The sequence below is a fragment of the Pelodiscus sinensis genome, chromosome Z (genome assembly GCF_052426305.1).
Source record: "Pelodiscus sinensis isolate ZL-2025 chromosome Z, ASM5242630v1, whole genome shotgun sequence".
Classification (NCBI taxonomy): Eukaryota; Metazoa; Chordata; order Testudines; family Trionychidae; genus Pelodiscus; species Pelodiscus sinensis.
This window is the reverse complement of record NC_143085.1, coordinates 8733583-8875042: the sequence shown is the minus strand read 5'-3', so window position 1 is coordinate 8875042 and position 141460 is coordinate 8733583. Positions and strand designations below refer to the sequence as shown.

Below are 141460 nucleotides of genomic sequence, written 5' to 3'. Positions count from 1 at the left end.
GTATTAGAATATTATCAGATACCACAGAACAGGAATCAGCACCCTTTTCAAACCAAAGAGCCAAACTACATCAAAATTCAGAACACGTCATCAGCAAAGAGCTGGATAAGAATGCCCGTTTGCAAGACTGGAAATATACAACTTAATATGATTGATAACTGACATGATGATTAATAACAGCATAAATTAAACATTGTATCCACTAACTTCATTTAATGGGACTTCTGTTGCTGCATCTTTTCACACATTTCTTTGAAGTTTACACCATCACTGGTTAAAATCAGGTTCACGCACGCATTCCAGCTACATGAGTAATGATGTGTTTTTAAAAATGTGAGTTATTTTTCATTTTAATTTAAAAAGTGGTATGCATTTTGGGAATAACAAAAGAGCCATAGTTGGTTCCATACTAAGGCATATTTGGTTTGAGACCCATAGGTTGCAGACCCTGCCTGTAGAAAATGCCACATGAATAAAAGCAGCATAGGTGCCTACCCAGAATCCTTATACCCAGAAGAGATACAGACCAATAGGGTGATGTGATGCAATAGTTTTCAAAGTCTTTATTGGCATAAATAATTCATATAGTATTACCTCACCAAACACTGCACAAAAAACACAGGAACAAATGGCTAACCAGTTCTGCAGTTCACAGAGATTCACACTCAGTCAGACAGCTGAAATTATAAATACTTCCTTAAAGTGTAGAAAACTTTATAAATGTTCCTGTACAAATTTACAGAGAGATCCAGCGCGCCTTTTTAAGTAAGCTTTTTTTTGTTTGCACCAGAATCAAATTGTTCTCTTCTAGTGACAAGAATTTTCCAACAACAACAAAATATATATTATTTATATATTTATATTTATAAAAAGAAAACCAAAGAAAGAGGAAAACAAAAAAAATAAAACTCTTATCTCAGCTCATTCTGCAACAGTCATAACTAACACACAAAAAACAAAGCAGGCCATCAAGTTCTGTTTGAAACTGTACAGGATTTAGAGTTTGTTATATATGTATGTATATATCTCTATACATACATATATAGATATGTATATATATTTATATATACTATATGTACAGAAAAATGTACCAGTGTACTGTACAGAGAAAGGAAATAAGAAGGCTTTTGCAACTAACAAAATTTCCCAAAAGTCACGATTTGCCAAATCAAAACAAAATAAAGGAATAAAATCAAATATGCCAAATGCTTGTCACAGGTGTGGACTTACGCAGCAGCCACAACAAGCAGAATGAGGCATACAGAGCACGGCTGAAGATCAGGCAATAGACACAGGGCTTTTGAGTTCTGTAGTGCTAACCAGAGAGCATGTACGCTCATTTTCCATCACAGCCAAAATGCACTAATCCAAGTGCTTCCTTCAGCAGTTAGCTCTCTGCTTTGAAACAGATCATCATGTTGATGTAACTGCGCAGATTAAGAAGCTATGTGTCCCAGAAAGCAGATAATTCAGCATCTAAAAATGTTTTTTAAAAAGATTGCCAGTAGAACTTCTCAACATGTAAGGCGCCAGTGGGTAGCATACCCATCCTAGCCCAAAGAGCAGTACAAGTCTTTGTACCACATCAGTCCCACATAAACCTTCAAGAGACATAGTCTTTGTACTGGCTCTGCATGGACTGAATTTCCCTTTACATGAATCCAAGATTCATACACCATGCACATCACAGCGGGCACATTTTGTTTCCCAGTGGACATCATTTCCTACAGGAAGTAGCAGGTCCTTTTTGTCCTTAACTGGAGCTTTAACAAAGACACAGGCAGATCCTGTTGTACTCAAGGAGTCAATAAGAGTCTTGTGAATGAGTCAGGTGTGTGGGCCTGAGCCTGCTCAGGGTAATCACAGGCCTGCCTTGGAAAGTTAAGGATATACTGAGTAGGGAAAGGCTCATTCCCTGAGCAGCTAGCAACACTTCTAGGGGTGTGTCTACACTGCAGGGCTTAACTCAAAGTAAGCTATGCAAACTGAGCTACGTCAATGGCATAGCTTATTTAGAAATAGCTTATTTCAAAATTGGGAGCATCTACTCAGCACTTATTTCGAAACAGAGCACTCCTCCTCCGACTTCCCTTATTCCTCGTACAAGGAGGGTTACAGGAGTCGGAGTAAGAAGTCCGCCAGCTTGATAGTATTTCAACATTAGTTCAAAATAACTGCCTGTCGTGTAAACGCGGACTAAGTTATTTCGAAATAACCCTTAGTGTGCATGTGTTTGAGAAGGAGGGAAGGAGTGGGAGGGAGACTGGACAGCTTTAAGACTATCCCGGTGGGTGCTGCTAGTCCTCCTGACCCCAGCAACTTATGTAGGAAGCTGTTGCAGCAAGGTGGTTCAAAGACACACTGATATTTTGGTGGGATTCATGGAACTGGGTGTGTATACTCTGGGATGCCTATTTTATATGCACAGGCATGCTGGATCACACTAGAAAGAGTCCTATATACACATAATAATAGCCAGCTTTTCTATAGAGTTTTTCATCTGTCGAGCTCCAAAGGAGGTCAGCATCATCATTCCCAGAACACAGAGGGGGAAACTGAGGCACTGAACAGCAAAATAGTCATCCACCAAGCCAGAGCCTTGACTAGAATCGAGGGTTCTTCATGACTCCTAAGCAGGCATGCTATCCACTAGGTGACACTGCCTCCAAGTAGAAGTCATGTGAGTTACGCCAGCAGAGAACTGGAAACAGGAATATTTATAGGAGAAAAAGTGCTGATAATAGGCATTACTATGGCTGTTCTGGTCAATTCTTCAGGGGGAACGTGCATGCCAAAACTGACAGCAAGGTACATTTCTATCCTTGCAGCAATGCCATGGAAAATTGGCTACAAGGTGCTTATGGACAAAGCCCTCCCCGGAGCACATGCATATCCTCTATGGAAATATAAAGCTGGCATCAAAGACCAGTGAGTAAGTTGCTCTGCTAGTTTCCAGGGCTTCTCGCAAACCAATGCCAACTGGCACAGTCACTGAGCAATACCACGGCCCATTTCTAGCTCCCACTGGAGAAAAGGGGAGTGCAAATTAGGTGACTATTTTCTCTTAGTGTCAGCATCTGCTGATTCCCTTGCAGTAAATGGGCAAAACTTTGTCACTTAAGCATTTACAGGCGACCAAACCTGTCCCCTAGCCAAGAGCTGGGGGGCAGAAAACATAGAGCAGAAGGGCCTGTGCCAGCCATGCTCTGGTGGGCATAAAACTCATTCTGAGAGTCTGCAGTCATTTGCAGAGTTGTCCTGTTTATGAGACGACTCTTCGGGGGTCTATTGTGCTCCGGTTGCACACACAGCTCCCATTAGCGCTAATGGGCGTGCAGGGCCTGCGGCGAGAGCAGAGCTAGGAGGCACAGAGGCTTTCTGAGAAGTTTTCCGAGAGCTACTGCTGAACGAACAAGAGCAACGAGACAAAGGCTCAAAGGAAGAGAGGGACAAAGTTAAAGGGAACTATTAAAATAACTAAACCAGGAGCTCGACTACATGTGAGCGAAGAGAGGACCTGGTAACAGGGTGTAGAACTGATGGAAGTGATGAGGAAGGAAGAGACGTGTTCAGTATGGTGCTGGAGGTGGAGGTACAAAATTGGGATGAAATTAAGACAAAGGAGTTGAAATGTTCCCCATCAGGAAGAACTTCCTGCCAGTAGAACCCCATTTCACCACAGAAGAGTTCCCCAAGGGAAGGGGTCAAAGCTCCGTGATTCAGAAATTTTCACCCGAGACTGGACCAAATCATTAGAAAATATGTCTTAGGGAACTGGCAAGGACACAGACTGGATGAGCTGAAAGGTCTTTTCAACCCTAGCTGCTGTGGTGCTCTCATTGCCTGTGGAAAACATGGCAGTGACACCAAACCATTATCGCCCCCACAGTAGCTATTGCAGGCTTCCCCCAGATGTGTTGTGGTGACCTTACATGATACCCAGGTCGCTGTTGTAAACAGTGATTAAAAAATAACCAGTGTTGGGTGTGAGCAGGAGAGCTGTCTTTCCAGTTCATCTGGTATCTTTTTTCTGACACATAAAATGTGAACCATTTACAAGTGCAAAACTCACCTTTTCTCCAAAGTCTCTTCTCAAAGAAAGTTTCCTCTTGAGAAGTGATAAGCTCCCATTCAGAGCTGTAACCAGGGCACCTAATTTCCAAAGTATACATCCTGAAAATGGAGCTCTGACATAAAAAATAAACGAAACAACCACTATTTAAAATACCGTAGTGGGTGGGGGGTAGGGGCGGAGTGTAAAAAAATAGCCAAGGTATAAGAGAAAATTCTATACCAAAATGATATAATATATATATATTTTCAACTCAGAGCAATAATGTGGCTGTAGATATTTTGGGGGAACTGGAATACTGTCCCAAAATTTGGAAGTCTTGGAAATTTATTTTAACTTTGTGCTGTGTTCAAGAGAACCACAGAACTGGAGAGAACCTTGAGAGGTCATTGAGGCCAGTACCCTGTCCGCATGGCAGGACCAAGCACCAGCTAGACCATCTTTGACAGATGTCTGTCTAACCTGCTCTTAAATTTCTCCAGTGCTGGAACTTCCACAACTCCCTAGGAAGTTTTTCCTAATGCCCATCCTAAACACCCTTGAAACCCATTGCTTATCCTATCATCAGAATCTAAGGAGAATATTTTTTTTCCTTCCTACCTGTAACATCCTTTAAGATACTGAAAGCTGTTATCATATTCCCTTTCATCTTTTCTTTTCCAGATGAAACAAGCACAAATCTTTCAGTCTTCCTTTACAAGTCATGTTCTCTAGACCTTTAATCATTTTTGTTGCTCTTCTCCACACCTTCTCCAATTTGTCTATGTTTTTCCTGAAATATGATATCCAGAACTGAACACAATGCTCCAGTTGAGGCCTAATTAGCACAAAGTAGAGCAGAGTAGAACAGAAGACTTATTCTTGTCTTGCTTATAACACTCTTGTGAATACATTCTAGAATGATGTTTGCTTTTTTTTGTAACTGTATCACACTGTTCACTCATATTTAGATTGTCATCCACTGTGACCCATAGATTCATTTCCACAGTACTTCTTCCTAGGTAATCAATTTCCATTTGTAGGTGAGCAATTTACTGTTCCTTCCTATCCTTCCTAAATGGAGTACTTTGCATTTATCCTTACTGGATTTCATCCTATTCACCTCAGATGATATCTCCATTTTCTCCAGATCATTTTGAATTATAATCCTATCCTCCAAAGCATTTGTAACCTTCCCAACTTTGCATCATCCACAAACTTCATAAGTGTACTCTCAATCCTATTATCTACATCATAGATGAAAATATTGAACAAAACTGGTCCCAAAACAGATCCTTGAGGAACTCCGCTTGTTATGACCATCCCAGCATAATAAAATGAGGTTGTTGTGACCTTCAGCATAAAATGAGGTTGCCTGCAGTTCCCGATTAGTCATAGGCAAGATATTGATTTATTATGGATGGTATTGTTAGAAAAACAGAATGGTTTCTCCCTACACACTGGTGACATTTTAGTACCCAGTAAAGTTGCAAGGATAGTTACTTCAACGCACATTCCTCTGTTTTTCTAACAAAACAAGCATTGCTTTTTTGGTGTGTCAGAGCATTGTGTTGCTTGTTCATAACACCTTACTACTGACACTTTTATATTCTGCCTTTGCAAACATCTTCTGGGGCCAGCCAAGTCTGTATCATGCAATGCCCCTAAGTGACTGCACCTGGCAAACCAATTTACAACAGTCCATGCAATCTCATATTCTACATTTCCCCTTCTATGTCCCATGTTTCAGTTTACATGTAGGTAAGATTTCAGATTAGCTCTTGCTCTATTTGATGACACTGGCCTGTCTCTGAATGTGCTGTCAAAAGGTGGGACCCAAACTCAAGAGCTTCCAGATCCAGACCTGAATTTCCTGGCTAAAGATCTGTTAAAGGGTTGCTAGCATAACAGATCATTCAGACCAATTTATCTAAAATGGCTTGAAATAAACCCCACACATCAACACTTCTGAATTTGTGGCTGCCAACTCCAGATCTGAACCTTCCCAAATCTCAGCCTCCTTTGATATGGCTCCCTGCAAAGGTGACCCGAAGTTGTAAACTGGATCTGGGTTTTATTTCAGGCTCATCTCCACTCTACAATCACAAGACTCTTCTGTAAATAACGCATGTCTCCACTGTAGCTCTCGCAGCTAAACTGAGAAACCGGATGAACTTCCTTGCTCCTTCGGATCTCCTATTAGATGGCATTGTGGAGATTTTCTCCTATATTCTCTTTGCGCTGACGGGCTGGATATTTTTAAACCGGAAAAAAAAAAAAAAAAAGATACACAAAGCTGGGATTAAAAAAGAAAAAAAAAGAAAAAAAATAAGATTTGTTTTTTTAATAATTAAGACTTTCAGAAATAAGAAAGCATGATGCAAATAATACGTTTGCATAAACAATTGTTGACGGTCTGAATGGAGGAAAGGAGCTGCTCTTCTGAGCTAATTTACGATAAATACAGGGCAGCTATTTTTTCATCTACACTATTGTGCAACAGCCGTCGCTGCTTCTGGCCTGGGTGAGACGTTATCACAAGGGAAGAAAGCAGGAAAGATATGGAGGAAACAATTGGAGATATTTTTGTTGTGGAGTGCAAGGGGCATTTATTCAGATCTGACAAGTCCAGATGCTTGGGCAGCAGAGACCAGAGGACACATGATAAGAAGAGTCCAGTTGCTCCTGAAGACCCAAAAAAGAGACTGTCCCTGTGCTTAGGTCATAGTGTCACTGGGGAATCTTCTCAGTAGCCCTCTGATTGGGGTGGGGGTGGGAGTGTCAATGACTTTCCATTCAGCAAAGGAGTATCCACAGTGCACCCAGCTGCTTTCAGAATGTACAAATAATAGCTTTAGAGAGTTGTTCAGTCTTCTGAGCAGACCCATTGTGAGAGCAGAAACAGGCAGCATTTTCTGGGTGGATAGTTCATTCCTCTCAGTTAATACACCTTGAATCTAGTGTCACACCTCTAGCCAACTTATTTAATCTGTGCAAACACACTGTCCCTCAGAAGGGGAAGTCTGGACTTTTGTTGTTGTTGTTGTAGCCTTTCTCTGTTTCGAAACAGAATTGGGTGATAGGAGTTGGGTGCTTTCAGTACATCACACTCTATCCATGTCTCCCAAAGTAGGGATGGAAGAGGCAAGGGTAGATACCAGATTCCAGAGTTTCCCAGCAGTAGAGAGCAGAGATGAGCGAGGCTCCGTCGATGGAGCCATGTAGATTTATTTGTTCGGCAAAGGGAAATGAAGCTGCGATTTAAATAATCGCGGCTTCATTTAAATTTAAATGGCTGCCCCGCTCTGCCGATCAGCTGTTTATCGGCAGATCGGGGCAGTCTGGACGCTCCCCTGCTGACATGAAAGCCCTTTATCGACCTCCCCAGTAAACCTCATCCTATGAGGCATAACGGGGAGGTTGATAAAGGGCTTTCAGGTCGGCTCGGGAGCGTCCAGACTAGCACGCTGAGCCGACAAACAGCTGATCAGCTGTTTGTCGGCTCAGCGCGGCAGCCATTTAAATTGAAATGAAGCGGCGATTATTTAAATCGCGGCTTCATTTCCCTTTGCCGATCAGCCTAATCTACATGGCTCCATCGATGGAGCCATATAGTTTAGACACACCCTTAGTGCCCCCATGACTGCCAGTGAATATTTGCTGGAATTGTCAGTGAATGACCTTAGGCAGCCAGGTCAGAAGGCATCACTCTCCCAAGCCTCTAATTTAAATGTGTACCTGGAAGATGACAGACTTGTTACTTCTGATGTGCCCTTTCAGTGTGTCTGTCTTGGTGGATGTCCCACAACCTGGGGAGGAAGTTGTCGTTCTTTTCCTCTTCTCTCTCAGACCCAAGAGCACTGGTTGCCCGGGCTGTAATCGAGTCCATGGAGCACCGCGATTTGTCGCCTGCAGGTGGCATGCTGCCAACATGGCCATCAGTTGGGTAATTTTGGGCACTTTGGATTACTGCTGCAGTAAGTGCCTACTCATTAGAGTAGGGACTCGGGACTCGGTGCAGAACTCTGGTTTCTGTTTCTCCCTCTTCCACTCACAAGCTTCAACAAGGCATCTCAGAGACAGAGTCCTCTTTGGGAGCATGGTGGTGAGGAAGGAAACTCTTAGCAGCCAGCCAGATGCTTCTTTCTGGAGAACTGAGCTTGGCTGCAAAAGGAGAGGGAATGATCCTGACTGCACATTTAAGGAGGAAATAGAGAGGTGGGGGCGGAACTAAGGCTATGTTTACACTGAGCTGGTTTTGCGCAAGAAATATGCAAACGAGGCTAAGCATGGAATATTGCTGAGCCTCATTTGCATAATTAATGAACGGCCGCTTTTTGCGATGCTCCTTCTTGCACAAACCCCCCCTCTTGCACAACAGCCGTTCTTCTGCATTTTTTTCATCAGCAAGACCCCATTAAGTCATGAGTTTTCAGAGAGACGCTACATATTTAATTGTGCTCCATCAATCATTTACCTGAATGGCTAAGTTACAGCAAGCACAGAGCAAACAGAACTTCTCTACTGAGTTTCCGATCGTTTCCTCTCCTCCTCTTTCCATCCTCCTGCATGTGAAATCTAGCACTGCTGGAGAGACCCTAATGAGTGATATGTGCAAACCAGATATTATCCTAACACTATTTCACAAGGTGCTTTCCAAAGTTCAAATTGGAGTCTGAGCACAGGGGCATGTATCTACTTTAACTAGAGGAGAAGAGACTAAGAGGGAATATGATAGTGGTCTATAAAATCATGACTGGTGTAGAAAAAGTGAATAAGGAAAAGTTATTTACTTGTTCCCATAATGTAAGAACTAGGGGTTACCAAATGAAATTAATAGGCAGCAGGTTTTAAACAAACAAAAAGTAGTTTTTCGTCACTCAGCGCACAGTCAACCTGTGGAACTCCTTGCCAGAGGATATTGTGAAGGCTAGGACTTTAACAGGATTCAAGAAAGAACTAGATAAATTCATGGAAGTTAGGTCCATCAATGACTATTAACCAGAGATTGGTAGGAATGGTGTCCCCAGCCTCTGTCAGAGACTGGGAATGCATGATGGGAAAGGGATTGCTTGAAGATTCTCTGTTCTGTTCATTCCCTCAGGGGCACCTGGCATTGGCCACTGTTGGCAGACAGGACACAGGGGTAGATGTGCCTTTGGTCTGACCCAGTGTGAAAGTTCTTATGTTCTTATGTAGATGCTAATCTAGAGTTGTCTCTCATATGGAACTTTACTTTGGGTAAAGCATATTCTACTTTGGTCTCCTGTCTGAAATACTCTTGAGGATAGGATGGGAAGAGAGTAACAAATTGGGCTTCTTGCAGAAGAGATTGTCAAGGTACATGGCCATTCATGAGTTCCTCATATTCCATCCTAGAATATGCTGCAAGACACTTGACACGTCTCACTAGCTATCATTCGATTGCAGTGTGCTGCCTCAGAGTGTCTTCTGGGTAGACACTGGAGCTAATTTATGAACAACCTAGCACTTCCTCTAACCAGTTACCCTCTAAACTGATCATTTGCTCAGGTCTCAGCCAGGCAAAGGAGATGAGGTATCTGCCGCGTGATGGTGAAATTTTTGTAGGCAAGTGGCTAAAAGGAGTTGGGCCTTTTTTCAGGAAGTCACTCAAATGCAGAAGACCTCAGGACAATTGCTGCATATCTGCATCTCTCCACAAGCAGGACATTGTACACACTGGGCTGAACTGAACTCTAGCATGAGCGTGCACAGCAAGGAAAGCTGTATTCCCTAGTGTCAAGGCACAGTTTGGTCCATTGTCTCTCCACCATTCTATCTCCCGAGCCTGTTCCATTTGTTAATCACAGGGCTCTGAAGTCCCATCAAATTTTGAATTAAAACCATGTAATAAGAACAAAGTAGTCTGTGCAGGCAGACTCTGATTTCTGAAGTGGATTCCAGAAGAGTTTTCCCAATGATCTAAGAGGTAGTTGAACAGCATAATAGGGAGCATCAATAATCTGAGACAGAGGAAAGGAATGGATGCTTCCCATCCATTAAATCCTGTACTGCCAGCACATCCTCCCGACCAGCAGAACACACTGGCTGTCATTACAATATAATCAATCCTTTCCCTCTGCACGCGTCATGGGGCAGCTAATGACACAGCCTGAAATTCAGCTTGGCTCCCTCATTCAAGCTACAGCAATAACATGAGTGATACCAGATCTTTCCTCTGCTACCCTAGCTGCTCACATTCGCAGGGCACTCCTCTGGCCAGATGCCTGCCTATGGAGGAGTGTGCTAGGACACGTGAACCTGAGTCTTCATTGTTACCTCCCGTTCCACATGCAGAGAAAAAAAATGGAGCAATGTCAGGCACCACTGTTCATCTGTTGTCAACTACTGTACCTGCCTCAAACATGGTTGGCAATAGACTAATGGCACCAGCACTCTCTCAGGGTGATCCAGACACGGAGCAAAGTCGCCCCGCAGTAATCTGCTGCAAAAGGACTAGCTGCATTCACAGGCCGGGGTGCTGTGTTTGGGGACTGGGTAACACACATGTAAAGGTCCTTGTTAACTTGCCCAGTCAGCAGTGGCTGAAAGTTATTGCAAGCTATAGTAATTACCACCTAAAGTTGCTTTGGCTGCTTCTGGGAAAGGTGGTGTCAGACCACGTTCCTAGGGAGCTTGGACCACCCGCAGTTGGCACTCAGAAGAAGGAATCCATGGGCACAGAGCTCAAGCTTCTATGCCCATTGGAAAGGCTGAGGCACCATGAACTGTTGTAGCCCAGGAGTCCTAACCAGAGTCCTTCGGGCAATAGAGTGTAAATAAATGCTCTTCTTTCAAACACGGCAGTCCAGCCAACATGTGAAAGAAGAGCAAGTCTGTCACTGCACCACTCCATTCCACCAGAAGGGGGCAGGACAGATCACACAACACAAAATTAGATGGGGATGCGGACTGCTCATGAGCTTGCAAAGCAAGGTGAGAAATGTTCTGCCTCCTGCCATGAAGGCAGCCTCAGAGAAGCTGAGATTTCATAAGCTACTGAGTAAGGGTAGTTACTTACTCTTCACCACAAAGCACAGGTGAGCATCACCCTACTTCTTTCCTTTTGAATCGGAAAAGCACACATGCCACTGTGTCTATTACCATGTGTCTTTTGTCTATTACCATCAGTTTGAGTCATGACTCGACAAACAAAACGCTAATAAAAAAATCAATCAAGTCAAGACACCAACATGCAATTTCTCCCCCTCTGTGCTCAGATATGTAAACTCAAACACCACGACATTAGCCACTGAATGGAGGGGGAAGGCTGAATGATGGGAAGAAAAATTAAACTGTTAGGATGTTGTTTTGTACATATTACAAATGGGAGCGTGTTCCCGTCTCCTCCCTCCGACCTGCACAAGCAGCTCCACGCACCCATCCTACACGCACAGACAACCCATGAATCACAAATTCAGGTACTGAATGGGAGGGAACGGGGACAGGTCCAACTCATCACCTCTCTTTGCAACAGAGGGACTGCCTTTTCCACCTGGATACAGAGAAGGCATTGGTAATAACTCCTTAGAGAGACTCCAAGGATTAGTGCAATGGCATTTATGGCACACGATGCACATACACACAAACCTGCAACAATGGGGGGATAAGGGAGAACAGCACAAGGTGGGACAAGGAAAGTGGGAGAGAGAGAAGGGTGAAGATAGCAAGGCTGAAAGAAAACAGCTCTCTTGGGCTTTGTCTACACTGAGAGTTTTTGCGGCAGAAAATATGCTAATGAGGGACTCATTAGCATAAGTTGTGATATCATTAGCATATTTTCTGCCGTTTCTTTTTGCACAAGGGGTTTTTGTGCAAGAAGCAGTGTAACCGCTTCCATTTTGCACAAAATCCCCGTTTTATGCAAAAAACCTCCGGGAGAGGCATAAGGATCTTGTGCAAATTGGGGGGCTGTACAAAACGGAAACGGTTACACTGCTTCTTTTTGCGCAAAAAACCCTTGCGCAAAAAGAAATGGTAGAAAATATGCTAATGATATTCCATCATTAGCATATTTTCTGCCGCAAAAACTCGCAGTGTAGACAAAGCCTTGTTGAATGGGGTGTAATGAAGAAACTGCAACATGCTAGGAGAAGAGAAATGGGACAGATACAAGGAAAGGAAGCTACTGGGCCCAGCAATGATCACATGGATACATCTGGAGAGAGAGCATGAGAAGAGAGACGGCGCAGCACGGAGCAACAGAATGCACTTATTCTTTCTGCGGCTTTTAGGGTGGACAGTCTGTGTAGCTGCCTAGCATGGTGTGCAACTCCAAATTCTGCCCTCACTCACTCCATTTGTAGTGCAGAGGTATAGCAAAGGCAGATTTGACCCTTTGGCCATTCACGTTGGACACCTAATCAGCACAGGGCAGAACATGACTACACATGGGAGAGTGGGTAGGATGCATTCTGTTCTAATTGAAATCAATGGTGAAATGCTTTAGTAATAACACTTGTCATAAGCAGATCTCAAAGCACTTTGCAAAGGAGTTCAGAATCATCATCCCCACTTTATAGATGAGGAAACTGAGGCACACAGGGAGAACTGATTTGCCTAAGGTCACCAAACAGGACTTGTAGAGACAGGCAGAAAACCCAAATCTATACACGGGATCACACCGCCACCCACTTATTTGTCTACACTGGGAGCACAGTTAGTCCAGTGCTGAGTGATTTTGAAACTCCAGCCCATAAAGCATTAGAAACAAGCCTTAATAAAATGCTTTGCATTCAAACCACACTGAACTTAGAGGAATTTGGGATCCAGATTCAATCCCTAAAAACAGTGTCCATCTCTAATTTTTAGACACACACACATGAAAGTTTAACAGAATAAGCCAGCATTGTTGTACGTTCTCACAATCAAAGCAATTTTTTCCTCAAAATGTGATGCTTCTGAGTAATTTTTAAATTTCATTTATTAGGCTAAAACAATTGCAAAGTAAGCAAAAGTGGCTTAAAGTAATTCATGGAAATAAAAGAGGACTGGTTAGTTTTCAGAGCCTTGTAATGCCTCCAAATTAAAGCTAATTTATACTACAATTAAATGATTCAGGATGGTTCCTGTCAAGTAATTAGCTTTAATAAAGGCCTGAAAAATGCCATTTTGTTATTTTCTGTTCCTTGATATCATGGCCCCATCCAAACCAACTGCGATGGAGAAATACTGGTAACTGGTAGTCATGAAAACAGCAGCACTAAGAGGCTGTCCAGGAAGCAGCTCTTCAGAGAGTGCAGAGTAAGAGGGATGTGAGCTCTTTCTGACAGGAGAGGAACACACAGAAAAACAGATAATGATCCAAGCCGGGCCTCTCGCTCCCTAGCAGGTACAGAGAGTGTCCAGGTTATGGCCGAAGAGAACATTGCAACTGTGATCTTTGTGTTTGTGAAAAGTTCAGGAGTGACAGCTGGGGGAGGGAAGTTTTTCATCTACAGAACAAGTACAGCGTGAGCACCTCAACAAGCAGCTTCAACCCTGACTTAGAGGGATTTGAGTTGAGGGTTGAGAGGGTTGTTCAAACCCGAGGCCTAGCTGACACTTGTGTCTTTCACAACCTTTTCCTGAGATCTCCAGTTCATTGTATATAAGCCATTAAACAGCAATCAGCTAGGGGGTGATTTTTGGTCACGATTAGCTGATTCTGAAAGGCAACAGGAAGCCTAGAGATGAAAACTTCTGTTGCTTTACCAAACTATCCAGTCCTATCAAAGAACACACAACAGGAATAGCCATACTGCATCAGGCCTCTGATCCATCTAGTCCATTGTTTTTCAACCAGTAGTATCCCTTAGGGGTACTCAAGAGAAGTCTGGGGGATATGTCAGAATAACTGAAATTTGGAGAAAACTGAATTTTTGTTAAGTTTTCAGCGTTTTATTATTTTTGTACTTTTTACACCCAAAAATTTCATCGCCCGCCTGGCTACGATTAAGTTGTTTAAACAAATGTGTTGCAATGGTAGAAAAAAACCTGTGTTTGTGTCTGAAAACTGTAGGTCCTGGGAGATACTTATAATTTTTTTAAGGGGTACTTTAAAAAAAAAAGGGATGAGAAACACTGATCTAGTCCAGTATTGTCAGACAGTGGACAGAACCAGATTTTTCAGAAGAAGATGCAAGAAGCTATGGTGGACAACTATGGAATGATTTGTCCCTGCTAACCAAAGGAAGTTAGAAGTCAGTTGATGCACTGACGTGAGAATTTCATAGGCTTGCTCTAATACATTTTCAAACTATTCTGTGTGTGTGTGTGTCTAAAATATAGACACAGATGTCCTCTTCATGCCAAGGCTCTGTTTCCAGACCTCCAGCCGGGCACACATTTTTCCAGTGCACAACTTGATGCCTGATGGCAAAGACCTCTTTTGTGGGTGGGTGGGTGGTTCAGGCATGGACTTGAACTCCAGTTCACACTGGTGCATCTGCTCAGAAGATCTGCCTGAAAATTTAACCCTCCTGCATGTGTAACATGGGTACCAGGGCGAGGGTGCAAATGAGGAAGCTACAGCAATGGGGAGCAAAGAGATAGATTTGCTGGTTAGATACAAGACAGTGCAAAACATTAACATTACTATGAATCTGGATCTGTGCCATGCTGTGAGGGAGAGAGGGGCAGGTTGACAGTAAGTGGGTATGGCCGGGAGGTAGAGAAGCCTCTTGTGAAAGGTGACAGGTGTTTATCAAGGTTCTGTACAGCAGTGCTGGAACAGGGCTCTCCTAACTCTCTTTAGCAGGCACATTTTCCTGCAGGAGTCAGCTGAGAGCAGTGAAAGTCCCTCATCCCCACTGAGCAGGCACAGTCTCAGGTGATAAACTGATGGAGCAGCAATATTCCTCTTAAAAAAACAAGAAGAAAACAATCCCCCAAATGACCCACATTCACACTGAACAGCTGATAGGGGTCTCAGAAGCCACAGTGCTAAATTGAAGCTGTTTGCTTCCCAATCAGTATCAACCAGAGGGAAAATATCAAAATTATACACACACACCCGTGCGTGCGTGCGTGCACACACACTCTCTCTCTCTCTCTCTCTCTCTCTCTTTCTCTCTCTCTCACAGCCCCCTCACACATGGCCTTTGCTGGAGTAGAGGAGACTCCATGACAAGTCTATAAAGCGCTTGGTGACTCTTCTTTCCAACCTGCTCTCTCTCCAGACATTTCCCCCTAGTATCCATTCCAGATCGCCGTCAGGAATTCTGCATTCCTCCTTTCCTGGCGTTTATTCTGGAGAGTGGGTAGGCATCTGAGGATGGAGAGAAAATCAGCAGAAAGAGTCCTTATTCCTTCCATGCTCCCAGTCCATAGTCCCCTCTAGTCTTCCTTAGAGAGAGGAAGGGGAGAAGAAGAACTGAAGGGATGAGAAAGGCACCGTCCCTTAACTCCATCTGTCACAGCCTGGAGAAGAGAAACAAGACAGACAGCAGTCAACACCTGAAAAATAAGAGCTGGATTTTGTGTTGAGAACAGTTCACTCCAACATGCTACCCACCATGGAAGAGACCTCTTCAGACATTAACCTACTCATGCCAAGAGTCTGGAGATGAGTGCTGACCTGGGGTTGCCTCACTGGATGGAAGTAACGTGCGGCAGGTAAAGTTCCCAGAGTCCTTTAGGGTGCATCTAGAGAGCAGCATTATTTTGGGATGCTTCTGGTATCCCAAAATAACATTTTCCTCATCTTGACAGTGCGCCCGTTATTTCAAAATAGCTTTTGGAATAACAGGTGTGCTATTCCGATGTCCCTGTAAACTTCATTCCACAAGGATTAAGGGATGTTTCAGAATAGCCCTCTAATTCAAAATACACTTGAAATAAGCTACACAATTTGCATAGCTCAAATTGCATCGCTTATTTTGAGCTATGAGTGTAGTGTAGATGCCCCTTTAGTTCTTATACAAAGGAGAATTACCATGGAGGTGACAAGATGGATTAAATAACCACACTTCTCCATGGCACCCTCAAATCAGTTAGATTCATATTATTGTTTGGGGTGAGTAGCCCTCAATTTTACTGCTCAGACTGAGGTGGAGAAAATTGTATGTATGTCTCTGTCTCTGTCTTCTGTCTCAGCGTGAGGAGATGGAATAGATTGCCTCTTGAGGACCCTTCTGACCCTACATAAATATGATTTTGTTGCTCCGTACACACACAATGTGTGTTTTCATAAATGAGACAATGATTAAATAGCAAAGTTTTGTACACCCTTCTCATTCCCATATTCAGGTACCTGACCTATCATCTCTAATGCACCCTTCGCTTCAGGATGTAAGCAACAAGCATTCAGGCAGTCCTATTTCTGAATTTCACATCATACCGTTAGCTACCAAGCCTCTCTTGACTGAGATTCCCCAGGTCCAGTCCCATGTGCAATCATCGTGCCCGCCTCATAACAGCTACTGAAGAGCTCTGTTGTCTCTGGACCTCAGGTACCGCTACCCGGGAATTGGTGATACGCAGGAAAACAAAGCAGGCCCTTCTGCTGCAGATTTCGTAGGACTGACAATGGCAGCAGAGAGAGAATCTTCATCACCTCTAGCACCAAGAAGTCTGGGCCAGGCCTTCAAAGGTATGTGGGTGTAACCCAGACAGCTGCTGGGTGCAGTTCATTGTCCCACATAGTGGCACTTGGATCACTCACAGAGAGAATAAGAGTCTGCTTTACAGCCTTAGCTGAGAGCCCGCTGGCTTTATAGCTCATGCAGTAGAGGCTCATGCAGTCAGTTCCAGAGGTCCGAGGTTTGGCTCTGCCTGCCAGTGTTACATATGCACCATGAATCAGTGAGAGACCCCTTTGAGGATCTGGGCCCACACGTCGCCGGGCTTCATGGGAACATTCCCATTCACTCAGTCTGTGACGGTCATCTCAGAGAGATGACTACACAGCAGCCAGATAAGAGTTAGGGAAGAATTGTCAGATTATCTACAAGGGGGCATGTCCAGAGGACATACAGTGCTATGTATCAAACTGCCAGCATGCGTTGTCATAAACCAAGGACAGCGAGTCAGGGGTGTGCTTATTAATAAACAACCTTGTGTTGGATCCATGCTGGTTGTAAATTAGCAGCCACTTTCCCCCAACTTCCCCATGTAAATACATCCATGTGCAAAGTAGGGCGGGGAACAGAAGCAGCTTGTAATGTTCACTAGAGATGTTAAAAACTGTTTGGGTGTTTTGTAAATGTGTAACCACGGAACTTTTCAGTGGTTAAGCGTTTATGTGCGGGCAAGGAAGGCTCCGCGGGAGCTGGTGTGTGTGGGAAGCTGGCTTTTAAGCGGCCTCCTTGTGCATACCAGCTCCACAGGAGTTGATACAGAAGCAGCAGTGCGGGGGGAGGTCTTGTATGTAACCGTTTAAATGTGTGTACTAACATGTCCCTAATGTTCACCTCGGCAGCGCACACACAGCAGCTACGTCTAGATTGCGAAAAGGCTTTATTTTCTGCAAGATCCGCGTCTAGACTGGCGCTTTTTTCCGGCAAAGCTCTGAGCCGAAAAAAAGCGGCAGCCATTTTTATGCTAATGAAGCGGGGGAGATTTAAATCCCCGCTTCATTAGCAATTGCGATACGTCTAATTTGCATCCCTTTTATGAAAAAGGGATGCAGTCTAGACGTAGCCAGCTAGTGTAGCAATGTGGGGACCAGCAGTGCTCCCTCATGCCTATTTGGGCCTTCCTTAATTCCACCTCCCAGAGAGATGAGTAACCAGTTGCTGAGGGAGGTTGCATGTGAGCAGTAAGCAAATCATTACAATGCAGCTCTCATTACCCTGTGACACTGCTGTGGAGGAAGTGGCAGTACAGAAGAGACAAGCAGCAGCCAACCTCTCCTTAATGAGGAAGCCAGAGAGATACCTCTGACAGAAAACAACTGCAGCTCTGAAACACCTCTCCCTCTCCCTCCTCATCTTTGTGCAGCTACCAAAACAGAGGGCAGAATTACAGTAATTTGGGTAAGCTGCCAACAGGAAGAAGCTTACGAGCCATCATAGCAAAGGTGAAAACAGTGCAATAACCCTAAAGGGCAGCTGTTTAAATGACCAAATGCAACAAAGGAATCATGTAACCTACCAACTTTGGGTTCATCAACCTCTGGCCTTCCCTGTAAGATCTCTGGAGCTATCATCTATTCCCGTCACAAACTGTCAATTAACATCACTCTTGTCAAATCACCTATATTCATGGCAGGCTTGGACCATCCAATGTAGGCTTCTACAGGGTGATATTTTATTATCTTTGGGATTGCTGACATGCCTTGCCTCCAAACATTGCTAAATTCAGGGCAGGAGGAAATGCTCTAGCTGAGAACATTAAATAGGAAGGTTCTATGGGACAGCCCCCAATGCCTTGTTCTCCAATGTGAGCTGAAGACATTCTGCAATTGAAAGAGCTCTGAAAGGTGCACAAGGAATAACTGAAGGCCTCCGCAACTCATTTGGGGTGACAGAGTAGAGCTAGAAGGCTAGGCTGGGAGATTAGGGTGCCAGGTGAAGCATCTCAGAGAAAGACATTTGCACAAATAAGATGCACAGATAAAATGAATCCAAATCCAAGACGGCCAGGGTCACTTTTAGCAGGTAGATTAATATTAACTCTCCCCAACCCACTCTACCTGCAGTGTCCTGTCCTGCCATTCAGTTTTACAATTTCTATGGCAGGAAATATACTCAGATAAAGAGACATCTCTCCCCTCCAGTTTCCTGTGTTTACGGACCTGTGCATGCTGCTGACCTGTGTTATGAAGTAATTTATTTCCCTGTGTATGTGCTAGGTATTGAAAAGGAAAAATAAAGAATGAGAGAATTCCCCCCTGAGGAATGTAGAAGGAGGAGAAAATGGAACAATTTGTGCCACTGTCTTCATTCTCTCTGCCATTGTTAGAGGGCCCGATACTGAGTCCCGTATCTGGGATCTACTCAGCCAAAGGATTCATAGAAGGTACGGGGAGATGTGACTAGACTCTAAGCTGGAATCATGGGAGGATGGGAGCTTTCTCCTGGTCCTGCAGACTCTCCCACTTTTGATCCCAAAAGGCTGACCGATCCTGTATTCTCCCATGAGAAAGCCCTGCCAATAGTCAATGTGCTACCCACAGCTCACCACCTCTCTTCATTCATCAGTCTTAGAAATGTCAAAATCCTTGACATTAATGTACCGAAACCGTGGCAAGTTTCTTTCTGATGCCATGGTGCAGTGCCAGGGAGTCATGGCTTTTGTGAAAGGCAAGGCAAGGCCTCTACACCATGGTAAGCATGTTTACCATGGTATTGGAAGCCCAACTACTGTTTATCGTGTCTCGCCAACATGTGGATGGGCATTATTTTGCTATACAGTAATTCCTCATTTAACACTATAGATATGTTTCAGAAAATGATCATGTTAGGTGAAAACATGTTATGCGGGGTCAATTTTCCCATTGAAAATAATGGAAAAGGTGGGGGTTGCATTTCAAGCGGTGGTGTCTGTTGGGACTGGGAAATAAGGTTGGGGGAGAAAGGGGACTGGGTTACAGCAGGGAGAGGAGGTGTTTGGCTCTGGGGAAAGGAAGGGGACGGGAGGGGAGGGGAGGAGGGTTGGGTTGGGAATATGCCTCTGTGACGAGTCTGCTGGGGCCCACACTGCGTCCAGAGGGGGGGTTGCCGGGGAATGGCACGGCAAGCGGCGAACCCTCTGCCAGTTTGCAGGGAGGAGGGGGAAGCCCCGCATAGCTGCCAGCAGCAAGCCAGCTGGGGAAACTCAGCCGCCGGCCTGCAAGCGGAGATGGAGGAGAGGGGGAAAGGCATCTGGCGAGGGGGAATCAGCGGGGAACGGCGCAGCGAGCAGCAAACCCTCCGCCACTTTGCATGGAGGCGGGGGAAGCCCCGCGCAGCTGCCGGCAACGGGCCAGCTGGGGAAATCGTGTTATTCCGGATACAGTCGTGTAATTCAAAAAACGTTCCCTAAAAAAAAAATCGTGCTATCGCGAAAACGTGTTAAGCAGGCATGTGCTAAATGAGGAATTACTGTAATGCACATTATAGGAACTGCAGTTTGCATTGACTGCTGACTCAAAGCGGTTTTCACTGGATATGGGCCTCATCACGACCACACAGACTGTCCCCGGTCTTCCGTATGCCCCATTCACTAGTGCGTCCCTGGCCACTGAGCTTTTCTTTCCCACTGGTGGCTAGTGGCTCCAGTCACCCATTCCCCAAGGGCAGCCCATTCCCTCTTCCTCTCTATCTAGCAGCAGTCCCCATGGAGGCAACTAAACTAACTTCCCTTGCTTGTCCCCAAAAGCTTACCTGTGCTCCAGGATTCTCACTAATAGTAGCTGCTGATCCCAAGGAGAGCCAGCCCCATAACAAAAATACCCAGTTTTATAAAGTGTTTTTCAGCAGTAGCTCCCCAAGCACTTTACCAAAGGAGGTCAAGATCCTTACAGACGGCCCCATATGACCAAGCCTCACCAGCACCCACTCCATGTTTGTGGTCCATGGACCACAGACCAGGAACTGCTGGGCTGGGCAGCACGGGAGCACCCAGTCAGTTACTGCCATTGGAAATATCCAGACAAGGTGGAAGTGACACTTCTCTCCCCTCCTCCAGGCACCCCAATACCAATGGGCGCCATGGCCGGCCATCTTGGGTAAGGTGCAGTTCTACAGAAGAGCTAGCGCGTCAGGCATAGGGAGGGGAGAATCCATGGAAATCCAGGGGGAAGGGCAGGAGCCTTACTCTGCTGACTTCCAAAAGTGCCCAGGGTGGGAAAGGCGACGGTTCCGCTTTGGCAGTTTCTCCAGCATCTCCATGAGCTTGGTGAAAGTGGGTCGCTCCTCCTGCTCATATGCCCAGCAGAAGAGAAGGATGTCCTGCAGTTGGCAACAGACAGACAGTTAAGAACACATAAGAACGGCCTTACTGGGTCAGACTAAAGGTCCATCTAGCTGTCGCCCCAGAGAGAGGGAACACAACAGGTAATCATCACATGATCCCTCCCTGTTATCCATTTCTAGAGAAACAGAGGGTAAGGACACCATTCCTACCCATCCTGGCTCATAGCCATTGATGGACCTAACCTCCATGAATCTATCTAGTTCTTTTATGAACTCTGTTAAAGTTCTAGCCTTCACAACATCCTCTGGCAAGGAGTTCCACAGATTGACTGTGTGCTGAGTGAAGAAAAACTCCCTTTTGTTTGTTTTAAACCTAATTTCTTTTGATGACTCCTTATTCATATGTTGTGGGAATAAGTAAATAACTTTTTCTTTTTCATTTTTTCCACACCAGTCATGATTGTATATACCTCTATCATATCCCCCCTTAGTCTCCTCTTTTCTAAGATGAAAAGTCCCAGTCTTTTTAATCTCTCTTCAGATGGGACCCGTTCCAAACCCCTAATCATTTCTGTTGCCCTTTTCTGAACCTTTTCCAATGTCAATATATCTCTTTTCAGAGGAGGCGACCACATCTGTTTGCAATATTCAAGATGTGGGTGTACCATGGTTTTATACAAAGGCAATAAGATATTCTCTGTCTTAATCTCTATGCCTTCACTGTGACTGTACATATCCAGACAGAATTGGGCTGATCCCAGAACTACATGCTTTGGGGAACCATGCAATTGCCTCCCACCTCTATCCTGGGCTGGAACAAATTCCTCACCACCCACAAGTTCCCAAACTTTGAGGACGATTGTGACATGAATTCTGTAGCTTGGGTCTCATATTCTTGCACCAAAGAATGGGGGTGGGGGAGAAGAGTGGAGTTCATTCAAGGGCCCATATGCCAACTCCCAGTGCCTACAGAAGCCTGGGTAAATGCAGGAAGGCTGGAGCAGCTGTGTTCCCTGTCCAGAGGTGCTTCCCTTTATTTCCCACATCTCTTTAACACCTTCCTCCCTCCAGCCAATAGGAATCGGATCTGGCCCACCAAGAATAGGCCAAGTGAGTCTAAAGGTAACTGGTATGGAGTTACATGAAGTGCTCCTTCCTCTGCAGGGACTGCTTGAGCCTCCCCTACTCTGGCAGTCTCTCTGGGCTGAGACAGCAGGAAGAGCAATTAGATTCCCCAGCACAGCACACCACTCCACAGCAGCGAATGTGATGTCTGAAGACACTAGGGAGGATCCTGGCCATGTCAGAATGGGAGCCCCTTCCCCACCCACATCCACAGCTCTGTGCGGTGCGGCATCAAATTGGGTTAATGCAATTGCAGGATAGTTGCATGAGGAGGGTTCGGTGGGGGGCCAAACTCACCCCTATTGGTAGGAGGAAGGTGGGAAATGTTCTTAGAGGGGGGTCACATGACACCTTTTACTTCTGGTCATGTGTCCATCTTGACCCCGAGCGTGTTACCTCCAGAGGCGTGGCGAATGGGGGTCAGGAGTGTGGTTAACAGAGCTGGGGTGTGTGGCTAATGTGTTCCTAATTTTGGTTCAGAAAATATGGTCACCATATGCATCACGTACCGATATCTCCTTGCCCATGCCGATCTGGCTGAGGTTGGGCTTCATCCCTCTTCCCACTTGCCATATTATTGCCTCTGCCGGCTGCGTCTTGAAAGGCCACTCCCGCGCATGCAGCTCATACCAGATAGTGCTGTTAGGAGACAGTAGCACTGGGTGTTAGATGGACCTAGAGAACAAGGGTGCAGCAGGGGGTATCTCTGAACATTACAACAGGGCCATTCCCTTCCCCTTGCACATCAGCTCTGCTGGCATAGACTCTGCCAGGGGCATTCCTTACTCAAGTATCAAGGGGACATCTCAAAGAAGGCAAGTTCTCACACCATCACTGCCACCTCCTATGCAGATAGCATCTTGTACCCAGGAAGACCAAAGCAGTCCACCAAGGTGGGGTAGTAACTGCATTTCACAGATGGGGAAACTGAGGCACAGAAGCTAGTGACTTAACCAAAGTCTCTGGCAAACTCTGAATGAAAACCCAGCTCTCCTGGCTGCCAGCTCCGTGTCCTGGTACACTGCCTCCCCTTTGCTAGGTATTTTCATCACAGTCTCATCTTGACTTGTATGAATTTTACTCTCATTCAGGGTAAAAAGCACCTGTGTTATTACTCCACTCCCCTTCTAGCACATATTGAGGCAGGACTTCAGCTGGTGTAAAAACTGGTGTCGTTTTTACACCAGCTAAGAATCTGGCCCACTGAGAATAGAACGGGCTAGTGAGCTTGGTACTTCAAGTGAGAGGCTCCTGCAGGGCTGCAACAGGGGTTGAACCTGACCCCTGAGGAGCAGCTTAATAGATAATGCAGGGGGTAAATATGCCTTGCAGTTACTAGGGCGCCTTTTTTACATTCATGCCACCTGCTCCAGCTAGATCGGGAAGCAAGATCTGCAGAAACTGGAGGGGCACATATTTGCTTTTGCTTTTCCATTCCTCCTTCTCCCCCTCCCATAGGAATTTAATGCTGGATCAAGGGGCCCCTGAGGCAGAAATCTGTTGTGCAGACTGTCTGTAAGGCAGGGGCTGTCTGGACACTGATGTAAACTCCTCCACGCCACCCTCTCTAGGATCATCAATCTGACCTGGTGGGACCAGACACCTCCCAGGGTGGAGAGGTTGGTCAAAACTTCACACCCATTTGCCATGCCAACCAATGAGCGCAGGCCCCATGAACTCCACAGTGAGCTGCACCTGGCCTCTGCATGGCTTTGGTACAGCCCCCTGAATACGCTACAGCACCTTCATTTTCAGTCCACAGCTGGGCCAGTGTCTAAATTCAATGTGGCTGCATTTGCGATGCACTGTCCCAGCATGAAAGGTTTTCAGTGTGACGCAGACACGTGTTGGACGGAATTGAATTGTGTTGTCAGGGGAAGCTGGGAAGTAGGGGGCCGGCTGGGAAACATGCTGGCAGCATCTGCTGGGGTGACCATCAGTTTACAATGTTAACATGTAAAACTACCCAGGAAGGCTCGTGATACTCCACATATTTATGTTAGTCTCTAGGGCAGGGGTGAGGAGCCTCATTTGGGTGGGGGGTGCTGACCCACAGAAAAAGAGAAAGATACTTCCTATCTGCCCCTCGCACACCAGAACCTCGTGGGGCACAGGCTAGTAGATTTTGTGTGTTCCAGCCCTGTGGACTTCCCAGGACTGGAGAGGTGAGGGGGGAAGCCCTGAGCCTCTGGGGGCGGATTCAGGCAAGATGGGGCCCACATCCGGCCCTGGCCTTCGGTTCTGCACCCCGGCTCTAAGGTGTCACAGGACTACTCATTGCTTTTAAAACTGCAGTCTAGCATGGCTACTCTCTGAGACTTTTAAAATAGCACCTAAAGATTTCAGGGTCAACAAAGCCACTGAGATGGGGTTTCCTGTGTCAGCAGGACCACACCTCATTGGCTGACCTAGGGCTCGTGTTTTATGAGCCTTTTTGCACAACCATGAGGGATGCAAACCCATTTTATGAAATGAGTGTTTGAGGGCTCAGACCCTCACATCTGGCACAGCTGAGCTAAGGACAAAGGTGTTTGAAGCTGTTAGTGTGCCTTCCCTATCTCCACAGCTTCCATCCATGGCCGGCGGCATATTCTCCCCTCGTGCCCCACCCCCACAATGGAGGAGGGAGCAGAGTTTTGAGCCACATCCCTCAGCTTTGCAAGAAACGTCAATCTTCTGCTTCAAAAGCGCTCCGAGGCGGACAGCCCTGTCCATGGGCATTGTTCTGCTTCACATTCATAATATTCATCAAGACAGGGCTTGAGGGGGAGAAAAAATTATTGTCTGTGACAGCAGCAATCGCTGTACCATGCAAAATACGTTCCAGGAGAAGAAGGAAATACAATCTCTTGTGCTTCATCTCTCGGGTATTAATTGAACAAACAGAAATCCATCATCAAGTCAAAGGGGAAATGCACCTTGACAGGGTAATGAGAGACGTCCTGAAAAGCATCAGCCAGCATGAAAGGAAGATCTAAGTCTGCCTGGACATTAACTGCCCGCCTTCCCTCCCACCCCCCATGACCCGACTGAGTTTTCCTCTTCTGGATCTGAGAACTGGGGAGGGGGGGCAGAGTTACAAAACTGCGAAGTATCCAGAAGGCAGACAGTTAAGCTGGCCTCCTTGTTCCTGCTCCACCAGCCCAGCTGCCTCTTGCTCCCCGATGGAATTAGTGGGAGAGAGGAGGGCAAGAAACACCAGTTTCTCTCCTCTTAGCCAGCCAGCTGCATTTCTCACTGCTGTGCTATCACCAGAGACAGCCTCCAACACCACTTCCAAAAAGAGTCGCATTCAGCAGCTAGCTCTCCCTTCACCCACTTGTCTTCTTCCTGCCCCCTTGGCAACCAAGCTTATTATCTGGTGTCCAGAGAATGGGACTTGATGAAAAAGTTAATTTTTCACTCTTTTAAGGAGACTCTTGGGATTAATTGGAAGGGTTCTTTGGGGAATTCTTGTCAGTACAGTGTTAGCGCTGCTGGCCTTCGGGCCCTGAATGGGTTTATTTTGAAATAATGTGCTTGAGAAAAGAATGTTTCACCGGGGCCAGTGGAGCTGTCTGGTTAGGAGGAGTCTCTTGTTTCTGCAATTACTGAACTTTTGCTTCCATCTCTGTTTTTCTTTTGTTATGATTAAATTGATTGAGAACCAAAGCCCAGGAAACCGACAATAGATGCCAAGAGCTCTCTCCACATTCACAGTTCTCAAGGCACTACAGCCTAAGGGGGACTTGAGGATGAAGTAGGTCTAGCTACAGATTCTAGAGCGCCAGTCACCAACGTCAGTACCACGCCTAAATTCCCTGCTGGTGTAAACCAGAGAAGCTCAGAGCCTTTGGCCCCAGGTACATTCACCATGGTTCAGTCTTTTCCTAGCCTACTGGACTTGTTGTACTAGTGGAATAAACGGCTTCCTCTTTGAAGAACGTCTCCTCTATCAGCAAAATGGAGACGAGACAGGTAGCAAATCTGCCGATGTATTTGCTAAGATTCAGATTCTGAATCCAAGTGCCACTCTCATTAATGACAGTCACTTGAGCAGAAGGGAGGAAGGATCAGGCCCCGAGTCTGGAACTCTGAATAGTTTGTAGCTTATAGGATCAATGGGTTGTGAATAGTATCGATACAACGCATTCTAAAGCTGCCTTGGTTAAGAAGCCTGCATATTTACAAAAAGGGGGAGCATTTTATAAACTACTTCTTGCTCCAGAACTATTCCAGTTGTGGGAATTCAGGGGGTGGGTCCAACTGGCAGTATCCAACAATTCAGAGACAGAATTGTCCACTGGATTGGATATGCCATAATTAGAGGAAGACGTGCTCTCTACCAATGGTATTTCTCAGTTGTCTGTCACTGTGGTATGTTAAGTGTAATGGTACCTAAGATAGGGATGTTAATGGCTACTCGGTTAACTGGTTACCTGATTAGTGATTGCTTATCAGTTAACGGTCCCGGTTAACTGCAACAATCCCTAACCCGTACGCTCTGTATTTAAAACTCAGGTCAGCAGACTGGCTCAGTCCTGGCCCGCTGGTCCAAGTTTTACATGAAGAACATTCAGGTGAGCTGCCTGCCACTCCACGCTACTGCTTCTGATACAGAAGCAGCAGCATGGGATGGTAGGCGGTTCAGGAGCCTGTGTGGGAGGAAGCACCGAGTAACTATGTAACCACTAAGAATTTTAGCAGTTACGTGATTATTAAAATAACTGATTTCTAGCATCCCTAATCTAAGAGTGCTTTAGTCTTTAAAGCATCCATTAATTTTAGATGCCTGTTTTCAGGTGCTCATGCTAGTTCCTGGTTTGTAGAGGCACTGAGTATTCACAGCCCCTACCAAAGTCAACAGGGGCTATTGGTGTTCCGTTCTGCTGAGAAATTAGCCCTGGTCATATCAAACTGGCACCTGACATGTTACCTCTTCCCAACTTAGTGTGCCTCCATATTCCCAATGTTGCTCCTAATGGAAAGGGAACCTGAAACACTGCAGTGAGGTCTGGAATATTTCTAAGGCGTTCTCCTCCCTGGACTGTTTTTTGTTCTCCTCCCTGGATCTGCTTGTATTATCTGTGACGACGAGAAATACAAAGCTTTGTATATTCGTCTGTTTCCTTCCTGAGGCTCAGCCCATGCCAGTTTAGATAGGGGGATAAGAGTGTCTTGAAAGGCTGAGTCTAACAGCATTATTTCACAGGCAGCTGTACTCCTTTCAGCTAAGCTGAGAGTCGTTACTGATGGTCAAGAAGTCAATGCAAAGCAATTTTTAGATCCAAAGATTACAGCTGTCCATCTCCTGAACACAATGTGTACGAGACTTCCAAAGAGAATTTTCAGAAAGACCTTTCTGAAAACTCATTTTCCAGAGTTTATTTTTCACCTTTCAGATGACATATTGCAGTTGCCTCCCTTATTTTGATGGCTGCAACCCGCTTTAATTAATTTGTTTTTCCAAGTATGATTTTCCCTTTCACAGATCCGAGCAGGGTTATTTCCTTAACTATCGGACCAGATGAATAGCATTAATTACTGCAGTAGAGCTGAGGCTATCTCTTAGCTTTCTGATACTTAACGTTGCTAAATTGACTGATTCCAGTTCTTAATTTTCCTCATCCATAATGCAGAACTTCTGTGAAGCAAGGTCCTAATCATATGGACGTTTTCCTCCATAAACGCCAGAATCTTTTCCTAGGGACTAGAGCCTAGATCCCACTGCAGACACATTGGGTCACAAATCACCTCCATAACATCAGCTAAAAAAGCAGGACCATCCCTGATTAGAGGACCAAACAAAAGCCATTAAGGTAGTAAAGCACTGCCTACACTACTCTACTCCCTAATGCTTAGCAGAAAGGGGCCATGTAGGCTTTCCCGGTACCCTGGCAATTCTCAGCGTTGTATCAGACTGATCTCTGCTGATCAGCAGTAAGAAGAACAAGAACCCCTGGCAAATTGGAGTGGGGGGGAAGGAATAGCCACAGTAGTGTCAGTGGTCCTAGCTCCACTGAAATCAACGACACTAGCTGAGAATGTTCCCACTGATATTTACCAAAAGGATAACTAGTGCTGATATGCAGGATGCTATGGAAAGAGACCAAAAGGGGGCAGGGAGGCAGTGCAGCATTGTTAAGCCTTATGAATATTTCCCTTTGCTGCCATTTGTTGTCCCTAGGAGAGGGCATGAGTTGGTCCCAAATTGCATCAAGAAAAAAAAATCCTTAGATGGTGAAAAATTGGCAATCTCCATTGAAATCAATTTACAACAGCTGCATGTCTGTCCCAACTCTGAGAAGATATTACAAACCAGGAAGAACAAAACCATGGAGAACTTTAAAAAGAAATCAAAGGCTTCTTTAAATGAGCACAGAGCTCTCAGATAGTAACTTTAAGCCTTAAGCAAATGACTTTTGCTTAGTTTGATAAGATCCCTTAATTACTTCTTCTTTTTAGTGCGGAAGTTACACCAAAAATATACTGAGTTTAATTACTGCATTTTTCGGATGGAAATCTCTCATCAGATAACAGCTTCGCAAAAACTAATCACTGAATGTTGCAGTCTTTACGGTGTCCATCAATATGGCACAAAGGAAAATTAATCTACCAGATAAAGCCTATAGTCCTATATCTGCCTCAAGGAAGATTTTAATCAGGGAAATGGTTGGGCCATTTTCACAAAAGATATTTTCTATTAGATAAATAGTGTGAATGATTAATTGGTGCACCAGATGCTCTAATTGGAGGGGGGAAATAGCCATTTATTCTATTGTCCATTGTTTAGCATCCCCTCCTGATACTGTTCACAGTTTTAGAGCAAAATTCTAATAATGTTTAAATAGTTCTAGATCATCTAGCGTGGAAGTCTGTGTCCTGAAGAATTCAGAGTCTAGAATTCTGTAAGGTCCTCCTGCTTGGCGACATGACATGAATTCAGCCAGGCACTCTAAAAATATTTCATCTGTGTTAACGTTATGAAGTATTAATTAGGGAGAGATAGGTCTAGTTGGCCCCAAACAACAAAGTGGAAGTTCTGAAGCCTGAGAGCTCTGGGTTTCAAATAGGAACTGGCCCAAAGCCGAAGTACGGCATTTGGACTTACCATTTTGATTTAGTCTGCAAGAGACAAGAATCAGCTCTGAAATTTGGATCTGAGAACACGGGATTAGGTTTGAGGTCCATCCCTAATCTGCTTTGGTCAGTGAGACTGGCTCCATGCCAGCACTCTGTGGTAACCTAGAGAGGGCTGGAGAAATCTCATCTCTCACACAACACAGGGAATGATGCTTTACGGAGGGGAAAGGCCACAACCTGGGTCGCAGACTTGGCAAACAAAATCGAGCTGGGTTGCTCTTTTAACCACCCTCTCACTAAATTTGCGGCTCCCAGATTATGATACCCTTTCCCACCCACCCCCCACCACCCTTTACTTCAGACTACTGGAAGGATCAGCAGGGAGAAGAGGGAAGGAATTCTTTGTATTGACCAAGACCCCAGGGTATGGGGCAGAAATCACCTGAGCCTTCTTCAATATGGAGCTGATGGGCACTGGAGCCATTCAGTTAGTGGATTGGTCCAGCCACTACCCAAGCCCCTAACACATGCACTGAACTGCCATGGGCTTGTCCCTATGGAACAAAGAATGCTGCAGGCTTGTTGCATTCCACTGTCTTTCTATAGGCAAGAAGGTTGCCCTCTGCCCAGAAAGGAATCCACACACACATGCCCCTAAGAATGTTCTCTTTGGACTGCTCCACAAAACCAGCATCTGCCTGGGAGATCAAGAGAGTTACTTAACTCCCGTGTCACTAACATGGATTCACTTCCCTCCCGCCGATCCTCCCCTCTTTGCAGAAGTGCCAGAATGCACCATCACCGTGCTAGCCTACAGGCTCACCTCCCCAACTACAAACCCCTCCCCACAGAGCCATATACCAGATGGAGGGGAAGGGGGTCTTACCCAAGTGCAAAAACGTCTGAGGGCTTGGAGAAGGGCAGCTTGTCCTCTTCTGTGTCAGGCGAGAGCTGGCGTATGATTTCCGGGGCCAGGTGGCACAGCCAGCCATTCTGTACCCGCAATTTATTCTCCCTCCTGAGGAGACAAGAAGGCAATAGTAAGAGCACCATCGAGCTGCCATGTCAAACACATCTCCTGCTAGAGTCACCGACCATGAGCGAAGCACTGCAATAGCAGCTGGCTAAGGTAGCACATTCTCACTGCATCTGTTCAGTCGAGAGCCAGATTGGGTTCACCCTGCTGGGTCAATAAAGTGGTTATTCAAGGGTAGGATGTGTGTTCTAACTCCTCTAAATAAATCACTAGTTGAAAAAAAAATAGTCACTTCGCTTTTGTTTCTCGTCCATGTTTGGCCATCTCACAAAACAACTGTACAACGGGCCCCGGGAAGACTGCTCACAGAAAACTAGAACTCACACATGGTGGGAGCAAAATGCAGGACAATGTAGCACTTTAAAGACTAACAAGATGGTTTATTAGATGATGAGCTTTCGTGGGCCAGATCCACTTCCTCAGATCAAATAGTGGAAGAAAGTAGTCACAACCATATATACCAAAGGATACAATTAAAAAAAATGAACAAATATGAAAAGGACAAATCACATTGCAGAACAGGAGGAGGATGCAGGGCGGGGGGGGGGGGGAGGGGGAGGGGAAGGAAGGTAAGTGTCTGTGAATTGATGATATTAGAGGTAGGGAGAGTGGGATGTTTGTGAGTTAATGGTATTAGAGGTGATAATTGGGGAAACTGTCTTGGTAATGAGTGAGATAGTTCAAATGTTTGTTAAGTCCTTTTTGTAAAGTGTCGAATTTTAACATGAACATGAATGACAGTTCAGAGGATTCCCTTTCAAGAAATTGAGAGGTGCCTCAACTGGGATTGATATTGGTTAGGAGTGCTGTGTAAAGAAACCATGCATATTCTCCCAGTGATGTTAGCTCTTTACATTAGCAACCCTCTCAGAAATCTACACCCACAAAAGAGAAATATAGCAATAAGCTGTATTTGGAATTAGTGCCACTGGAGCCAATGCAGGTGGGATTAAGTCCTAAGGCAGAACTAAGCAGCTAGCAATAAACAGACAACAAGCTAAATTCTGATCTGTTATGGTGGTGCTATTCTGTAAACACTCCACTGACTTCAGCACTGGCTGCAAATTTACACTGCTACAACTGAGAAGAATTTGCTCAGCAAATGTCAGACTGCGTGAAAGAAAAGACATCATGGAATTTCAGGTCATCATTACGGCAATGTCTCATCTATACATAATATGTACCTATTACAGGCGGGGATGGGCAAGGTTCTGAGGCCTGCTATATGCAGCTCTGGCTAGATTATCGAGAAATCTTATACAGAACATAAGCCAGACACACACAAAAGAGCAGTCCTAGGAAGTAGCTCCCCCAAAATGCTTTGTACAGAACAAAATAAGAAATGCAACTGAACCACAGAAAAGACCTTGGCATGCATCTGCTACAAAGCAACAAGACACTCTGTTACAAAAGGGAAATTACTAGAAAGTCTAAATAGAGCAGAAAGGTCCAGATGGAAGAATGAACTAGTGAATCAAGGGGAAAAGTCACATTATAGCTGCAAGCTGGGAAGAGTTTTTGAGGAGAGTTCTTCCAGTGCTGTTAGCAACTCAGGACTATTCATTATTGAGTAGGGGAGCTAGACATACAATGGCTGTTCATTTAAAGGGAGTTGCATGGCTAGCTCTGAGTTGGCTTTGAAAATCACACTTGATTTTTGTTACCGATACAATAATTTTGTGCACATACATGTGTGTGCGAGGGTCCATGGATATGCACACAGACATCTAGTACAGCAGCATGGCTACATTTAGGCCACTTTGCCCCCTTCTTCTCATAAACATTATTCATTAATATGTTTCTTTTAACTATAGAATGTAGGGCACAGCTCTTCAGCATCTTTCTACTGGCCATATGGCTGGAGATTTGCCCACTCAGCATCTTGGAGATATAAACACTGTTAATAATAATAAGGTTCTGGGCTTGGCCAGTGTTTCTTGTTAGCAGCTATCTGAGCACAAACAGGGAGAATGAGACACCAGGGCGAAAGACCAGCCTTGTAACTTTATATCATGGTCAACGGCAGCGCTGCTGAATCTGACCTATGACACTGGTGCAATACAAATCAGTAAAGGTTATAACAGTAAAGTAACATGTCCAAGGTTACCCAGAGGAGCAGGGCTAGGAAGAGAACACAGATCTCTTTAATGACAGGCTGATGTCTCTCCCACTAAACAACAGCAGTTCATGCAAGACCTAATTCATGGCCACTGTGATCCACTGGGTCTTTGAAGTCTCCTTCCCAGGAATAACCTTTGTGTCGCTGGCTAGCCTCTAAGGACACTTTGTAATTTGCACTGGCACCAGGAGCAAACCTTGCCTGGCACTTCCACATTAACATTCATCACTCACATCCCAGCAAGGGTACAGCCTAGGAGCCCTAGCTCAACCTTTTCTTCCCTAGAGCCCTGTACATGAGAAACAGATGCCACATTACACTGAGCAATAATCCCAGGGACGCCATCACTGACAGCAATTAAACAACTGTTAGTTAATGAAGTGAACTCAGGGCAGCATTAGCAAACAGCAGGACCTGCACAAAGTTCCGATTGGCTGCTTTGTACCTATGTCCCAGGGAAGTCAGGTGTGTGGCCCGGCAGCTCAGCAATAGCACCTTCTGTTGCCTGGGTTGTGTAAAGTGACATGGGTGGAGAGAGTGCGGGGGAAGGGGGTGTCACTTTGCTGGCCGGTGTTGGGAGCATCAGGTGTGACTTTGAATAGGTGAGATTCAGAGCCTCGGGATAAAGGCACAATCCATGTTACTGCTACAACAATCCCTTCTAATTGTAAAAGGGGATCTGCAGGCAGCTTCCGCGCTATCTTCTAGCAGTGAGGATGCTGTAAAGTTGCAGAAAATAAAATGCAGAAATAGTAAAGCTGGACCAGCATTTTCACACTAAAGAACAATTTTTCTGGTTTCTTTCTAGCAGGATGCTAAAGGGAAAAAAGGCTCTTCAGCCATAATCAGCTCCTTTCTATGGTTCACCTCCACTTGCCTTATGCACCCAGTCCAATCTAAAGGGTCATATGACCCACAGAATTAACAACGGTAACCAATCATAGAATACTAGGACTGGAAGGGACCTCGAGAGGTCATCAAGTCCAGTCCCCTGCCCTCATGGCAGGACCAAGCACTGTCTAGACCATCCCTGATAGACATTTATCTAACCTACTCTTAAATATCTCCAGAGATGGGGATTCCACAACCTCCCTGGGCAATTTATTCCAGTGTCTGACTACCCTGACAGTTAGGAAGTGTTTCCTAATGTCCAACCTAAACCTCCCTTGCTGCAGTTTAAGCCCATTGCTTCTTGTTCTATCCTCAGAGGCCAAGATGAACATGTTTTCTCCCTCCTCCTTATGACACCCTTTTAGATACCTGAAAACAGCTATCATGTCCCCCCTCAGTCTTCTCTTTTCTAAACTAAACAAACCCAATTCCTTCAGCCTTCCTTCATAGGTCATGTTCTCTAGACCTTTCATCTTTCTTGTTGCTCTTCTCAGGACCCTCCAATTTCTCCATATATTTCTTGAAATGTGGAAGATTCCTGCTCCATACACTTATCTCCTCCTTCCAAGACAATAATTTCTCTTGCTTTCTAGTACAAGCCGCACTCCATAAGATGTTGTTACCTGGACTGCTGTTCCCTGTAGGACCTTGGGTCAGGGAATCTGCCTGGCTAGGTGTTTTATAAAGGGACACCCCACATAATCCACTCGAGGTGCCTTCTGCTTCGCCCATAGATCAGCCCTCCACAATTCTGCTTTACGCTCAGCCAGCCTGGACACCTCCTAACTCTTACATCTTTGCCCACTCCCACTCCTGGGCAATCTGCATGCACTAGATTTCCAATCCCGTGTCCCAAGGCAAGACACAGATCACAGACACGCTCTCCTGGAAGGCCTTAGCTGTATGCTAGTCAGCTCCGAAGGCAGCTGAACGTCATGACAGAAGAGTTCTCAGGTCTGGAGTGTGCTGCCTCACAGCACAGAATGTTTGGTACAGCCAAGGCAAATGGGAAAGCTCGTGACAGGAGGGCAGTTTTCTGCTGGAAGTGCAGCTGCCCGCTGAGATTGTTGGCCTGTTGATTTTAAGGAAATGTCCTCCTTTCCCCACCCCTATTCCATCCCTAGGGGTATGTCTACACTACAAAGTTAATTCGAACTAACAGACGTTAGTTCGAATTAACTTTCATAGGTGCTACACTAGCACTCCGCTAGTTCGAACTTAATTCGAACTAGCGGAGCGCTTAGTTCGAACTAGGTAAACCTCATTGTACGAGAACTAAGCCTAGTTCAAACTTACTAGTTCGAATTAAGGGGTGTGTAGCCCCTTATTTCGAACTAGTGGGAGGCTAGCCCTCCCCAGCTTTTCCTGGTAGCCACTCTGGCCAACACCAGGGAAACTCTATTGCCCCCCTCCCGGCCCCGGACCCCTTAAAGGGGCACGAGCTGGCTACGATGCCCGTGCCAGGTGCAAGCCTGCCAGCACCCAGCCAGCAGACCCTGCACCTGGCACGACTCGAGCCAGCCACCCGATGCCCCCCAGCCCACCCCCTCTTCCCGGGACCAGGCTGGCGGCTCCCGGGAGCTTGCCCAGGACCGCAAGAGGCGGGCACCCGCCTGGTCTAGTGCGGACATCGTGGACCTCGTCTACGACCTCCACACTAGGCACAGGACAGTGGCCGTCTAGAGCAGGAGAGCTGCCAGCCTGGCCACCCAGGAGCAGGTTGGCATGAAAATCAAGGTGGTCCACTGAGACCCCCGACCCAGAGCTTACAATGGCCGTACTGGGTAGACCAAAGGTCCATCTAGCCCAGTAGCCTGTCTGCCGACAGCGGCCAACCCTAGGGACCCTGGAGGGGATGGACCGAAGACAGTGACCAAGCCATTTGTCTCATGCCATCCCTCTCCAGCCTTCCACAAACTTTGGACAGGGACACCACTCCTACCCCCTGGCTAATACCACTCCATGGACCCAACCTCCATCACTTGATCTAACTTCTCTTTAAACTCTGTTCTAGTTCTAGCCTTCACAGCCTCCTGCAGCAAGGAGTTCCACAGGTTGACTCTTTGCTTTGTGAAGAACAACTTTCTGTTACTAGTTTGAAGCCTGCTACCCATTCCTTTCCTTTGGTGTCCTCTAGTCCTTCTTTATGGGAACTCATGAAGAACTTTTCTGTATGCACCCTCTCCACCCCACTCATGCTTTTATAGACCTCTATCCTATTCCCCCTCCGTCTCCTCTTTTCTAAACTGAAAAGTCCCAGTCTCTTTAGCCTCTCTTCATATGGGACCTCTTCCAAATCTCTGATCATTTTAGTTGCCCTCCCCTCTCCCAGCCTCTCTCTTCCCCTCTCCCACCTCCTTTTCCCAGTCTCCCTGAGTTTTTTCAATAACGAGAGATTCTATTTTTGACCACACGTTTTCTTTATTTTGTACATCAGGAAGGGGGGCTAGGGAGGGGTAAGTGGAAGGAGGTGAGAGAGGAATGGGTCACGAGCCCCCGATGGGGAGGACTGGGCTGGCTCTGCGGGCTTCTGGGGGTGGAACCTCTCCTGCAGCCCCCTGATTGCCCCCTCTCCCCAGATCGCAGCCTGCGGCAAGTGCAGCCGGGCTGATGGCTGAGTGCTGTGATGTGCCCAGTGTGGGCACTCAGGGCACTCCAAGCCAGGACTGCTTTGCAAGCAGGGCACTCCTGAGAACTGTATGTCTGGGGTGGGGGTCGGGTCCCTTTAAGCACAGCCCTCGGCTAGCCTGAGACAGCATCTCCACGCGCTAAGTCCTCCTCTGATGCCCTGCCGGCACTGCTTCCAGCCATCCTTAAGCCCGGTTCAGGGTCCACTCAATGTGGACATGCTAGTTCGAATTTGCAAAATGCTAATTCGAACTAGTTTTTTAGTCTAGATCCGTTAGTTCGAATTAGCTTAGTTCGAATTAACGAATTCGAACTAAGTTAGTTCGAATTAGCGCTGTAGTGTAGACATACCCTAGGTTACCAGTCAGCAGGGGAATAGATGCAGATTCTTCAGCCGTGATGGGCAACCCAGCCTAGTGCGTAGGCCACATGAGTGGCTCTCCTGCATCTCAGTGGGCCACAGGACAGGTAATGAGGAAAACAATCAAGACGTAGTTCAATTAAAAACACAACCCTCCCAACACAGTGTGTGAAGGGGTGTAACTAAGGGCTCACAACAGCACAAGGAGCTCACAAAGCTCATTAAGTCTCTGCCACCATTCCAGACACCTGACAGCTCCTTTTCTTCTCTGCTGCGAGGCAGTGTGCCTTGGCAATTAATAGCACCAGCAATGCTCAGAGGCCTCCATGCTCCAGGAAGCAGAGGTGAGGGCACTGTGGGACAGAAGGGAAGCTTTCATCTCCCATCAGTGGGTCCCAAGATTCTTTGCTGGCCCAAGACTGTGGCTCTTAATTACAAGTTGTTGCTAAGCCCAGTGATCAATTAAAAGGCAGAAAGATACACACACACACACAACTGAAGTCCATGCTCATAGCCCTTCTCTAATGATGGACTAAGTGGAGAAAGAGAAGCCCAAATAAAATGGTGCACGCGCACACAGGGCTCTGAAATGCAATCTTGCACATACAGCATTGTGTCTTCCTGATCAAGCTCTGCGTCATAGACTGTGTCTAGACTACATCCCTTTTTCGGTAAAGGGATGCAAATTAGGTACGTCGATATTGCAAATGAAGCCAGGATTTAAATATCCCGTGCTTTATTTGCATAATCGTGGCTGCCACTTTTTTTTTTTTGAAATGGGGCTTTTTAAAGAAAAAACGGCAGTTTAGATGCAGTTCTTTCGAAAATAAAACCCTTTTTCGAAAGATCCTGTACTCCTCAAAAAATGAGGTTTACAGGATCTTTCAAAAAAGGGTTTTATTTTCGGAAGATTCCCATCTAAACTGCTGGGGCTTTTTTTTCCGAAAAAGCCCCATTTCGAAAAAAAGCGGCAGCTGCCATTACGCAAATGAAGTGTGGGATATTGTAGCACAAACCCAGGGCTGGATCACCCAATAGGCAGACTAAGCATGTGCTTAGGGCACTAGCAAAGCAGGGGCACCAAAAAAATAAATAAAAGAGAATTTACGGTATAGTATTGTTTTTATTTTTAATTACATATGGGGGGCACCATAATCTTTTCAGTGCTTAGGGCCTCTAAAGATCTTAATCCGGCCCTGCACAAACCAACCAATCAGCGGAGTCTGCCTGAAAGCACCAATGGGCTCAAGCCATCCAGTTCAATAATATTGTCGAGTGCCAAGGTTTCACTTTGGCCCATTATTAGTATGGGATTCAGCAGGGAAGTTCAGGTGTATGTCCATCTCTAAACTTCCTTGATCTCCAGGTGCATTTGAGTCTGGGGCTTCAGAGTTTACAAGCCTTCCAATGAACTGGGCTGGGCTCAGTTGTACTGAGAGCCAAAAATTAGCAAACATGATGCAGTGTTGGGCTTTGTGACATATATTTTCCTAGCTCTCTAAATTACCTGACCACCTAAACTCACATGAACAAGCATTACTGACTTAAAGCCTTGCAAAATCTAGTGATTTAAAAACAAGATTTATTTATTTGACATTAAAAGTGAGAGCAGAAGATCTCCCTAAAGCTTCCAAAATTCACTCCCCTCATTTCTATCACAGAACAGTTCTGCTGAGGGCAACCACATATTTAAAGAAAAATAAAACAAATACAAAATCTCTTTTGATCTAAGTCTTTAAATAAGTGTCTCCAGAGCAGACGTTAATGACCACATTAAGACTATTCATCAGATAAGCATATGCCCTTTTGCACATGTCTAGACTGCAAATGCATTATACCTCATGCTCCTGCCAACTCAGGATGAGACTTCCCTAGAAAAAAGGTGCATTCTTTGCTCAAGGTTGCTAACAAGTAGTAACTAACAAGGTAAAATCTTTGTGAAGACCAAGAAATTTGTTATTTTCAAATATATTAGCACATCTAGGTAAACCCTAGTTTCCCCTATAGTCTTACTTTGCCCTGCTAATACATAGGAAAATTACAAATTGTCTTGATTTCACTAGGATTTTACCTTGCATCAGTTAGCACGAGGTAAGAAAGAACACACCATTTTTCCCCTAGTAAAGACAAAACTTCTGTGATTTTCAAATGTGCTTTGTGCATGGCCAGTGGCAGCGCATTAGGTGTTGTTACTGATGTTTTCTTATCCCACAATCATCAGACCAGGCCGTGAAGTTTGAGAATGAATCCAGGCTCCTTTGTAAGGGACTGTTCCAAGATGTCCAATCCAAAAAGCTTCATTTTCCATACAACAGAGCATTCAAATGCCTGGACATGCAGTAGAGCCAACTTCTGCCACATCTTGCAAAATGGATACACTTCGGTACTATCTCTGATGATTTTCATTCCTGCAATGTGACCCATCTGCAAGCTCATAACAGATGTTTTGGAATCAGAGGAACTTTCATCTTTTGACCATTAATTTCAGCTAATATTTCCCTTGATAGAGTAACAGTATCTTCAATCACTGTCTCTCCAACCTGAGTTTCCATTCTACCAATTTTGGCCAGTCATCAGCTACCTCACTCCCATATCCACCAACATGTGATGGAGTTTACTGAAAAATCTATGTACTGTGTTATGTCAGTGTAGAGTGCATCAGGTATTCAGCATATTCAACTTGCTGGAACACTTGGGTGCCCAGCCTGCAAGGGTCTCTGTATGAGCACCTCTTCCTGGGTGGGATCCATTGTAAGATAATGAACTTAATTTGGTTCTTTATGACTCATAAAAGGGAAATTATACAGCAAACGATGGTGTCTGGCTGGTCGTACCACACTCTGCCCCAGGGAAGGAGTAGCGAAGGTGGATCCTCCAGGCCTGCCTAGAGAGTCTGTGCAATCAGAGCCCTGCAGACCCAGATAAAATAAGCTGGAGGGTCTGAGCTAGCCAGTTCCTAGCTGGGGCCAGAGGAGCAAGGCTGAGGGCTCCTTGCTGGCCGCAGGCACTCAGTCGAGAGTCAGAAGGATTCTGGTGGCACTGGCATTCAGCAAGGAAGAAGAGGATCTGAGAACCTGCAAGCGGCATGAAGAGAAGGGGCTACATAGACTAAGGGGAACAACAACAGTGAACGGAGGGGAGCAGAATGCGGCTGCTGTTCATAGGGTCCCTGAGGCGGTACCAGGAGTAGTGGGTGGGCCCAGGCTCTCCCACCAGCTGCTAGCAAAGTGGCTAAAGAGCTGACAAAGGGGACAAGCTCCCTTTACAAGCCTGAGCAAAGGGCTGCACTGAAATGAGCCGAGGAGGGGCTGAAGAGAGGTGGGGATGAGTCCAATTGGAGCCTGAATCTGAAAGACTTCTGTTTTGTCTCATTTTGGACACAAATACCCCAGAACACATCATTTGACTATGGGGTTTGGCTGAAGGACTGAGACACTGAAGATCTACCAAGCAAGGCTGACAACCTACAAAGGGCACTAGAAGCAGGGGAGAAAATTGCAGCACCACAGCCAGCCAAGAGGAGGCACTTGGGGGGCCGAGTGCCCCATCGCACTGCAACTTTAGAGGTGCAAGCCTGCTTGATGTTGAAACTACCCTAGTGCGCTGTTTCCAACACGCTGGGAGTGGAATGTTAGAAGCCATCCTGGAACTGGCGGGCAGAGCATACCAACCTGCCAATATAATCCCTGACAAAATTATGAGTTTTTAAAAAAGTTGCAAGTAGCATCTGGCCTCTTCTGCCTTTGCAGCTCAGGCATCTGCACTGAGTCCACAGCAAAGCTCCAAGGCCACCCAGAAAGCAGGGCTTTGTGCCATTGTTATTAAAGTTGATGGATACTGCAAAGAGTGGGAAAATTCACTCAGGAAGGCAGAAAAGTCTGCTGCCCCCATGCATTATGCATCTGTCAGAGTCTGTGATGTACAACAAAGTCAGGTCATCGCATCCCTTTCCAGTTTAGAAAACTGCAGGGTCTGGTGAAAGTAGATCCATGTAATTGTATTTTTCTCATGCCTTTGCGAATAGAGAATTAATTCAGAACTGGAGATGAGTCACTACTCACTAGTTGCTTCCCCCCTCCACTTTGCTGCTTCTGTATCAGAGGCAGCAAGTGGTGGGGAGCAAAAGCCAATGCTGGGGGGAGCCAGCTTAAAAGCTGGCTCCCCCCAGAACCATTTCTGCAGGTGGGGAAAGTAGGGGAGGCAGAGGGGAAGCAGGGAAACAGCACAAGCTCTTGCTACATTTAAAAGACAAAGGCACAGCAGTCAGATTCGGTGTGAGTGGGGACTGCTCCAATTCCCCACTGCACCTCTGCCTTTTAAACGTGGTAAGAGCTGTGGGTGGCAGTTACTACTCGTTATCCTGGCAGTGCAGCCAGGATAACGAGTGGCCCACATCCTCCCATCGACTAATTGAATAATTGATGGAATTTCCATTGACTACTCGATCAGCTGATTAATCGAAATTCAGCATCCCTAATTCAGAACCAAACTATAGGCTGCATTTTAGTGGTGCAGGCAAGGAGAGAACTGGCCCCTGAATTCTACCAAAAGCCCCGTGGGGCAGGAGTGCTGCTGTCTTAAGCATTTATGGAGCACAAAGCTCACTGTCTTGCTGCTTTTCTTATTTACATTCATATTGTGGCAGTGTATGGGGACAGGCCAAGTGGGGGCCCAGCTGTGCCAGGCATGGTACAAACATACAGAAAGCAATTGTCCCTCCCCACAGATTTTTGGTATTTCTGGTCCTGTTTGTTTGTCCACCTGCTGTGCACTTGTAATAACCTAGGCTGTAAACTCTTTGGGGCAGAGACCGTCTTTTAAACAGGTGCTTGCTCAGTTCAATGCTCCTCCGCCCGCCCGCCCCCATCCAATGCCTCCCAGGAACCCTTAGGAACAACCACAATGCAAACAACTGGGAGGTGGGGAACACAGAAGTCATGGCAGGCTCTTTTTATGCAGTCATGGAACACCAACTAGAAGGAGCCCCCACAACACAGCGTGTCAGTGTTCCCCGCTCCTTTCAGCTCTGTCACAACACCACCCTCGGCAGACGAAACCTGCAATTTACGCCGCAGAAGAAAAACAACAACAAATAAATGGGAAGATGCGCGCGGATAGGTGCATTAGCAGAGCCTGCTAACAACAAACACATCGCGGCATTCAAACAGCAACCAGAGCCAGGTGCCAGAGGCCCCCAGCATGCCTGAGTCACGCAAGGAGTGGGGGTGGACTGCACAGGCACAGACGTTTGCAAAGCCACCTCGCACTCAGTTGTGATACGCCCCTGTTGAGTCACAGGGAATAGGCTTGACATAGTTGTGAGAGCAAGACTATTTACCCTAGGGAGCAGGGTAAGCTAATTTAGTACCACCTTAGGGCATGCGCAGGGAGCCACATCTTCAGGGCGAATATCCAGGTAAGTCCTGGAAGGCTGAGAGGTTTGTCACACCCTGCGCCTTCAAAAAGGACATGGAATTCAAGCGGCTTTGGATATTAGTCCCTTGCTTTATGGGAGGGCTGCAGAGGAAAGAAGTAGTATTTCCTCTCCATAGGATTTGCTCTGAAGATCTGACCCAACTTTGGAGGCTTCATGGTTCAGTCTTTTAGTATGAAGTCACCCAGCCCTCATGAAAACAGACACTTGGGGTCTTGGGAGAGCTGACTCAGCCTTCTCTTCTCCCAGGGTTACGCACTGAGTATACTCCGTGTAGCACTTTCAGCTGGCCTACGTCTAGACTGGCATGATTTTCCGGAAATGCTTTTAACGGAAAAGTTTTCCGTTAAAAGCATTTTCGGAACAGAGCGCCTAGATTGGCATGGATGCTTTTCCACAAAATCACTTTTTGCGGAAAAGCGTCCATGCCAATCTAGATGCGCTTTTTCGCAAAAAAAGCCCCGATCGCCATTTTCGCGATTGAGGCTTTTTTGTGGAAAACAAATCTGAGCTGTCTACACTGGCCCTTTTGCGCAAAAGTTTTGCGCAAAAGGACTTTTGCCCGAATGGGAGCAGCATAGTATTTCTGCAAGAACATTGACAATCTTACATGAGATCGTCAGTGCTTTTGCGGAAATTCAAGCGGCCAGTGTAGACAGCTGGCAAGTTTTTCCGGAAAAGCGGCTGATTTTCCAGAAAAACTGGCCAGTCTAGACACAGCCCTGATGTCTTTGGAAGTGAAGGCCCTGTCTCTGCTCTGCACAGGTAAAAATTAGAAAGTTCAAAGAAAGCAGGTTTGAGCTATTGTCCTGGCCGAAACTTCTTTCCACCTCTTTTTACTGCTTGGCATTGATTAGTGGCAATCCTTCTCTCAACAGGCAGGTACCGCTTATGAACAGCACTGAGAGCCTCTGAGAAGAAAGATACTGTGTAAACATGCAACACGACCCTCACCCCACATTTAACTAGAATGGTCTTGGGTTAGTCTATCAGTAAAATATTAACTTCTTCACATGTCTGGTCACCGCCAATGGGCTCAAATGTCCCCAGTTTGTGTTCATGTGTAGTTCCTCCAGATCCCAGGATCCCAACCATCCACCAATTGTCACCCGAGATCTGGGCATTATTTTAACATCCACAAGTGTTCTAAGGTATCAGCTATCCAAGCAGAGGATGGAAGAACACAGTAGTGTGAACTTCAAAGGGACACTAATAGTTGTGCCTTTGAAGACAAAGCATCAAGCCAGTGTGTGGAGGATCAGTTCTGTACCAACATTCTGTAATCACAGCTGGGTTTGAACTCTGAATCTTTGATCTGAGGACACAGCTCACCACACTTCAGCCTAATAGATAAGCCCATTTACTGATAGCAATGGTAAGTTGCAATCTTCTAGTGGCCCAGCCACTAGAGTGGGACATGAAAAACAATTTGCCAGTGTATCACATTTGCAGCTTCAGTGTGGATACAGCAGCAATCCCAGGGCTTTTAAAGCTTTGGGAAAAGTTTGTGCTAAAAATTGGCAATGATCTAATTATGCAAGTGGTAAGAAAAACACTTATCGCACAGTTAACCACTTAACTTGATAATGGATACACTGGCAAAAGGGATGGGAGATAGAAATAGGTGGCCCATTATCTCTTTCTTTAATCCTCTGACATTGACACACTATAATTACCAAAAAAAAAGATTAAAATATGCATCTTATCTCACAGGTGGCTTTGCAATAAAACAATAATTAACCACAACAAATCTCTATAATATGAAGGGATTTATTTTTTAAAAAAAATGAAGGCAGATTTTTAAATCTAAATTATGAGGCACCTGAGGTGGAGTTTGCTTTCATTTGTTCTCATCTTAACTGACAGCCGCATAGACTGCTCTAGAGCTGATCACCAACAGAAGACCAAGAGATAAGGGGGAAGAATATCAAAGTGACTTTGTTCTGTGTTCCTTTGGCCTAGGTGAACTGATGCTTCTCAGAGAAGGGACTGTTTGCAGGAACAGCAAGTGAACAGCTGTACTCCATGTGCATAAATAACACAGTTGAAGCCACTTCTCTGGAGAACCTAATACTAGGGGGCAGTGTGCAGAGAACAGTTACCTCCGGAATTTAGAATGGATGAACACCTGCCCACTGTAACATGAATTGTCCTTGTCTTACCGAAACCTTTGAGGAATCACACCCAGCATTCTGGTCCAGATTTCCAATTGTTCTACTGTAACTCACATCTGGCACCATCTTACACCCAGCCAATCAATCTCACTGCCCAAACAAGGAGACTAAGTTCTTCTCCTGGGCTACATCTATACTGGCACTGTTCTTGCGCAAAAACTTGCCGGGTGTCTACACTGCACATGTGTTCTTGCACAAGTAAATTTACAGTACAGTGTCGGAAAAAAGGGCTTCTTTTGGAAGAGTTATTCCTCTCCCCATGAGGAATAAGCCCTCTTGAGCAAGAGCTCTAGCGCAAGAGGGCAGTGTAGAGAGGCAACATGAATTTCTTGCGCAAGAAACTCCTATGGCCATCAGAGCTTTCTTGCACAAGAGAGCATCCACACTGCCATGGACGCTCTTGCGCAAAAGCACATGCCAGTGTAGATGCACTCTTGTGGAAGGAAGACTTTTTGTGCAAGAACTTGTGCAAGAACTGTTTTGAGGAAGAGAAGCTGCCAGTGTAGACGTAGCCCTGTAGTCAGCCCGAAATCACTCCCAACCCAGAGACACACAGCCCCAGTTCTATGATGTGACTGATCCAGACTGAAATGTACCCAGTTCCGCACTGATCAGCACGTACAAATATTCCTGCCCCGGAATGATCACCACATTTCCTGAGGCTTTGACTGAGAAAGGAGCATTAGAAAGGAGTTGAAGGCTTGATTCCATATAGAAACCCTAGCTGTGGGAGAGAACAGGTGAATCTCTGCAGCATACAGATTTCTGACTGGATGACACTGGACAGCTACCATGCCTCCCTCTTTCCCTCACCCCTCTCCACACACACACAGAGTACTCAGAGCAGCCAACTGCAGGGGCCATGTGCTTATCTGAGTGCCACGAGCCAGGAGAGAGGGTTCATGCAATTCTCCCACCGCCAGCACAAACTTGCTGCCATCAGTTAAGATGAGAACATGCATGGAGGCAGCGCATGAAGTAACCCCATCAGGGATTCATGGTGCTCAGAGAAGCACATGATCCTCACAACCAGTCACTTTGAGTGGTGTGTTGGGGTGCAGAAGGCAGGGAATCTGCCTAAGGGATCTGCTGGGCTGCTGGCCAGGAGCCACCTAGGTAAGCATCTCCTATTCAGAGCCTGCCTCTAGCACCCCAGCCCAACCCTCTGATCTCCCTTCTGCATTTTGCTCAGCATAACCACAACCCTTTGCATCCCTTCTCCTGAACCCATGTCCCCTCCCAGACTCTGCACCCCAATCGCATGGCCCTGTTCACCACCTTCTCCTGCCCCAGGTCACAATCCAAACCCCTGCAACCCTCTTACACCCCTCCCCCAGGTCAGAAGCCTCTCCTACAGCCATACCCATACCTCCTCCCAATACTGCATCCTCTTCAGCATTCCAATCATGTGCCCTAGGTCACAATCCAAACCTTTGCATCCCACCTGAACCTCTCTCCAGGTCGCAACCTCTCCTTCATCCAAACTCCCTCCCAGATCCCACACTCCTTCCTACACCCCAATCCCTTACCCCAAGCTCCATTCTGCACTCAACTACCATCTCAGACTTGGGATGTGAACAACTAGTCGACCAGTCAACTATCTGATAAACAAGTGCTTATTGGATAGTCAACAGGCTAGTCGACTAGTCGCTTTTCCCACCCCTTGGTGCCTATGTCAGATAGAGGCAGCAAGAGGAGAGACAAAGGAGGGTACTTCAAAGTGGCAGCCCCGCACAGAGCTTGTGTGATGCTGTCACTTTGAAATGCTGTGGCGGCATGTCAAAGGAGCGGCGCTGCACAGCTGATCCCAGGCTCTGCTCAGCCTCTCCTCTTTGAATCGCTGCCCTGGCATTTCAAAGCAGCAGCGTCACAGGGAGCTGACCCCGGGCTCCATGTGGCGTTGCCCCTTTGAAACGCCCCCATGTACACCCCAGCTGACCCCAGGCTCAGTATCAGAGGGGTAGCCGTGTTAGTCTGAATCTGCAAAAGCGACGAAGAGTCCTGTGGCACCTTATAGACTAACTGAAGTGTAGGAGCATAAGCTTTCGTGGGCAAAGACCCACTTCGTCAGATGCATGTCATGCATCTGACGAAGTGGGTCTTTGCCCACAAAAGCTTATGCTCCTACACTTCAGTTAGTCTATAAGGTGCCACAGGACTCTTCGTCGCTTTCCCAGGCTCAGTGCGGTGCTGCTGCTTTGAAATGTAGAAGAGTCTCCAGCGGGGGCTCTTGTGCATTTCAAAGTGGAAGCACCCGCATGGAACCTGGGGTCAGCGGGAGACTCAGAGTCCCGTGCTGGCCCCAGACTCCATGCAGGGTCTTCCTCTTTGAAATGCACAAGAGCCCCCACTGGGGACTCATGTTCATTTCAAAGCGGCAGCACCGCACTGAGCCTGGGGTCAGCTGGGGAGTACATGGGGGCATTTCAAAGGGGCAGCACCACAAAGCTGATCCCAGGCTCCATGCGGTGCTGCCTCTTTGAAACACTACTGCGTCTTTCAAAGGTGGAACGCAGAAGTGCCTATTGACTAGTCAAGTAGTTGATGGAAATTCCATCGACTACTTGACTAGTAAATTAATCGCTAGGAAACATCCCTATCTCAGACCCTCCTCCATTAATATCCTGCAAGAGTGCGGCCCATGACCACTTATTCTTATTCCACAAATTCTTGGAGTGGCCACCCATCAAAAATTATAGCCCACCCTTGGGCTAATGGAACTGAGCTGAGGATTGAGATAGAGTATGTTCCAATCTCAGCTCCCACCCTGACATTGCCAAGAAGCAAAGGGCTTAAATTGCAGCAAGGGAGGTTTAGGCTGGGCATTAGGAAAAGCTTCCAAAATGTCAGGTGATTAAGCCCTGGAATAAATTGCCGAGAAGGCTGCAGAATCTCCATCTCTGGAGATATTTAAGAGCTGGTTAGACAGAAACCTGTCAGGGAAGATCTAGACCTGGGGTAGGAAATTTAGAGCTTGCCTTGATCTCTCCAGCAAAGCTTGCCCCCCGCCTCCCACCCCCCACCCCATCCAGTGGTGTGAGCTGCAGCTGGTGCTCCAGCCATGAGGGGGGAACTGTGATTGACGGGCCAGCACTGGCTGGATTGTGCTGCTGTGGGAGAGGCACGAGCCGCAAGCCTTGCATGCCCGCTCAAAGCAAGCCACCAACCAGACTGGGCCTCTGAGCTCCACCTAGCAGGGGGAGGAAGCAGCTCTCTGTGACTCTGCATGCTGCAGAGAATCACTCCCTGCAGGTACCACCCGCAACCCCTGGTTGCTTCTGGAAACCACAGCCAATAGAAGCCATGGTGGGAGGGGGCGTGCATGCAAAGAGTGCATCCCTGTAGTGTGCAAAGCCACCTGGAGCACCTGTGCCTACTCAGGAGCTACACCAAGTAGGCACTCCGTCCCCTCCCAACTAGATCTCCCACCTCTATCCTGCCCTACACCCCCTTTCCACCCTGACTTGCACCCCCATCTTGCTCCTGCACCGTCCCTCTCTCCCTGACCCCACGCTCCCACCCTATTTCTGTGTCCCCATCCAGACTCCTACCTCCAGCCTGCTGCTGCACCCTACCTCCCAACCAGAACCTGCACTCTCACCCGAAGCCCACTCCTGCACCCTATCTTTCAACCAGACCCCACACCCTCACCCAACCAACCAGTGGCCCCGAACCCCCCCCCCAAAAAAGATTCCCCACCCCTAGTCTGGATGGTGCTTGGTTCTGCCACAAGTACAGGGAAGTTCCTTCCAGTGCTGTGATAAGGAAGAAGACACCAACACCATTCTTCCTCCTTGTAAAGGGTGATGAGCCAAAGTCCCTTGTGAATTTAAATCCCAGGCTTCATTTGCAACTTCGAATGACTACATTAGCCACCCTAGTTCGAACTAGGGGGCTAGTGTAGACATATCCTAACAGAAAAAAACAACAAAAGGTCTGGTGGCACTTTATAGCCTAACAAAACATGCAGATGATATCATGAGCTTTCGTGGGCACAGCCCACTTCTTCAGATGACCAGAGTTATTTGCTCAAAACTGGGCCCATGTTTCACCCACAGATCTGGGGAGCTTTCTATGAACTCTGGTCTCCAGCAGCACTGAAGCAATTTTTGGGGTGGGGGTGCTGAGCTGTGCTCTGCTTACCTCTCTCCATGCCGCTCAATGCCTTAGTCTGGGGGCACAGCTGGGGAGGCTACAGAGCAGGGCCAGTAGCTGGCACACTGGACAGCAGCTGGCGGCTGGGACCCTGGGGCTGGTAGCAGAGCCCCCTGGCCCAGGACCAGCAACTATGTCCTACCTGCCCGTTTGTAGAACTCCCGATATTCTGAAGAGCCCGAAGTCCGTGATCACCACCTTCCCGTTGTCATAGAAAATGTTTTTAGACTTGAGGTCTTTGTGCAGGATCCCCTTCGCGTGCAGGTACCCCATTCCCTGCAAGAAAGGAGAGAGAAGGAACTGGAAGAGAGGCACAAACAGCTGGAAAGGGTGGCTTGCGGGACCCTCTCTATACGAACGACAGGTAAGGAGAGGGGAAGGAACTCGAGACGCGAGTGCCCCTGCACTCCCAGTTGGGCAAGCCAAGCAAGGGGTTCAGGAAGGGTGGCAGTACACACTTCTATATCACCCCTTCGTATGCAAAATGGAATTTCAGCTGTGAGGGGAAACTGCTTGGCATCATTTCACCCCTAGGTCTTGGCTGCTGCCTCTGCTCGGAAGCCATGGAGGGTGCACAGGAGGGGGCACTGGGCCCTTATGCTCTACCGCAAGCATGAGCAGGATGCAACTAAGACGTCAGGTACCATGGATCCACTGAGCCCTGCACTCTAAAGCTCTATTCACCGCAGGGGCAACTGGTATTTGGGGGGGGAGGAAGGGGTGCAGGAAGGCCACCAAGAGGGGCAGGGAAAGGGGAAGGATATGAAGGGGCACCCAATTTGGCAATTAAAAAAATTTGGCAGGGGCATGCAGAGGGGCCAGCTTCACTAGTTACTATCTGCTAAGTCAAGACAACTAGCTATTGCTTGTGTAGGGGCAGTATGCAGCTATCTTGCTCTGGAAGAAGCTCCAGGAGCCATTTTGCTTTGGGTAGGCACAAGATCTCCAGCCACACACCCACTGTCTAGCCTTAGGCTTGTCACTTTGAGGCACGCTGCCTCAGTTTCCCCATCTGTAGAATGGGGACGAGTAAGGACAAGTCAGGAATTCACAGGGGTGCTGTAAGAATCAGCTCATATTTACAAAGTCTTTTGAGATCCTTGGCTGGATGCTGCTAAAGAAGAGCACAATTCTATTATCATTCTATAGCTATTTCCTAAACTGGTTCCAACTTCATCATTACGCAAAAAAACAAACAAAGAAAGAAACAACAGCATAACAAATAACACTCACTTTCTTGCAATCCTCTGCTGAGACACAGATGAGGACAATGAATTTTGCACTCATTTTCTTTTCAATTTGGGGTGCTGGATGGTAACTCACAGCTTTCCATCCCCACCACCACTGTCTCCATCGGAATAATTAATTCAGGTTTCCTCCTACATTCACCCCAAGATTAGTCTAGAAATAATTCGAAATAATTTCTAATAGTCTAGACATCATAGCCATGTAGGAGGCATATAAAGTCTCAGTTTGCCTTTGACTCCTATTGAGAAAATTATCATTGGCACCAGTGATGTAAAGAAGACCAGGGATGTGAGATCACAACTCGCCTGCAGCAAGTCTGTTGACATGGTCAAAGCCAGCCAACAGCAGAGTTTTTCTAGGAAGATGTGTGGGCAGTGACACTGTTGTGATACAAATGTCATGTTTGGTGGAACCCTCTCGCTGAACCCCACTTTCAGACAAGGGCCAAATGAAGGAGCTTATGCTGGAATAGCTACGTTGGATTAGCTATCACTGCACTCAGCCTAAACCAACAGAACTTAATTTTTTTGCAACATAGCTATCAGGAGTCATCTGATGGAATTAACAGACAGCAGGATTAATGAAAACAAGAGGAAGCATTATTTCCACACAATACACAATTAACCTGTGGAACTTATTGCTGTGGGATGATGTGATGGCCGAAAGTATAACTGGGTTAAAAAAAAAAGATCCAAATTTCATGGAGATTAAGCCCATCAATGGCTATTAGCCAGGATGGTCTAGGATGCCACCCCATTCTGAGGACAATGCAAAACTCTCACTGCTTGAAGCCTTGAGTGTAAGATGGAAGATGACTCCAACTATCCTGTTCTGTACATTATCCATGTAGCTCAGGTTCTGGCCTCTGTTGGCTACAAGACACTGGGATCCATGGACCATTGGTCTGTGAAGGAATGCCACCTTGCTGAGGATGGTAGCTATGTTGGTCAGGGATATGTTTTTTTCACACCCCTCATCAATGTAGCTTTATCACTACAGCTTTTATGTGTAGTCCAAGCCTCAGAGCATCAGTGGCATGAGATGGCTGATGCCATGGGAAATGTCAGATCATAAAGAGACCTGACACTCGAAGGATCCACAAGCAGGGTTAAGTTGGTTCTCCTGTGGACCGTTCCTACTCTGTCACCACACAACCAGGTCAGGTTCCTGACAAGGCCTGAGTTGTGGTCTTCCAGTTCAAGCAGATGCCAGAGTCAGACACTTGGATTCTATCCCAGCTTCTACCCAAGACTTTTATTGCACCTGGGACAAATCACTTCTGCTTTCTGTACCCCTTTCCTCTCCCCTCCCCTCTCCCCCCATAGAAGAGACACTCTCCTAACTCATACTGGCTTCACCAAAAACTACTGAGTGCTCCAAAAGCCTCTGATGAAAGACACTAAGGAACTGCGAAGTATGTTAGCTGAACATGGTGATTATTTCTGGAATTACATTCTATGCCACATCTCAATCACAGATTGCCTTGCCAAAACACTAAGGCTACGTCTAGACTGCAAGCCTCTTTCGAAAAAGGGTGTCTAGACTCCAACTGGTACTTTTGGAAGAGCAAGCCCTCGAAAGGGCTCACTCAGGCAGTCTGGATGCTCTCTTTTGGAAAAGCACAGTTTGCATTACATAGCGCCTTTTTTCGAAAGAGCACTTTCAAAAAAAGGTGTTCTTCCTCATAAAACAAGGTTTTCCGCAGTCAAATTTACTTTCGAAAGAACGTGGCAGAAGTCTAGATTCAGGGGAAGTTTTTTTTCGAAAAAACCCTGTAGTCTTGACACACCCTAAGAGCAAGCAAGTAAATTAATCTGATTTTATTGCAGAGGCACAGAATGATATTCAACTGCGCGCACTGTTGCATGCACTCAAACTTGTGTACATGCACACACCTATTATGTTACAGTGGCAATCAGCTTCCAAAGGTCCCAAGCAGTAAAAGTTAGTTGCCTTAAGCAAGCCATCACCGCCTATAACTATTTATTATACAGACCAAATCCCCCAGGGATACTTTCAGCCTCACGTTGAGTGAAGTCAGCAAAATTTGAGTCAGGACCCAGGGATTGGGCCCTGTAAGATTATCCTGAAGTGCTGTGAAGGCAGCTGCTGGGTAAGATGTCCAGACTCAAGGTTTTGTTCTGTACGCCAAAAAACCATGATGTGGAGGTGAAGAGGGCTTTGAAACTGGGTTTGGCCACACCAGGCCCAGGGCGCACAGCAGTGATTGTATGGTGTTTACAGAATCCAACATCCTATTGTTAATCAATGCTTAGTCACTGGGTGTGCCTGCAAAAGGGTCATTCTCTCCCTGTTCCTCTGTGTTTATGAAAGAGGCAGCAATTCTCAATGAAAGGAAGAGGTGGCTTGGCAAAGAGTTGTTATTTATAGCCTTGGTTTCAGCTAAGTTTCCTGGAGGAAAAGCACTGATGTTGAGTATGTAAAACTTCAGTGGACCCCCATTCGACTAGAGCCGTTATTGTGTTGCACACAGGGGACGTGCTCTTTCAGATACTTCCCAAAGCCAAGGACAGGAACTTGCCCTGGGGTGCCAAACTCCCCTTTCAGATGCACACTCACACAAATGCACAACTCCCAGGGTGTTGTGTCTCAGGGGAGAACCTGGCTCCTGGTGATTTGTGTGCTTCCACAACAGGTTCAGGCTCAATCAGAGGCTGCATTTTAGGAGGAAAGAATTTGTCCAATTGATTGCTAAGGGTATTTCTCTAAAGCTGGTATGAGTCCTAGGCTAGCAAAGAAGCATCTTTGCCAGCCAGGCCAAATTTGTTACTGCTCCCCATTATCTGTCAGTCTAGATCACACACCAGTTTCCAACTGCTCTACTCTCCCCAGCAGTATTCCCTGTAAGTTAAGTGCTTGGGTAGCTACCCAGGTGAGATTCAAATGCTGCCCAGCTGATCCGTAGAGCACCAACAGATGGCAGCATGTGTTTCTACTGGTGGTGCACATTCACACATTCCTTGGTGCACGTAACAAAATGTATTCTGCACACAGATGGAAAAATTAGGAGGAACACTGCTCCCCAGCCTTGGTATCAATAGTAATAAAAACATCCTTTGCTAAGTTCTACATTAATTGTCTCAGGCTCCTCCCATATTTGAAAAGTCAGCTCCCTCTGCTGGCTCTGCTTTATAAATGAACTAACCCGAGGTTAGGTAGGTAGGATCCCATAAGCTTAAAGACTCTTCAATCAAGTAATGCAACTAAAAGGGTACTGTACCCAATATAATACCATCAGGGATCCCTTTCTAGACTGGCTTGATGACAAAAGCCTCAGAACCATGCAGAGGCACAGCAAAGGAGGCACTGAACAACATGCCAAGTGTGAAAGTTTTGGGAATGCAGCATGGTATCTCCCCTGTCGTGGGTGACCATTGCATAGTTTGGCCATTACGCCAAGGACACATGCACAGAGGTAGCTATACTTTATGGACCAAGGGAGTGCTGGCCCTCAGTTGAAATGGGAGTTATGGATGGCTGGTCTCTGCAAATCAGGCCTCAGTGTGCAGGGCTGGGGTCTCGACGATTTTTAAGCATGAGACCACTTTTTGAATTTAAGTGCAATCCAAGATCTAACTCAAACTGAAATACCCTGCCCTACCTCCTTCATGCCCCTTCTCTGAGGCCCCACCCCTGCTCACTCCATCTTCCCACCCTCCCCCAACCTGCCTCCCTCTCAGCAGGCAAGGGCAGAAGGTTGGGGTGCAGACTCTGGTCTTGGATTATGGGATTTAGAGTGTGAGAGGGGCTCTGAACTGAGCTTGGGGCAGGTCATTGAAATGCTGGAGGGGGTTCTAGGTGTAGGCTATGGGAGTGTTTTGGGATGCAGGGGGCTGTGGCAGGGGTTTGGGGTGCAGGAGGGGGTTCATGATGGGGGTAGGGTTTCAAGATGTGGGCTCTGATTGGGCACTGCTTATCTCAGGTGGCTCCTAGGTGGTGGTGCAGGGGGCTAAGGCAGGGTCACCCCTGCCCTGGCCCTATACCACTCCCAAAAGCAGGCAGCAAACTCCATCCCAAGTCATGTTGTGCCCCCTCTCTGCTCCATGAATATAGGATACAGGGTGGGAGAAGGGGCATCTTGACATCAACCCCCTCCTCTCCCTCTGCTCCCAGGGGTGGGAGATGCAGCTCCAAGGCAAAGGGCAGGAGTTGCGCAGCAGTAGGGGGAGGGGCAGCTGAAATGCCAGCACTTGATAGCCTCTTGGCCAAACCAGTCAGGATTACCTCTCAGAGGCTCCAAGATCTACCAGGAGATCCCGATCGACTGGTTGGTGACCACTGGTTAGGGCATTGTGACAGAATGTACCCCTGCACCTACACACGGTTGTAATAATGTCTGGACAATTATGCCATGGGCTATATCATTTGAAAATTCATACTTTGCTGGACATTATTGTCAACATTGTCAATGACGTTCCAAGATTCTGCTGTACAGTGTTCTCAACATGTTCCCCACTGAGTTTAAGCAGTAAGCAGTCATCAAGAAGGTAAGGAAGCATAAGGGTTCTCAGGATATCTCAGAAAGAAAAGCATCAGGGAGCATCTTTCCCTGTAGACTCAGTCTCCTGAAACTCGGTTGTAAATATTTTCCAAGAGTGGGGCTGACATTATAAAAAGAAGGGACAACCACCCTAAGGGACCTCTCTGTCTCTGCCCATCGATTCTCTGCACCAGCAGGAAGAAAGGAATCACTAAACTGGGGAAAGGGTCCTAAGAAGTTTGGTCTGTAAGGGTGTGTCTACACAGCAGGGCTTAATTCAAAATAAGCTACGCAAATTGAGCTACGTCAATTGTGTAGCTTATTTCAACATAGCACTTATTTTGAAACAGGACGCTCTTCCCCTGACTTCCCTTACTCCTCGTACAATGAGGGTTGCAGAAGTTGAAGTAAGAAGTCCTCCAGCTTGTCAGTATCTTGACATTATTTCAAAATAACTGCCAGCTGTGTAGACACAGACTAAATTATTTCGAAATAAAGCTAGTTATGTCAAAATAATGTTGCTGTGTAGACAAACCCTAAGACTCCTGAAAGCATGTGGTGAGAAAACCTTGCTTTAAGGTTAATAGTTTGTTAAGTTAGGCACCAGGTAGATTTTATCTTTTTCAGCTCTATTTATTTTTCTTGTAAACATTTGACTTTTATGCCTTATTACTTGCTCCCACTCAATATCTCATAGGGTATGTCTAGACTATATCCCTTTGTTGCCAGAGGGATGTAAATTAGACATACCGACATTGCAAATGAAGAGGGAATTTAAATCTCCCGCACTTCATTTGAATAAAAATGGCCACCACAATTTGCCGAGTCAGCAATTTGTCTGCAAAAAGCGGCTGTCAAGACGGGGATCGGGCAACAAAGGAAGCCTTTGTCAGTCGATCCTGTAAACCTTGTTTTACGAGGCATAAGGGATCAGCCAAAAAGGCTTTCTTTGTTGCCCGATCCCCGTCTTGACAGCCGCTTTTGGCTGACAAACTGCTGACTTGGCAAAACATGGTGGCCATTTTTATTCAAATGAAGCGCAGGAGATTTAAATCCTTGCTTCATTTGCAATTATTGGTATGTTTAATTTACATCCCTCTGGTGACAGAGGGATATAGTCTAGACATACCCTCTGTGACTAACAAATTTGTGTTTAAATTGTAGTCTCTGGAAAACTCCATTTGGGGTAATAAGATATGTGCGTGTCATTTCTATTGATAAAATGACAGACAGTATATAAACATTTATTGTCCGGGAGTGAGCTGGGCACCACGTGAGTAGTGCAGACTGGAGACTCTTGTAAAAGACACCCCAGGTTAAAAGGCAAGGGTAATGCAACTACTCATTAATTTGGACTGACCCTTGGGTGTGTCACAGATGTTTAATCTCAGGCCCCAAATTTAAAAACACTGGTGTGTGTGTCAAAGTGAAACAACCCATTAAGCACACGTGCATATGAAGGGAAGGAAGGGGATATCTTGTTGGAATGGGAGCAGAGACTGTCCACAAAGGTTATGTATAGCGATGGGCAGAGGGTGAACTACAGTCTGGGGGAGGGCAGTCCGGCTCTTGCTACAGCCTTGCCCTCTCCCTGTGGCCACCAACAACCTACCCTACCCCTTCCTGGAGAACTAGATGGGCAAAGTGTGGACACATGGCCAGTGAACGCCGGGCAGGTGACATACAGCCCCTGGATATGGGGAGGGCGGGCAGCATGTGTTTCTAACTGGCAGGACTTGAGCACAGGGCAGGCAGCGCCAGTGCCTCCAGCCCTCCCCCTCCAAGCCCCAGCATGGGGATGTCCAGTATGCTAGGTGGGGGGAGGCATTGCCCCACTGTAGGCAAACTGGGGTGGAGTGTTGCTGCCCCACACTGCACCCTCCACATGCTCTGGGGCCGGGGAGGCTTGGGCTGAGCGCTGCCCACTCTATGTGATGGGGGGGTGGTTCACCTCCCCATGTGGTGGACAGGGCCTCAGCAGAAGGGGCAGGGCTGGGGGTGGGACAAGGGGGCTCATCTCCCCCAGCTGTAGGCCAACCACCCATGCCTCAGCAACCTGGAAGCCCCCAACCACCCCAAGTCTAAGCCACGCTGGTCCCAACCCCAGCACAATTCCTTAAAAAGGACCAGCCTGCCCAACTTCGGGCCAAGTGGGAAGGGCAAGCAGGAAGGGGTTTTGTGGAGAAGCCCGGCCCGGTTGTTTGGGGAACAGTCTTCCCCAGCCTTCAAGGCGTGATGCCCGTGTGTGTAGTGAGCAAGATGCACTGATGCACACTAGAGATCAAAGCATTAACATCTGCAGCTGTCACTCTTCCTTTCCTCGCGGAGATCGGATCCCTGTCCTTGATCTTTAGAGGTTTTGTTCTGGCTCCATCAAGTGACTTCCCCTGCCTCTTAACTCTTTGCGTGTCCTCTTCACTGAAAGGGCTTCAAATCAAATCACGAATGTGTACAACTACAGGGAAATGCTATGGGGAAGCTTCTCTTTTAGATTAGAAGCACAATCCGAACCATTGCAAAGGAATTGGGATAAAGGGGGCTGTTAACCCCTGCCACTTATTAAGCAAAACATTTAAGGATAGGCTCAAGAATGGCCATACTGGGCCAGAACAGGGTCTCTGCACCAAGAGGCGGAATGCAGACATCTATGGCTGGATGGCTGCCAGCCGGGCAGAGAAAGGGCACACCAGGATCCTAGAACAAGCCTGGGTGAAAATTAAAGAACTGCAGCAGGCCTACACAAAGGCCACGGAGCAAAGTTCCTGCTCCGGGGCAGAATCGTGCATCTGCTGCTTCTATGAGCAACTGGTGGTCATCCTGGGAGGGGGACCGGTCACTCCCTGCTCCCATCATTAACATCATCAACTCTAACCCGGACACACCCATGTCAGCCTCCAGGAGGGCAGGGCTGTGGGTCAGGACAATGAGGATGATGACAAGGAGGAGGAACAGGACAGCCTGGACACCATGCCTGCCAGCCAGGACCTAATTCTCAGCCTGGAGCTGGTTCCGCCCTTTACCCCACCCCCCGGGATGTCTCCCAGGGCTTGGACAATCCCAGGGAAGGCACTTGAGGTGAGTTCCATCACTTTCCCTAGCCCAGGGTTTCCCACATGGTGCTCCGTGGAACACCCCGGGGTTCCACAAAGTGAAAATAAGGATTCTGCAAAAAAAAATCCATTACAATAACCTTTCATGATTTAAAAAAATTGTAATTAATATGATGTGATTTTGGTTTTTAAATATCTGGAATTAAACTAAATGTTGATCTCATGACCTTGTTTAGCATTTGTTTATTATCACCCTTACTTATTTGTGGTCTACTTTTTCAGCTCCATACATTAGACTGCTAGTAGGGGTTCTGCAAAATTCTTTCAAGTTTAAAAGGGTTCTGTGGCCAAATAAAGTTGGGAAGCACTGCCCTAGACACACACGGGGGCAGGAGGTGAGCAGTGAGGGGATAAACACTCCTTGCTCAGCTTTCTTGGCCTGGGGCTCGCACAACAGCCTGTCCACATGGAAGCACATGGAGCACCAGTCCAGAGAATTCAGCTCTATGAGGGTGTGTCTAAACTACATGGCTCCGTTGATGGAGCCATGTAAATTAGGCTGATCGGCAGAGGGAAATGAAGCTGCGATTTAAATAATCGCAGTTTCATTTAAATTTAAATGGCTGCCGCGCTGAGCCAACAAACAGCTGATCAGCTGTTTGTCGGCTCAGCGTGCTAGTCTGGACGCTCCCGCGCTGACCTGAAAACCCTTTATTGACCTCCCTGTTATGCCTCATAGGATGAGGTTTACTGGGGAGGTCGATAAAGGGCTTTCATGTCGACAGGGGAGTGTCCAGACTAGCGCACTGAGCCGACAAACAGCTGATCAGCTGTTTGTCGGCTCAGCGTGGCAGCCATTTAAATTTAAATGAAGCCGCGATTATTTAAATCGCGGCTTCATTTCCCTTTGCCAAACAAACAAATCTACATGGCTCCATTGACGGAGCCATGTAGTCTAGACACACCCTCAGGCAGCATCCGCTCCCGATCAAACACAGTGGTGCGGAGGAGACTGATCCCCTATATGGGAACCTGCCAGGGGAAAGGGGATGGGAAAGGAAGAAGAGGGGACCCCATTAGCACTCTCTCTGGCAACGCTCTCAGACACCTCCCCCCCTTCTCCCCATCTCCAGCGGGCAGGGATAGAAGTTCTCTCTCTGTGGAATACCACCAGTGCCAGACCCAGCATGTGTGGGACATGGAAGGAAGCTGAGCTGTCCCATCCTACTCTTCTGCCTGCAGGCTCCTGGCCTGGCCAGCACCTTCCTATGCCTGCTTGTTCCCGGAACATGGGGGTAGTGATGCTGCACTGGGACCTCTGTGCCCCTGCAGGAAAGTGCTTGAAGCACATCACCATCGTCTCAACTGAGACCTTCAGTGTCAGCTCAGAGATAAGGGTTAGGCTTCATGCAGTGTCTCCTAGGATGACTGCCCTTGTTAGGGGTGTAAGTGACTAATCGACTAGTCAAAAGCTTATAGGATAGTCAACACACTAATCAACTAGTCACTTCCCCCAACTTGCTGCCTCTATCAGAAAGAAGCAGCAAGGGGCAAGAAGGGGAGGGATTGTTGGAGGGAGCTGGTTCAAACACTGGTTCCCCCCAGCTCCAGCTTCATGAGATGGGGTAGGGTGCAGCAGCAGTGTTCTACCTTTAAAATGTACAAGATTCCCCACTGGGGCTTTTGTATATTTCAAGTGGAAGCACCGCATGGAGCCCGGGACCAGCGGGAGACTCAGAGAGCTGCTGACCATGAGGAGTGCTGGGCTGATCAGGAGGAGAGGAAAGCCATGGGAAAGCAGCTTTCACGCCAGCACAAGGCCATGCTCCTCACTAACTTCAATCATGGAGTGCATGACCACGTGTATGGAGCAGGTCAGCAGCCATCTCCCTGCACCTGCTTCCCCCACCCAACTCCCCTGCCCCTGTCCCCTGACTTCTCCTCTTAACCCCCCCCCAGGGGCCGCTGGAACCCCCAAACATGTGGCGGTGGAACCTCCCAGGCAGCTAAAGCCTCGTGAGGTACTCAAGGCAGACACCAGTCCCAGCCCCGTCCTTGACCTCCCCCTCCTCCCTCCTTCATTCCAGGTTCTTGCCCAGTCCCTCTCCTATTGTATATCCCCCAAATTAAAAAACAGAGTCATTTTTTTAAAATTCTTTTTTATTTGCTCTGCAGGGGAGACAGAAGGGAGGGCAGTGGATGGGAGAGGTGGGGGAGGAAAGGCACACAGGAGCAATGCAGAGAAGCCCAGGGGAGAATCTCACAGGGGTCTTTTGCTAAAACTCTCCTTCAAGGCCCCCCTGATGTGCTTGCTGAATGGCTCTGGTATCCGGCTGCTTCTCAGCCCTGGCCAGCCGCACAGCCTCTGCCCCCGACCCTGGCAGGAAAGTCTCCCCCTTGCTCTCACATAGGTTGTGGAGCGCACAGCAGGCTGCCACCACATAAGGAATGTTTTGATCACTGAGGTCCAGGTAGGGGAGGAGACTCCTGAACCTCCCCTTTAGGCAGCCAAAGGCACACTCAATCTCCATGTGGCATCTGCTGAGGCTGGCTCTGAAGTGCTTCTTGGTAGGGTCCAGCTGCCCGTGTAGTGTCATGAGCCAGGGGAGCAAGGGTAAGCTACATTGCCCAAGATGTACATGGACTTGTTCACGTCCCCAATGGTGTGGTTGAAGAAAAAAGTGCCGGCGTGCATCCTCTGGAACAGGCTTGAGTCCCAGAACATGTGGGCGTCATGCGCTTTCCTCGACCAGTTCATATTAATGTCTATGAACCAGCCCTTGTGGTCCACCCGAGCCTGCAGTACCATCAAAAAAGTACCCCTTCCTGCTTATATAGTGTGAGACACAGTGGTTGGAGGGGGATGTGGGGGCCATCTGTGACCTCCCCGCAGCTGGGGAAGCCCATGGCAGCAAAGTCAGCAACAATGGGGTCGATGTTCCCCAGGGTGCCGACCCTTTGCAGGAATACAGTATTGATAGTCTTGACTCCCTGCCTGGACACAGCCCCATCTGTGGATTTTCCCACTCCAAACTGGTTCCCGACAGGGCAGGAGCTGTCCAGCATGGAGAGCTACCAGAGGGCGATGGTGATGTACTTCTGCAGGGGGATGGCAGGTCTCATCTGGGGCTCCTATCGCCTGAGGGCAGGGGTGAGCCACTTGCAGAGCTCCGGGAAGGTGGCCTTGCGCATGCGGAAGTTCTGGAGTCACTGCTGATCGTCCCATCTCTGCAGGACGATGCGGTCCCACCTGTCGGAACTGGTCTCCCTTTGCCAGATGAAGCATTCCACGCTGTGCAGGGGATGAAGGACCATTTCCTGCATCAGGAGCGCGAGGGCCTGGGTGAAGAGGCCGCCCAGCCTGGGCTGCTCATCGTGGTCCTGAATCAACACGTGGGTGGGTGTGGATGAACTGTGCCATGAAGCACAGCACAAGGCCCATGAGCTGGACACTGCCTTGCAGCAGGTCTGGCTCCCATCCACAAGGGTAACCAGAGCACATGGCATGAGTTTGGTGTCCTGGGAAGGGGGTAGACAGTGCAGAAGTGGCGTGTGAGATGCGGTCGGGGAGAGGAGACCCTTTAAGCACAAGTCTCAGCGAGCCTCAGCAAGCAGCTGCAGGAAGTGTCTGCTCTCTTGGTATCCTCTCAAGAGTGCTTCCGGGGGCTTTAAATGCGATGCAGGCTCCAATCAGTGCGGTTGCACTATTTCAAAATAATTCTGAGTTATTTCAATGGTGCCCTGAAGTGTGATCACGCTATTTCGAAATAGTTATTTTGGGAGTTGTTATTTCAAAATCACTTATTTTGAAATAATTTCCTAGTGTAGACATCCCCGACAGTGCCGCAGGATTACTCGTTATTTTTAAGTTACATACTAACATGCCTACCCCCTGACTCTGTGAATTAGGCAGTTTAGAAAAATTCCTTAGTGTTTCTTTGAAAATGCCAGCCCCACGGCATGCTCTAATTTTCCTTTTCTTTCTGTTTTCTACGCCTCCTTCCTCGGGGCAGTCACAGAATTGCCAGGCTCCTGGCCAGGGTGGTTCCAGGCCCCCAGAAGAGGGAGGGCTATGAGTGGAAGGGCCAGGGCTAGCACTAGTCTCCCCCTGACAATCCTTCAGCACTGCCTGGTCCATGCTTCCCAGGGCTCTGGCAAGGATTTAAAGGGTTTGGAGTTCTGACCACAGCCACAGGAACAGCGGTGGTAGCCAAGTGCCCCAGGTTCTTTTAAATCACTGAGGCTCACATATCAGTGGGGTCTCCCATCACTGAGATCTCTTATGTCCTGCTAGTCCCTGGCAGATCTAATAAACAATAGTCGGCTATTAGCGTTTGGTATCCTCTTGGAAGCGCTGTATCCCAGCAGAGCTAACAAGAAGCAGTTGGTATCTTTGACCACCGCATGCTAAGATCATACACTGCGAAGTACAGCTGTAAAACAAGCGTGTGCATCTATCTCTCTGGATGGGAGAGCACCGAGAGTGACTTTTTAAAAATGTTTACTGCACATGCTCAGCATTAAGCATTCCGATCTTTACGGCTACGTCTATTCTGGCATGATTTTCCGCAAATGCTTTTAACGGAAAAGTTTTCCGTTAAAAGCATTTGCGGAAAAGCACGTCTAGATTGGCATGGATGCTTTTCTGCAAAAAAGCCCTGATCGCCATTTTCGCAATCGAGGCTTTTTTGCCCAAAACAAATCTGAGCTGTCTACACCGGTCCTTTTGCGCAAAAGCTTTGCGCAAAAGGACTTTTGCCCGAACAGAGCAGCATAGTATTTCCGCAAGAAGCACTGATTTCAGACAGTAGGAAGTCAGTGTTCTTGTGGAAATTCAAGCGGCCAGTGTAGACAGCTAGCAAGTTTTTCCTCAAAAGCAACTGCTTTTGCAGAAAAACTTGCCAGTCTAGACACAGCCTACAACTTTCTCTGGGTATGTCTCCTAGCAGTTACACTCTCCACCTTGAACATACACATCCGTGCTAGCTCTGGTAGAGCCAGCATGCTAAAACAGATGTGTAGCTACAGCAGCACAGGCAATGGGAGGGGCCAGATGCCAGAGGACATATCTAGGGTCTTGGAAAGGCTCACATTCCGGGTGGCCAATCTAACCCCTCCCATTGTTACACTCCCATCCTTACTATACTAGCTTGATCAGAACTAGCACATGTTATGTCTACCCAAGCTGGAAACGCACACCTTCCAACTCCAGCACAGACATACCTAGAGAAAGCTCTAGGTGGCTGAAAGCTTTGTACTGAGCCTATGCAGCACATTTTAAAAAACCCTCTCAAACCTATCCTATCTAGGGACATGCACATGCGTTATTTTACAGCTCTGCTTTTCAGCGCACGTCTTTTGGCACATGCTGGCTAAAGACACGGACTGTTGCCTATTCACTCTCTCTGCCAGGTCTTATCTCAAGCTGGAAATGATGTCTTCTACGTCCAGTGTAGATATAACCTTTTAGTTTCCAACCCATTTCCCCTCTAGCTTGGCCACCACCCTGCCCCTCAGTGAGAATTCAAATGTCAAAGTTGAGTTTTCAGTTATCATCGCGAAAGCAAAAGGTCCAAGCCATTTTTATGGCACGAGAAGGCTATTTATAGTCTGGTTTTTTAACACACCCTCACACGTGCATGCCTGCCTCAAATGTAGCTGCACTGATTGACTTCCAATTTATTTTAATAATATAAAAAAAGAGTTCTCTGGACAGTGATCAAGGAGAATTGCAGCCAAACTGGAACACTTTTCAGTAAAACTGGGCGTTGATTTATTCTAGTTGAGCAACTGGCTGATACCTACATAATAAGGATATGAAGGACTAGTCATCTAGTCACTTCACTCCCTTGCTGCCTCTATCAAAAAGTCAGGTAGCAAGGGGAAGGAGGAAGTGGAGGGGATACTTCAAGGTGGCAACGCTACATGGAGCCTGGGGCCAGACCCTGGGTTCCATGCCGCGATGCCACTTTGAAACGCCATGCGCAGCCCGGGGCCAGCTGGGGTGTCACCAGGCTTCATGCAGCATGTGGAACCTAGGATCAGCTGGGGACTCCCCTATTGACTCCGGGATCTCTGTGGCACTGTCGATTTGAAACACCATGGGGAGGAGCTCAGCGTCAGACTTTATTGCTGAACCTGGGCTCCATGAAGAGCTGTCGCTTTGAAATACCATGGGGAGCCTGGTGTGAGGCTCCCCGTGGTGTTTCAAAGAGGCAGCACCGCACAGAGCCTGGGATTCCTAGAAGTGTTGCAGCACTTTAAAGACGGAGCCGCCCTATCAACTAATTGAACAGTTAATGCAAAAATGGATCGACTATTCAGTTAGTCAGTTAGTCAATACTTAGTAACATCCTTATTACATAATTTATATTTCTTATTCTTCCTATAAGTTGTTCTCTTTCAAGCAGAGGGTGAATTTGGTCAAGTTGGGTAAAGATCATCCCTATGTAGACAGCACAAGACCTAGGCACCACTTAAGCCCCATTTTAAGACCTTTAGTAGGACTTCAGTTGCATAGACTTTAAGGCCAGAAGAGATCACAATGATCATTTGGTCTAGCCTCCATGGGGTATGTCTACATTGCAATCTAAGCTCCGGGTTTGAATTGACGTTCAAGTCTAACCCTCCTTCTATCTACATGCAAATTGAGCTTGGCCCCAGGGTCCCATGAAAGTGGAGGATCGAAGAATAAATCAACTTGTGATTGAAGGTTCTAGACCTATTGCTTTGCAATGTAGATGTTTGTAGCCCCACTGACGTGTTCTGGGAGTCCACCTAAAGCATCCCACAATTAAACAGTCCGACTTTCATTGCCCTCTGGATGGCCATGTTTAGTAGACGGTCAAGTTTTCCCACACTGCACTATAAACTAGAGCTAGTGCAGCCACACTTTGGGAAGGTGCTAGGAAGTATGGGATTGGAGCCCACAAAATGCAGTATAGATGCTACAGCCCCGGGTTGAGACCAGGATTCCTAATCCAAAGTTACAAAGAAGAGAGGACGTTCAAGCCTATATTAACAAACCCAAGGTCTGCTAATTCAAGTTATGCATAGTGGCTGAGTTTCATTCAATGAGAGCAGGATGCCTGTGTGGTATACTGTACCTTCACGATCTCTTGAGCTATCTGCCTCGTTTTGTTGACATCCAGGACAATTTTTGCATCTCTCACCACTGAATAGAGCGTCCGCCCTTTACACACACTGAAAGAAAATGAGGGGGAGGTAAACAAACATGCTTCCATTAAATCCCCCCAAGAAACATCACTAAATCCAAACGTGGATTTAAAACAGAAGCTGTAACGGGATGTAAAAATAGATACAATATTTTGGCTTTATACCAAAGCAATGACTACTGACTTCAGAATAAATCTTGGCACTTTCCCCCCCACTTTGGGACGTTAGGAGGGAAATACTTTATCTCTCTAGTATTTTGTGAGCACCACATAGATCCTGAGCAGTATTTGATTTCTTCACTCTCACTTTCTTCTCTCTTACTTCATTCTTCATTTCCTAGCTGTGAGAAAGCCCCTGGCCTTATAGGTTCAGACTTTTGGGCAGAACTCTTAATCTCTCCACCTCATCCTCTACAGAATAAAACTCACAAGATCTGAGATGAGCTTTAAGAGTAGAAAGTGGTGGTGGAGGGCGGGGAGGAAGAGAAAAAAGCCTGTACACTGTACAATGTCCTCCAATTTTTCTTTTTGTGCCAGTTACAGTAAAATCTATTTACAGGGCCTTAATTACCAAAGGCGGTTGATAGCAGCAGCTGCAGGGGGAAGAGGGCATATAAACCAATTAAAAATATATTGACATTTGAATATCGTAATGGAGTACGTGGGCGGATTCTGCCTCAACTTCCTCCCACGAAAGAGGCTTTTTTTCCTCTGTCTATACCCACCTACGCTCATTACAGCAACTTGAGAAAAAAACATACTAAATACCTGTGCCTGGATAATAGAGCACCCAGGGGAAAAAAAACGATTTAAATAGGCTTTAAGAATCACAGATGTTTCATTAACTAGAACAAGATCAAATTAACAAAAGTTTGGGCTTTTAATTACTCCTTTCTCCCACTCACCACATCTTCCTCCTTTCTTCTTTATCATCTTCCTCCTCCTTCGCCCTGACACTGCAGGCAGAACACTGACAATGTTCAAAAACTTCTAGACGGTATTTCAGCTTCTAGACGATATTGTGGTTGTGTGGAATGGATCCTAGGTAGAGTGCACCAGACTTGCCTTTCCCACCCCGTGTGATAAGTGGAATGAAACTGCATGACAATAAGACTATGCTGACACAGGCCCCATAGCGTAGACATAGCCATCTGTTAATACAAGGAGCTGTCAGCTGAGCTAGGTGAATCAGCAATCTCACCCACTGAATCATTTTTATTTGTATTATAATAATGCCCAAAGGCCCCAAGAAGGCACCAGTGAGGTAGGGGCTATATAGATGCAATAAAATGTAACCCCTAAGAGCTCAAGGACAAGGTGTAACAGACACGATGAAGAGGTATGGAGTGCCGGAGTAACATGGCTGGAGCCTTGTTTCTCACAGTCTGGCAGCATTCACAATATCTAGCTAGAGCTGTGCTAGTTGGAGAGGCAGGGAAATACTTTTGCAGAGGCCAAGAGGCAGATGAGTAGCAGTAGCCCTAGCCTGACGCTGCCAAGCTTCCACAGGCTTCGCAGTACCACTGAGCCTGAAGGAGGGATCTGAGCAGGGTAGGAGGAAATGATGAAAGGCCAACAGGAAAAGGGCAAGAAGTTCATATCAGGCATGGTGGGGTAGAGGGACGTGATGGGGTGGGATGATGCTCTTAGCTGCGGAGATTTGCAGCACTCAAGGCCAGAGTGGATGAGGATGCAGGAGTCCAGACGGGAGATGAAGGTCTTTGTTATTAATTACAGAGATTATTACTGTGGCACCCATGTGTCCCATTCATGAACGAGGACACCCTCGTAGTGGGAGCTAAACAGTTTCCTTGTTGTGTCCATTTGCTGTTTTCAGGCTTCCCAGCAATGGCTCAGAAGCATCAGTACCAACCTCAGGGCAGACTGTTATGAACCAGGATACAAACCCCAAGTTAGCTGTGAGTTCTCTACTTAAATATCAACCAGTCCTCAAGTGTAAGCTCTTCAGGCATGATAACAGCCTTAACACAGAATTACAGACTGTGCCCTGGAGTACTCAGATGTGTTTTGCTGCTCAGGCAAGCTTGCCTTACCATGAATCACTATCCAGTGTCGCTCAAAAGTGTGGCTCTCTCACCAACAGAAGTTGATGCAATAGATGATATTATCTCACCCTTTGTGTCTTTACCCAAATCTCAGCAATATCCAAATTACTCCTAGTGCCAAAGGACCAGTTGTATACTCCAAGTCAACCACACTCCAGTTTTCACACCAAAGACAACACTTGTAGCCAATCCTACAGTAAAGTATCTAAAGAGCTATTATACAGGAAAAGGAAAGAAGAGCTATTCACAAGAATTAAAGCAGGTCAACACACCCACACAAACGAGTTACAAGCTTCAGTTTCTGAATGCAATATAAGCTTGTACAAGAAGCAAATTCTAAGGATGTTAAATATCGTCTAATTGACTAATCGAGTACTCAATGCATTTTTGCATCAATAATTCGATATCATTTGTCAATAGGCGGCGCTGCCCCTTTGAAATACCATGGCAGTGTTTCACAGAGGCAGCGCCACATGGAGAATGGGTCCCTCCCTCCCATGCCTCTATCTCCGTGGTCGCCCCATTTGAATGCACCCGTCAGGTGTTCAGGGCTGGCCTGGCCCCGGGCACATGGCGCACGGGCGCTTGCGGGGGGGGGGAGCGCGTTTGGCGGGGGGAGCGCCGGCCCTGGGCGCGCGGCGCTTGGCGGGGGGGAGCGCCGGCCCAGGGCGCGCGGTGCTTGGAGGGGGCCCTGCCCCTGGGCACGCGGCTATGGAGGGGCCCCCGCCCCCGGGCGCGCAGCTGGGGGGAGCCCGCCCCCAGGCACGCGGCAAGGGGGGGCCACCCCCGGGCGCACAAGTGTCCCCGCCCCCTGGCGCCCGGCGGGCAAACGGCCACGCCCCCTGGCGCCCGACAACCTCAAAAGGTTGGGGACCACTGCTCTATCTGATAGAAGCAGCAAGGGGGGAGAGAAGTGACTCATGGGTCACAACCCCCTTGGGGGTTGCATCTGCCTTCCTGGGGGCCACAGCGCTTGGATCCTGTGGCAGAAGAGCAGCGTGGCTTGACAATTAAAGGGGACGCTTCCTTTTTTCTTTTTTTTTTCTCTCCACCAAATTTGGCGGCTCTTGTGAGGGTCACGAATGAAAAAAGGTTGTGCACCATTGGATTATCTGATAAGCATTTGCTTATCAGATAGTTGACTAATCAACTAGCCCTTAACATCCCTAGCAAATTCTATATGTTCTTAGAGCTGACCCAGGCTAAGCAGCTAAGGATCCTCTTGCTTATGTCCTCCTCCACTTCTGCTGAGCTCCAAGCTCTACTGACGGGAGGAATTCACTTGCATGATTCCTCCGGGGGAGGGAAAGAGGGAGAGTAAACAACAAAGACTTTTGTCCTCTTTAATGTTCCCCATTAGACAGTTTGTTGTTCATGGGCCATCTCTGTTGGGCAAGACAGAATGCTTCCTGTTGGAGAGCAGCATTTCACACCAGCTGGTGTCTCTCTCCTGTCTAGTGATTTACACAGTTATGGAAGCTAACAGTGCAAAAAAACTCAATTAATACTTTGCAATATTGGATACAGGTGGTATAAGTGAGATTAATGCACGCAGAAACTTAGAAGCATTCATATAAAGTCTGAACATTACCTGCATTCTTATAATTCTATTACCCATTTTAGCAATCCCAACACGCGATGAGCCAGACTGATGCTGTATTTATCAGCATCCTGTTGAGACATGGAGACGCTGGCATGAGCAGGCACCTGGTCCATCAGTGTCACAAGTTTCTATTGTCTTACGCTATAAGCTCCTTGGGACAGGGACCGTCTTTTCATTCTGTTTGTACACTGCCCAGCACAATGGGGTCCTGGCCCATAAGTAGGGGGTCTCTAGGTTCTACTGCAACAAATAACTACAATCACTGCTTACGCCCTCTTTGCCACATTGTGTGACAGAATTATACCCACTGATAATGGGATGGCCAGAACATTGGAGATGGAGGCTGATTTGGCCTTTTAGAAGTCTGTACAGCAGGGGTGGGGGTGGGGGAAACCCACCACCACCTCACACTTTAAATAGTTTTCCACCTTCCTTTTGGCATAATCTATCCCATTTCTGTTGATAATTTGCACTAAATTCCATTCTGTGATTTGGAACATCAAACTCTGAGCTTGTGTAACCCACACTGTCCCATGTGGTGGCATTCAGACCACTTAGAGCAGAGAGATAAGCATGAGTGATCTCTACCGCCTAAGCTGAGCCCCAGCTGGCTTTTAGCTCAAGCTATAGAGGCTTCTACACTAAGCTCCGGAGTTCCCAGGTTCAAATCCACAAGGTGGTAGTTACACTTGACTTTCGAAAGTTTATAATACAAACAGCAGGAAATGCAAGAGAAAACACTGAGCATTTCCCTGCGTTTTGTATTGGGGAAGTGAAGGGTTTCAACTAAAAAGGCCACAGCTGATCTCACAGGGGCTGCTCAGATATAATAGTGGCAAGCACCTACATAAAAACAGAGGAAAGCTGAACGCTGAAGAATTAGCATGGAAGAAGGCAAGCAGGGCAATCTTGAGCAAAGTCCTGTTTGCTAGGCACAGATTAGTGACTTTCTACAGCTGTCAACTCCCCCACAATCATGCAACTCTGTGAAATTACTTTAAGGTCAATTTTTAAGCTGATCAGAGCTCAACTTCTCAGAACATTTAAGTCTTACTCAGATTACCGTTACACTTCGAGCAGATATACTGTATATTTTATAGAAAATCAGAGTGTGAAGTCCCATGAGTGCAAATTAGAATCCACCTTAAACTCAGAGCATTTGCCACATTAAAGGCTTTCAGAGATGACTGTGTCTGAACAAGAATATAATATTGACCATGGCTAGGATTTCCAAAGAGAGTTAGATGACCAACTCTGACTGAATTTCAGTGAGAACTGGCTGCCCATGTTCCCTGGGCTTCTTTGGTAATCATAGACACATTATGGAAACACATCAGGCCTGATTCTGAACCAACTTGCATTCCAGTGTGTGAAGTGTAACTTTGCTGGGGTTACACCAGTTTCAGTGGGAAGTCAATCAGTCCCAAAAGCTAGGCTAAGCTCCTGTCTTGGCACTCATACAACAAGAGAGAAATTAATACCCATGAAAGCACTGCATCAAGTTGTTATAGAAACCACAATATCTAAAAGCCTGCTTGTGCAGATGGGAAATGTATGTTTCTATTCATAAGCCGTAGTGATGAGCCCGTGTCTGATGTGTCAGGCACCAGAGAATGTAAGGGCGGGGGCGACTGGGGCACATTAAAAGAGAATCAAAGAACAGTTGTGAAAATGTTCTTTGATGGAATGAAAATAAACAGATCTTTTCATTAATGTCACTCCAGCCAGCAGAGCAAATTAATGCACACACCAATTCCCATCACCTCTGGAAAGCATTAGCCTTCCCCTCCAGAGACTCTCATTGGGCTTGTCAAAACTCAAATAGTTTTGGTTGTATCAATGTGGTGCCATTTCACGCAGTTCATATAATATCCACTGGCTTACTTCCTCCTTTTCCTAGGGACTCCACATGTAAATACGACGGGAAAACGCTTCAAGGAACATTGCAGCAGATTTCCAGATTTTCCCAGCTTCTGCATTTGTACCTGCCACTGAAGTCATTTAGACATCTGCACCCAATATTTATCTAGCGACAGCTCATTTGCCTGACAAAACCAAACAGGTTTAAAAAACAGAGCTGGGAAAGATGGTGTTGCGGGACAAGCCTGCCCGTTCCCCTCAGGTGTGGGCATCAGGTCTCTAAGGCCCCTTAAGTGGTGCTCAACCACATATGCATCTTAGTGGTCTGAGTCAACAGCTCTGCTCCCTGTCAGGCAGGGCAGCATGGTCTAGTGGCCAGAGCCAACAGGCCCGCAGCAGAGTTGGTGAGGAGGTGATAGCGGGACCCAGACTCACTCTCTCCACCAGGTCCCAGACCAGGCCCTCTCAGTGGTGGAGTGGAGCATCCCTGGCTCAGCAGGGAATCCCACCACAACAAGCCAAGCACCAGGTACAACTCTCTGCCCTGGGCTACTTCCTACCCATCTCTCCTGCATAGTCTTCTCCATCTCTTTCCTTCAGCTGGAGCTTCTGCTGCAATTCCCTGCACCTAGCTTCACCTCCAGGAGCTTTCTGCAGCATCTCCTTCCTCATCGGGGGTCAGCCCAGACTGAACTGTTTCCCAGGCCTCCAGCTGGAGCATGCCCAGCAGGGAAGTGGGGGTAGGGCCTTCTCAACCAGGGAGCCAGCATTAAACCTTGCAGCCCCATATAGGATTGGTACACCCCATCAAGATGGATATGACCAAACTAAGGATGTTAAGTATCTAGTAAATGACTAATCGTGTACTCGATATAATTTGTATCGAGTACACAATTAGTCGATAAGGGGCTGTCCGCTGCGGCTCTACAGTCTAAATGTAGTAGAAGCTGGACATGCAGGTTCTTAGAGTGTCCATAAACCACAAAGCACACCTCCGTCATACTCATCCAGGAACCCACCCCTGCAATCAACTCCGGTGCCAACTCTGTCCACACGTCTATACAAAAGACATCATCACAGTACCTAACCACATAAGCCACCACATCAGAGGCTCGTACAACTGCACATCCACCAATGTGATCTATGTCATCAGTGCCAACAATGCCCCTCTGCCATGTATATTGGCCAAACTGGACAGTTTCTACAAAAAAGGATTAATGGACACAAATCAGATATTCGAAAGGGTAACACCTAGACATCAGTTGTGGAACATTTTAACTTGCCCAGGCACTCGTTGGTAGATCTCAAAGTTATCGTATTTATTGCAAGCCAATTTCAAAGACCAGGTTGAAAAGGAGGCTGCAGAACTTAATTTAATTTACAACTTTGATATCTGCAACCGAGGTCTAAACAAAGACCTTGCGTGGATGGCCCATGACAATCCACATACTAATGACATTATAACCAAGCACTTAGTGCCCACTCTATCAGCTCCATTTAACATGGACACTCTAATTGACAATATTTCCCCTTTTTTCCTTCTTTTTCCTTCTCTTCCCCCTCCTCTCCATCCCCTCTCTTTCTCTGCTATTTATTTGGAACCTAGACCCCTTAAACTTCATTCATATGAAGAAGTGGGTTGTTCCCACGAAAGCTCATGATCCCATCTACATGTTTTGTTAGTCTAGGGGTACAGCTAGACTACATCTTTTTTTCAGAAAAAGCTACGCAAGATGTGTTCTGCATTTTGCGTAGCTTTTCCCAATTCTTTTGTCAGAAGAGGTTTTTCTGACATTTGGCCCATCTAGACTGGGCCAAATGTTGGGAAAAAACCCACTTTCAGAAGCCCGCTTATTCCTCGTGGAACGAGGAAGACAGGGGCATCCGAAAGAGCCTGTTTGCTCTTCCGCAAAAAAAAAATAAAAATGGAACAGTGAATGCATTCCCTGGATGCAGAGCAGTTCTTCCAGGATACCTCTGGTGTAGTCTAGACTCTGGTGTAGTCTAGACTCTGGTGTAGTCTAGACTCTGGTGTAGTCTAGCCGTACCCTAAGGTGCTGTAAGAGACTATTAGTTTTTAATTTTTTTTTCTGTTATAGACTAACACAGCTACCTACCCCTCTGAAACTCTTGCAACTTTGAAATTTGTGGGTGCAAAATGGTAAGCCATATTCTAAGAAGCTGGCCCTGTTACATTTTTTATATGGAATCTTTTATACAGATCTATTCAGGAAACCAGGATAACATGATCTACTATGCAACATACTTCCTGATGTTTTATGCTATCTCAGCACATCTTAAGTCAGTGGTTTTTCAAACTTCTTTTCTCATGACTCAGTTGAAGAAAATTGTTGATACCCCGACCCAATATAATTTGACTAATTGAGTCCAGGGTGAGCTGAGGAAGAGAGCTTTGGGTTGTAGGATGGAGCTCTGACTTTGCGGGGACGGTTCAGGACTGGAGCTGGAGAGGCTTACCGTGAGTGGCGCCCAATTAGTGGAGCAGTGGGAGTGCTAAGGCAGCTTCCTGCCTGTCCTGGCACCGCAGATTGAGCTGCACCTCAGAAGCAGTCGGCAGCAGGTTCCCAGCCAATGGGAGTGTGAAGCTAATGCTCAGGGCAGAGGCAGTGCATGGAGTCCTGTTCCTCTCCCACCCCGGCCTGCTGCAGGCTGCTTCTGGGGTGCAGCGCAATCTGCAAAGCCAAGACAGGCAAGTAACTGCCTTAGTACCCCAACTGCTCTGTAGCAACGACACCCAGAGCTTAAAGTTCTAGGACTCAGTACCAGGTTACAACCGCTACTTTGACTACCACTGCCTTAAGTTATGGTATCTATCCATCCTCTCATTCCCTCATATTTTCCCCCAGAGAAAACTGGCCACAGCAGAAACTTGGTAAGGAAGTGAAATAAGCAATGAACCACTGTCATAAACAAAACACACCACACGATCCATCGTCTATAGCCAAGCCCTTCGATACAACCGCATCTGCTCTAATCCCACTGACAGAGACCAGAACCTTCAGGATCTCTACCAAGCAACTCAACTACCCACCCGGAGAAATAAAAAAGCAAATTGAAAGAGCCAGACGAATACCTAGAAACCATCTACTTCAAGACAGACCCAAGAAAACCAACAATAGAACACCACTTGTCATCACCTACAGCCCCCAACTTAAACCTGTCCAACACATTATCAATAAACTACAGCCTATACTGGAACAGGATACCATACTCCAAGAGGCTCTGGGAGACAGACCCATAGTTTCCTATAGACAACCACCTAACCTCAAGATGATTCTTACCAACAACCACAGGACATACCACACTACTACCAACCCTGGTACCTTCCCTTGCAACAAACCCCGTTGCCAGCTTTGTCCACATATTCATTCTGCTGATACCATTATTGGACCTAACCAAGTGAGCTATAAGATCAAGAACACATATTCCTGCGCATCCAGAAATATAATCTATGCTATCATGTGCCGAAAGTGTCCGTCTGCTATGTACATTGGGCAAACATCTCAGACACTTCGCCAAAGGATTAATGCCCACAAAACAGATATCAGACAAGATCACAAAGAAAAAACAGTTTCTTGCCATTTTAACCAGAAAGGACACTCTCTCAATGACTTAATCACCTGCATTCTGCTACAAAGACCTTTTACATCTGCACTTGAAAGGGAATCCTCTGAACTGTCATTCATGTTAAAATTCGACACTCTCCGAGAAGGAATGAACAAATACTCAAACTATCTTACCCATTACCAAGATAGCTTCCCCAATTATCACCTCTAATACCATTAGCACACAAACATCCCACTCTCCCCACCTCTAACATCATCAATTCACAGACACTTACCTTCCTCCCTCCCCCCCCCCCCCCGCATCCCTCTCCTGTTCTGAAATGTGATTTGTCCTTTTCATATGTGTTCATTTTTTTTAAATTGTATCCTTTGGTATATATGGTTGTGACTATTTTCTTCCACTATTTGATCTGAGGAAGTGGGTCTGGCCCACGAAAGCTCATCATCTAATAAACCATCTGGTTAGTCTTTAAAGTGCTACATTGTCCTGCATTTTGTGTCAGCTACCCCAGACTAACACCGCTACATTTCTATCACCAAACAAAACAAAGAGATTAACCAGAATGGAATCTGGTCTCAGCCCCAAAGTGAATTGTGATTAGCTGTGGGGGGAATGCAGTTTTAAATAATCATACTTCCAGCACTTGAGAACTGCAAGTATAATCTTAGCAATAGAGACTTCCTGAAATCCCTCTTAAGTGCATAATAGATTACAAACACATTAGGCCCATTACATTAAAAGTTAGGTACATTAAAAGTTAGGTCCATTTTAAATAAAGTAGCAGAAACCAGGTGCAAGTCAAGCCTGACACTAAAAGGATACATAAGGCAAAGTACCATGCAATGTAAGAATGGGAGTTGCTGCAACAGAAGATCACTGGACCCCAAGAAAAGGAACACTACATCAACCCAGGTGATTCAGCTCTCCAAGCTTTCCACTGGCTGATGAGTAACTCCTGCAAATGAACTAAACTAGAAAATATTGCAGCCACAGAGATTGCTTGGTGCAGAAGAAACTAGTCACTGATATACAAAGCGTTGTTTACAAGCATTATACAGCACCTGAGCCACTTGACAACCCACCTGCAGAATCTTTTCATGACAACACTCACCAATTTTGTTGCCTCCTTCTTGTCTGACATGAATAGTCCCCTCTATAAGAGCACAAATAGCATTCATGAAGCACACAAAGAGAGACCTCAAGGGTGCACAGATAACATATCATCCCTTTTCACTTCTGGAGACCTGGGTTGAAATGTAGAATAGAGATATCTATCCAGCCCTGCGAAGATGTTCTTCCACATCACAAGGGTACATCAGGGTAAAGAGGCCAAAGATTGTCTGTGCTTCACAATTTGTACAAAAGGAGTGCAGACTTGCCTCTTCAGATACACTGGCTTATTCATTACTGAAGTGTGTATTCATAACCAAATGTTTGTTTCACCTCATCCCCCGGCTCCTCCACTCCTGCCTGTAATCAAGCACTTGTGTTTTTTAACTGGAAACCCAGGCTTGTGAACTACAATCCAACTAACTGTATTGTGTGGAGCAAGCCCTCCATGTGGATTGGAGGTGCTGCTAAATGTGCCAATAAAGAGACATTCAGACCTGTGCATATTAAAGAAAGTGCACTCCTGTGTCAAACAAAGTCTTGATTCTTCCTGCTAGCTCCCGAACACTGAATGCCTAACTTCTTGTGGCTGCACATGGAGCCTTGCAAGTCAGAGATGTAGAGAGACAGGGACCTGAGCAAAAAATTTTGGACATGATTTTGCAATGCAATGCCCAAACTTCAAGACTTTTTACAATAAAAACAATGATATGGTACATCAATCACTCACTGTTAGCTCAGCAAGTAAAATAACATCCTACTACACATCGATCCCCTTAAACTTTCCACAGAGAAAGTCTGAAATGAACAAGCTTGGGCTTCATCACATAAGCAAAGTCTGAACAAATTCCAGAGTTGAGAACTTTCTACTGCGAGCATCCAGTCCCTAGATGCTTAAAGATGCTTTTTTCTCAAGCTGATCTCATCTGCCAAGTGAAGACACGAGGACAGAGGTATGTACTGTAGGTACTAAGCAAAGTTTGAGCAAATTCCAGAGTTGAGATCTTTCTACTGCGAGCACCCAGTCCCTAGATGCATAAAAATGCTTTCTGCTCAAGCTGATCTCATCTGCCAAGTGAGGACAGAGGTATGTGCTAAGGCACCAGGGCTCTCTGTCAATCAAAGACCTACCAAACTCTGCTCAGTTAAATCTGATATACCCTAGTTCCTTTCCAAAGACACTCAGGTAACTGACAGCACCCTAGAAGTGAAGAGCATAGAGAAACTGTGGGGAAAGCAGAGAGGGTGGAATTAGTAACATGATGCCACATTCAGGTTGTAGTTACACAAGGGTAAATCCAGAGTAACTCCAGATTTACACAAGTGTAAAATGCTATCATTGCCCAGAATCTCTAATGCACTGTGGCTGAGCCAGTTCGCAGAGAACTTATAACTTTTCTATAATGCTGGGATAAAATGAACGACTTCAGATAGAAACAGCTTGCTTAGTCCATAGCCTAGAAAGTCCTTCTCCTGGAATTAGAAGATCCAAGCTAGAAGTCAACTAAGCAGTGGTATCCTTTGACAAAACTGTAAGGCTACTTCTACACTGCAGTGCTATTTCCGGATACCAGAGGTATTCCGATATAGCTACCTGCATCTTCACAGCAAGCCCATTATTTCAAAATATAACAGGCTTGCTATTCCAACGTCCCTGTAAACCTCATTTCAGGACATTCTGGAATAGCAGGTCATTTCAAAACTAGCCAATTAGTCCGTCATAAGACGAGATTTTCAGGGCTCTCCTCCACTTCAGTCTTCTCTCCCTCTCCCTCTCCCTCTCCCTCTCCCTCTCCCCCCCTCTCTCTCTCTCTCTCTCTCTCTCTCTCCCTCCCTCCCTCCCTCCTCCTCCTCTCTCCCCCCTCCCCCCCCCCCCAGCGGCCCGGCTGAGTGGCGCAGAAGTCAGCAGAGTGCCATGGCAGGAGGCAACAGCGCCGCCTAGAGGGAACAGCCAGTGTTTCAGCGTTACAGAGTCACAGACATTGGGCTACTATATATATGATTTGGCACTGTGTAGGCAGCAACAAATTACAAAATATGCTATTTCAAAACTGATTTGAAATAAGCTACACAATTTGCATAGCTCAAATTGCATAGCTTCTTTCAAGCAACAGGGGCAGTGCAGATGCACCCATAATGAGAAAATGAGGCCTCCTCTAAAACTAAGCGAAATAAACCTTGGGCAATCCCATAAAGTGGTACTTAGTCATACCAAAGCACAGGGTTGTCTTCAAGTCATCATTGTCAAGTCCAAATCAAATCTCAAGTCACTACAGATCAAGTCTCAAGTCGAGTCTCGAGCCCCTAAAGTCACTTTCGAGTCAAGTCCCAAGTCGAGTCTCAAGTCTTAATTTTAAAAATGTTAAGTCACTTTTGAACAAGCCATCAATATCGGCATTTTCGGACAATTTTTTCACCGAGTCGATTTAACAAAGGCTCAAGTCAATTTAGCAAGTCTCAAGTCGGGTCTCAAGTCACAAAAAATGAGCCTGAGTTGAGTCTCAAGTTGAGTCACCTAGGCAACTTAAGTCGGACTCGAGTTCAAGTCGTGGGACTCAAGTCAACAACTCTGCCAAAGCAAAAGGCTTCATTTTAATTTAAGAGACCATTGCAAATCATATTTTAAAATATTGTTTGTCATGAAGAAATTATGAAAACCTACAGGCATGGGTACATGTCATGCAGATGAAGGCCATGTAGACTTCCATATAAGGAAACAGAAATACACATACATCAACCACTAGAAGAGACAAGCATGTCAAACTTCCTGTTGGAGTCTTACTCGGTGGCAGGCTGGCCAGGGTGAAAAAAACACCCCGATTATTTTTTAATCAAAACCCTCTAAAAGTCATGGGTTCAAGGGTGAAGCAATGGGGCTGTGACAAGCAGCCAGCCTGACTAGCCATCAACAGCCCCTAATTACACATGATTGTAATTTAAAATGTTTACAGAGCCTTCAATTCTCTATCCTTTTCCCAGCTAGCTGGACACTTCCCAATCCTACTAAAACCAGATCATGACAGATGTGCTCGCCATTCAAAATGAGTTTTTGAATTGTTCAGTCAAGCACATCAAATCCCAAATTGCTTTATAGATGTTCTACCAGCGTGGGCACTGAAGACATCAGCAGAGGGATAAAAGCAATAGTGACTTGAAGAGGATCAATTTAGAGGAAGTACTAGGCACTTCCTCTCAACAATTTTCCAACTGGGAGCAAAGTCGGTACAATTGGGCACATTTTTAAACATTGTTTACCATAATCTGCACCATCAGCCGTATCCTCCCTTGCTCACACTGATGTAATTCCTTTGCAATCAGTGGTGTTACAGAAGTATACAGCTACTGCAGATGAGAGGAGAATCAGGTCTATCCCTCTGCTAGTTAACATGTCCTAAACTTACAGCCACCTTCAAGGTGTAATGTGGCAACCATTAACCAGCACAAAGCAGGACAAGGGACAATTTTCCTACACCTAGAGTGGAATTTACAAAAATATTAAATGAACAGAATGAAGTTACCCAAGCCAGAATATGGCTAGTTAATAATACTTTGCATTTTATGGTGTCTGCAAGCCAAGCATCTCACAATGTCTCACAAAGATAAATCATGGCAACACCACCTGCATCCTACCACAAGTTGTTTCATTCCCTCACTTTACCGAGTGACAGGACAGTGTATGGATCTGGCAGACAAAAAAGAACAAACACTTAAGAAGTTTAAAACTTAACCAATAGCTGAGTTAAAGTATGAACACTTTATACTGTATATAAAATTGCACTGAAACTCAATGAAGCACAAGCCAATAAACACAATCCACGAGAAAGGGAAAACTCAGCTCACAGAGAAATGGAGATCAGAACGGCATTCAAACTAAGTCAATACAGTTTGACGGTCGTTAGGAAATGCTGCAAGATGTTCCTCTTTGAACAGACTTTTTTCCATCCTAATGATGACACTCAGCACTGACACCTCTTCCCCCCTAAAGCCCCTATCAATCAAAAGCCAAATCAAAATTACCCCAAAACAAAGCCATCTAACAGAGAGTAAATCAAAATCAGACTTTTAGCCCAAAAAGAGAGAAATGCCACAGATTCCACCAGCTATTTTGGTATTGCTATCAATTTTATGTAGAAGGAATTCAGGTACCAAGTTGCAATGTGAAAGGTTAACCAGTTAACTGGGAAGCATCACCCTACAGAGGCAATGCTTACTGACTCAGGTTAACTGGTGGACGCTGGAGCAGCTCTCTGTCTCCCATGGGCCAGGGGCTGTTCCTAACCCCACAGGGGGTCTGCCATAGACAGGGGCTGCTCTTTTCTGGAACGGTCCCTGTCCGCGGCAGGTTCGGGCATTCCACAGGCAGAGACAGAGAGCACCCTGTACAGCAGCCTCTGTCCACGGGGAGCCTGCGCCTGCCATGTACAGGGAGTGCTCCGGCAGGGGCCTGGGAATCAGGAGCTGGCGGGGGCTGGGAGCCAGCAGAACCAGCCCCAGCCCTAGCATGAGAGCTGGGAGTCAGTGGTAGCCCTAGCCCCAATGCAAGGCTAGGAGCCAGCAGTCAGCACAAGCATGGGGCTGGGGGAAGGAGCCCCTCAGGCTAAGGGCTGCTCCAGCCAAGCTAGAGCAGTCCCCAGCCTGGATCCTTGCTTTAGTCGGTTAACAGGAGTGCTAGGTTTACCTAGCATTTAACCAGTTAACTGTTGAACCGGGATTTTGCATCTCTAATACCAAAATGATGGGTAGCAATGTAAAACCCAGAGAGACAGTAAAAAGAATTAATACTAATAAGCATTTTAAATAAAAAGTCCATTATGCCACAACCAGTGGGGTGGATCTGTGCAGGGGAAAAGGCAGACAATGCAACAAAGGAAAAGGAGCCCCGCAGAGTTATACGGTTGTAACAGACATGTAAACTGCTGTGATATTTACTGAAAGTTTATTCGTTATCATTATTTTCCCGCAACACAAAAGAGCAGACCAGTGAATACAAGTGAGGGAGAAAGATGCTATAAATGATCCCAGGAAGGAATGACTTGGAATTTGTTAAAAGCAACACCAAAGTATTTAATTCCTAACTGACATTTCAATAAGGTGTGGGGGACACAACTGCCTGTAGTATTACATCATTAACTTGATACAACTTTAATTTTACTGCAGGCCAAGCCACACTGAAAGCAGACAGGTATGTGTTTATTCAGGTCTTTGTGTGGTTTGTGGGGGAATTAAGTTTTCTGAGTTGCGTAGGGAGTTTTCAAACGTTTATTTTAATCCCCCCCCCCCTCCAGAAATGCCCCCTACCAATTTCAGTATACCAAGTGACAGTAGTTTTCAAGATGGTGGTGCTATGCCTTAAGGGAAGCAAAGAACACTTCCTGTGAAACTGAAAGATTAATAAAGATCAGTAACTTAAAGAAGGAGAGAAGGCTAATGAGACATTTCTCTTTTCACAGAAAAAGTCTGAAATGAACAAGCTTGGGCTTTATCAGATAAGCAAAGTTTGAGCAAATTCCAGAGTTGAGATCTTTCTACTGCGAGCACCCAGTCCCTAGATGCATAAAGATGCTTTCTGTCCTCATCTGCCAAGTGAGGACAGAGGTATGTGCTAAGACACCAGGGCTCTCTGTCAATCAAGGACCTAACTAACTCTGCTCAGTTAAATCTGAAATACCCTAGCTCCTTTGCAAAGACACTCAGGTAACCGACAGCACCCTAGAAGTGAAGAGCATGGAGAAACTGTGGGGAAAGTGGAGAGGGTGGAACTAATGACATGGTGCCACACTGGGGTTGTAGTTACACCAGAGTAAATCCAGAGTAACTCCAGATTTACCCCAGTGTAAAATGCTATCAAAATCTCCAGTGGAGGTCTCAGGCTGAGCCTACAGCCAGGAGTCACCATCGAGAAGTACCCCTTTCACGTTTTTGTATTCTTTGGCAAGGTGGTCAGATACCGTGACAGGGATGTGTGTTCCATCTATCACCCCCCCACAGTTAGGGAACCCAACTGTGGCAAAGCCATGCACTGTGTTGTCTAGGGTTGCCAGATGGCTGAAAGAAAAATACCAAATACCACCCCCAAAAATCCCACCGGGAAAAGATTTTGTTGAAGGAAAAAAAAGAGGGGGGGGGGCAAAAAAACATGCTAGCGGTTACCAGGTAATAATTAAAAAAAAAAAAAACACCCTGAACACGCCTCATGGCGGGGGGCAGCCAGGAAGGGAGCAGTGCTGGCTAGGAAAGGGGGTACCTGGAAACAGCTAACGGGGGGGGGGGGGCTTTCCGGGGGATAAGAGGGGGGGCCAACGGGAAGCAGGGCTGGTCGGGGGGGGGGTCAGGCAGAACGGGGCTGGCCACGGGATATTGGGGGAGGGGGGACCGGTCGGAAGAGGGTGGTGCTAGCTGGGAGTAAGAAGGGGCAGAAAGCACAGGTGGGGGGGATTGGGGGCCGCGAGGGTGGCTGGGAGGAAGGGGGAGCAGGAAGCAGAGCTGGCAGGAGGTGAGCAGGGTACAGCGGGGGGAGGGCCGGGAGGAAGGGGGAGCGGGAAACAGAGCTGGTGGGGGGAGGGGACGCAGCGGGGGGGGCTGGGAGGAAGGGGGAGCAGGAAGCAGAGCTGGCAGGGGGATGCAGCGGTGCTGGCCAGGAGGAAGGGGGGGCCGGGAGGAAGGTGGAGCGGGAAGCAGAGCTGGGGTGGTGTAGGGGGGCTAGCCGGGGAAGATCAGGAGAGGAAGTGGGGGAGAACCGGCTGGCCGGAAAAGGGGGAGTGAGCAAATTGGCCGGCGGGGAGCGGGACTGACCTGGGCACTTGCTGCCTGTCCCGCGCAGGCTCCCAGCGACGCATGAGCGAGGAGGAGGCTTCCCCTCCTCCTCACACTCAACCAACTGAGGGCTCCTGGCAGCAATCGCGGCCTCGCGTCCCAGCTGGGACTCCCAGCCGCTCCCCCGTCCATGCCAGGCTTCCGTCCGGTGCACAGCCAGAAAAATCAGAAGATACCCGACATTGCACATATCCAGTATTTTCTGATTTTTTTTTTACCAGACAGAGCGCTCAAATACCGGACTGTCCGGTACAATGCCGGACACCCGGCAACCCTAGTTTGTCCTGCACATTTTCCAAAGTCACTATTCTTTCAGAAGAAGCATCTTGATTTGCTTTTTGGATCACTGTAGCCCCCCACTATAGATTTAGCCACTATGCATCAGTTCCCAACTGATCGGTAGCTGTCTGGTATGGCAGACTTCCACGGGGCTATTGACGTGTGCTTTTCCACTGCAGAGCTGCTATCATTCAGGTGTTGCTGCGCTTCAGAGAGGGGGGGGGGAAAGCAATTCACAAAATTCCATGAAAGTGGCCTTATGCATGCAAAAGTTTTGCAGACACTTGTCCCATGGCTACATGACTATGCTGTCTCACCAGGCTGTGTTTGTCTCATGGGACCAGAATCAGCATTCCACTGTGTCAACAGAATCGATTGCTGCCAACATACGTCAACTGCTCAATAGGTTCCTACGCATCTGTGTTTGTGGCCTCCTCAAATTCTTCCTCGTGCTGGTGGCCCTTGGCTAGACTCTGAACAAACGTCAGCATATTGCGTGAGGTGGTTGCAATGCTTCCCACAGCAATTTGCAGCCAAGCAAGGACCATACTTGCTATGGGGTCCGCACAGATAATCACGGAAAAAGTTGCAAAAAGATTGTTTGCTATTGCCTTCAAGCAGGGAGGGAGGGAGCAGATAAGTGCATTATGGGATGCTGATGACATGTACCCAGAACCACCCGCTGCAATGTTTTTGTCCCATCAGGAAATGGAATCCTAACCCAGAATGCAAATGGGCAGAAGGAACTATGGAATGGCTACCCATGGTGCATCTCTCTTAAAGTCAAAAGTAGCCACACTACTGAGGACACACTCTGTCAACTTTATTTTGTAGCATAGACATGGGCTTGATTTGATTTTCAGCTCTGCCACAGAATTCTGTTGTGACCTTGAGCCAGTAACTTAGGGTTTATCTATAGGGGAGCATAAAATTGCAGCATGCCGTAGTGTCAACCTACAGGGTTCTAGCACATCACATACCAAGTCAGCATGCGGACGCTGCTGCTGCACACGAGAAACTCCCAAGTGCACTGGGAATGACAGCTGTTTCAAACAGCAGTACATCAAAGCATATTGCGGCACACTTAATGTGCCGCAGGCACATGTGCTGTACATTCACACTCTGACTTAAAGTGTGCTAGATCACCATGTGGACAAACCTTCAGTCTCTCTTGTGTCTTAGATCCCACATGTAAAATGGTGAGGATAACACCCTCCCCACTCCACCCCTCCCCCCCCCAATCCTTGCCCAGCCTTCGTCTGTCTCATCTATTCAGGCTGCAAGATTTCTACCTCTTACTGTGTGCATGTACAGCTATCCACACAACAAGGCTGCAAGTTTAGAAGGGCTTCCCCAGCACCACTGGGATACAAATAATAAATCATCCCCAAACAGGTCTGTGCGGCTGCACAGTAATTGATCATAATGTCAGGGAAACACGCCTCGATTCTCCTCTCATTTACACCAGCTTTACCTAAATATAGCTCTGCCTTCATCCAGCAGTGTTAATTCTGACTTATGCAGACACAGCTGAGCAGAGAAATGAGACCATAGGTCTATCTGAGCGCTACATGGCTTACTGCACTAGAAGAGCCGGATCCAGGAGCCTTTCTGCACACTGGACTCCCACAGACAGCAGAAATAGGTTCTATTTAAAAAGCTACTCAATTTCCATACTATTACTGTGGTACAAAGATTGGGGAAGGGGAACCTTCCACTGTGTTCAGCTCTATATGACAGACACAACTGCTAGACTCCTCCAGCACTAACTTATGGTAAAATCCAGCTCATGGCAGCTCCCAGGCTCACTGTAGAGCTGGGATGGAGATGTCCAAGCCAGCCCCAGACACTTCCCCACTGTCGAGTTTGGGAGGAGTGAGGCTGTGGCATGCCCTCTTTTCCCCTGGAAATACCAGCATCAGCAAGAGGGTCATTTTCCCCTCTCCTCTTCGGTGGCAGGTCCGTGTTTCGGGACTGCCACAGAATCTGATGTTTTCTGCTGGAGATTCAGTCTGAGCCTGCTGCAAGAACAGGCTTGTGGGCTTGGCAGAGTTCTTGGGTAGTTGAGAGTGCAGTGCGGGAGGTCTAGGTTGGATATTGGCAAAAGTTATTTCCCTAGGCGGGTGGTGAAGCACTGGGATGGGTTCCCTAGGGAGGGGGTGGAATTTCCATCCCTAGAGGTTTTTAAGTCCCATCTTGCCAAAGCCCTGGCTGGGATGATTGAGTTGGGGTTGGTTCTGCTTTGGGCAGGGGGCTGGACTTGATGACCTACAGAGGTTTCTTCCAATCCTATGATTATGAGAACAGTATCTTGCTCCTCTTACTCAGACCTCTGCCTGTTGCTGTAATTCACTAGGGGTTCCTTTGACACAGACACTCAGTACTGGGAGTGGAACTACTAATGACAAACTTCTCAAAATGTTTTAAATGTTATTTTCCTTCATTGCATAATGGCCTCTAAGATGTGTGTGGAAATAACACTTCCCTCCTTCCCTGACCTCCTTTTTCCACTCCACAAACCCGGGTGTTCTCCCAGAATTCTGATGGGAGTACTATTTAATAGCAGCTCTTGGGGTGTCTTCGTTTCCTACACCCTACCCAAACGTTATTAAGATGGAGGTATGAACACTTACCTCTAACAGTAGAACAGTCGGAGGTTTGTGGGTACAGAAGTGGGAAGCTTTGAGAGAAACGTTTGTGGTGCTCTCAGAAAATACCATACAATTCCAAAATTATAACATCCTTAAAGAAAACATTGAATGTATGGCTTATTACAGTATTCTCAAAATCACTAACCCCTCTTTTGGTCCTATCACTATACGGGTGTTAATTTCCCTTTGAATGGTCCCTTAGAATATATGCTAATTACTTATGCTAAACTATGTGTTAATCTTAGCTGTGACACTAATACTTTTCCCAAAGGTGAGGGAGAATTGCATCTTTGATTGTGAGACAAGCTTTCAGCTACATACATTTCTCCCTCAACTTTGGGAAAAGTATGTTGCTGAAAGCTTGTCTCACAATCAAAGATGCAATCTCACCCACCTTGTCTAACCCCATTGGGATGAACATGGCTATACCAATTCTGTATACACAGAATTCCAAACCCTGGCAAAACCCTTAACTCTTCTGAGGGTACTGCACCTGTGAGTGAAGTTACTCAAGTGTACGTCCAGGATGAGGGCATAGCCTATACAGATGCTCATGGCTGTGTCCTACACACAAGCACTTGGTATAGTGGCTAATTAGCCTACAGACAAGTCGGAACATAGAATCCAGTCTTATCAACAGGCAGCAATCACATTGCCTGTTTAGAACTGGGAACTGCCAAAATGCCAATGGTAAAATAGGGATTTAATCAATGGCAAACTGTGTGGCTTGGAAACTTGCAACCACTCAGCTTCAGGTACACTTGGAGGTGCCTTTGCAGGAGAAATTAGCTCAAAGAAATAGAACAGCTGTAAAGACTATTATTTTTCTTGTCCTTCTTTCGCTATCTCCCCACCTTGCCTACCTCCACTTGATGAAATGCCATCCCTTGAAGGATGTTATTTAAACAGAAGAATTTTCTTGACTGAACTTAGAGCAGCTGGCATGCAAGATAACTAAAGGGAAGTCAGCTGACTCGAAGGTAAGGGGGTGAGGAGAAGACCAACCTCCCCAGAAAATGGCTACAATTCCGTCAGGGCTTTAGAAGTAACAAGTTATTTAGAGGAAGCAAACTAAATGAATTTTTATTTCAAGGAGCTTTTCCTAGTCTAAGATACTGTCAGGGAAGACAAGCTGTTCCCTGCCATTTGTAAAACAGCTAACATCCAGGAATGCAACCACAGTCCCAAATGGCTTATCTCTACTCCCTGTTGCAAACAAGTCAACTGAGAACACTTGACGCTTCGTGTTGCTCTCGCTTGCCTTTGAAAAGATGTGCTTATAATTGGCTTGAAGAGGGCTGGTGGAATATACAGGAATACAGAAAGCAGTTTTGACCCCTTCCTTCCCTTTGAAGGTGGCTAATAAATTCTCTTCTCCTTGTTCTTCCTAGTCCTTTGAACTTTAGGAAGACAACGAAGAAGAAAATATCTTCTTTTGAAGAGAGAAGAGACAAACCTTTTGATTAAAACAGCGGCCTGCCTGGAAATCATCTCCACCATACAGTTAGCAAAAAAATCAAGCAGCACACACAAGATTGATGAGCTGTTCCCCAGTAGTTCATCTTCACACAAGTGGATGAAAACGAACCTGAGCAGTCACTGGGAAAGGAGAATGATGCAGAGTGGATCATTTCACTTGGTGGTAAGTGTGTACCTCTCCCTATGGCATACAAGGTCCCAAGCAAAACTTTTCTGTGTTTCCCCTCCAGTAAACCCTGACCAGCGTTCCCTGTAAGCTGTGCACTTGTGCGGCCACTCAGGAGAGATTCTAATACAGCTAAGCTTTTTAGCAGCGCACCCACAGCTAGGTGTGTTGTTTCTACTGGTAGTGCACCTTCACATATGCCTTGGTGCACATAAATAAGTTTATTCCTCACATGAATGGAAAAGATTAGAGGGAACATTGCTCCTGACTCAATAATCTTCATTCCCAAGAGGATCTCCTCACTAGGGAAGCCTGTAGATACGGAACCACCCACTCTGACGGCAGATGCAGAGGACATGAGGTTAATAGCAGGTAGTAGGTAAGAGGTTAATAGCAACATTGAATGATAATGGTACTGGGGTGAAAAGGAAGCCTGGAGAGAACCACAGTTCAGCAAAGCACTCAAACACACATTCACTTTTAAACACTCTTCTCCAGCAAGTGTTTTACTTTAGACATCCCAATGATTGAAGTGCTGTGTTGTGTCAGAGCTTGGTTTGCCATTTTCAGTATGGACACTTTGAAACAAACTTTAAAGTTTGTTTTTAAAAAGGCTTTCCCTTGACTATTTCTCTGCCAAGCTGGAAACCTAAATCCAACAGCATTATGTTAATGCATGTTAACAAGGAAGTGACTCCGGCTGGTCTCACCGTCCAAGCACTAGATGAGCATAAGAAGCACTCAGACAGTATGAACCCATGAAATGTCAGTTCTCCCTTGTGTTAAATAAAACACACTTGGCGCCAAATCCATCTGAACCTACAATCACATCAGGCAGCAATTTAGATTAGTTTCAGACAATTCTTTCCTATGTCTGCCCGAGGGGGTTTAAATTAAGTAGAGCCCTAGAGCTCTTTAGAATGAATATTGTGTCCGCATTCCCTTCCCTACCACTCTGGGAGGTTAATATCTTGTGTGCTTCAAAAATCACATCAGAAGTAAAGACGTGTTCAAGTTACCTACACAGTCAACTGCTGGGTGCAAGGGCCCATGGGACATTTAAATAATAAAATGCACAACTGTTCCTATTAAGACTCCCTCCCAAAACAGAGAGAGAAACGTAGAGAGACACAAGGTGGCAGTGAGAGAATGGCACAGGGTATGTCTATACTGCACAGTCAAACTGGACTCCTGCCTTGGTTTTAGTCCAACCCCTTCTAACCTACACACTGCAAAACCTCTGCCCTGCCTGATTTAAAGCTAGCCCACCTAACCTGGCTGCAACTTTCCCCAAGGGACTGACAATTTCTTGCACAATTGGCAGGGAAAGCACCCTGGAGCATCTCCATACAATATATCATGGGATCTGTTCCCAGACACACAAAGGGAAAGGGCAGATACACCGAGGATGCACTAATTCAGGCATGGTTCTAGAGCAAGGATGCTCAGACCTGAGTGTTAATCACCTATGTTGACTTTGCATGTACAGCAAAAGAGGGAGCACTGTGTATATGCTCTATAGCCTGGTTGCTGGAGGGAGATACAGGATTGAGATGTGGAAAACCCTGGTTCAAGCCCTGTATTTTCAGAGCAGAGCTTTTCGTCCCAGATCACTCTGAATGGGCAGAGCAAGTGTCCCATCCATGAGACCTTCTCTCTCACCTCCCCGAAAGCTGCTTTGAATCGAAATGCGCAGGGACCAATCCAAAAATGGTCATTTCAGCACATGTCCATTCTTGTGCCTGTGTTCCAAAACTTCGTTGGCAAATTGTTCTGCATCCGTCAAGCCCTTAGCAGTGGACGTAGACCAGAACTACAGTGGCTCTCATGTCCAGGAAGTCACCAACTTGGGGTACAAAGAGTGCCATGGATCTGGGACACAAGGCCAAGCCCTTCCCTTTTAAATCAGGGGGCTGTCAGAGTGAGCTCAGCTCAGCTGAGTGGCCAAGGCATTGCAGAGACAATGCAAAGCATCTCAGGACCCAAGCCTGAGAAGAGTTTAGCAGGTTACACACCTCTCACCTCAAATTATGCCCAGAAGTTAGAGCAAATCACAAAGCTTGGCTGTCTTACATGCTTTGAAAGCAGCATGGCTGCGTGAGCTTGAGGCAAATGTCTCCTGGTGTTCCCCACTGAGTACTGCCCCACCATTCTTTAGCTGGGGATCTCTAGGCTTTCACCGTGCTCACCCCCCAAGCACAAGCACTGGGAACTCAACTGCAGGTCCCACGACTTTCTAAGCCCATGGCATGACGGGAGAAATGCACTCAGGACGGTAGGGACAGAGCCTGAATGGACAGCACAAGAGTGTTCTCCCATGCCTACTTTCCGCAAGTTCACGGAAAGTCCCATGACACCAAAACATGTTGGCTAAATACAAAGCACCTTTCCTGGGACTGTCCAAAAATCACTGCTCCCCGGATAGGATGGTGAAGCCTCACTCATCACATGGGCTGCCTTTCTGTGCCTATCACCACCTCTGGATGTAGGTCTGGAAGGCTGATGCTTTTGCTCCAGTAGTAATACATCTGCCTCCATTCACACACACCCTAACATCCAGGGGTACTTCAGTCCCTTTTCTCACCCACAGCCCCGCAGGCTGTCTCTCGCTGGGAAATATATGCTCTCCGAATGTACATATTAATACATGTATTGACTTTCCTGTTGTCAGTCATTATCAAGATTTATTCCCCTTCATCGCATCTTATTGATTGAGGAAAACAGTATTCCCACGAGTCAATCCATCGTGATCCAGCCCTGGGCAGGCTGTCAATACCTATTTATGATGTGATTCATGGGGTTCATTAGTTGAAATGCTAGCGAGGTGGAGGGGACACAGCCAAAAGCGACAGGAGAAAAGGAATTAAACCCAGGGTGGGATGGGGACTAAGCCCAAACATTGGAAGGGTCCAAAAGCAGCAAGATTACCAGCGCAAACAGCTTACTTCTCCAGCTCACTGACAATAACACAAGCTGGGAAAGGGGAAGGATGGACAGGACACTCTGAACTCTCTTTCTACCCACACTGCTAATCTTCATAAACACCAAGCCCTTGGCAAGCTTCCAAAGAGAACTCTCCCAAGGAAAAAAGAGCAAGGCACTGTCTCAAGGGCAGAGCGAGGAACAGGTTGTTGTGGATTTCATCCCAGACTCATTGTGTTACTGGGAAAGTTACTTAACCGAGTCATGCCTCAGTTTCCCCATTGGGAAAGTGGGAATAACCAGTCCTGCCCTAACCTGGCAGGGCTACTGAGAATTAAGTTGAGGAAAGTCCTTAGAGATCCTCAGAAAGAAAGCACCACAGTGGGCAAATGTGGCTATGAGTTAAGAAAAGGCAACAAAAATTTACAGAAGAAACCTCTGAGCTGGGAAGACCTATGCAGCAGAGCAACCAATCCCCTCAAAGCAGCAGTTACAGATTTGGATCGCATCTTATGATCCCTCATCTCCAAATCTAATATAGAAAGGAGAATGTTTGTAAGTTTGTGCTCTAATAACTTGGGCACTGTAAGAGCTACCGCAACCAAACTTTCTATGGGGTAACCTTTCCTCCAGGAGAAGGTTTTAAAGTCCTTTTGGCCATGTGGGGAGAAGCGGCTTCTCATGGGAAGCTGCAGGTACAGTCACTCTCTAAGGCTACCGGCGGAGGCGTGAGGTGAGGGGCGGCACTCCAAGCGGCAGCTGCCCTACTCACCTCTACCAGGCCGTTCCACTGCGCAGGTACAGCCGGGGCGGGAGAGCCCCCGTCATCCCTCCCGCCCGTGATGTCACTCGGTTCAGGCCCCTCCCTTCTGGCGGCGGCCGAGGCTTGCCGAGCGGCGGGCTGGAGCTTGCGGCTACCAGTAGGGGGCGGTTGCAGATGCAGCAGGGCGAGCCCAGCAAGGCGGGGGTGGCAGCAGTACTGGGAGTGGCCCGGGGTCCAGCACAGCTTCCTGGTTGCGTGATGGTGAGCCCGGCACCTGCTTACCGCGGGAGAGGGGAGCCCCCAGCGTGGCCCCATGGTGAGGCAGGTAGCGGGGCGAAAGTTTCAGGGCGGGTGGTGGGGTCGTTGCCCCCCGCGACACCTGTAGCCCTGGGCGCGAGCTGGGCTACCCTGCCTACTCTAGGTCCCGTGCTCACCCCTCCCGCCTGCCCCGAGCAACGCCAAGTAACTCCAGCTAGGATGAGTATACACGGATCCTGCAAAGTACCCATGCTGGAAAGAACAAGACCATCTGAATGGTGTAATGAGTCGTTGAGTTCCACACACTTCTCCCTTTCTCCTCTTCTTAAATACATGAAACGCACCTCTCATCCCTTTCCCATTACACAGTAAAATGTACACTCAGAGCCGAGGAGACCTTGGGACGGTCAGCAGAACTGACACAGACAGAGACTTTGAAGAGCTGCAAGTTTCAAGTCTCTGTTGAGAGCTCCCACAGGGCAATGTGTCTGTCTTGCGGGAACTGGGACAGGGAGAATTCCCTCCCATGCCCCTCACATAACAAACATACAGCTTGTGTGTCACAGCACACTGAGCACGGGCACTTTCCTGCTTTCCACACCTGACCCATCTCCACCCTGCCGCTTTGTGTAGCTGGTCACCTATGTAAGGGGTGATTGTGTGCTAATCCATTCCCTGCTGGCCCCAACAGGCCAGCCTGTCTGTTGCTTCTTCTGCCTTCTTCTACCATGGGGAGATGAGATACCACAGGAAAGGACAATCAGAGGAGTGGCCAGTGCCATCTGAGAGCTGTTGAGGGATGGGAATATGGGGAAGGGAGTGGAGCAGAAGGGACAGAGCAGAAGAAAAAGGAAGAAACTGCAGGATGACGTGGAGAAGCAAAGGGCAGAGAGAAGACACAACTGGAGAGGACAGGAAACCAATGGAGAAGAGTCAGACAATTCATCTGAATGTGGGCAGCTCCAAGAACAAATGAAAACCGATCAAGGGCTGCTTATCGAGACCTTGGTGACATGGTCGCCAGGGACCAGAGCACTGGGTGTGGTGCAGGGGAGCCTGAGTGAGAGTTGTGGAACAACCCCAAAAAGGGCAAGTCCAAGCTTGACTAACAAAAGGTCTTCCTGACAGCAAGAACTCTGTAGGGAAGAGATGGGTGCCCCATTGCTGAGGACTGCAAAAGCCAGGCTGGGCCAACCATGAGCAAAGGGAGTGCAGTCCTGCATCGTCCCCTTGGAAGATGGGAGTGAAATGAGCAAACAGGACTGGCTCCAACTCTAACTGCTGTGATTCATCCCAGTAGAGAGAGGAAAGGCCTCCTCCAAAGAGCTCCACAGGGCTGGGAAATAGCAGACAGACTGAGAGCGGCTTTGTAGCTCTGCCTACACTAAGAAAACTGAAACCAGAGAGAAACAAGGGCTGTTTCAGGGGCCAACCCCGATAGAAAGGCAGGGAAGCAAGCCATGCTAGAGGGAAGTGGCTCCTTCCTATTGCTCTGGCAGCTGAATCCTAGCACGAGGGAAAGTTACAAAGAAGTCCAGCTGCCATGCAGTGCTCTGCACATGTAACCAAGCAAGGTTACAGCCTGGTCAGCTCCAAGCTGATGCAAGCAAGAGCTCTAAGAGCCCCAGTTCCCAGATGGTTGAGGTAAGGGAACACTTCACTTCAATCAGCAACAAACCTTCCAGCTGACCAGAAAGTGCCACAGACAGCCGAAGAGGGAAGTGTGGGGAAATCTTCCCCCTCCAGCAGGAAAAGGGTATAAAAGGAGTCTCACGAGGGGGCATGAGTGATGTGGTAGGGAGGGGAATCTCAGGGTTCTGACAGGGGGAGCTAGTGATGAGACTGTCACGCTTCCGCCTTCCCCACCTTCAGCCTTGAAATGCTTCCAGACTGCCTCTAGTTTGCAAACATTTCATGGGGGAGGATGACCCAGCGACTCGAACCAGCCTGGAGATTTACAAGCCTCCCACACATTGGAACGCCTCACACTGACATCTCTGTGTACGCCGTCCGATTGTTAATTAAGCGCCGCTGTTTTCCTTCACTGCTTGAAAAAACTAATAAACCCAGAAGGGAACAGGGGTAGGATGGGGGCGCGCTGGTTCATGTCAGGATTTCAGACCGACACAGCTCTTCTCCAAGGGGCTTCACAAAATGTCTAGGCAGGAATTAGCGCCACTCAAACACAGCCATCTGGTGGATTCCCGGCACATGCCAAGAAAATAATGGACACACATTGTACTGGGGTAAGGGTACTGCAATAACCCCTACAAGCCCCTTCCAAAAGTACAGGAAACAACCTGACTACGGAATGGTACCTTCAATGTCTCATAGCAGGGAGGGTCTTGCTCTTCCCTCCACACCCCATAAAAATATCCTGTGAAGAACCCACATACTAATTTGCTTATTACCCAGTGTACCTGCCAAGGATCCTGGGCTAACCAGGGATTTTGCAGTTCAGGTTGCAGGGAGACTAAGCACCAGGTTTGCAAAACACTGTCGATTCAGCCAAATCTCCTCCAGTTTTACTTATGTACGTTCAGAAAAGGTAGAATGTTCTTCCTAAATCACTTCCACAAAAGTATCACTTTGGTCGACCACAGCTGCCCAGAACAGTTATTTAAATCCCAAAGCTTCAATCTTGGAAAGCCTGAGTTAAAGGACAAGCCCATGCTTTTTGCATATTGCATGGGCATTTAAACTAGGCACAGGCCAGCTGAGGGAAGAAACAATTAATGCCCATAACTTTGGAAAAAATCCCATGTAATTGTTATTGATTCCATCTGATGGGATTCTTGATGACAGGCCTCAGAATAAAGCCTATCGAGGTTACCATCTAGTCATGCTGGGCATGGAAGTTAGATGAGATGCTACTGAAATACTTGATGGAATCTTCTATCCATCACTCAGCCTCCCATCCCGACTGCTAATTAGCGGTGCATAATGATTTCCATGTCATTAAAACATGTTTGCTTTGCCATGAGGGAAGAACATAGCAAATACTCCTTTAATCTTTGGCAGTTTACTTGATAAGCCACCTATGAGAAGGAGGCCTGGGACTCCTGGCATGTCTATGGTGCATTCATAATTAATTGGGAAACAGTAAGAAGTACCTGAGTGTAAGATCCCTAATTGTGATTGGCTCTTCTGAACTGACTGCCATCTTTCTACAAAGAGAGACATCATTAGTGACAAGGCTAGCATGGGAGCCCAGGGTAAAAGAATGTAAAGCCATTCCCATCCTGCTTGAAGGAAAGTGATTATGTTTAATATTTCATCAAAATGTTCAAGGTTTAAATACTACACTTCCTTCTATGACTATTTAATCAGCATTACCGCAGGGACCTGGAGAAAAACTTATTTACAGACTCCAATGTGGGCCAGGGTGCAGGAAGAGATTTTACACTTGGGGGTGCTGAGAACCATTGAATCAAATGGTGAACTCTGTATATAGAAACTACTTCAAACTTTGGGTATGGCAGCACTTTCAGCACTCTCTAATTCCAATACTTACAACATGGGCTTGCCAAACTGCCACAGTTTTGTGTATTCAGCTTGGGTACCCCCTTTGAGTAGATTCTGGAATATGATTGTCCTTTAAAAAGTTACTTTCCAGACCCAGTTCATAGGTCACATGCTTCTCACCATGTTCAACATTCAATCAAAGTGCTGAGCAACATGGATGTTGGTCTGCTTTTACACTAGGATTTTCAAAGGAGCTGAATGAAGACAGACCCCTGTGACAGCAACTCCTTGGTAAAGGATCCCTTCTTCTTTGAAGACATCTCTCACACAACATACAGTCAACCTGTGGAACTCCTTGCCAGAGGATGTTGTGAAGGCCAGGACTTTAACAGGGTTCAAAAAGAGCTAGATAAATTCATGGAGGAGAGGTCCATCAATGGCTTGGATGGGCAGGAATGGTGTCCCTATCCTCTGTTTGTCAGAAGCTGGAAATGGGCAACAGGAGATGAATCCCTTGATGATTCTCTGTTCTGTTCACTCCCTCTGGGGCATCTGGCATTGGCCACTGTCAGAAAACAGGATACTGGCCTTGATGGACTTTCAGTCCAACCAATATGGTTGTTCTTATGCTTTTATCTCAAAGCTGACAAACTTACTTCACCAAACACATCTTACAGGATATTCATCCGTTAAGAGAAACATGTAAGGTATCTACAGAAAGCTTGTAGTTTGTCAAGATTCATAACCCTTACAAGATGCCTGGGGAAATAATATGTAAGGAATAATGTCACCGGGAGATAATTAGTCTCTCTGGTGGCCTATTGGGCAAGAGGGAGTCACTACTCCACCCTGTTTCGATGGGGACACAATACAAGGCTCATCTTAGAGCTGAAGCACTACTAAGATTTGGGATGCGAACCAGCAACAGCAGCAAACAATCAGAATAACCTGAATTTAAAGAAAAACAACTTTACATCAAGACAGGGTTTCACCTGTGAGTAGAAACAACAGGCTGTTTTCAGTATATGGCAGACTAAGGAGAAGCACTCTGTATCAAGTCACTGAGAGGAACATTTGGATCCTGGTTCTTGAGAATCCAGCCAGATCTGAAACTCCCCAAAGCAGCAACAGTTATATTCTTTATTAGCTTGATAGATCATTTTCCTCTCGTTGCCTTTGTTAATAATAGCTCTGCAATAGAATGAACTGGGGAGGAGTCTAATGTATTAGATAATAATATGTAGACCTAGTTTTGTGTTTGATGGTTTTGTTTTATAACCATTTGTTTCCACAGCTCTCTCTTGTTTCCAGAGGAACCACTACTCTGTCATAAAAAAAAACCTTTCTCTTGTTGTATTGTAAGTGCTAGCACTTTTTTCCTTATGCCATGCACCGCCCTTTTTTCCTTATGCCATGCATCCTTTGACACAAACATGCGCAGCCATCAATTCTGTTCTCCGTTACTCTGCTGAAAATCCAGAGCAGCACAGGTACATAGGCCTGAAGAGTAAGTTTCAAACCTCTGTGCCACCAGCTGGCTCCTAAATAAAACTGGAGTTGTTCTCAGGTTTATAGACACAGTGGTTTAAGGTACAGCTGGTCCACTGGGGTACACTGCAACTTTGGGGGCAAGAAGAGCTGGAATTTCTGTGCATGGCCAGTGTCAGAGCCTAGCTATCAACAAGCTCGTATTCAGGAGCTTCCGGGGGGGGGGGGGGGGAGGTGCTTTTTTTGTAAATGTGGACCACAAGAGCGTGAGCGCCTCCATCCCCCACCAGCCCCCAAGTAAGCGTGCCCCGGCTGGCTGGGGGAAGGTAGGAGCTGTATTGCTCTCTGTACTGCCTTCCTTCCCTGGGCTGTCCAGAGCACACTTACTTGGGGGGCCATGAAGGGGGGTGCACTCACACCCTTCACACATACCCTGCATATGGGCCTGAGGGCCTGATCAAACAGATTCTGAGGGGCGGGAATGCACCTATTGTTACCCTGTAAAATGAAGCTGGGTGAGGCGGAGCCCAGATGACATTGCTTACGTGGCTGAAAGGCTGCTGGTGATAAGAGCTGATATCTAGCAGCCACAAGAAAGACACATTGGAGGCAAGAAGGCACTTCACAATCCTGGGTACTCCAAGAACTGTCACATGACTGGGAAGCTAATTCCCTTAAACTTCCTTGAAAGTCCCTGCCGTAAAATGGGAGATGTGTAATTAAAGCACAAAGCTGGCAGGCAGAATTCCCACTCGTGCTCTGCCTTTGGGCAACTTGCTTCACTACCCTGTGGCTCAGCTCCAGACATGTAAATGGGAATAACCACCGCAACTACCACCACCATCTACTGCAAGGGAGTGTCAAGGGCTGCTCTCTCTGCCATAAAAGACACTGACAGTCCCACTGGTGAAAGGCGCCATCAGTAAATACTTCTTACACTATTGCATATTTTTAGGGTTCTGACTTATTACTCTTTATTGCTCTCACAGGACTCCTGTGCACACTGGGGATGCTCCTGGACTATAAATCAGGATACACCGCCCTTTTTTCCTTATGCCATGCATCCTTTGACAAAATCATGCGCAGCCATCAATTCTGTTCTCCGTTACTCTGCTGAAAATCCAGAGCAGCACAGGTACATAGGCCTGAAGAGTAAGCTTCAAACCTCTGTGCCACCAGCTGGCTCCTAAATAAAACTGGAGTTGTTCTCAGATGTGTCAAGCACCTGCAGTTCCCATACAAGTCAAAGGGAGTTAGAAGTGCCCCACAGTCTTTGGCCCAAATTCCATCTTTTCTACATTTCACATTGACTTCTTAAAGGCTTGTTCCCGCCTGCAAGCAGTTTTCAAACTTGGGGCTATTGATAGATTCTCAAAAAAGGCTTCAGTGTGCACAAATATATTTGCAGGAAAGGCTTAATGAGACACACACCGGAAGGGGATCAATAAACAGACACATCTCCTTCTCTTTTTGTCTAGGAGAACCTGGGACTTTTGTCCTACATCTCTATAACTCCTTTGAGACTGCATCCTTCAGGGAAGGCTGGAGCCAATACAACACCATTGCCATCATCAAATGTCCTTTTAATGACCTCCAAGCACTGGAAACCCATTAATCGGGATTTCTAGCCTCCTTGTGGGATAGGTAAGGGCTGACGCACGTAGGAGTGGAAGAGTGAAGTGACTTGCTTGAGGATACCCATGGAGGTCAGGATTCAGCAGGACTCCAATGGCCAACACCTCCCTCCTTACCTCCAGCTTGCTCTTACCACTAGACTGCTTTTCCTAGTGGATGTTCTTTGTAGCGTAGTGGTGTTAAAGATTTCATGATGCTCTCTGTTTCAAACTGCCAAAAGAACTTGGAATTTTTCATCTGCAGTATAAATGTTTGGACTTTTTAAAAAAAATCCTCGGTTCTACAGGGCTGAGGAGTTTGATGCTATTTCTCTTCTGCGGTTTCACACCATCTATTATGCAGCACTCGGGACAGAACGACTCCTGCTCATTCCTGCTAATGTCAAATTAAGATGAATGTTAACTGTCCACAGTGATCATTACCTCAGGGAAAATCTAGCAGCTCGGATAGAAACTCTCGTAGGAATTACCACCAGACTGCTTCCAAGAGGCGTCAAATCAAAATGCTGGTGCTTAGTTATGACCGCCATGAAGCAATTGTATCATTCCTTTCCTATATGGATAACAGGTTTTCCTTGTATCAGAGGGGTAGCCATGTTAGTCTGAATCTGCAAAAGCGGCAAGGAGTCCTGTGGAACTTTATAGACTAACTGAAGTGTTGGAGCATAAGCTTTCGTAGCATAAGACCCACTTCGTCAGATGCATGGTCTTTGCCCACAAAAGCTTATGCTCCAACACTTCAGTTAGTCTACAAGGTGCCACAGGACTCCTCGCCGCTTTTGAAGGGTTGCCTTGTTAGACCAGTAATATTCAGAGACATTTCAGGAAACAAGGAGAGAAGTAGAATAGTCAAGAAGCGAAGGCACAAAACTGATTCATTCTCTACCACTGACACCCGATGTGTTCACAGTCAGTTCACTTAACTTCTCCATGCCTCTGTTTCCCAGCAGTGAGACAGTCTGATAGAAGCACCCTAGGCTGCAATAGCTACGGTACTTTATTGCAATGTCACATGTGCAGTAGGGATGTAAAATCCCATTTTAATTAGTTAACCAGCAAAACGTTAAGTTTAACTGATTAACCGATTAAACGGGGCCAGAACCAGCATGGAGGGGCTGGAGTAGCCCTACACCTGCAGTGGGCCACAGGCCTGGGGATGCTTCCCAGATACCAGTTAACCATTGCCCATTAAGATCCCTAATATGCACAGCATATGCAAAGCATGCCTGGTTTGGTACTGAAATGACCCCCTGATGATGAGGGTGTCTGAGTGAGGGAGGAGAGACCTTTCTGCTGGTGAAACCCCACATCATATATATAGTAGCCCAGAGTCTGAGAGTCTGTAACGCCGAAATTCTGGCTGTTCCCTCTGGGGGGCGCTGTTGATTGAAATGCTGGCTGTTCCCTCTGGGGGGCACTGTTGATTGAAATGCTGGCTGTTCCCTCTGGGGGGCGCTGTTGATTAAAATGCTGGCTGTTCCCCCTTGGAACAGCTGTTGCTGAAATACTGGCTATTCCCTATGGGCGGCCCATGCTGCATGGGAAGTGCGGGGCCCAAATGGCTGCTTGTGCTGCTCACTCCCCAGCAGTGGCCTGGCTGAACTGCACAGAAGTCAGTCAAGTGCCAAGGCGGGAGGAGAAGGGGGGCAGGGCAGTGATGTGCGGTGTGACAGTGGCTCCAGGCCCCGCCCCCTGGCCGTGAATGTCACCGTCCTGCCCCCCTTCGCCTCCCGCCGTGGCGCTCGGCTGACTTCTGCACCGTTCAGCCAGGCCGCCACATGGGAGCAAGTGGTGCAAGTGACCGTTCAGACTCCGCGGTCCCCCGAGTGAGAGGCAGGAGGGGGAGGAGAAGAGAAAAAGAGAGACGGAGAGAGAAGCAGGAGGCGGAGGAGAGCTGAGAGAGAGTGGGGGGAGGTAGTAGGAGGAGAGAGAGAGACGGAATGAGACACTGGAGGCTCAGAAGAGAAAACCAACGTGGAGGAGAGACCTGAAAATCCCGTCTTATGACGGGCTAATTGGCTAGTATATGCTATAATCATGAAAACAGGCAAAAAAAACTTCTTTCTTACCTCTTACACCACAGATTTCTTTGTTCTGCTGAAAAGCTCTGCCAGGATGCTAAGTGCTCTGAATACCAGGGCTAGGTCTACACTGCAATGGTAAGTCGGAAAAAGAAACGCAATTCGTGGTGTGCAAATTGTGTCTCTTTTTCCGTTTTACTATCAAAAGAAGCTACACGGCATCAAATTCTACATGGCACCAAATTTCGGAAAAAAGTGCTCTTTCGACACGTCCCTTATTCCTCGTAAAACGAGATTTACAGGAACGATAAAAGAGCGTATCCGCTTTTTCAAAAAAAAATTCTGAAAAAGCAGACATGTTCCTGGGACACGGCGTTGCTTTTGTAGGATACTGGAGGTATCCCAGAAAAGCAATGCAGTCTAGACGTAGCCCAGGTCAGAAAACAGCAAGTCAGAAACAGAGATTTCTTTAATAGCTTGGAGAAGATTGCTTCCAAATGTGGAGAAACGTTTCCTTCCTGGATAGCAAACACTGTGGGTATGTCTACACTACGAGACCAAGTCAAATTAAGAAATGCAACTTCAGCTACGTAAAATGAGTAGCTGAAGTCGAAGTTGCTCCGGAGCTGTCTACACTGCAGGAAGTTGAAGAGAGCACACTCCTCCTGCAACTTCTCCTGTTCCTCATGGAAGCAGGGTTACTACCATTGACCATAGTGCCCCTCTCAGTTCAAATTAGCTGTCTTAACTAGATCCACTAATTCAAACGCTGGAAGATAGACAGCAGCAGTTTCAATCTTCCTCTGCAGTGTAGATGTACCCTGTGTGACCAGGAAAAAAAGGGGCATTGTTACCCACAACCGGCTATCTCCTGGAGTTGCCTCTGGGACAATGGTTCTATCTATAAGGAAAGCGGAGGGGAAGGAGACCTGTAGAAGTCAGTCTGCACTCTATGGATGACAGCCTGTGCCCCGGAGTTGTGCATCTCACTGCAAACGCTCCCCCACCAGCCACCACCAGGATGCATAGATGTGGGAAACAGGTTAGGAAATTCAGAACTTTTCAAATGATTTTATCTTTAATGAGCCCCAAGTGGCAAGTAGAGCTGTCAGGCTAACATCCCCAAGCCAAGCAATGAGCCTCAATCCCTCCCTGAATTCACCATCTACTTGTTCCCTGAAGGTCACAGTCAGAACTTTATTTGCTTCTAGGTATGCCTGTTATAAGAAGAAATAAAACTTTATCTCTTTGCCTATGAAGGGCAAATATCTTACATAGCGATCACAACTACTAGGTTGCTATTAGGGATGATACTTGCCCTAAACTAAATCCAAAAAGGACTGGGGAAAGGCAGATTTAGCCTATACCTGACAGTCAGCTGCTTATAATAATGAGACCAAGATTAAAAACAATGGCTATGATTGGATCAGATACTTTAACAGATGACACCTTTTTTCATTGACACTAGTTCCATTTTCAGAGGCCATAGGTCTAAATACATGCAGTAATGCACGTAGGACCTGCTTCTGCAGAACACATGCACACAATGAATGTAGCCCCCCACCCTCTACAATGCACCTAGGACCCCAAAACACACATGCAGGCAATGCACATAGACCCTAGCACCACAATGCACACCCTGCAGAGGGGCTCAGAGGAGAGCAAAAAGCTCCTACTATGGCTCCCCTCAAAGCTAGCTGAGAATAAATATTTTTCGGCACCATCCCTCTGCTGCCTGGATCCTGCCCACTGTGGCCCCAAGCCAGGCAATGAAGTTGAACATTATTGATCCTCCAGTCCCCAGGTTGCCTGGGCTTCAGCTGCACCAAGGCAGTGGCTGCTGCTCACCCTCCCGAAGCTCCTGGTCTGGGGAGGCTGGAGCCTCAAGTGGAAGGGGTGGAGCTCAGCATTTGCCTCCTCCAGCGCCATGCCTCTCAGTGTGAACCCAGAGAATCTTCCAGGGCAGCTGCTCTTTCCCTTCCAGGCCTTTTCCATGCAGGATCCATTGAGGCTCAGCTGCTTGCTAGATCGGCATGAAACCACGGGAAGCAGCAGCCAGGCCGTGAGGTCTAAAGTATCAGTAGCCTGTGGATGAAACCCAACTCTCCAAACTTAGTGAATGGACTTGTTCATTCAGATTCATTCCTTAACAAGCCCCATTCCTGCCTCATGTGCTGTCACTCATTCCATCACCAGTGTCCCCCTTGACCCCTCCATCCAGATCCTGGAGAGGGGCCCCACATGGAGAGGAACAGAAGAACAGAGAAGTCAGGAAGCAATGGAAGAAATGATGGATGTGTCACAAAATGAGTGTATCTACGGTACTAATGAAAATTCACTGGGATTCATCTGCGACTCTGCCTGCACACCCCTCCCTTCCCAAACTGGCCAGCGCAGTCATAATAGAAGATATTTACAGAGCACGTAGCACAAGGGCACTGGGGCACTTCCCCATTCAGCAGCATTACAAGCAGCAGAAAACAAGAAAGGGTTCCAGTTGTGATTTAAAAACCAGCCGTGCAAACCAATTCAGCCTCGTATGTACACAGAGTAACGTCAGCTCCAGAAGCATTCAGCGCTTGCAGACATGAGGGACAGGCGTTCTATTTAGGGCAATCCAATAAAGCTGTACTCTGACCTTAAAAAGAATGGAAACATATGGGGAAAAAAAGCAGATCAGAAAGCTCTCCCGATCCAATATTAATGCATCAAGCTCCCATGGTGCACATATTTATTTTGTCAAGCTGTCAAAAACGGCACCTTGCTGAAATTCTATGAAAAGGCCGTTGAACGAATATGTTTTGTAGCTAGAAAGATATTCCGTGAGTCCTGATATTAAAAGGAATCTAAATGCTGCCCAAATACGTATCAAAAGGGTTTCATTAAAAGTTTTTTGTATCAAAGGGACAACACACACAGGTGTTTGGAATGGCCAATTCCATACTATGCAACACACCAGCGTGGCATTTGACACTACATAAATGGATCAACACTGGTTTTTAATTTTTGACTGAGTGCTCAATAACAGGTCAGAGTGCTGAAATCCAGTTTAAATTCACCACTAGAGTTTATGAGGATTATCCATGAAAAGAAAAAGGGCCTTTTGCTTTTCACGTCCTAAAGATCATTTTTATACCATCTGTGGCTAAAACCCAACCCTTTCCACCAGGGATATGGAAATCCTAGTCACTAAGGATGTGAATGAAGAACCAGTTAATGGATGATGTTTACTGGTTCCAATTAACGGGTGGGGATTGGAGCAGCTCCCCGATTCTGCTGCTCCAGCCCATCTGGAGCTGCCCCCGTCTGCAGTGGGGTGGCTGCAGACAGAACCTGCTCTGGCTGGGCTCCCCCTTTCACTGGTTAATCAATTCAACAGGTTTTTACATCTCTACTAGCCATTGGCGAAAGAGACAAATCCCCTGTAGAATTAAAGTAGAGATGTCATTAGAGCCAGCTCAACAACTTCTGAGGCTCTTCCTGTTTCTGCAGCTGTCTGGTCCTTCCATTGGAAGCTCGTACCATTCGAGCTGCCCTTCTGACTTCAAAGTGAGCGCTGCACTGCAGGTAAGCCCCACTCTCTCACCCTCCCCTCCTCTGCCCATTCAGAGTTCCAGCTCAAGGACCAGGCATTGTTTCAGTCCTCCATTAGCCCTGTATTTTTTGAAGGGTGGGAGAGGGGAGGTTCGATGGGCCGTAAGAGTTGTGTGGCCCTGGGCTGGCTCGCCACACACATCTAGCATCAGCAAGGGTTACAAGGAACCGACCCCTGAACATTCCACAATGACAACTCCAGTGAGGACTGCAGAGACCTCTCACCTGCCTGAGTCTCCTGTCTAGCATCCTGAATTGGAAGCCTCTCTAGGACCTAATGAAAACCACAAGACAGCATGAAAGCAGAAACTGAGCATTAGGGACAGCAGGGACCCCGAGCTGAGGCTCCATAGGTCAGTGCTGCAGCAAACAACAGCTTAATTAAACAGAGCAAGAGCAGCAACTGATAACAGTCTTTCTGGAACAGGTGGCACGGGGTCTGTGTCTCCTGGTGTTACCTTAGGTGCAGCACACCAAGGGTATGTCTAGACTATGTGGCTCCGTCAACGGAGCCATGTAGATTAGTTTACTAGACATAGGAAAATGAAGCGGCGATTTAAATAACCGCCGTTTCATTTACATCAAAATGACCACTGTGCTGTACCGATCAGCTGTTTGGCAGCACAGCGCAGTAGTCTGGGTGCTCCGCGGTCGACAAGAGAAGCCCTTGTCAACCGCCCCGATAAACCTCATTCCACGAGGCATAACGGGGTTGTTGACAAAAGCTTCCCTTGTCAACCACGGAGCGTCCAGACTACCACGCTGTGCCACCAAACAGCTGATCGGCACAGCGCGGCAGCCATTTTGATGTAAATGAAGCGGCGATTATTTAAATAGCTGCTTCATTTTCCTATGTCTAGTAAACTCATCTACATGGCTCTGTCGACAGAGCCATGTAGTCTAGACATACCCTAAGAGAGCTAGCAGGAACCACTTCTCCTTTGTTCCAGGTTACTCAGCCACACCAGGACCAACCAATCTGGGAATGGGCCATTTCAAGGGAGATTAGGGAAAGGATGATGAAATATTTCACAGCTAATGGCTTTGTGAAGCCTTCCAATGCCTGGGCTTTCGACATTCTGCCAAGAGAACTTGGGAAATTTAGCTTCACCTTGCAGAAACTTTACAATGATAATTTAACCTGTGGAAAGAGTTGATGCTGAAGCCCCGGCTAACAGAGCAGCCTTGTGGAAATTGTCACATGATGGGACCTGTCCAATAAGAAGATAAACTCTTTAATCTTGTTGCACAGTGAGATTAGATGACCACTGGGTAAGGGTTAGGAAAGAAAAGAATCAGGTTTTCCAAGGGAGAATACCATCTAGCCGATGCCTATAACAAGTTAATCCATTCTCGTGTCCTCCTTTTTTTATAGCTGTGTGCAATGAAGTCTGAGGAAATAAGCATAGGGTTGGGAGTTAGGAGAGCCTGAGTTCTAATCCTGACTTTGCTACTGACTTGTTGTGTGTCCTTATTCATATTACTTCACCTCCATGCCTCAGTTCCCCAATCTGCTACATGGGAACAAAGTGAACAGACCTTACCTTTGGGGGTTTTGTAAGGGTTCATTTGTTAATGTCCTTGAATATGTAAATGTATTATTATTGAAGAGAGCCTGCCAGTTTGTTAAGAGTGAAGAAATTGATCCAATCCGGGCATCAATATGGCCGTGTCCAGACTCAGGGGGTTTTTCGGGAAAAGTAGCCTTTTCCCGAAAAAACTTCCCCTGCGTCCAGACTCAAGCCACGTTCTTTCAAAATTATTTCGAAAGAACACGGCTTTTCTTTCGATGGCGGTAAACCTCGTTTCACAAGGAAGAACGCCTTCCTTCGAAAGTTCTTCTTTCGAAGGAAGGCGTTCTTCAATGTAAAGAGGCCGTCTTCGAAAGAGAGCATCCAGACTCGCTGGGTGCTCTCTTTCGAAAAAGCGGATTTTTCTTTCGAAAGATCCGCCTGCAGTCTAGACGCGATCTTTCGAAAGATGCTCTTTCGAAAGATGCTTTCGAAAGAGCATCTTTCGAAAGAAGCCTGCAGTCTAGACATAGCCTAATTGTATAACTGTCTACTCACACAATAACTTGACCACGGATCATGTAAATACTCATTAACTATTATAGAGGGTTATTTTCCCTGTTTCTAAGATGGAACCTGACTGTGACAGATCACACAGTATTACAAGGGAACCCAGATATACAGTATTTGCGAGGTTTCTTTATAATTATTTAGGTCCCTGTCGTACACTCCTGAGTCAGGGCCTCTTAAAACTCATCACGTCTTTCGATGCTTGTGAATATTTCACAGCACCAGCAAAGCACCAAGTTATCCGTCAAAGCTGTAGTCAGTCTGTTGTCCTTACACAGCAGCACGGACTATTCAGCTGGCTTAATGAGACCCATTCCCAGCACAGAAGCACCACTCACATGGCTTCACACACAAGACAAGCGGATAATGCAGCAATTCCCTCTGCTGCATTTAGAGATCCGTGCTCACAAACAAAGCGTGTGACATCTCTCCCAATCCAAACCAAGAGTCTCCTTGCTCATGACCAAATTCAGAAGCTGTTACAAGGCCCTAATCAACATAGTCTCTATGGGGAATTTTAGTTGTCCCAAGAAGGTCAGTCATAACTGCATCAAGAGGATTGTAGAGACAGCTGAAATATATGAACGGCTGACTCCTTGCTTTCAGTTACAGCCAGAGTTTAGTCATCAACACCACTGTGGACCCTAGATCTAGGTTGGTCCCTAGATCTGTGGTTCCTAAAGATGAGAGGCATGTCTCCCAGAGAATGCTAAAGTCTCCAGATACTACTCTCTCAAACATCACAGTTTCTGTCAGCTATATATACAGGTTCCAAAAGCCCAGGCCTCTCTCTGGAGTGCCAACACATCATCTCCGGCTGCTCAGGGAGGAGAAAGCAATGCAATACACCAGCCCCTCAGCATGGCTGCCCATGTTACAACCCTGCTTTCACAGCCTGCCCCGCATGTTCTGTGATGGATTAGCAACAGCTGCACAGCATGGTGGCAGAGCCCGTGGCTTACCTTGTGATGATGGCGAGGTGGGGAGGGCTCATGCAGGCCCCCATGAACAGCACCACGTTCTCATGTCGCGTCTGCCTGTAGGCCATCACCTCCCGTTTGAAGGCCTTCAGCTGGTCCTCGTTGTCCCTTTCAATGTCGATGAGGCGTATGGCCACCTCGCCGTGCCAGCGCCCGTGGAACACCTGTCCAAAGCGCCCTTTGCCGATCAGCTCCCCGATCTCCAGCTGCTCGAAAGGGATGTCCCACTCCTGGAGGAAAATGCTCGTCTGGCTGGCCTTGCGTGGGAAGTTGCGAGCAGAGAGGAGAGAGAGGTTCATTTCCTCAAAGTCGTCCTCAGACTCTTCGGCCTCATCGTTGCCCTCCTCATTCTGCAGGGAGACAAGTGGAGCGGTGTGTCAGAGCAAGGATCAGACAGCCCCATTCCCACTGCCTCTGTGCGTGCAAGAAGCAGGCACGAGAAGGGAACGTCTGCTTCCATTACTTGTGCATGGAACACAGCTGCTAACAAGGTTGCCATTACCAATGATGCAACCATCATGCTCCCAGCTATGCCGTGAGCTTTTTGCCAGCACATGGGTTTGTAGGAACCCAGGCATGGTCAAAGCCACACCCTGAGAATGCCCTGTCCCCACCTCTCACCTCTCCCTGATTCTTCTTCCTACTCTGGTTAGGTGGCAGATGGAGGATTTGGAAGGGATCACACCAACGTGGCACTCTATTAACCATGTGGAAGAGAGCCTGCCTGGAGAGGAGGTGCCAAGTCTCTGCTGAGAAGGGATTAGCTTGTGGTATAGCAGTGCTTCTTGGAAGCTGCTTGAAAGTGAGGCCAAGAGTGAGAGGCTTGGGGATTAGGGCTAACAGGGGACACAAGCAGAGCTCAGGAAAGTTGGGTGACATGAAAACCTGCCACAGCCCAAACTCTAGCACTCCCTGAGCCAGGAAAAGAAACCTACCAGATGCACATTGAGAGCACCAGAAAGTTCGCTACTGACTGCGTGGATCTAGCTGCTCTGTGCTTTTGGGGCAGTGGAAGGGGGAAACGAAGCATTTGTTTTGCAGGGAGTTGCCATGGAAACTTGCAAACAACTGTTCAAAGCAAGAAGTTGAAAAGCAACAGAATATTTTCTCAAAGAACTCTTCTGACACCAGCACTGGAGCCTACAAAACTCAGCCTCGCCTGGCTAAGATTCCCCAGTATTACTGCAGTGCCCAGAGTGCTGAAGTTTGAAACACTCTCCAAACTATCCAGAGTCCATTTCTTTATGAAACGTCTTAGTACATTCTGTGTAAATCCCCTCCACTCATGCATGAAATATAGCTCTTCCCATGCAGACCGAAATAAATATCCATTACTGCACAACATTTTTTATATGGGTGCAGACTGCCTTCAGTGCGGCTGCAACACTGTAAACAAGAGCAGAATTTGGACCCCATAAAAAAAGTCCCTCAAGTGAACAGTAAATAGAAGATCAGACTAACACATATTATGAGGACAGATAGATACTTGAACCAATCAAATATTATTCACAAGTGACTCTTGCCATTGTTCATTGTTAATTAATTGAAACAATTTGTCACTGCAATTAGAGCACTCTGGCAGATACACACATTACAGTGATGGTTAGATGCAGGGGACAGATAGAACTGAAGTTAGATGCCTTTAGAGACTATGCTATTGCAAAAGCGACAAGGAGTCCTGAGGCACCATATAGACGAACAGATGTTTTGGAGCATAAGCTTTCGTGGGCAAAGACCCATTTCGTCAGATGCATGTTAGTCTATAAGGTGCCTCAGGACTCCTTATCTCTTTTGCAGATCCAGACTAACCTGGCTACTCCTCTGATTTATGCTATTGCAGTGGCTTTTAGGTGGAAGACACTTGAGTATTGTGGTGATGTGCACTAATATATAACCCTGCTGTAGACACACAAATTCAAGGCCTTTCAAATTACCAGGGAAAACTAGAGGGATTTAGATCAGAGTGTGTCCTATACGATTTTACTAATTTCTTTCGGTTCTGTGACACATTTGCGTCTGATCCTCTGCTCTGTTGCACTGGTGTGACACCACAGAAGTGTTGCACTGGCATAAAATCCATGCAACTGAGCTGAGAATCAGTCCCTTTGGCTTTTAGGATGGGATTTTCAGAAGTACTTAAGTGACTTCAAAGCACAAGTGACATTGAAAATCAGTGGAACCTGTGCTCCTAAATCACTTAAGAGCTTTAAAAAATTGTTTGGACATGCCCATTGTATGTATGCTCTGCACCTGATATGAGCAGACCAGCCAACCTGGTATCTGTAATCAAAAGTTAAAGTCTGTGTTTGCCCCCTAATATCTTGCCGCCTGCATGGGGATCTCCGGGGGTTAACAGGCCATCAATTCACCTTCCAGACTGATTCCCCATTTGTTCCCAGTGCTGTTCATGGCAATAATTCTATGAAAGCCAGCAAAGGTGAGAGTAGAATCAGATCTATCCATTAATTCAATTACTGGCCAGTTCACAGCGGAGATGCAAATTTTATGCCAGTTTCAGTGTAATGCACTCTGAGATGTACATAATATAACGGTCTATTAAGCACAATGCTGAGACCAGCCAGCTCCATATAATTGTCTCTGAGAAGCGATATAGATCATAAAAGGAGGCAAGATGCCAAAGCAATAGGCCGTGGCAGGGTCTTATTTTAACAAAATTCGGGTCATAAAGTTTTCCTTTCGTTCTGCAAAAGAAATAAAAGGCCTGCAGTATCCTGTGTGTCTTACCTCAGATGTTGGTTCCACTTCAATTTGAAGCAATGGATTTCCTTCAAGGCTGTTAAAAAGAAAACAAATTAATATGCCACCATGTGCCTGGAGAGTTCCTTCTGTTTCCCGGCACACAACACAGCCACACCAGAAGAGGGCTGGAAAGAAAATCAGCACTCAGAAACCTCAGGCTTTCCACATCTTGCAGGCATGCTAATTTCAAGAGACAGGTCCGAAAAGAGTCCTCCCTGCCATCATGTCCCAATTAACTGCCCTCCTCACATTAAGAATGTTCCAACCCCAGCTGCGTGACTCAAGTTCATCACCAATTAATATAACAAAGGGATTAAGAACCAAAGGAGGCCCGGGTCCTAGGAAGACAGGACAGTGTTCTCTAGCACAGATGCTGGAAGACGAAGCTGCAATGAACCCTTCTATTTGACATAAGAGAAAAGCAGATCGTTTTTGATTGTCATAATTTTAGAATCTCTGGGTTACCAATGAGGGAGAACTTTAAAGACTTCCTATATAGCTGAGATACCAGCTCCCCATTGCACTTGGTAGGCAGGACTTGGAAACAGAGACAACCTTTGTAGCGCTGGATTTAAGTATGAGGTAACTACTAGCAGATGGACCCGGCGTGGCTCGGGTCTTTAACTGAAGGCATTTTGGGGATTGTTTTCTGGAAAAAAAAAATTAAAAATGTACACACTTGATTTCAATTATTTTATTTTTAAAAACCAAAGGAAAATGAAGGCTGGAATGAAGGTTGATATGTAAGGAGAGGCTTAGAGCAGAGGATTAGGAGGTGTGGGGAGAGTTCAAGGCAGGGGGTGACAACCTCAGAGTAGGGGGAAGGAACTGGGGGGTGCAGAAATCAAGGCAGCTAGGAGGTGTAGGGCTCAGGGCTCAGGACAGGAATCTGGGGGGGGGGCAGTTACTGGTGTCACCTGTGGCAGCGAGAGTGGCCATGCTCCCTGGCCAGTGTCTGCTCCCAAGGAGCCATGGCTGCGTTCCCTGAAGGGTGGCTCCTCCCAGGACAGGGCGGATCCGGACCCGCATGCTTGTCAGATGGGAGTTGGGGTTCTTTGGCCCTGCCTCAACCTCCGGTTGCCCGCAGCCTGTTGGGGGAAGCAGGACTCTGCGGGCTGGCTCCACCCTCCAATGGTCTCGCCACAGCCTGTCTGGGGGCGGGGGCAGGCTCTAGGCTTGGGGTAGCAGGCGCGCCTTACCCAATCTGGAGGCAGGCAAGATAGCTGAGCCCCAGCCCTGCTGGCTACAATTTGTGTTGCAGCTGCCCCCGGTGACCACTCTCTGTATTACATCTCTCTTCTCTGCCCCCTCCCATTCTATGTTATCAAAACCAGCCCCATTCCTGGCACGTCCTTGTTTCCAAGCACAACTAAATCCAGTGTTACACTGGCATAAAACCCTTGGTTTAAGTTAGGCTAAGAGGAAGCTACCTACCAAATTTGCTACTCCCTAGCTCTTACAGTTTAGGAGGAGTTCTTGAACAAACAGCCAAACAGATGCAGACAGACAGACACACTCTACAATACAGCTAGATAGATAGATAGTGCCCTGAGTCTGACATCCTTAATGCTAGCTCCCAAGGGCCCTGATCCTGCAAAGGCCAGCCTTTACTCACCTCAGTAGCCCCACAGAGCTAACAGGACCGCGGAGGTACTTAAAGCTTTGTGGAGCATAGAAGAGTGCCAGGCACTGTATAATAACGACTGCACCATATCCTATGCCCCAGGTGAGGTTACACAAGCAAACTCCTATTGACTTGAGGGACTTTGCCTAAACAAGGACAGAGCAAACACCGACAGAGGTGTGTGTCTAGACTACAGGATTTTGTCGACAAAACTATACCTGCATCTACACTATCGTCGAGTTCTGTCGACAGAACTCAGCAGTTTTGTCGACGGCGGTAAACCTCATTTTACGAGGAATAACGCCTTTTGTTGACAGAGTTCTGCCAACAGAAAGCGTTATTGCATCTACTGTCCTTTGCGTCTACACTCTCATGTCGACAAAGCAACTTGCTTTGTCGACAGAACTGGATGTAGTCTAGACGCTCTTTGTCGACAGAGGCTTTGTTGACAGTATCAGTCGACAAAACCTCTGTCGACAAAAGCCTGTAGTCTAGACATACCCTGGGAGCCTCAGGGTTTGGCCCGGGAACAGTCTTATCAAACTGGAAGCCCTTTGAGGCAGGGCAATTTTTTTGTTCTGTGTTTGGACAGCACCTAGCACCATGGAATCCTGGTCCATGCTAGGAATTCCCTGTGCTACTACAAAGTCAACAGCAAAAAAATAAGTATTCATAAGAAGGCATTCACAACAGAGCATGAGTAGTAACAGCAGGGATAATTCACAGCACCAAAGTATGACAGCACTGAAAATAGTTACAATGGAGATTTATGGTGAAAGTAGGAGAGCAAAGTCTTAGTTAGCCTAACCCAGACCTCTTGGGCATTCATATGCCATAGCCTTTTCCTGACTCTCCTCCTTAGTTCAGTTGCTATTAGAGTATCAGAGACCATTAAAATATTTGTTTCTGCAAATTACTGATGTGCACTGCTTGGTTAGAGCTCAGTGAATTATGTGCAGTTGCCAGTTCAATCCTTCACTCAGATGTTACTGTCAGTTAAATGCCCCGCTCTCTCTATCACAGACTGCTGTATCAGTTTACATCCAGTGAAAAGTCTTTGTTGTGTCCTCGTCTGCATGCTGTGTTCTTTGGTCATTCCTTCACACTCCAATGTTAGGTATTTTACATTTCTGGAGTCTAGCTCTCATTTATGGCAAGGCTACTTTGCCAGAGCAAAGGGGTCCACGTGAGTGAGAATCAAACCTCAAGAGTTAAAATGTAGTGGGGAAAACTTTCAGAGGATAATTTTAAGGTAGGATTTGAGCATCCTGCCATATGCCAATGTGCATTTGGAGTAACTGCACTGAAATCAATGGAGTCAGAGTTGCCCAAAAGCAGTGTAAATGAGAAGACAATCCTGATACTATAATTGGCACACAAAACAACAAAAATTACACAGATGAAAACTATATCAGACTAACACAGAACCATGTTGCTTTCGTCTGTTATAGCTGATGTCGAGTCAGTTAAGCAGCTTTCTGCACCCTGCTTTTAATAATAGAAATCATCATCATCATCATAATACCTATTCTTTAGTGTACTGATTAGATCTTGCTTCCCATATCAATTCAGTGCTTCTCAACTACTCTGGTGGCAAATTCAGAGTAACATCAATGATGTCAATGTAGTTACTTCAGATTTTCATTGGTGTAAGTGTAAGACCAGAATCTGGTCCTCAATTTTATAAATTTAAGAGCAGGTTAGACAGACACCTATCAGGGATGATTTAGATGGTGCTTGGTCCTGCCATCAGGGCAGGGGACTGGACTTGATCTCTCGGAAGTCCCTTCCAGTTCTACTATTCTATGATTTTATACATTCTCCACATGTCTGAGCCTATTTTACTATAACGTGCCTCTGATGTGAATGTGTTTATTCATGTACCGGAAGGCGGGAGTGACAGCTGTACATCCTGTCCCACAAAATCTACACATGCTTGAGGGAAGCAAGGGGAATTTGGGTGTAAGATCCCCATCTCTTTCCTGCATTGGCTTGAGCTGCAGAGTGGACTTTGATCTTTAATTTCACTGAGATGCAAGCTATCAAATAGCCACTGGGGCATTATTTATCAGGCCAGCAGCAGCTCTGCCTTCATCATTGTATAGCCTCACTTGAACAGAGATTAAAGACGGTCAGGCATCTGGTTTTTTTAACGTTTGGTCAGCGGTGAAATAGGGCAGGCTCCCTGCTGCCCAGGGTCCATGCTACTCCCAGAAACATCTGGAATATCCGAAGTCCCTGCGATTCTGAGGTGCAAGGGCAGTCAGGGAAGTTCTGTGCACTGCTCCTGCCCCGATCACTGCCTCCAAGGCTCCCATTGGTTGGGAACTGCAGCCACTGAGAGCAGCAAGGGTGGCATTCTTGGGCACAGGTAGTACGTACTGTGCAGTCACCTTGCTGCACTTCTGCCTTATGGCAAAACACGCCATCCTGCCTTAGCCCTGCTGTGCTGCCAACCAGAAGCTGCCTGAGGCAAGTGCCACCTGGCCTGAGGCCACACACCCCTCCTTACCCCTGCCCCATGTCAGAAACCCTCACACATCCAAACATCCTACCTGAGCCCGCATCCCCTCCCACATCTCAACCCACATCCCAGCCCTGAGCCCACTCCTCCACCCCAACCCGCTGAGTTCCCTGACCCCCAACCCAGAGCCTGCGCTCCCTCCTGCACTCCAAGCCCCTGGCCCGGCCCTGCACCCACTCAAAGACTCTAAACCTCTCATTTTGTGGCCCTACCCTTAAGCACCCCCAGACATCCCTGCCCCACCCAATGATAGTGAGGGAAGGTGGGCAATGAAAGAGGGGAGTGGAAGCCTCAGAAAAGGGGAGAGGCAAAGGCAAAGCCTCAGGGCAAGGGTGTTCAGGCTTGTGCAATTAGAAGGTTGGCAACCATTAACCCCAATGCAGTTCTTTAGCCCTCCCAAGAGGCTACCGATGTATTTAGAAAAGTGTGGGCGAGCCTGATAGAAACTACACGTCTGCTTGGGCTCAGATCCTATCAGCTACATTTCTGAGTTATATAACCCCTGAAACATGGAGTTTATAAAAAGGAATTGCGACATGAAATGTAACAGCCCTGCTGGGTGCTGCTATTGCAGCACTGATCAGAGCATTCGGCAGGAAGATCTTAGGGAACACCTGAGCTAAACAAGTAAATCAGCCAGAAGTAAAAGCAATACCAAAGATTCCTGAAGAAAGCTTTCCCTAGCTGTCAATTATATGCCAAGTTACAGGAGTTCTTGAAACACCTACTGCAAACTTTAGGGATCTTCACAAATATTGTTCGTAGTGCTGCCTTTTATTAAGGTTATCCAAAGCTTCCTGTTTTCAACTGTATATAATTTTGCCAAACTTTAACCATTTTGCTGAAGTTTTCCATGCTAGGTGTCTGCTTCAGACTGCTTTTTTGTTTGACTGTTTTTATTTGAGACAAAATGGCACAGCCTTTTCTGAGAACAAGCCTACAGAAAAAAAATGTTTTGGCCATGGTAAAACAGTATTGGAATCTTTTCTTTGGCCGTCTCTAGCAACCCTGTGCTTGAAATAGGAATTTGAAATTTAGGAGAATTCTGGCCTTTGTGTCAGGAAGATGCCTTTAGCCAGGCATGTCCAAAGTCCGGCCCGCGGGCCAATTGCGGCCCGTGTTCCAATTTAATACGGCCCCCGCTTCCTCCCTCTTGGCTCCCCGGCGCTCTTTTGAACTGGCGTGCCCAGCGCACCGCTTCCGGCCGTGCTGCCGCTGCCGCCCATGGCCTCCGCGGTCCTAGAGCCTGCCCTGTAGGGCACGTCCGCAGCCCCGCTCCCCCACTTGGCTGCGGGTTCGCCCTGCCCCCGGGCCGCCGTGAGGCCGGCGTGCCCTGTGCTCTCCGCCCGCCTCCGACCCTGCGGGCCCTCCGCCTTGGGGCTGAGAGTGCGGGGACGGCCCTCACGCATGTTCACTTCTTCAAATCTGGCCCTCTTTGAAAAAAGTTTGGACACCCCTGCCTTTAGCTGTCTCAAAAAATCCACCCTAATTTAGCCAAATTATAAGCCTTTGGAAAACTGTTAGTTTGCACATATTCAGAATAGACTTCTTAGTTTTTTTTAGCACCTAAAATCTTTGAAGACTCCATCTTCACTGAGTATACTCAGGTTTCTCACAACTCCTAGTGTAGACCTGATTACACATGCACCACCCCGCAGACCAACCAGTCCCCCTAGTGGGTGATCTTCAGGAAATGGGGCACAAAAGAGTCAAGAACACAATGTGTGGAGGAAGTTCAAAAAGACAAGGCAAAAGCCCCACTTACATTGGACTGGAATGCACTGGATGAAGGATAACTTGAGGTGCTCGGGTTGGTGTCTCAGGCACAACGTCTGAAAACAAAGGAGAGCTCAGAGAAGGAGAAACACTTGGTAGAACAGAGCGGTTGTAAGTTCAGTTTCCCAGTTAGGTAGTTTGTTTGCAGTAAGGTGACCATTATTTCCTGGCATTTCCCCAAGTCCCTGGCCCACAGTCTCCTCTGACTCATTGAGGAGTGACTGTGCTACCGCCAGTGGTGTCACACCTGCATACAGCAGAGGAGCTCAGACCCCGCCTCTCTGCTCAAACTCAGGACACCCTGACATCAAGTGCCCAGAAGTGGCCCCTCCAATCAAGCAACCAACCAATGTGGGGGATAACTGCCTCTGACAGGGGAAGGTCCTTCAAGAGACAGGAGACCAGGTCAGAGATGTGGAAGGAGAATAGCAAGCCCTGTTTCAAAGCGAGATGCGGGGAGGGCACTGGAAGAGGGAGGGGAAAGCAGAGAAAGCTGGCTGGGGGGGAGAAAGTGGAGAAAGAGAAGAGAGGCTGGCAGGAAAGAGGAAGTCGGAGATGAAATGGCCACATCCTGGCTCCTACTGAGTGCTGTGCAGATGCTCCCTTTCCCATGGCACTGAACCTACTAGAACCACAGGCATTTGAGCAAAGGAGGGATAAAAAAAACTACCGAGTCAGGATGCTCCACATCCCTCAGCACTTTTGAGCTTTCTTGTAGGGATGCAAAATCCTGATTAATCAATTAACCAGTTAACATTAGGTTAACCTAACGTTTAACCAGTTCACCAACTGAGCAGGCTCCTGGGCAGGGGACCGCTTCAGCCCAGGGATTCCAGCCCCTGCCCTAGGGCTGAGGCTGCCACTGGCTCCCAGCCCCCATGCAGGCAAGGAGCCTGCAGCCCTGTGTAGGGGCCCAGAGGAGCTGGAGCAGCCCTAAGGGTGATGCTTACTGGATAACCTCTTCATATCCCTACTTTCTTGCAAAAGCGCCTGTGACTCCATGCGGTACAAAGCTCTGTGAAATCAGGCCACTTCTGGGCTCGAGAGACAGACAAATGCACAGGCGGTTGGTGTTCAACAGGAAGGGAGACCCGCAGAGGATGGACAACAGACCTAGAGAGACTGCTCCCGGTTCATCTGGACCTTGTACAGGTTGAGCCTCTCTAGTCTGGCACTCTCGGGTGTGGCAACATCTGTGATCCAGCATGACTTTAGCGAGCCTGATGTGCACTTGTCATGGGTGTGGCCAAGTTTCTCACGGTCCCATAAAGTTTGTTTTCAGCCACCAGCCCTGGCTCTCAGTGTTCTGTGCTGTTAGTTAGCTCTGATTGTCCCCTCAGTGTCTCCTAGGAGCCCAGTGAGCAGTGGGAGTGCTGGTAATGCTGCTAGGCAAATTATGTGGTTCAGCACTGGTCAGGTCCGGAGGGTGCCGGACTAGAGAGGTTCAACCTGTAGTCCATAAACAACGCCAATGAGGAGCTTCTCCAGTTGGCACTGGCAGCCTTGGTGTAATGAGAAGTTCACCCTTCACGGTCACAGCCAGAGCCGCAGCCAGAAAGCAGATGCTTCCACTGTAACTTCTTGCCCTTGGCAGGTTTCTCCTTGCTTCCTGTAGCTGGCCCACCCCTCCCTCCTGCACCATGGCTCACAGCCATTTATGCTGAAAGTCACAGCAATGTTCCTCCCTAGGCTCAATAGCTCAGCTAACAAACTGCGGCAGAAACCAGACCTGCCCGGGGATGGATTTATACCTGTTTCCTGTGTACAGGGTTTTTCAAACCTCCTTCTACCTGCCTGCCATGAGGGCTTTACAAACCGGCAGCAGCCACAATCATCTCACTTATACCCGCTGGGACAGCCTCAGAAGAAACTGGCCCACTTGAAATACACTGCAAACTCATAGGTGATTTTACTTACTGTAGGGTGAAACTCATGCCTGTGCAGAAAGCCAGCCCAAAGTGCAGGCATCATTCACCTCCAACCTGCACTCTGAGGCTTAAACTTGACCCTCTGCACAGGGGAGAACTTCACCCTGAGAAATTTAGTCAAATCATAATCATTTGATTCATTTCTGGAAGGAACACATCCAAACTCCTCCCCCCTTTACATCCCAGTTGATTAAAGATTCTTCAGCCCAATCCCATGCACCCCCCAGGTTCCCTAAATGGTGATGGTAAGGAGCGTCGCTCAGGATAGTGAGTGTGTTGCTTCTCTCAAATCAAAGAAAGGTACCTCTGCATGCACTACATCACAACAATTGATTATGGTCACTTTGAAATGACTTACCTGGGAAAATGAACTGCTGCTTGTACTTGTAATAGTGGGAAGCTTGCAATGGAAAAGGGAAGAAGTTAAAAAAAGTGAGTGACAGTGCAACACAGCCCAATAAACTGGAAGGGTCACCTCTGCAAACCTCTATGTCCTGCCTCACAGAGCAGAAACCAGGGAACAAGAGACCAAAATTGGGTGCCTGATCCTTCTGTCCCACTTGGCAGCATAGCACATGGACTTGCCTTCAGTTAAATCTCTTGCAAACACAGCCTGTTATTTACAGAACGTCTATGCTTCAAGCTGGAGATGTCAATCCCTGCCTGAGGAGACAGATCCACAGTAGCTCCAGTTGAGCTAACATGCTGAAAACAAAATGTAGCCACACCAGGGTGAGAGGGGTAGCTGCCTCAAATAGTTACCTAGCCTCTCCAGCAGTGTGTGTGTGCATAACCTGCCCGTCCTGCCACTGCCAGTGTGGGTATGGCTTCTGGAGCTGGAATTCACATTACCAGCTGGAAGCCCAGACATACCCTTGGACTGTAAACTCCTAGGAGCAGGGACTGTGTTTTATGTATCTTGTACAAAGGCCAGCCCTGTGGACAGCACTTTAGTAACTCCCTCTGTTTAGAAGCCATGTTATCTATCACAATTTAACTCTCTTGTTCTACAGCCTTCAGCACTTAGGAGTTATATAGCACTTTGCTGCTGACATTTCCAAAGCCACCTGAGGGATTTGGCCATCCAGTTGAAAGCCAGAAGTCCTTTAGACTCCTTTGAAAATTCTAGCCAACATGTTTAAGGCACCGTGCACTTGTTAAGCAATTGATTAACTAATGAACACTGCATAGCAGAGAAATAGCTGGTAGATCATAAGAAGGCAGTTAAGGATTACTCTTAAAATGCATAGGGAACAGAGCTGCCTTTTTTTTTTTTTTTTTTTGGTTATTGCTTCTTACCATTGGAGAACAGCCAGCCCTTCCTCTCCCATTCATGTCAGTACCACAACAGCCCAGTATTTGGGTCTATACGGCTCACTGCCAAGGAATTGAGTGGCTCTATTTATAAAAATGCACCCACCACGGTCATTCCCATGGTGCATGCACACACATACACACATACCGTGTATGATATTCAGCAGCTACACTGACACATTGATCAAAACTCACACCACCAGTCTTAGCCCCTTATGCCCTACTCACAAGGCAAGCCACTCAGGCAGCAATGTGAGAAACCAGATGGCCCTTGCACCACCCCCTAAAGAGTGTAGGGTGTGTCCACACTGCAGTTATAGTGCATGTAGACACATCTGAGCTAGCTCAGGTAACAACAGCAATAGTCACAGTAGCACAGGCAGCAGTACAAGCTTGCTTATCCCCATGCAGGGCCCCAGGTATGTACTGCTTTCATCCTTATTGTTCTTCAAGCTCACTCAAAGCCAGCTTGGGTACATCTACACCAGTGAGTTCAGTGTAGACATGCCCTAGAGGCCCCTGTCTCTGCCCAAACTGTGTGGGAAGTGAATTCTAACCATGAACCTGTCTCTGAAAATGCCCTTCCCATCTCCCTTAAGTGATCAGTCTTGGGACTGTTGTCAACAGCCTGCCAGGTGAACTCACCTGTCCTGGGGCAGACAGAGAAGGGGGCATCTCTCTTATAGAAATATTACTTACTATATACAGCTTTGGAGAACCGCAAGAAAGGAGCTGGCCCCAAACCAGTTCAGGAGTTTCTAAGGGGGCTAAGCTGAATTCAGTTCTAGGTCTTCCTGACAGCCTTAATCATCTAAATCTGAGACACTCCAGAGCCTCCTTCTTTCACTCTGTCCCTATGGAAGGTATATTGGGCACAGCTGTTCTTGCTCTCCTTCCCAAAGTACCTGGCTAGATCAGGCCTGTGAAGGACCTTCTCTGACTCCTCCTCAGTCTGTAGAAGCCTCTCTACAATTTTAACCACCACGCAGATTTGAACCTGGGAACCTCAAAAGCTGAGTTTAGGAGCCTCTACCCTCTGAGCTAAAAGCCAGCTGGCTCCCAGCCCATGCTGTAGAGGTCTCTTGAGCTTAACTGTTGCTGTGGTCTAGGTGCCACTTGCATTACACAGTAACCACACTAGGGCTATGTCTACACTGGCGTGATATTGAGCCAGAAGTATGCAAAGGAAGCTAAGCGTGGAATATCGCCAAGCCTCATTTGCATATCTAATGAGCCACCATTTTTGCAGAAGAGGCTCTTGCGCCAGAAGGAGCTGTCTACACGGCCCCTTCCTGAGCAACAAAAACCCTCTTGTGCAATGCCGTTATTCCTGAAAATAATCAGCATAACAGCATTGCTCAAGAGGGGTTTTCTTGCTCAAGAAGGGGCAGTGTAGACAGCTCCTTCTGGCGCAAGAGCCTCTTCTGCAAAAATGGCGGCTCATTAGGTATGCAAATGAGGCTCAGCGATATTCCACGCTTAGCCTATTGCTATTTTGTATAAATACAGATGTTCAGTGTGCATAGGGTGCAGACTCCCAATGGAACCTAGGTGTGTGGGTTACACAAGCAGATGTCGGCCTGCAGTACCCTCTACCAGGCCTCTGAATTTTTTCCCCATTCCTATATCCCAACAGCTTCTCCTTTCTGGGATCTCTTCGCTTTCACCCACTTTATTGGGTTTGTCCAAAGCGGCAGGCTGTGCAGCCCGCTGGGAGCTATTTTGTATAAATACAGATGTTCAGTGTGCATAGGGTGCAGCCTCCCAGCGGAACAGTATCTACATGCAGAAAGTTTTCGCGTCAGCTCAAAGGCACACAAAATACGGGCAAAAGGGAACAGTGAACACATGAAGACCAGTGGAGCCCTCTTTCCTCAACCCTGAATTGGCACTTTGACAATCAGAAGGGAAGGCAGGGGGTTGATGTTTTGTGCGGCAAGAAAGGAAGCATTTGACCCTTTACAAACTGACGCCTTCCCTTCAATTCTAGCGGTGGAGGGTAATAGTAGACGGGGCAACTGCCCAGGATTCCTTAAGTCTGCGGTGCATGTTCCTCCCACTCCTCGAGTGGTCAGTGTTTTCAGCCTCAACCCCAGTTCCACAAACAGCAGACACCCCAGGTTGGAAAGGAAGGCAGGTGCTTCTGAATAAACAAAGGGCCTGATCCTCCTTGAAAAGTGCACTTAGGAATGCTCCCCGAGCAGCCTGTTTGAGAGTAGAGATGATCACGCCTCATGCGACAACGCACCAAGGACACAGAACAGATGGCCCCCTCAGGTAGGTGTTTAAATCCGGGAAATTGGAGCCATGTGTTCTTAGACAGCGGAGAAATGCAATTATCCTCCAGAAATACATTGTCCCAGACCTGGTCTATGCTACAAAGCTAGATTGAGGCAAGGCATCTACACCAGGGGTGGCCACCTGTGGCTTTTCTGAAGTTAAGATGCGGCTCCTTGCTCAGGCACCGACTCCGGGGCTGCAGCGACAGGTGCAACTTTCCAGTGCTCAACTCCTGGCTCCACCTCCTCCTCCAAGTGTATTGGACTCTCGCTCCTGCCCTCCCCCACAGAGCCTCCTGAGGGCCTTGAAACAGCTGATTGCAGTGGGCAGGAGGCGCAGGGAAGGAAGAGGAGGCGCTGATCGGTGGGGCTGCTGGTGGGCAAAAGATACTGGAGACGGGAGAGGAGGTACCTGATGGGGACTGCTGACAAATTACCGTTGCTCTTTGGCAATGTACATTGGAAAACGGTGGCTCCTCCTCAGGCTCAGGTTGGCCACACCTGATCTACACTAAATTGTCACTCCTCCCAATGTAACTCACCAGTTTAATAACTCCTGCTCTTCAAGAGGTGCAGAGTTTAGGTCCATTTAGTCAGATTGGAGCAGTGTCAGCACAGACACTGCATTACTGTCTTTCAGAAGTTGTCCCACAATGCCCCGTATCAACAGTTCAATCACTTCTAACAAGGATGTGTGCTGTTGACTCAAGGAGCGTGCTGTGGACGTGCAACAGTGAGTTAATTACTGCAGTGGCTAGTCGCTGACATAAGTGTGACATACATTTTGTAGGGTAGACATACCCCATGTCACTGCACTTACACCAAAACTTCAGTCCAAAAGTAAGCTACCTACTCCACCTGCTCCCCAGGCCAGCTTTCCAGCAGCTTTCCAGGTCCATGAAATCCCAGTCTAGGGGCTAATAGCAAGATGATGTAAGTGACTGAACTGGGACATGGCTGAGCTGGCAGGGACAAATGGAGGCTTTTCAAAGAGGCAGAACCCAAACTGTGGCTCCCGGGTGATGGAAAATCTGATAGTGGTTGTGGCAATGAGATGGGCATCACAGTAGCACATAACCAAACGCTCTGTGCCCAAAGCCTCCTGCATAGGCCAGAAACTAAGCAGGAGCAAAGCACCTGGGAACTGCACTGCCTTAGCACAACTGCTCAGGAGTCAGCAAAAGTGCTTGGGCTAAAACTTAAAGCTGTTTCTGAACTGCAGAAAAACCACCTGCCTTCTTCCTGGCTCAAATCCTCGCCCCAGTTTGCACAGGATTGCGGGGGAGCAGCAAGGTTGCATCAAGTCCGTATAGTGTAAGAGCCTCTTCCACCACCAAAATGCAGTTACCTTTGGAGTCACTGGCGCAGCAGCACTACACAATAATTTTGGGGTGGCCCGGAAAAACACTGGATTCAATTAAAGCAAGAGAGGATACTCAGGGAACCTAAATAAAATTATACAGAGGAATTTGGCATCAGGATATCAGAACAGTTCCCCCATGTTATTATGAAAGGCCGTATGGACTCCTCAAAGACCACAAGTGACAGGACTACAGCTGTACACAAGGAAAAGGGTTTTACATTTACTCAGTAAAATATGCCCTCAGTTGCCCTTATAGGCATCCACACTGGTGGAACACTCCTGTAGCACAAGCCATGGAAGAGGTGGCTGGAGCTAAGACAGACTTAAGCCTCAGTGGAGCTGTGCGTAGCTCTACTTAAGCTAAACTGATTTACATTAAGGCTATGGCTACACTGTAACCTTCTTCCAGTAAAACTGATGCAAATGAAGGGCAGCGTGGACTATCGTCGTGCTTCATTTGCATAATTAATTAGCAGCCGCTTTTGCACAAGAGGCTTTTGTGCAAAAAGGAGCTGTGTAGATGGCTCCTTTTTGCGCAAAAACCCCCTCTTGCACAAGAGCTGTTCTTCCTCATATTTTCAGGAAGAACAGTTCTTGAGTAAGAGGGGGGGTTGAGCAAAAAGGAGCCATCTACACAGCTGTTTTTTGTGCAAAAGCCTCTTGCACAAAAACAGCCCCTAATGAATTATGCAAAAGAAGCACAGTGATATTCCATGCCGTGCTTCATTTGCATAAGCTTTTCCGGAAGATGGCTACAGTGTAGCCATAGCCTAAGGGCTGAGTTTCACCCATATGTCCAGATACACAGCTGGGCTAAATCTGCAGCATTCCACTGCAATCAATATAACTATGCTGATTTATACCACCTAAGGATCTGGTTCAGCACCTCCCTATTAACTCTGACGACCACCATATACAATGTGAGGAGAACTAGTCTCCTCTGAACTGAGATCAAAGTGGTCTCGTCTAGGACTTCTGAGAAGAAACAGCTGCATTTCAAGCCTCCTAACCCTGTCTAAAGCTTCTGAAGAAAGCTGACATAACGCTTGAGGCTGCTAACAAAACACGCTAAGAAGCAAGTGCCCCTCATCTGAGTTGCCGCAGCTTTCAGGGTTTGATCTTTCCTGAATTGGTCTCTTTCCTCCTTGCAGAAGAAGTGAAGAGGGACTGCCTCAGAGACTGGAGATCCAGAGTTCACGCTGTGTAAATGCCAATTTGTCTAATTAACTCATTGGAAGGAACTTGTATGATTCAGTGGAGATGACTCACATTACGGGCATCTGTGCCACCCCTGCAAGCTGGCGGCTCTAACGTCCATATGCCTCCGACAAGAAGCTGCTGCCATTGACTTTTTTTAAAAAATTTTTCACTTTAAACAAAATTCATCATCATTAAAACAAATACAATTGAAAACACATGTGGAAATCTCTCCTCCAGGCAGACAGTACGGACGGGCGCTCACATCTCCCCGGAGAGAGGGGAATATGCTAGTGTAAAAGCATCCTGTACCACACTTATCAGAGAACAAAAAGATCCACAGAATCGTTCCAGGAAGCGTTCTGAGGATGCTAGGCCTCTGGGCTCTGGGGCAGAAAAAAGGAGCAGTCACATGGAAAGGAGCAAAAGCTCAAAGTGAGACCTTGAATGAAAACTCAAGTCTCCCATACTCCTGTTGGATACTGAGTCTCTTTAGCTAGTCCCAGTGGTTGTCATGCAGGATGAAAAAACTGTCTTAGGAGGAAGTAGAGACAACAGTGAATGGGGTCCCCAGGTCAACAGGGCTGGCTCCATCCCCATTTGTATGGTCTTGGACTATCCTATGCCCACTTCACTAAGCCTCTCCTGAGAGCCAGGCACATCTGAGTTGGGACACAGGGCATGTTAGTAAATTCCCACCTAATTCCTGATTCACTCTACTACACATAGGTGCTTTTAAAACCTCTCGTTCATACAGGATGCAGAAACACTAAATCACACTTATTTGCTGCTTTGCATCTACCTCAGTGGTCACCAATCAGTGGATCGGGATCTTGGAGCCTCTGACAGGTGATCCTGACTGGTTTGGCCAAGAGGCTGTCAAGTGCCAAAACGCCACCCACTGCTGTGCATCTCCTGCCCTTTGCCTTGGAGCTGACCCCTTAGGCACCTCCTGCTTTCTGTGCAGGGCAGGGGAGGGCGAGGAAAGTGCTGATGTCAAGGTGCCCCCTCCCACTCTGTATCCTATCTCCACAGAGGAGAGAAGGGGCACAAGACTTGGGGGAGGAGGGAGTTTGCTGGCTGCTTTTGGGAATAGTAGAGGGCCAGGACAGGGGTGAACCTGCCTACAACCCTATCCCAATCCTGAACCCCCTCCTGCACTCCAAGCCCCAGCCCTAGCCTCAAGCACCCCTGCATCCAAACACCCTCCAAGAGCCTGCGTCTAGAACCCCCTTCGGCACCCAGGGCTCAACTTGGGGACCCTCTCACACTCCAAATCCCTTCATCCAAGACCAGAGCCTGCACCCCAACCCTCTGCCCAGCCTGGTGAAAGTGAGGGAGGGGGAGGAAGGATGGGAGGATGCAGAGGGGGGGCCTCGGAGAAGGGGTGGGAAGGAGGTGGGACAAGGGTGTTTGGGTGTGAGCTAGATCTCGGATTGCATTGAAATTCAAAAAGGGATCTCGTGCTTAAAAAGCTTGGAGACCCCTGCTCTACCTAGCAGAGAGGTTAAAAACCATGTCTTTGGTGTGACCACTGAATTAATGAGTGGTTGGTGTAGCCAGGGCCCTACCTTCCTACAACAGGGAAGGGGAAAGTGTGTGTGCCCCAGCCTCCCCGGAGCACCAGGGATGGAGGAGGCCGCATTGCCCGAGCTGTCCCAAGCCTCACCGGCACCCAGGTAGCACATGCCTCCAGCGTCAGGCCGCAACACTCCACTCCACTCCATGCCTACAGCAGGTGTTTTGGGGGGCGGAGTGTGGGTGGGGCTATGTCTGGCTGTTTGGGAAGGCAAAGCCTACCCCCACCTAGCATACCAGATGCCCATGGTTACATTTTTTAGTAATTATGTGTTTGCAGGCAGGGGCGCAGGCAGGAGCCAGTGCTCAAGGGGAGACGGCATTTAAGCCAGCTCCCCCCTTCCCCTCCTGCTCTGCTGCCATTGACAGAAAGGCAGCAGCGCAGTGGGCAGAAAGCCCGGCATGTGCAGGGAGCCAGCTTGAAAGCCAGGTCCTCCCAAGCACCACCTTCCATCTGCCCCCCCCCATGCTGTTGCATCTGTGGGAGGTAGCGGGGGATGGGGGATGGGAAGGATACAGGAGATCTGACAGGAGACCCAGCTGATACAGAGGCAGCAGCAGAGGGGGATCAAACTTCTTCATGAGTGCTGGTACATGCAGGGAGCTGGCTTCTCCCTCAACTTCCCATGCTGCTGCCTCCGGGGGTGGGGGTGCTCAGGGAGAGCCAGCTGCTGTCTTTGTGGGAGACAGAGGGGCGGAGGCATGGGGAGCCAGTCCACAGTCAGTGGTTTCTGCTCCCTGCTCCCTTTGCTGCCTCTGATACAGCAGCAGCAGAAGGAGGATGCCACCACTAAGATTAACCAATAAGCCTGGAGAATTGAGGCATAAAAGCCCAGTGACTCACCCAAGCTGGGAGCTGGGATTAGAACCCTGCCCCACATCCCAGCCATTGTGCCAGCAAATGCCATCCCAGTGCTTACAACAGTCGTTTTAAACTGTCGGGAATCATTGAGTGGTTTTTGGTGGCCAGCAATGAGCCAGGAGGGGGCATTTCAAAACTTGCCACTTGCCCCTGCCTGCCTCCTGTCATGCACCAGAACTTGCTTAAGGGTAGCACAAGCCCCAACACAGTCAAGCACAGAATGAGTCTGCATTTAAATTACCCCAAAATGAGCTTTCCTCTGTCCAAAACAAAGCCACAGGCCAGGTCAGTGCTCGTTGGGGGTGGGGGGGGGAGGGGGAGGAATGGCACAGCCAGGACATTTGCAATTGCAACCCTGACTTGTGAGGTCTGGTGCCACTGCATGAAGAAATCTTGCATGGCCCCTGCCCAGTACAACAGCACATCCTTGAGCCATCAGGCAGTCTAGAGAGGATTCGTTATCTGTGTTCTGCCTGTTATCACTCAACCAAGACTTGAACCAGAGCTGGGGGGCACTATGGCAAGGGTGGGGAACCTCTGGTGTGCCAATTGCTTTCGGTTTGTCCAGGTTAGCCACTGGTGGGATGCAAGACAGTTTGTTTACTTGAGTGTCCCCAGGCACAGAGTCAAGCGGCTCTGAATGGCCCAGTTCACCCTTCCACGCCAATGGGAAATGCGGGAAGAGGCGCTTGGCTGGACCACCACTTCCCGCAGCTCTCACTGGCCAGGAATGGTGAACCACAGCCACTGGGAGCTGCAAACAACTCTGTCTGTGCACACTAACATAAACATAGCATCTCATGGCCCTGCAGGAGCTAACCCTGACTAACTCTGTATGACCCATTGGCGGGAGACTCCTCACCCCTTCTCTAGGAGAAGCAGACCAGCCAGGGAGCTCAAATGGAAGCCTCTGCACTGCTCAGGGTTTCTTCCATCAGAAGTCACTGTTCATGTGTCTTATATACCTGGCCCTGGCCAATGCCTTTGGTCAGTTGCTTGCAGGAGGATGGTTATGTGGTCCAGATTGAGCTGGAGTGAAATCACAGCTCTGCCAGAGGTTATGTGACCCTGGCTCGGTGCTTGTCCCTGCCTGAGTTTCCACATTTGCACAACAGGAATAAGCGGGACGTGCTGTATCTCTCACATCGGAGAGTCAGGAGCCTCAGTTCACTTACTCACTAAACACCACACACACCTATGCATTTTTTTTAACAAATCTTCCAATAGCCTGTGGCAAAAGAGGAGCAGTTAATGGGCCTCTATGTCATTCAGAAGCTTTGATTTATCTGTTTTAGAGCAGGGAAATATCTTACACAGAATGTGCTGTGCAGTTACTAGATGAAAAGCAAACGCCATCCAACGCAGCACTTTGCCCTAAGCACTACTCGCTGTTCCTTCCCAAGCAACTCTCAACAAGGCCATCAATGCCTCAAGTGCTTCCTTGCAGCATTTCCCATGGCTTCATTGTTTCCCTTAATTGCCCATTCTGACTTCCCACTATTGCAATTCCATGAGAATTTCCTGTTGGGCTACAGACTGTTTGCAAAAGGAAGCAGCTCAGAAAGCTTCCAGAGGGGAGATTGGTGGTAAGCTCTTCTCCCCACTCCCGCATCGGGCAATGTTTGTTATCTCTTTGGTGACCACGCCTCAATCCCAGCCAAATCCCCCTTCCCTGATCTCTCAGCCTTTCCAGCTATTCAAGGAGGGGAGGGGCAGATCAAACCTAGCCAAGTAGAAATGTGTAAGACTCATTTTCTTTAAGACAGAGGTACCCAATTGTTTCCCTACTTGGACTTGAAAGAACAGTCATACAGGGTCAGATCAATGGTCCATCTAGGTCAGCCTCCTGTTTTCTGACAGTGGCCAATGCCAGGTGGCCAGAGGGAATGAACAGAACAGGTAATCATCAAGTGATCCGTTCCCTATCCTGCCCTCCCCCAATCCCATTCCCAGCTTCTGGCAAATAGAGGCTAGGGACATTATCTCTGCCCATTGATGGGCCTTTCCTCCACAAATGTATCTACTCTTTTTTAACCCTGTTATAGTATTGGCCCTTGCAACATCCATGTTATCTTGCTTCCATAAAGAGAATGAGGCAGGTACGACCATCGGTGGTGGGTAGGACCCTTAGACCCTCAGGCTAAGCACCCATGCCACAAGGTAAAATCAGCAGTGTGGCACAGAAGCCACATTGCTGGGCTGCTGGGCTGAAACCAGCCCTGGCTGACTGTAGGTGACAGAAGTGACAGTGGGTGTCTGCTTTGAGGTCTTGAGTGAGAAAACAGATGTTGACCCTGCTTAATGGGTTTCTAGTGCACATGAGCTACCAATGGGCATTAATTGGCAGCATCACCAAAGTGCATGAGCATTCCTGGGTCCTGGAAAGTGGACTGCCTGCCCAGAGAATGAATGGTCCTGGAGTGAATTCCTGCCCTAGAGGTGTTGAAAAAGGCCAGTTTTGGGGGGGCAGTGTTCAGTGTCTGTTCCTCCTAACAGAAGGAACCAACAAAGCCCAGGCTTTCAGTTAATAGCACATCTTGCCTTCGTGGCTGTGACGTCGTGCTTCAGAACATAAATGGTATGGACCCAATGCAGCCTAAGTAATAGCTTGGACAGAGAGAGCGTCCCCTGTGCTTTTTAGCATGCTACTATCCCAGGAGGCTAATGATGGCAATGGACATGCCAACACTGTTCACTGCTTCCCTGCTGAAAGCGTGCCAAGGGAAGGGAAGGAGTCTTCATGTTATGAAAGATCAAGTATGTAGTCACATTGTCATCTCAAATGGGGGAAGCCTATTCAACCCCATGTCCTTCTAGAACAGGGCTGAGGCACTGTGTGGTGAGGGGACGGGGTGCTGGCTGAGAAAGCCAGTGATCCTGCTGACCATGCTTGCAAATTGTGGAGTGCAGCTGTGGATATCACCCTCCACCCAGGAGCCATTCGCCAGATCTGAGTGCCTAAAAGCCTCCCAATGGACCGCGAGGCCAGTCAATGTCAAAGAAACCCAGCAGTGGGGACTGCACCGGGACAAGATAAGTCAGACCAGCAAGGACTATGAAGATCTAGTCTGACCTCCTTTCCCAGTCAGTCCTGCCACAAAGCCCACAACTTCTGGCTGAGCGAGGCATGTTGCCTAGAAAGGTCGTGGGATCTCCATCACTGGAGTTATTTAAGAGCAGGTTAGACAGACGCCTGTCAGGGATGATCAGTGCTTGGTCCTTCCGTGCGGGCAGGGGAGTGGACTTGATGATCTTGCAAGGTCCCTTCCAGTTCTAGTGTTCTTTGCTTTTATGATCTTTCCTAGAAGACACCCAGACTGGATTTAAAAATTGGAAGCCACAGAGAAGCCACCATGTCCCTTGGTCAGTTGTTGCTGAATTACTCTTGCTGCAAATCCTTCCTGCCCTCTGTATTTCTAGCCTAGATTTGTCTAGTTTCCACTTCCAGCCATTGGCTCTTGTTATGGTTTTTGCTAGATTACAGTGCCCGTTGCTATCAGACATCTCTTCCCCTTGTAGATTAAGATCAAGTCACCTCTTTAACCTTTTCTAGAGTAAACAGATAGAGCTCTGTCAATCTCTCTGTCAGGCAGGTTTTCCACACCTTGAATTGATCCCGACACTTTTTTTCTGAACTCTTTACAAGTTTTTCAATAACCACAGCATTCCAAACTGGGGAGAGGGAGGGAAGCTTGGCTCCCTGCCCTGAGAACGTATCCCTGCCCAGCCCTGGGAATGAACTCCCTCATGGACAGGGGACTTAAGCGAGTTCCACATGACTGATTGTAACAGCGCGATTTACTCCAAGACCTTCACAACCCTGCATGCAGCGAGGTACCTGGCAAATTGAACTGCTTCTGCTGCCGTGTGCATTGCGGGGATGGGTGGAGGGGAGATGGCGGAGTTGCGCTGGGCGGTAACGGAGGGGCTGGCGAGGAGGGTGTGGAGGATGTCGTTGAGGAGGGATTGCTGCTGGAGTCTGGCTGATAGGGCACCGGAATATGGTCCTGCAGGAACAAGGAGGGCAGGGGGAGAGGAGGAAGGAAAAACAACACAAGCCTATGAGAGCAGTGCAGACAGACCGACTTCATCGCGCTCAGTCGCCGGCAGAGCAGGTGGCCTCGAGCTGGCATCCTTGGAAGGAAGTGCTGGGGAAGCTGGTGGTGACTGAGCAGGTGGCTGAGGATTGGCATCCCGCCCACCCTGGGGGCAGCCACCACCAACTTCCCGAAGAACGGAGCTGGCATCCTTGAAACGAAGGAAGGACAAAGGGGGCCCCCAACTTTCCAAGTCACTGTTTGGTAGGGTCCTTGCGAGCAGAAGGAGGAAGGGACTGCAGCAAACGTTGCCACCCATCTGTCCCCAAGCCCCTGCTTTATAGTGCATCCTGGGAGCTCCTCTTTGCAACGCAGCAGGGAGACCTGGACAAGATAAAGCAGGGCCTGTGTAACGTCCACCCAGGCCAACGTTTCCAACGGAGGGGCCTGATCCTCAGAAGTGTTGAGCAACTGAAGCTTCCACTGGCTTCTGACACAGCTGTGCCTGAAGAACGAGGCCACATTTTCCAAAACGGCTAGTGAAATTACTGAGTCACCACCCAGGGGAATCAGAGCCATCGTAAGAGAAAGACTTCCAAAATCACCAGTCACTTGGGAAGGCCATGATGGGAAGTCAGGCACCTACATTCCTGACAGGGTGTTCAGGGGGTACTGGGTACCTGGCAGCATTGACTGACTTTCCACAGCTATTACAGATATTCAGCATGCCTGGAAATGAAACTGTTGGGTCGGCGCTTAGTTGCCAACGGAGGTGCCTAACTTTATGCATGTAAAAAAGCTTCAGAGGGGTAGCTGAGTTAGTCCATAACTGGAAAAAGAAGTGGGCTGTGCCGACGAAAGCTCACAACACCATCTACATGTTTTGTTCATCTGTAAAGTGCTGTGAGGCTATTTGTTGTTTTTTAAGTTTATGCATGTGAGTTTGCAAGTACTGGTTAACATTCCCAATACAAAACACCAGACTGTTCTCCTCCCTCTCTGCTTTGGTCAGTTAATCTCACCCTTAATTGGTCCTTCCTCGTGGGCCATTTAACTGAGTCAACAGACACAACTTCAGGGTGAGCCAGACAAAGGCGCCACTCTACATGCTCTTAGCTTGGCTCCCCAGGAGATCGTACGCCTGAGCCAGTCATTCTCCCTTCTCTCAGCACAGAGCCCTGTCTTACACAGAACACATCTGGCTCCTCTTTGTGCATGCCAACCAGTAAGGAAAGAATGGCTGACTGCAATCAATAGCATGCTGATGTGCTGGGTGGGGGAGAATCTGCCTGGAAAACAAGCTGGAAAGTTTGCACAAATGTGATCTCCAACTCTCCATCTGATAATGGACAAATCTTATTTTAAAAGATTTAAAACCAAATTGCATTGGAATTTATAACCAGCAGGACAAGTCTGAACTCAGCAGGATCTGAAATAAGAATTAATGTCTTTCCCCCCACACACACATACACACACATATATCTGATCCAAACCAACATGGATTAATAAAGGAAAAGATAAGATACTGACATCTGTGCAAATGGGAATATGGTATAACCTTCCTTGAAATATTAAACTCTTTGCACATTGGCTGTGACCACATCCCTCTTGGTCCGTGAAAAGGAAAAGTAGAGGCCAAGACGGTTTGTGATTTTTGTGGTCTAGGTCACGGCATCTTAAAGAGCCTGATTTTCAGAAAATGCTGAAAACCCTCTCTCTGAACATCAGACCCCTTTAAGGTATCTCAAGTAAACACCCAAAACTATGGGTCACTTTTGAAAATCTTGGTCACCGTCCCAAGCAGGTTACTGAGAAGGACTCAAACAAGCTTAACCAAATGTGACATTTCAGGGAACGCTATGCTGCATTTTTATTTATAGCACCTCTGCCTGCAAGATGATGCTGGTAAAGTAGTTCGGGGTTTTCCCCCAAAGTCAGCTCTGGGAGCAGATGGAAATGAAGATCTGTGCTCTCACTTATATAGCACCATGGGTGGGAAGAGGCTTGGGAGATAGGTGACAGTGCGCTGGCAAGAGGTGCTGACTTAGACCTCTGTAAAAACCAGCTCCCATGAAGGGGAACTGGCTAAAGTAAGCCTGCACCTAACAGAGAATGGGAGACAGCTATCCGCCCAATTAGCCTGGGGCTGTATAAACCTCTGGGAGGAAGGAAGGAAGGAAGGCAGCTGAGGGCGGGGGACACACCAAGAGAATGGCAGTAGAAAGATAGTGCTTCCCTCTGGGATGCAGACAGTAGAACCCAAGCGATGTATGGGTAATGGGAGCACAGCCTGTAAATAAACAGGACCAGTAGTTATTGAGCACCCCGGTATCTATGTGCAGGGGCAGGAGCCAAAAGGGCCCTGCACCCCCCTGCTGAAAGATATAAAAGAGGGTCCCTTCCACCAAGGTGTGTACAATCCCACCCATACTGAGAACAAGCATGACCTGGGGCAAGGGGCTAAACTGAAGTAGCATGGAAAGATAATAGGAGACTGAAGGACTCCTTTAGAAATAGAGGTCACACTAGAAGGCTATTAGATGGCGCAATGGGAAATATTTATCTACTTTCATAAGCTGGCTATAGTTGTTGTGATTTCATGAGTGGCAGAGGCAATGTAAAATTCACTTATAGCACAATTCATCCATCGCTCTGAAAGTGCTTTATGTGATGGGTGTCATTACACTCATTTTATAGATGGGGAAACTGAGGCATAAAAGAGATGAAGTAACCTGCACCAGGTCACCTAGCAAGCTAGCTGCAGAGCTAGGAATAGCATCTCAGCCACCTGCATTCCAGTTCAGTGCTCTACCCTCTCATCAAGCCTGCTTCCCATGATGACCTCTCTTAAGATAAAACATGATGGGCACAAAATGACACAGTTTACTCTTCCAAACTCATAGCTTCCTCCCTCCCCCCCCTTCCCTGCCCCTTGTAAGATCCCACTATGGGTCTCTTGAGGACCCACCGAAATCATTTGCACCACACCACCTACAAAGAACATTAGGTGATTTTACCATTTGGAATTTTCCAAGAACCTTAGGCTTAGAGTCTGCATCCCAGAGAGAGTCATCCAGTGTCCAGCAGTCACTGGACAATGATGCAAGAAAGGCAGGAGGGGTCTAGACAAACTGAAGAGTCCAGGCTGATTTGGAATGGTACTCAGCATCCCTGAAAACCAGGCCATTAAATTACCAGGCATGGGCACAGCCAGCCAGCAAGATTTTGAAATTTGCCAGTCAGTATGAATGAACAGCTTTGTGACTTGTTGGGGCTTCTAAATTCCCCATTAGACCGAACTGCACCCAACAGCCTCTGTCAAATTTAATTCAGAATCAATCTGAGCACCATTACTGTTGCTAACACAAAGCAGGAGAAAGACCAAGCCCGGTGCATGGACAGGTCTGGCTAGTGAATTTCCCCGGACCCCGTAGGAATATGATCAAGTTGTTGTGCTTCTATAGGTTTTATTTTTTTTAATATGTTTTACTAAAGTTTTGGAGAGCTGGGAGAGCACAGAAATTCAGGTTAGATTTGTTGCCTCTGGAGAGAAAGAAGCTGAAATGGAGCAGAACTGGTGGGACATGAGCTATTTCAAAAGCACTGACTCCATTTTATTTTTAGTCTGTTAAAGAAAATAACTTTGACAAACGCTGCCTTTACCCTAATGGAAAACAAACTAAAAAATCCAACAGGTGGAGTGTTAGATGCTCTTTCTTCCAGTTAATGTCACTTCCAGCTTACTGGTGTTAATATACTGCAGCTCTGACAGGGAGGGTAGAGAATGGTGAGGCAAATATTGCTTTCAGTGACACCGGTGTAAATTTGAAGTAACTCTTGAAATCATAGAATCTTAGAACACTAGAACTGGAAGGGACCTTGAGAGGTCATCGAGTCCAGTCCCCTGTCCCCATGGCAGGACCAAGCACCGTCTAGACCAATCAAATTACTGCAGATTTACACCAGGGTAACAGAGCAATTTTTAGACCAGAGGTTGTCAGAAAAGTCTGTATCTTTCTTAGGAAATAAGAAAACAATAAAAGCAACAGTTGGGGGAAGCTTCTTTCTTTGAAAGAAAGAGCCCAACACATTTTGTATTTGCAATGCCTGCTCTGCAGTGTAAATACTGACCTCATTAAAGAAGTGGTCTTAGCATCCCTGCTCACTAGGGTCTGGGCCTGATCCTTCAATTAATGCAGTTCTCTATGATTCATAGGTTTGCATCCCCTTAAATGAGTTTCTATTCAGTTTCTACCAAATTCACTGAAATATAGATCAGCTCCTTGGTGTTTTGGAGAAGCAGACGTGCCTGGAAACCCAAAAAGCCATCTGTGAAGTTTTGCCCCAGCAGATGGCTGAACAGACCATTGAGCAAACTGGAAGGTGCTACCGCAAAGAGGAAAGCCTGCCAGACCTTCTCCTCCTCCCCTCACAATAACCATGTTTCCAAGCAGACAGAGGAATGATCCTCATTGGCATCTGCAGGCAATGCTACCAAAGCATTCCAGACTGGAAGAGTGCAGAGCCACAAAGAAACCAGTTCAGAGAGTTTCAGAATGTGAGGACTAAATGGGGCAGTTTTGCTGCTGACTTTGGGCATGTCAAAAGAGTGTGCCTACACAGCACCCTTACCTTGAAATAAGCTATGCAATTTGAGTTATGCTATTTGCGCTACACAGAGCCAAATTTTGAAATAAAGCGCTGTTCTGACAAGTCCCTTAAACCTCCTGGAATGAGGTTACAGGGATGCTGGAATAGCATACTTATTATTTCAAAATATATTTCAAAATAACGGGTGCATTTAAATTGCTATTTCGGGTTACTTCCAGTATCCCAAAATAGCCCCGCTCTCTAGACATAGCCAAAATAACGAATTTGAAATAATAATTCCCGAAATAAAAACAATTGAAATAGTGTGAAACATGAGAAGCCTCAAAATTAGTCTGAGAATGGCTCCATTATTGTGGATGTGCTACCTTGACTTAGAGCCCCAGGAAGCACTGCGGAGTAATGACTTTGAATGACTCTGGGGAGTCGTTATTTTGAAATAGCAGCAGTGGAGCATCCACACTACCACTATTTCAAAATAACTATTTTGAAATAAGTGTTATTCCCCGAGGAAAGCAGGAGTACAGATTGCAAAATAACCTCCCTTATTTTGAAATAACACGGTTGGTAGTATGACCATTCCACTTATTATTTCAAAATAAGGGGTGGGAAGGTATTTGGAAATAACTCCTTCGTGTAGACCAGGGCTTAGAGGGGAGCAGGATCTGACCCCAACTTCAAAAAGTTTCTTCTTTAGATCAATGAGAAGTGTCGTGGCACCTTATAGACTAAGAGATTTATTGGAACATAAGTGTTCGTGGGCAAAGACCCACTTCTAAAGTGGGTCTTTGCCCATGAACGTTTATGTTGCAATAAATCTCTTAGTCTATAAGGTGCCACGGGACTGCTCATTGTTTTTGCAGATTTAGACTAACACGGCTACTCCTCTGATACTTCTTCAGATCAAAGAGGCAGGATTTCAAGCCTCTCATTTAAAGCTGCAACATATAGCTTTGAACAATCAGATTATATAGCCAGGGAGGCAGTGTATCCTACTAGTTACTGCAGCATGCCAAGGGTAAGGCAGTCTGAGCTGTGGCCCCTAATCCAACTCCTACCATAGCCTTGGGCAAATGACTGAATTTCTGTATCCTAGTTTCTTATGGCTGTTAAGAGACTTGCTTCAGAGAGGGGTTCCTGAACACGAGTAGATAGAAGACACTTCACCAAAGCTGAACTCCAACAGACCAGTCTGGAAAGAGCTACATTCTTCTCTTCCCCGTCACTGGGAAGTGACACCCTAAGCACTCAATGCAGAGGGGTGGGAACGGAACTATACTAAGGGCACAAAATCCACAGTTCAGACTGGCTCATCCTTTCCCAATGTGTTGACCATTTCATCTCCTAAAGGAGCAAGATTTCAGGGGTTCAGGACTCCTGGGCTCCAAATCTATCCCCGTCACTCACATTTGCAGAAGGGTTCCTGATGGTCACATGTGCAGCATCAGCACAGCCTGTAAAAGCCTGTCCTTAAGAAGTTAGGCTGACTCTTAAAGCAATGGAGAAGAGGCCAGAAAATGAAGGAACCGAAGGGAGCAGAGGAGAGAAGTGGGAACACTGAAAGGAGAGAAGAGTATGTAGAAGCGAGTGCCTACAACATATTCTCTGGTAGGTAAGTGCAACCCAGCAGGGCTGAGGAAGGCAGGTTTAGGTCCTGTGGTATCATGCCTGGCTGGAGTTCTCACACGCACCTTTGGCCTTTTCTCTGCTAAGAGAAAAAGGTGTGCTCTTATTGTGGGTTACCTAATGCCAGGTAAAATCCTAGGGAAGATAAGGGAGTCTGCAGTTTTCACTTGAGTTACCAGGCAAAAAAACCATGCAATTGCTACTAAATTCCAGTTAAGAACATAAGTTTTATTCCTCCTAATGACATCCTGTCCTTCCCTCTGGCTCTTTCTTATTGTGGAAATGCTCAAAGTCCTTTATACTCAGGACACAGAGCTGCAGATCTGGGCTGACTGCTAGGGTGAATCAGCAGAACGGTCACTGCTCTTCTAAAACTGGTCTCACACCTTTGCCCTTCCAGCCACCCGCCTGGTGCTGGAGCAATTGTGCATGCATTCCTTCCACAGAGCATCACACCTGCAATTGGTGCACCAAGGAGACTATTGGGTGCTCTGTAATACTCAGAGCTTTTTGTGGGTATTTTTGATGGCAACAGGAAATCTCAGGTTTGACTTTTCCAATGGGAATGGCATTGTCCACACTCTAGATTCTTCATTTTTCTAGATAGCTTCTCCCACCTCCTTCATGTCCAGGTAAGGCAATAAACCACTTGCCTCTGAGTTCCAGAACAACTTCCTGTGTGGACGCTTATTCCAGAATAAAGGTGTTCAGCTATGCAAGTATTCAGGAACAGCTCCTCCTCAATCCCCTCCTCCTTAATGTGTAAACAGGCCCCCAGCCAGCAAAGCACCCAAACATTATCCAACAGGATCAGCCCCTGTGAACAAAGTGGTGCTTCCAGGAATACAGTGGCCACTGTTGTAGACTTTAATGGAAGGACAGACCTGTGGCCCATTAGAGAGAAGTGCAGAGGGAGTTACATGGCACTATTAGTTCACTTTTGCTGTATAAAATAGGTCAAGAACTTCTTGCCACTAAACTAAAAAGGAGCCAAACAAACAATAGCAGCATGTTGAATTCCATGGAGTTTTCCATCAAAATAGATTAAGCCCCACAATCCTCCTGGGAGGCAGGAAATCAGTAGCGTTCTGATGTAATGGCTGGAGAAACCAAGGCAGAAAGAGGTCACACTGCAGATTAGTGATAGAACAAGGAATAGAAACACAGGTCACATGACTCCCAGAGTCTTCCACCACAAACAAGGCCATCTTTCGTTCCTAAAAAGGCCCAGTGCGTTACAGGTGGGTCCAGTCAAGAGAGCGGTCAATTAAGTAACAGCAATAAGGAGTAAGATTCCAAAGATTTGGGGACAAATTCTGCTCTCACTTTGCACCCTTGGCATCTGTTTGATTTCAAGGAGGGATCATGTTTGGCTGTACTTTGGAGTGAACTGCCTGGCCCAAATTCTGCTCTATGTTCAAGCAGTGTCTGTCTATGGACCTACTGTGTACTGACCTACAGTGAAGAGCTGAACAGTTCTTGTGTAATTTCACTTGCTCCAACCCACTAGAATTGCACACCTAGCAACTTTTAATGCCCAGTTTACAACTGCACTTAAGCTGTAAACTCTGGAAAATGCTGATAAGCAGCTTGCTTGGTAGAGACAGTATTTCTTAGCCATCATTCAGCATTTCTCATCCCTGATGCTTTAGAATTGAAGTCATGGGCCAAGAAACAAGAGGATGGTCTCTCAACAGCTTGTCTGAACCTGCTTCCTATATAGCATCTATAGCATCACAGTGGATTATGGTAAATGGGACTCCGACATAATAAGCAGAATGTTACTGCAGCACCATGACCACTTGCTGGTCCTTTAAGAGAGGATAGGAAAGGAATAAGGAATCCCACCCATATTGCCATGTGTCTTGAAGCCATTGGCATCTTGCTCATTACCCGAGAATCACAGTTGCATTTGTTCCTATGTATAAAGCACAATGTACCAAGATGGAGAAAGGCTCTGAGGGACTGCACAGCCCAATGGGAGAAAGAAGGTGCCTTACCTTGCTGATTTTGTTGGTTTTGGGAAGGGTCTGGCTGACGTGCAGGTCAGAATACCTGGGGGGCTTTCGTAAAGGATTGTTGATGTCACACGGCACCGATTCTGTCCGGACTAATCTTGCTGGATCAAGAAGGGAGACAGGAGAAAGAAATAAAAAGAGAGAGAAAAAGGGAGAAACGTAGACATCAAAGTTTTAAAACAGCTCTTCAGGCCTGGGAGCCCTGAACTTGAAGACAATCCAGATCAGCTTCATGAAATTCTAAAAATATTAAAGCTAAACCCAAAATAACTTCTTTACTGTACAGTTGCACCTGCTTCCTGAAACTGCTAGTTTCCCCACTTTGGGGCCATAAAGGCCTGAGCCATTTGGAACACAGAGTGCCAGCTGAAGCCAGAGTGTATCTACTCTCCTCCCCACCCCATTCCGCAATTGGAACCTTCCTCAGCCAATCAGAACACACTCAGGATCAAATCCGACTCGACACGTAAAGGCTCCAGTGGGACTTCAGTAGTGCCCAGGGGTGACTGTCATGCAGCAAGGCACGCAGCTCCCATCTCAAAGAGGAACAAGTTGGTTTATTTTGATCTGTTGGCTAATGTCATCAGCACAGAAGGTGGCCTCGGTGAAACATCTCCTGACGGAGAGAGGAGTAAATATTTCTGAACTACACTCTCCCCCACCCAGCAATTCTGCACCTTGAGAACTAGAACCAATTTCCATCTATGGTGCAATTCTTTGCCTTACATCAGTTTTCTACACGTTTCAATCCAATGCCTTCTGATCTGAAGTAGACAATTAGGTCTTGTTGCTGCCCTCAGAAGAGGTGCTCTCTGAGCGGCAGGGAAGGAGAAGTTAAACCCAACTTCTGCTCACCCTTCTCATGGGCTCTACGGATGCCCCCTAGCCTGTGAAAGGTTGAGCTCCACACCCAGGTCAGGGTTTCAGGGTTTGTTCTCTGATTTGTGAAATTTGTTTGCTTTCTTGCTGTGAGTGCTAGGCCATGGGGGAAGAATCCTGGCAGAATCACTTCCTCCTCCTCCACTGTTCAGTTAGCATATGCCCTAGAAATAGCCACAGCAGGCAAATGTTACAGGCTCTATATTCACAGCTTCTGTCTTGAACTTCATCCGGATGCAAACTTCTGTTCTGCCACCCGCCCCTGTTTCCAGGATCCCATCACCATGACGAAGCTGAGCAAGCCTCTGGGCCTTCACTTGGATGAGCCTTAAAGTGGAGATGTCACTCCCATTTCAGGATAGTCTCTGACACCTTTTGGCCAACCTTACCCAACACCTGTATGCTTTCCTCATTCCAGACTATTTTTTCTATAATCCCCATAGCTTCCACATCTGGAAATTTTTCTTCTTTCCCACAAGGGAGAGAACACTAGGACAGTCCTTTCCTTCCGCCACTTGACTCTTGGGTGTCGTTTTCCCAAGGGTGAATTTGATAACGAATTATTGAGCAGCAATCCAGAGCTCTTCTGCCTGGAAGAGCTTCTCACATGTGAAATGGAGCTACTATTACACATGGACCCCAACCGGGTCTAATGTGTCCCAGGACAGCACTTGACAGTGAGGCTGGAGTTCCCAGGCCTGCAGCCCGCAACCACCTGCTTTCCCCTGTTTTCTGTTACCACCCACACTTCACAGGGACAGAGCAAGAAGCACCACCCAGGAAATAAGCTGCCAAAAGACTAGCATGACAAACAGTGGGTAAAGCCAGCAACTGGAAGGTTGGCTAAGTTTACAAAGCAGTCCTAAGACGGGGCAGATAATCATCAGCCACTTCCAAGACTGCTTTCTCCAGGCCAGGCCTTTGGGAGACACTAGGCAGCATGGGCCATTAGTCAGTTTGGAAACTAGAGAGAACCAGCCACAGTACAGAACTTTCCACTGCCGTTGATACTAAGAGGAGACCTGTCTGTTTCCTGCCACCAGGGATCCTACAGGGCAATCCACATGTGTAAAGAGGTGAACCACCCCTGAATTAGACTGTTCCCCACTCTGAATTTTAGATTCCAGAGCACGGCTGGCCTCATTAGGTGCAATAAGTAACTTATTTTTTTTTAAATTAGCCAGAAGGGTTTATCTTCAATGAATTCGTTTTTAATAATCAAGATGATATTTAACATACACTAACGGCCTTATTAGGTCTAAAATTATATGCGAAATTTAGGAATCTTAATTTCAATTTATTTTAATTTAATTAACAGCATTCCCCGTAGGTAATCTTAAATCACCACCACCCTCTTTTGCACTGGGAACAAGTAGCCAGAATTCAAATGAAAAGGAAAAACTCTTCTTGGTGCAGTGCCTCCCTTCTGGACTTGTAAATGTGCCCCGTTCCTTTTCATATTTATGAACTGCGCTCCTGGAGGAAACGAAAGCAGACAATTTCAATAGCACAATTAGCATCTGAATGTGCCACTGCCTAACATTAACGCTGCTGTTTCATGTCATGAAATGAGACCCGCATGCATCAACAGAGCCACCGCAGATCTAGGGTCCCAAACTTCCACCCAGGCCAGCTTTCAACGTTAGCAAAAGGCTCAAACCTGTTGCACTTACCCCGCGTTGTGGGGAATCTGAAAAGGAAAGGTGGCAGGGGGAGGGTGGGTGGAAGTGGTTTGGAATGCAAATCTGCCTCGCATCGGACAGCTCGTCTCCCTATAAGCGGAAAAGATGGTCGGTAACCTTTTCGAACGTGCCTATGTGATTTGGGAGCCTAACTCCCATTGGTGGTCAATGGGGACTCAGGCTCCTAAGTCACTTAGGTGCTTTTGAAAATTTTTACCTGGCAAAAAAATCAAGGAAGCCACAGCTAGTAAAGCAGTTCTTACCTCCACGGTGGATGATCAGTATGTGACAAGGTGGGGCCTCTTTGGTGCATTTGTTGTGGCACTTTAACCTGAGAGAAGAAGCAATAAAACAAATGTGAAGGCCAATCCTCCGCTTGGGTGGAGGTGAAGACAGACTGTCATATGTGGGTCAGCTGAACACAAGGGAACACTAACACAGAAGGAAATGAGTTTGCACACAGGACGGCGACTCAAGCTAACTTCCGAGTTACTGTTCTTTCCTGCAACCTTGTCTGCTCAACAGCGTGGGGCAAGCAGAAGGTCTCGGTAGCATTCTGCTGGCTCCACCAGATCCTGCAGCTGTCATTTCAAGAGATGCAACCCCTATGGGTTGGGGCTAAATTCGCTGTACTAATTCCCCTGGGTGAAATAGGGCTGCAGGTCCCACATGGTAGAAAGGGTTTCCAGAAGATAACAGCACTGGGAGGCTGATCTCCCAGAAACAAAGGTGCACTGGCTTGGAAGGGCACCTAGTAGATTTACTAGTTTAGCAAATCTCCCAGTCCGAGTCCACTTGCTAGGCTCCAGAGACAGAGCCACTCCCAATGACTGCAGCACTGTTGGGAGTCAGGAATCCCCCACACAACCCATGCAGGAGATGAAAAAATACATCAGTCCCATGCAGGCAAATCATGTCTAGTGATGTTGAATGTCTTGGGAGAGGAGGGTGTGTAAAGGATACAGTACAGCTCTGATGACTGGCACATCCTGGAGGAAAACAACATGGAGACAGCCACAGATTTGGAAGAATTGGAGACATTTGCAATGGGATAATTTTGTCCATCACAGAAATGCAGCTGCCTCTTTAACTGCCAATGAATAGCATCTAAGGGCCCAAGCAACTGGGTCACTGACCCAACACTCCACTCCGACATATAGATACGATCTAATTGTCCTTCCCCCTCCCAACCAACTTCGGGTGCAGGGTGAAAGAGCTGAAAAATGTAAAACACATTCTTTAAGCTATCCACAAATGCAGTCTCCATAACCAGCTGAAGGGCATCCCCCTTGGCTAGCGGTCCACATGCTCTGCCACATTCATTCTCCCTTTCGCAGAGATCTCCTGTAACATGATGGCTAATGTGCTGCTGCTCACATTCCCAGCTCCTGTTCATTAGCAACCGGCACCCAGAATACGTTTTAGACTGGGACCATCCCCAGTGAAATGTTCGGTGAATCCTTGCGAGGGGGGGAAGGAGTTTTCTAAAGGCACGTGACTACCCACAGTGTGTACATGGGGAAAAACCTGAGCTGGTTAAAGTAACCAAGGAGTTTAGGTGGGAGGAAAGTCATGTCTGGCTGCCTCCCTGCTTTTCCCTGGGGTCTCGGCCGTAAGTTAGAGCTGTGATTTACTTCTCACCCACAATGGTAATTGCTTCCCGGCAGTTCTCTCCAAGTGCCATGCTGGGGGGCTGGTTCATTTCCAGCTGATAGCAGTGATACCTAGCAGTGATACCTAGCCAGGCACCCACAGAGTTATCTGAGCCATCTGGACTTTTTTCCTCCAAGAACTTATCTGGCCCAACCCCGCTTCCATTGTGAGAGCATTAAAAGCGGGGACTGAATCTAGCTTGGCAAGCAAACCACCCAGCATTCCAGTGGGGCTTCCTGTTCTCTGCTGCTGTGATCCAGCAGGCAGCACACAGCTGAGTGCAGCTCCATGCTGAATTGACAGAGATGTCCAGGCATCTATTAGGAAAACCCAGCAATTGCATTATAACTCAGAGACGCGGATATTATAATTTCTGACCACCCAGCCTGAGACAAAGGGAGTGAAAAGCCACACGCTGTGCAAAGACCTCTCTGCTATTTCCTACTGAATATTATCCAGAGCTAATGCTGGTTTACACTTAATTAAATCATATGGCAGCAGAGAGAAAATATTTAGATAGAGGGAGGGAGACCAGGGGGCTGTTCTGCAATTTATCTCAGCCGCTGCAGTGTTCCTTATGGTTTTATTACCAGGACATTTAGCAAAAATAATTAGACCATTTAAAGCTATGATTGTTTCATTTAATATTCTGTTGCAGCCTTTTATCTAACACCGTTGGGACTATGAGTCTATAGAGGGCTTCACCCCCAGTTCATACATATAGACACAAGCAGACTCTTAGGCCCCTAAAACCTTTGCACTTGGTGCTAATTACGAGTATGGGAGTCATAGCCTCCGGTTCTGCCCCAATGCACTGGAGCAGAGGAAGGCTGTATGAGGGCCCAAAGCTCAAGCATGGAAAGAAAACAGAAAACAATATAATGAAAGAAACAGGGTCAAGGGATTAAAAAAAAAACCAAAAGCAGCCACAAACCAATGAGCCGAGTAATGAAAATTCAGGAGCTTCCTGTGTTCGGTTTAATTACACAAAAAGGCGGAGTCAAGGATGACATTGATATTGGAGGCAGTGTGTGGGGAGGAGGGTTGTTTGGTATGCTCCTGCTTTCCAGGCTGGGGCAGGCA

General features: G+C 47.2%; 1 protein-coding gene across 1 annotated transcript; it reads right to left on the bottom strand.

The window, feature by feature from the left end:
* Positions 1 to 20787: 20787 nt before the first annotated feature.
* LOC102443915 (kinase suppressor of Ras 2) lies at positions 20788 to 137483 on the bottom strand. Its single transcript, XM_089775314.1, has 12 exons — positions 137432 to 137483; positions 136146 to 136264; positions 117501 to 117592; positions 115640 to 115866; positions 113343 to 113409; positions 107415 to 107463; positions 104652 to 105019; positions 63780 to 63876; positions 48017 to 48150; positions 29963 to 30094; positions 22524 to 22653; positions 20788 to 20925 (listed from the first exon to the last, which is right to left on the bottom strand). The coding sequence occupies exons 1-12, from the start codon at positions 137481 to 137483 to the stop codon at positions 20788 to 20790; spliced, it is 1605 nt and encodes a 534-aa protein (XP_089631440.1).
* Positions 137484 to 141460: the final 3977 nt, after the last annotated feature.

Bases quoted from the DNA above. Each gene is read 5' to 3' on its own strand.
- LOC102443915 (XM_089775314.1), bottom strand. From the start codon at position 137,483: ATGGGGATTATAGAAAAAATAGTCTGGAATGAGGAAAGCATACAGGTG. The intron at 105,020-107,414 runs GTAAGACACACA...GTCTCCCTGCAG, and splicing joins AAGTGGAACCAACATCTGAG to AATGAGGAGGGCAACGATGA. The intron at 48,151-63,779 runs GTACAGTATACC...CCTTTCTTGCAG, and splicing joins TAGCTCAAGAGATCGTGAAG to GGAATGGGGTACCTGCACGC.